The sequence below is a fragment of the Siniperca chuatsi genome, linkage group LG18, assembly GCF_020085105.1.
Source record: "Siniperca chuatsi isolate FFG_IHB_CAS linkage group LG18, ASM2008510v1, whole genome shotgun sequence".
Lineage (NCBI taxonomy): Eukaryota > Metazoa > Chordata > Actinopteri > Centrarchiformes > Sinipercidae > Siniperca > Siniperca chuatsi.
Genome location: NC_058059.1, coordinates 6,101,706 through 6,245,884, shown reverse-complemented (window position 1 = coordinate 6,245,884; position 144,179 = coordinate 6,101,706). Strand labels below are relative to the sequence as shown.

Here is a 144,179-nt window from a genome sequence, read left to right as displayed (position 1 = left end):
CTAGTTGGGAAAGGCAAAGCCTTGACCCGAGGCCTGAATGAGAAACAAAGGCCAAACGGTGAAATGGTGCCAAGTCTCCACCAGCTGTTAATTCATGCCTGGATGCGATATTTCAGCTTGAATCCAAACACTGGATTTCTACTGGACGAGACGCCAACCACAGCGCAGGAAATCCCGGCGTACAGCTATGTCATCACCTCCATAAAGCCAAGCGCGCTGCTCGACGTCTTTCCATTGTAATGTTGGTTACTTCAGGAGACGCTTCATGTATTATTTCCCATAACGATCCCGTACCTGCAGAAGGAAGATTCAGGTTTTACCGCTTCTTCACAGACAGAGAGAGACCGCCGCTGAGCCTCGCTCTGTCCCCACTGAAAGTCGACTACTGCTCCCTCTGCTGCCACTCAAAGGAACTGTATTGCTGTTGAACCCGCCGACAGCATGGACCATCATTATTAATGTAAGAGTGCTTTAAATATCAGCATTTTTAAGTGGACAGCCACGTTTGAGATTGTTTTTCATGTTTGGTTATTGGTCCCTGATTCCAGGCTGGTGCCCTGTAATTAATCCATATTAATAATTTGATAATTTTATTAACATTCACAAATATCTTTGATATTTTGCTAATAGCCAAACTTGCCCTACCTGAATCCCAACAACATAAACCTCTCGTGTTGTGTGATTTTACTGAATTGTGTGCCTAAACACATACTGCCTTCAAATCATATACATAAAATATAGATATTAAACATATTTTCCAGTACTTAAGTCCAGGATGAGAACGTAAGTATGGTTACTTCACTGACAAATAAAATCTCCATATACAACAAACTAATCTTAAATAGCACATAAACTGACTCACATTTAAATTGGATCGTATGTAATTTTTTTTAGAGCTTTTTTTTTAATGCAATACATGTCTTTTTTCAAATTCAGATAATCTTCTTATGGTCTGCTAGCTGGCTGTTCTGTGTGCGCTGAAAAAAAAATCTGGTGTTTGTACACAACACTACTGCAGCCATTCCAGCCATGATTTGCATGTCAGGTAACATTAAATGACTTGCCCACGGACTTTCAGCTTACTTTCTAGTTTGCCAAGCTATGCTGCTGTTGTGATGTTAGCTACAGTAGCAGGAGAGTTGTGAGTATCGCTGTCTGGAGCTGGTTTGCTGGCTCTGGGAAACCGTCTCCTCCTCTCTGGCTTTTAACTTTGCAGCAGCAACTGTAGCAACAGTTTGCTAACTCATAACCTACCTAACATTAGTTACATTACTTGCTGTGTCGTTGTTCGCTTTATATTATAGTATTTGTCATGGTATTGGATTTCTCCAGAATCTCACACCCCACCTTTTAAAGCTAATGTTAGTTACAAACATCCTTTTATAAAAGACTGAAGATCAAATCTGCCCAGTAACACCTGGACATTTCACTCCTTTGTATGGCTTTCTTGGACTTATATTTTACTTCTAGCTGATTTTTACACAGAAGATACTCTTACATTCTCACTCTCAGCCAGACAGAGTTACATTAACTGTAAAAGTAGTAGCCTATTTGGTTTTATACTTTTGTGGCAGAAAAGGAAGTGATGCAGGTCTGCAGTTGGACCCTCTTGGCTTCCTGAGTGGGCTAATGAAAGACTATATGTTTGCTTATTCTTACCACACTGTCCATGCGCCTTCTGTTAAAGCCCTGTGAGAGTGCGACAGAAATGCGTGGATTACATGAGCTGAATGAAAGCAGAGAGAGGGGGGATGGTGTGAAAATAGGGGACTGGTGCATGGTGATGGAGAGAGCAGAGATGGAAATCTGAGGTGTGAGAGAGAGAGAAAGTGAACCTATGTAATTCCACCAGCTTGGGCGTTGCTGAATTGAAGTCTCCTTTGGCTGAGCAGTGGCATCCAAGAAGAATCATGCCATAAAAATGATACAGAGTGGGGACTTCGGCCATGGCCAGGAGAATATACATTATCCATTAAGTGGTTTAAGCTCTGCACACTTGTCACGCCGTCAATTTTTAATGAATTCTCTGTGTGAGAAATGGAGGTAATAAAAGGGAAGTAAATGAGAAGAGAACATTGTGCTGTGTACAGTTTAAGGCGTAATGAATGCAGGGATATGTGTGTAGGTGTGAGAGACAGTTGGGAGTGTATGTACATGTGTGCTTACTGTGCTGACTCTCCTGTAGAACACTGATTATGTTAGTTTGCATGCATGCATCACTTCCTTGTTTAAAGTTGACTTTATCCACAAGCAATCTGAAGGTGCTGAGACACACCTGCCTGTAATGGAAATGTGAACAGATAAGAACTTATTCTCCCACACTCAAAAACAGACACCTTATCACAAGGCTTCCAGGCAACTGTGTGTGTGTTTACCTGTCACAATAAATGCATGACACTCTCCTCATCATGTTTGCCACTCTGGAAACTCTGATCTTTGGTTGCAGGTTGCAAGCTGCGTTGACTTTATGCTTACAGGTTTGAATGGAATGATTGTTGTCCTCATGCACTGATTGACATTAAAAGGGCAGTGGCATGAAAACATGATTCAAATAGGAAACAAGGCAAAGTGAAAAAGGTTATGACTGAATGCTTTTTTGGCGCTAAATAGGGATTGTCTCCAAGGCATTTTTTGAGTTTCTTCTCATGAGGAACTGTGTGAAGTCGAGGAAGGTAGATGACAATCAGACAGCTGATGCTCATACTTCACCTTTGCTGATTTAAGCATCATTTTGCTATAAAAAGCTCAAGATGAATATCCCCTCACTTGAACAATGTCATGATGCTTTGAGATAAAGTGTGAGCCAGTTCCTGTTTTCAAATGAACAATATAACTGGATAAAATTCCCAGAATAAGGTGATAGTGAAAGCATTTACATGATTCAAAGTACGGTAATCTGATTTCCACTAACATGAATTTACATGATTTCTTTGATAGAAAAGGTGTGTGGTAGCTTACTGAAAACATCTCATTCCTATCATCAAATGCCAGAAGCAACAAGACTTTTTTGAAGACCTTTTTTTTTTTTAAAAAGCTGAGGATGTAAAATCTAATTGTAACAAGACAGCAGATTTGATGCCAACCCCATTTTTTTTTTTTTTTTTCAATTCATCCTCGCTGATGGTTTCTGGATAGAAACACTGCTTTTGTACAGATGATCAGAACACCAAATTATATATTTACTGTACATGCTGAAATAAAGAAAATCACTATTAGCTTAACTCAGATAAAATACTCAGATTATGACCTTTACATGACATTTCTTTTCAGGGTGTTGTCTTAATCTTTATAGTCATGTTGTTAGTGTGCATGTAAACACTGAAAACACTTTCTGCAAAATTTATAAAAGAAGTTTTGGCTGTGGGCTGGGACCGAGACAGACACTGTGAGAACAATGAGCCATCTGGAAGGTGAGATCACTCCTTAAAGACAGGGTGGAGCTGGCGATAGGGATTGCAGATGGATTTAACCCAGACTGACACGGTTATAACAATTTTGACAGACTCTGGTAAATCATAACTCACACACGCGCACACACATGCAGTGAAACTTAGACACACATACATATAAGTGGTTAGCCAATCCCACTTGAATTGAGCGGGGCCTATTTCAGAGATACTTATCTCTGATAACTCTACACGCAAGTTAAACACACACTCCTCTCCCTGTAGTGCTCTTCCTTGTTAGAGTAAATTAGAGAGGAAGGGAGACTGTTGTGTTTTTATAGACAGGCCGTCCAGGCTGACCTCTATTGGCATGCTGCCAGGGTGGAGACACTTGACTTAATCAAACATGATGAAGTAGTGAGGTTACCCAGTCATACTGGACTCCAACACAGTGCTTTGACAGAGATGACGGAACTAAAACAACAATGAGCAATGATGTCTGCCTCAAACGATCACTGGGGTCGTTGACTCTTATTGAACAGGACAGGGCTCCTTGGCTTGTCTTACAAGCAACCACAAGAGAAAACAAAAAAGATTGAGATTGTAGATCGAGTCACTCTTTCTCATCTGTCATAACGCTGTGCTCCACATTCATACAGTTACATATAGAAACTGCATACTTGAGCTTCTTTAGTGCGTTTACATCTGGAATTCAAAAATGTACTCAGGGTTGTAATGCTTAATTACAGCAACTTTGGATCAGATTTCACAAAGCATCTTTAGACAGTTGCATTAAACAAGACCAAAACATTTGGGGGGAATAGACACAGAGGGCCAAAATAGTAATAAAACAATAATTAGATAGGACAATAGGAGGGGATGGAACTACAGCGTTATAGAGGCTTAACTATTCTAAACCAAGCCATTATTAACAACAGGCAAGGGGCTGCTTTGGAAATATGATCCAGGAAGTCCAGTTTGAGTAATATATCCATAGTTTGAGGCTGATCAGATGCCAAAACAGTGCCCAGAAATTTACAATACTCTGAGATGAGATTTTTTACTTCTGGAAAATCATCACAAAAGCAATCAGCAATAATTTTGTCTTTCATCATGGCAAATTTTAAGGTAAACAGTAGAAATATGGTGTTCACGTTGCAAAGTAATCTACTATGTGCGCTTGCATGTATTTGATTGGCCACCGCAACATTTTGGAGATGACGTCATGTTGCGGTCAAAAGCTAAGTCAGGTTAAACTTTTTTGCCGGATGACCCGGTGTTGGCACATTCATTCAAATAAAGAAGGGGCCTGAGTTTTTTCACGTCATTCTGAACATGGCCTTAGTTATGTTTTCTGTACTCAGAATGACATTTTGCTTTACACATCTTTAGGCGAAGACAGATGCTTGTCAGCCCCCTCTGTGTCAGTGAGCTCATTTTTTTTTCAGCTCTGCCGACAATGTCTGCCTCTCTTTCCTATGGATTCTGTGGCCATTTGGCCACACAAATGTTTTTCTCAGTAGAAATCTGTGATGATAGATGGTCTAACTTCCATCGTGGTCGTTAGAGGTTATATTTTGGTTTAATTCCTCAGCCGCTTCTCGACAATGTGTTTCTGTGTGTATTGCAGAGGTAAAACAAATCACATCAATATAACCACTGTGATGAAGAAAGCTGTGGGAAAAAAAATCAATTCAACATCAGCAAACAGTGTCATATGTGTTTGTGATATATCATCAAGCCTATAAATGCATTGTGTGTGTTTTGTGATCACACCAAACTTCCGTCCCCCAACATACACCGACCACCACCACCACTACCAGTACACACAAACACATAGTCAACACTCACGTACAACCATGATGTGATTTATGAGACCAGTGCAGGGTAATGCATTACGCTCTTATCTGCCTCTCCTGTAGAAGGCAGGCCTCATATCATTTAGGAGAGGAGGGCAGCCCTATAAACCATTGCCACCAGAGATTCGTACACCCACAGAGCTGCAGAGAGAGGAGGAACACAATGAAAATACTTTCTTATTGATGGGAAGTCCTTTTGGCTGAGAGCGGTCGGTGGTAACTGTGTATGAAAAGTGTGTGAAATGTAGAGAGAAGTTAGAGAACAGAGGCTGAGTTGTTAAAAAAAACATAATAGTTATGGAAGGAGATCAGATATGAAAGGTTATTGAAAATTGAAAAGGTAAAAACTGCCTTATCTGTGCGGTGGAATCTTTGAGGATACATTGTGTCTTCAAAGACAGCAGCAAAACACAACCTGTTAAGTCTGATTCAATCTAATATGCTCTAACATAATCTTCTCACTTTGGTCTTCCCAGAGTGAGGCGTTGGCTGAATACTAATAAAGCATAAAGGTAGTTGTCAGGAGACACAATAATGTTCTCTGCAACATCTTACTATCAATAAACAAGCTGAGCTGTACAGTGGACCCGACGTTTTTATGTACGTGTTGTGGGCCATACATAGAGAAAGAAAAGGTGTATGGAAAAAGATACTGTAGCTTTTACTCTTTCATGTCTGCAGCAGCTGCTTCCTACACACGTAGGAAGAAACCAAAACTAACCAAAGCCAAAGTTTACTACCGGTTCATTCTGAATATAAACTGGAAGAAACCAACAACCAGTCCATTAAATTAATTTCCATGCCCTTCCTGACAATGGACACAAGTCCAAGTAAATAAAAAGGACAGGTTTGCATTTTTTCAAGTCTGTCTTAAAGTGGATATAATCGTTATTTTTATCAAATGACAATGTGAAAACAATGTCACAATGTGAAAGAGGTCGCTGGTAGTAATGAACCTATAGAGAATTATCACCCAAATCTGCAGCTTCCCTGGGCTTTACAGCAAGTTTCGTGTCATTGCTGTCTGGTCTGCAACTTTACTGTTTTGGTTCACCCTCACCGCTCTCATAGCGTCATTTTCAAAGACAGCAGGCAGCTATTTTCAGTAAATAAGCTCTGATAAACCCACTGGCCAGCTGGTGAACACAGTGAAGCATTTAGCTGCTAAAGAGCCAGATATTTCTCTCAGGAGTTGATAGAGAACAAAAACTGAGCTAAAAGAGAGTGAATATTGGACTTTCATTTGCCAGATGGCCAGAAACACAACTCCAAACGAATGATAATGTTGCTCCGTAACTGCTGGGTGTGTAAATAAGCAACAGTTTGCTGTCTGCTAGACCTTATTGTGAGTAGTTTCATGTAGGAATTATTTGTAGAAAGAAAATAGCTCCCACATGAAACTGCTCACAACAAATCTGTGGATTATCTTAAGTAAATGGGTCATGATTTCTGGAAAGAGACATTGCTGTAGAGTATTTCAATTTTATTTATTTATTTATTTTTGCACTTTGAGCATCACAAGCCGAGTGCCAAATAGTCCCATTATATATATAAAAAAAGCAGACATCTTTACGGCTGACAATCTAGATGGATAAATAGCACTACAGGTAAGAGGAAAAATTTGTATTTTTGATTTTGGGGTGAACTGTCCTTTTAAAAGGTCATGATATGATATGTTGTGTTCAAAAGTGGCAAAAAATCTGTTATTGCAGGTTTAATACAACACTTATGTAAATCCACAGTTCTAAAGATACTGACTTTAAGAAAAAGAGAAAGTTGTAGTCTTTTTAGTACAAGGAAACACTATCTGGAGAAACACAAAGAAAGACTTTGTTAATAAAAAGTCAGTGTCTTTGGAAGATACCTTTAGACTGAACCTATCAAATCTGAAAAGTTAACCACATGAGCTTTTTGTGATCTGGTGCTGTTTTGCCAGGACAACATTGTGTTATGAACTTCCAAAATGATCCATATCACTAAAATGATTCATATGAAAGCATTTGGATCTGCCACCTCTATGGTTAAGGTTTGGTTAAGTTTATCATGATCATGGGTAAAAGAAAACCTCCCTGGTTAAGGTTAGAAAAACTGAGGTCATGATTAGAAGACACCAAAACTGACAGCTGGCAGAAGGCGGAATGAGAACAGCTGTCTCTGGTGTCAAAGTCACACGCTTTGTACATGGTTTGGTCATTTTAAGTGCTTGAACAAACAAATGCTAATGCTGTCATTTTTCTGGTGAGGACACAAATAGGACATTGACACCATAATGAAAAGAAATGCTTTAAATGTGGTGTTGTTACTTGTTGCTTTCCCAAACCCAGGCAAATCACGTCTCCTTTTTTCCTCTCTCCATCTTTGTATTCAAGTGGACATGTAAGTGAAAGGATAAGAGATAAATGGAGGCTTCCCACATTTGTCTTTGTCAAGTTTAGTCCCTCCTTCATTTCCTGCCTCTGTCTCTCCCTCTCCTCGACTCTCCCTCTCACCCATGTTCCTTTTTTTGGTCACCAAAAGTATATGTAGCAGCACACTTGGTTAGTTTGTCCACATTCCACACAGAGAGAAAACCGGTAATTAGAGTCATCTGAATTCCTGTGAATTCCTCCTATCTGTCCCTCAGGTACAGTATAGAGGTTGATCTGCTATTTGAGGGCCCCTGCAGCTTTGGAGTGCAGACTCCTCCTGACCTGATTGTGTTGGCTGGAAATGGAGCAGATGTCTCCAGATGGTTGACCGTAGCTCTCTTCTCTATCTGGGTAAAAACAGACAGAGCAGATGCACAGTGGCCTCACAGAAGCAGTTCAAACATGAAATATAATTGAAGTAAATCCAGGCTGAAGCAATATAGTCTCATAGCCGACAGGTAAAGAGTGGGCGAGAGGGTACAGGAACTTATGTAAGCGGTGTAACATTTAACAAAATATATATAGATCATTTCCTTAATTCTAAACCTCTCCTTTGTTTTAAAATGTTTAAGATATTAACACAGAATATAAGACAAAGTTCACTCGCTACACAAGGTGATTACAGTATGTACTGTACCTGGACAGCCACAAATGACAGAGGTCACAGGACGTCACATCACAGGTATATAAACAGCTTAGGGATAGTAAATGGCCATACAAGTTACTAATTGCAGAGCATTTCCGCATCATACTCCTAACTTTAAAAAAAACAAAAACCTGCACTTCCTTGAACTCTGCTTGCGATAGGTAATCCATCACAGTCATGGGGCCATTTATAAAACTCTCTGTGTTGGTGTGTTCAAGGACAGTCTGGCACCAGAGATTTGCAAAGCAGGTTGCAGAGAAGCAGTCCATTCATGAGCTATGCTCTCAAAAACCCAGAAGGCAAACCAGGACGCGATGAAAAGGATAATGAGAAGGTGATTAAGTAATAAATGTTTGTATATATATCCTTGGTATTTGTTTTGAATTTGTAAACTTGTTTGGTCAAAATTGTAATTATAAAAGAAGCTCATCCTACATTTGGGTATTTCAGGGGTGTACGTTTTTTTGTTCCGACTGACAATCTTGGTACTGTAATTTGGTGCACTATCGGTGTGAGTGGGTACTTAAAATAGTTTGTAATATCACTAACAATAGAATTAACATTGTGCTGAAACCTCAACAGTGTCTCAATCAGGCAAGTTCTTTAGGGCCCTACATTCTGATTAAAGCTGATGAGACAGACATTATTCTGGATTAAACACACTTCCTGCACTGCAGCTAAAAGGCAGCATGTCCCTTTTCTCTGCAAGTCGTATCGGTAGCTCAGATGTTTAGAATGGTGTGCAGGGATTTAACTGTAGCCTTTAATGTCTGCGCACCCATTGTGGTGACTCATGCTCACATGACTGAGCTATGCTTGGAATTTAGGTTTCATTTGTGTTTTTGTTTAGAGCCCTTTCTTCCCAGGTCCACCTGATTCACAGCTTGAACATTTAAAGAAAAGTATCTCAGCATTCAGCAAAGGCCACTCATCAAGAACCACTGCAGGCATTTTTCCATTGCTCCTGCCAAAAATAATATCTTATACTAGCTGGAAGAAGTACTCAGATCTTTTACTTATAAAGTAGCAATACCACAATGTAGAAATACTCTGTTACAAGTAAAAGTCATGCATTCAAAAATGTACTTAAGTAAAAGTACAAAAGTATTAATATCAAAATATACTTAAAGTACAAAGTACAGTACATTATGCAGAATGGCCCATTTCACAATAATGCACATTGCATTATAATCAGTGATGCATTAATGTGTACATCACTTTAATGTTGTAGCTGGTGGGGCTAATTTTGATTACTTTATATACTGCTGGGTAGCTTGTGAATTCCCCCCAGGGATCAATAGTCTTATCTTATCTTAACCTATAATAAGACATCATCATTTATTTGTTAATTATATTTTATATCATTAATCTGAAAATGCAAAGTAAAGAGTAACTAGAGTTATTAAATAAATGTAGTTGAATAAAAAGGACAGTATTTGAAATGTAGTGCTGTAGAATCGAAGTATAAAGTAGCAGAAAATGGAAATAGTCAAGTAAAGTACAAGTACCTCAAAATTGTGCCTAAGTACAGTACTTGAGTAAATGTACTTATGTTACTTTCCACCAATGCTTAGCGGTACAGATTCCTATTGACTCTAAGTGTACATGCTCCACAGGGTTTAGCAGACACTCACCATGGTGTGAGAACAGTTATTAAAGGGTCAATTCACCCAAATCACAAAAGGTTTTTTTTCACATACAGTACCCTTAGAGGTACCTATCCATGCAGATTTCTTATTTTAAAAACAGTTGACAGCAAGGTCTGTGGATTATCCAGAGTAATGCAGACATTGTTTCTGGAAAGACAAGTTGCTGTCACCTGTCACCTGTCATTTTCAACACTTTGAGCACAAATGGAGATGGATATCTTAAAATCTCAGCTGATGAATACAAATCTACACCACTTGTGGTAAGAGGAAAGTTAGGTCTTTTTAAAATTTGGGTCCCCTTTTGCATGCTTATGTGTGTGTTCACACAAGGAAACACAAAACGAAGTAAGTGTATGACCCTTCCACAGTGTCCTAAGGACTATGTGAGGTGATACTTCTGCAATACTAGAACTGATTAAATAAACATGAAGGACTCCCACAGGATACGTAAGGCAGTCTGAGGCAACAGCATCTGTTCACACACACACAAACCTGAATACTCGTGCAGACACACCACAAACACACATAAAAACTATCAGCCACATATGAAACACCAACTTTTGCTGCTCACAATACCTCCCACTAATCTTTAACTCTAATAGTGACTGATTCAGTTACTGTTACTGTGAATATTGCACTCCAACTCCTTTTCAACATAATTAGATGAGTGTTAAGTTACTGATAGGAGGACAACTTGAAGAACAATACTCTTTCTCAAAATAAGGAGGAGGAAAAATATATTCCAAACTTCCAAATTTCAAATTCCTATATATTTTGTTATGTTGATTTTTTGTTGTCTAAGTCTGCTCGAGAGATCAAAACTGTCGCTTCTAATGGGTCCCACAGGGAAATGGGAGAGACTCACTATTATCACCTTACTATTGTCACAAACTAGAATACAGTTTCACACAGGCTCCACAGGCAGGTTTCAACTGCTTGTGTGCAGACAGACACATTCTGCAAATGCACATATATTGAATCACACACATTTACACATATGAAGTTAAACAAACAAAACCACAGGGCTTATTTTCTGTAGATACAAACCTTCCTGACAACATGAGAAAATAATGTACTGCTACAGCTTAATGAAAAAGGACACTGAGGTAACTCAGAGACAATCAGAGGTTGACAGTAAGTCAGGAGCAAGTCAGCTATAAAAGAAGTCTGGCAATCAGCACTTTGATATAAGAAAGAGGCCAAATAATATGTGTACAAATTGCAAGTTTGCACCACTCAAAACAACTTCTGAATGATTTAATATGACAAGAGAACAGTCTTGAAACCAAAAAGTCCTCCAGCATAAACAACAAAAGAGGTATAAAGCGACCTATATGAACGTTTTCTGACCCAGCACCTGTTGACAAACCACATATGATAAAATTATTAATCTGATCATTTTCTGCTTTGCCAGTGTTATAGTTAAAGTTTGGTTAAGTTTAAGGCACTAGGACACAGCTCCCTTGTCATTGTAAGTGTTCAACTTGACAACCAATGCTGTTGTTTTTCTGGTGAGGACATTATCCCTCAAACTTGTAAAAAATATTCAAAACACAGGCAAACTGCATTGTAAAACTGGAACAAGTTGTTGAAGATAAAACAGAGATATTACATATACAAAATGTTAACCAATCTCGCTATTTGGCATGTGACCCACTTTTGTGGTTTGCATTTTTTTGTCTACCCTCTCTAGATCTATAATGAAATCAGGCTTTCTTCCCCATTGGTCACATCTCACATCAATGTTCTGTCCATCTTATAATACAGTCATTGTACATGACTGGCTCCAGAATTTAATCTACAGTGGAGCGGTAAATGAGACACCATTCACAGCCAATGTGACAGGAACATCTATGTTTTGCACTTGAACCTTGAACCACCGAGCCTTGAGCCGGGTCACTCAGCTGGAATGGGTTCGCACAGGACAAGGTTGGAAGTTCAAACAAGCACATCTCATCAAACAGTCACATGCTAAAGTGTTCAGAGTGAAACTGACGATGGTGTCTGTGTTTAATGGACGGGACTGCCTCCTTCACCCTCGACTCTCTCTCGGTAGGAACACACACACGAGCACAAACCGCCTCAGCAGCTAATGCACGTGACATCTGCCTGGTCAAGGATGAAGTATAACAGCAAGGATGCTGCAGGCTGCTCTTACTGGAAACTTGCTCTGAATGATACTGTCAATCTCTTGGTTTATTTTGTCAGCTTGGGCATCAAACTACTCTGTAGGTGGATTTGGCTCTGTTTGAACATAACTTGCCCTCAGGAGAACAGCAATGAAGTGGATTTGGTTAATGGGAATCTGTCCATCACCATATGTCAACTTGCTGTACATTCAATTACCGCGCTGCCTGCCTGTCTGCCTGTAATTATTTACTGATCTGGGTGACAGAGCTTTCAAGTTCAAATGGGTATGTGTGAGCGGGGGTGTAAGTATAGGGGTGGTGTTGGATGGGGGGCATCCCTAGAGTGTATTACAAGAGAGGACGGTCATGTGTCATTAGAGTTCACTGTGCTGCAGTGCCAGTGTCCCCAATGACTTCAGCTCCTAACAGCAAGAGGAACTGTGGTGATTAAGCAGGACGATGTGCTTGCAAATTGATTTCCACAAAGAAAGTCATCGCCTTTGTAGGGAAGGGAAGCACGCCAATCCTTTAATTCCTCTTTGTTGATTTTAAGAGTGCTTCTTATGAACATCTGTTTAAGAAACCCTCAAGAAATCCACAGTCATGTTGTTTGCAGGACTTTGGCGATAGAAATGGGATTTGGATGCAGCAGGGCCTAAATGAAGACAGACACATTTGCCCACACAGTCACCACCCTTTGGTCAGGCTGTCAGCATCAATCAGTGTGCATAATATTTTAATAGGCTAGGGTAATGTATAGCCACTAATCTAGAGACCACTGACATCCTGCTGGCGGGCGGCCAGGTGGGTTTCCCTCTCAAAGTCTGCCCCTTTTCTTTTGTCTCTCTCGCGTGCATCTCTTCTCTTTCTAATGTATTTTGCCCCCCCCCATTTCTTTATTCCTCCCCCTTCGGTCTCTCATTACAGCCTTATCGCAACTATTAATCTCACGCAAGTACTTCACTCAGCAGGTCTTATTGTGAGAGCCACCTGCTCAGAAGTGGGGGGTAATGAATACAAAAATCGCTCCTTCCACATCAGCAACCACCATCGCCCCATTTTCTTTTTTTTCCTTTTCTCTTCTTTTCTTTTCCATTTTCTTTCTGTTTTTACTCTGCTCTTATTTTAATCTGATCTGATTTATCTGCTCTTGCATTTCTGCAAAACCAGTCAGGACCATTTTCCTGACCCTAAAACCTGAGACCTTAGAGCTGTTTACTGGCAGTAGATAGCAATGGCATCATTGTGTTTCCATTAGAAGTACCATGATGGTATCGAGTTTGGACAGCTGACGTAACTCTACAATGTTTCTTGTCATAACAACCCGTGCCCTGGACAGCTGGGAGGGTGGTGAAACAGGACGCCTGCCATCATTGAACAAATATCCTCGACTGCTTTTTCTTCTCACAAATCTCACAAATTTCTGATAACATTTTTTCTATTTAAACTAAAAGTCATGTTCTGTCTAATTTCTCTGTGCATGTCACATCTGTCTCTAAATATGTTCTGACAGTAACTATCAGACACACAGGTATAATGACACTTTTTTCTGTACATATGTGTCCTTCATCTGATTTCAAAGAGCTTGGAATAGCGCATTTCACTGCCATTGAGGGAAAACTCTCCAAAAATCTAACTTTTCAGGAGTAAAGAAAAGCTGTCTTGTTTTAAGCATGACCACCAAGCATATTTTTCAGTTTATCCAGTGGGATTTCAAAGGGTTTCATAAGACCAAATGTGGTAGAGGTTTCTCAAGCCGCAGAGGAGCTTGTAATTCTTCGATTGAAGTGAAAACATGAAAATCACCAAAATTGGAGTCACATTTTCACAGGCACTCTTCATGTCTCCATCTGCAAATTGAATACTTTTGTTGAAGAGAATAGTTTTTATTCATGCTTGTTGACGCCTACATGCTGTCTATACATGGCCCTCTGCAGAACCACTAATGTATACTGTATGTGATGTACATTTCACATACAGAGAAAATCAGTGAAATGTGCTGGTGTATAGATGAATCCAGAGCTAAGGAATGCAAAAATGCAGTCCAGGAGAGCTTGTACATACACTGCACTCCGCATTCTCTAGGGTGGCAGAGGGTAAAGCTTTTTGGACAGGAATTGCTGACTACTGGCACAAAAAAAGCTCCTAACCCTCTCTTTGTTGCGCTTTAGGGAGATGATATGGAGGGTGAAGGTGCTTTAAAGCTGCATCAGCTCACTGTTGATAGTTTAGGAGGTGTTGTGTCCGATCAAGTCTGGTTTACGCTTCATTTCCTCACTCAAGCCAGCAGGTTCCATCAGCATGTTTATATTGCTTGATAACACTGTTGTTTTTGGTATATTATACTTTGTTTCCCTGTGTCATTCACTTAATATATTTTCAGCCAACAGTTGTATTATGTTTATATTTCTTTGGCCTTATTTTCACTCTATTTCCCAGCAATTATTTGGATATGTACCACAGCAGTTTTCCCCGAGAAAATATTAAAGTATCACCCTGTACTATATACAGTGGTGTGAAAAAGTGTTTGCCCCCTTCCTGATTTCTTATTTTTTTGCATGTTTGTCACACTTAAATGTTTCAGATCATCAAACTAATTTAAATATCAGTCAAAGATATAGAAAGGTTGAAGGTTGATATTATTAAGGGAAAACAAAATCCAAACCTACATGGCCCTGTGTGAAATAGTGATTGCCCCCTAAACCTAATAACTGGTAACCCTTTGCAGCAACAACTGCAATCAAGCATTTGCGATTCCACATCTTTCATACATTATTGGTATTGTTAAACAGCCAGCATTCATACAGGCAATTTCTTCAGAAGTTGTACAGATGTACAGTAGGGTCAATGTCAAACATTTTCCATAGATGACAGTATTATCACTGTCATGATAATGATGCCATGATAGTGTGTCCTGAAAGCATAGGCCAACTTGTTACGGTGGCACTGTTACATGACACAATCAGAGAGAAATGTGTTCATGATTAATGTAGCAACCTAAATGTGCCACAAATAATCAGTAAAATGCAATCTTGAATAACAGACAATGAGTTGTTTAAGAGGTTTATACCTGCAAACTTGTCTCTCCTGATTGAAACTGATTTAGTACAATAATGTATAATTGTGTTTTCAAGAAATTTCACAACTGCTATCAGACTTAGCAATGTCGTGATTCCATGTGGGTTTGTGCTTCTGCTTTGGAGGTGGTGGGTGCTACAGTAGCTGAAGTCAGGATGTAGGTTGCAGCGTCTGTTTGCATCCACTAAGCACTGACACTGTGTTTTGTTAGGGTGGAAAAAACTGAAGAGCTACTTGGTAACATGCCCTTCTTCAGTATTAACCTGACCTTTTAGAAAAAAATGTTAAGTTTTTGGGGAAACTTAAAATTTTTCAGTGAATTGTGCCAATGCCAATGTTTTCACTTTCCTGTTTTCATTACACCCCCATCTCTGACATTTGCTCTTCGAATGCCACCCACTGACGGGCTCCAGGGCAGAATGCAGATCTTATACATTATTCGAAAGTTTACAATGGATCGACCAAACTGAAATCAACCACCCTTTAAGTTAGTACTTTATATATTGCCCCATGGAAGAAAAATTGAGAAGAGGGAACTTCATCTTAAATTTGTCATTTTACTGACCAAACAAAAATAAAATATACCAGCACCACTGTGTGTACACATGATGCACTTCCCCACATATCTGTGGGTTTGCACACTCATCCACATGCTGTATGCGTTTCTGTTTGTGTGTCTTGAATCCAGTGACAGTTGTTTAAATCTGATCCTTAGATTGTTGTTGTCTGAGCGCACCGCATGACCCCATCCCCAGCTAGGCACCCTGTCAGCGGGTGGGACAAAGAGCGTGTTGTTATATGAGGGGCTTTAGATGTGTAATTACCCCAATCTACTCTACAGGAAGCTCCATAAACACACAACTACATACCTCCCTGCACCTGAGATTTACACTGACCAGGGGAGCAGAGAAATTCTTCACACCAGCACATAAACATGATTGATAGCAAACACTAAGCAAACAATCCTCTTTCTCCTTCAGCTGCAGTACCATAAAAATGAGTGAAATCAGATCTCAGAAGACAAAAACAAAAAGAATTTTACAGTTACATGCTACACATGCTTCATTAACTCTTAGCTTTGGTATGTGAGAAGATCTATTCTCAGAAATTAAAGTAATTATCATCTTTTCCCACCACCACTCCCATTGAGGAATCTAAGTTAGTTAATTGTGTGCCCGCTGGCTGCAAGATCCTGATATTTGCGTTGAGATTTGCATATTGAGCATTGCATGAAAATGGGCGACCTTTTCCTTTTGACCCTGAGGGTGATCATTTACATTCCAAATTCACATGTGAGAGGAATGGCTATGCAGGGTAAGAGAGAGTGCAAGAAGAAAAATTAAAGAGTGGGGGATGTTCAGTAAAACTGCCACCACAATAAATCACTGTCATCCTGGAAATCATACACACAATTATGATGACCTGTGTGTTATTTCACGCCAATGCAGAGATTTTCACATGAAGGTTTTAGTGCACAATTGAAAGGAATAAGCCCTATTTTAAGTGTGGAAGATGGTGACACCACAATTCACACAAAGACACTTCCTCTAAATGAGAGATCTGAAAAAGCTGGATCAACCAGTTGGTACTGGCATCAAACAATTTACCAAACTGTCACACACAAAGACACAGAACAAACAGCCACACTCTCACACACGTTTGCACTCACAACCACACACACATGATGTATCTTCATTTTAAAGCAGTCAAAGTAGCTGGAATTGAGGAAACATGCTCTTACATGCGTGAAAGACACATGACCTCTGGGGAGGATTTGCATTTTAAGAGAGATCAAGGTTTAAAGACACGGCCTGACATACAAGCATTTTCAAGGTTCTGACTGCTCATTCTTCTCTAATCATTTCTTTCACACTCTGCTGTATGTGTGGGCAGGGGCAATTTAAATTATGTTATATATGTTTTTGCTGTTTTAGAAAGAGAGCTTAAGGAAGGAAGATTAGAGGTTTTGAATATATATTGTTCAAGGGGACAACAGTGCCAGAAACACATGAAAACTGTGAATTCAACTTTTCAAATACTACGTGTTATTTATTTGATCATTTACCAACTGTGTTAAATGCCCTAATCATTCAGGAGCAAATCTACATATTTTCAGTGTAAAGTTTAGGCATGGTGGGGCTTTGAGCTAAATGCTAACATCAACATGCTAACATGATCATAATGACAATGCTAACATATTGATGTTTAGCAGGTATAATGTTTGTCCTGTTCACCATCCTAGTTTGTTGTTAGTATGCTAATATCTGCTAATTAGTAGCAAATACAGCTAAGACTGGTGGGAATGTCATTAGTTTTGCAGGTATTTAGTCATGAATCAAAGTATTGGACAAACTCAAATAAATTTGACCAGATGATGGTGCTAGATGAAACATTAAAGGAGCAGCCAACGTCATTACAATTCATCCTGAGGGGGGCATGAATGTCTGTACAATTTCTTGGCAATCCTTTCAACAGTTTTTGAGATATTTTAGTTTGGACTGAAGTGGTGGACCGACCAACTAACATTGCCATTCCTAGAGGCACAACGCTAGCATGGATAAAAATCCCAACAAATTCATTGCAGTGCTGTAAAGTAGCAGACAGCACTGCACACAATGGGTCAATTCCAAAAAAGCAATTTAAACATGCTCTTTCTACACAATAACTTAATCTTTTAAGAGTAACTTAACACTAGGTTGTTGTGCACTTGTACATCACTGTAGCAATGTCAGAAGTTAAACTACTGGAGGTCAACAAAAACAAGATTTTCAGCGGGTGTCTTCAGGAGGGTCTTTAAGTATTTTACACATTGGAACAATCACATCCAAAACAACTTACAGTATATATGAATTTACCTTCACATCTTTTTTTAGCCATGGTTTATTGTATTTGTGCAAATAACATTTTGTCTTTGGTGGCTCCCTGACATGCTCCATGTGTAATCAAAAAACACCAGGTAGCCATAATGGCACCCACAAGAATTTATCTAGTAATTTGATAGAAATGTTTTTTCCCCACAGTCAGCAGATTGTATTCACAAACATTTCGTATGCACAGAAAGCAGCATCAGAGTAGTTGTGCAAACTTCTGTAGCTCTTGCTAGTTAAAATAGCATTCATATGATGCAATATATGCAGGTTTCAGGCAAGCATAGTCACTGGGAAGACTGGATGGAGAAATTGGATGTATAAGCTTTTAATACCAACCTAACAGCAAAGAGTGTAGGTTGGGTCTGCATTGCAGTAGATTTCTGTTCATTGGTGAAATCAAACCAAATAGCTGTGGTGGGAAATTGAGAAATGTCTGGACACTTCTGTAACACAACATGTTATAATGAGACATGTAACATTCAAAACTGAAATGAAAAGATGAAAGACATACTCATGTATTAAAGGAAATATGTGTGGCATTGCATGTTTAATTGGATTAGCTTTTGTGTCGTCCCATAGCAGCATCAGACATATTGTGCCAAGAGACATATATCTGTTGAATTTGCAGGCACGTTTGCCATTAAGAACATTAGATATGAAGGTGTGTATTCATCAGTGACTTCTATATAGATTAATTCACCATAATTGAAAAAACACCTTGAGTGTGACAGGATTAATTTGTTTCTATTATGCATGATTGATATTTCCATTTTCTTTCATCCTGCTTCTTTCTCTGTTCCTTATTCATGCTGAAGGATAAATCACTGCATTCCCCCACACTGCTGCATTGATGCATCTTTATTCCACTCAGAGCCTTTACAGCGGTGCCCTCTGACCTCTGAGATCAGTCATGTTGCAAGCAGAGTGTGACTGAACCTCCTGCAGCCTTCTCCTGTGAAGACGAGCCGACAGGATCATGATGTGGGGGCCTAACTTAGTTGAGGTGCCTCCTGCATTAGCATTCTTCGGCATTCCTCGACTGGACTTGACATGGTTTCATGCTTCTGAGCACAAGTTCAGCCATGTCCAAGGTGCTTATTTTCGCCCACAAGATGATTTTCCTTCATAACAAAAATACACACAGGCTGCATTCCTAAATATGAGGTTAGAATATCACACCCACCCAAAAAGACAAGTGCTCTCACTGTATCTTTAAAGACAAATACTGTGCAGTATGCTCACCTATTTGATGTCTAAATGATAATGGTAATCTTTTTCTTCACTTAGGCCTATTTTTTAGGAAAGTAAGGGCTGTAAATCAATACAGTTTTAAAGCCTTGGCTGTTTATTCAAGGGATATTTTAGTATATAATGTAAGGTGATGAATTATGACTTATGTCTGTGGATGTGGGAATGTGGCAAGATGTTTACCATACAGCAAAGTTCTCACTCTGCAGTGGTGAAGTTTATAACCTGCCAGCATTCTTGCAGAAAGTAGAGACGATGGGAAACATAAACAAAGGAGAGGTGCAAATGTGCTACAGATAAACAGACTTGTCCTCTGGGAGAAGGAGAGTGAGCAGACAGACGGGGGGTGAAGAGAAATGCACAGAGCTGGTGATGTGAGCGCGAGGTAGTTACATGAGTGCTGACATTCAGGAGAGGTGGATGCAGCACAAGGCTCCACTGTTAGAGGGCAGGACGAGGGGAAGGAGCAGCTGTCTGCCGGGGCAGGCAGTGATACGCCTGCCCCCCAGCTGTCAGAGCCTGGAGAAATGGCCAATTCACTTACAGGACATTGGGTCAGTGTTCAAGGACTGATGGGACATTGAAACTCACACCACATATACAGGAAGGTGTGTGTTCTTGACAACATGCAAAACACACAGAAGAACATTTAGAAGAAAATGTATAAACACATACAAGCTTATTATATTTAACACCTCATATTTCATCTACATATTTTTTATTCTAGAACTGCAATATAATCTATACATAGAGCAGATACATTAAAGATTCATAAGCCATAAAATTGTGAACATTTTGGTAATATGTTCCAAATAAACCTCAAGCATATCATGTGCCTTATAAAAACAAATCACTGTTGGAAGAAGTACTGTATCAAGCACTTAATAATCATCCATCCCCATAACTCACAGCTACTGAAATTGTGTAACTAATACCTTAATGCATATAGATTTCTCAGACAATGTTTGGGTCATGGACCAACATCACATCTTTATTCTGAAGCCACAGTATGCAACAACCAATCAAAAACAAATCTCAAAACATCTGAGCCAAATGTCAAACACGTGAAACAATAATTGATAAAAACAGCCTTAAAGTGAGACAAACAATATGTGTGAGAAACTGTAGAATACAAATGAAAATAGAAAATAAAAAAGAAACAGAATGTTTTTAATATAAATCATTAGATAGGTGTTTCAAAAGCGTGTAGGGGAGGCAGGTCAGACAATAACCTGTCCAAGTTTAATCGCCAAACTGGGAATATCTTTGTAACCTGGAATGTAGTGGAACCTGCTTACTCGTACGCCTGAATACTTGATGTTAAAACTGTCTATGTTTCTTTCACCACAAACTTTTTTTGCAATCCTTTTGTGAACAGGAAAAAGTTCCTGTTCTAATATGTTTTTTTACTATACAAGTGAGTGATAGATAGTTTGACTGAAAATCCTGGATCAATTGCTGACTACAGATTCTTCTTGAAAAATGACATCCTTGTTTTTTGTCAAGGCTCACACCCAGACACTTGTTAGTCTTGACGGGAGGAATCGTGGTGATGTGAATGGTATCTACTGAGGAATTTCTGCTCAGTCTTGTCAAGATTGAGCTTGAGGTGGAGGGCAGACACCCAGCTGGGGATGTCGACCAGAGAAGCATGATGTGCGCATTAAGCAGTGTTTTAAAAAGGAAAAGAAGGGTGGGGTTGAGTGTCATCAGCATCGCAATCATCACAGAAGATACTGAATGTGATGGCGATGAACTAATGTGCATAGTAGAGGAAACTCAAAAGGAACGCCATGGAGAGAGTGCAGTGGTGAATATAGAAATCTTCTCCACAATGCTGATAAGAGGGGGCAGTTTTGTGCAATGGAGTTCAGGGGGCAGAATCAGTCAGAGAAACAGAGTAGCTGAGATAGAATAGGAGGATGTGGAGATTGAAAATGCCAGATATCATTTGATAAACTAGATTTGTATGGTTTGTCTTTGCTGCTAACCCCCCCCCCCAATTGTTTTGTTGATTTGCAAAACTTGAGACAATCAAATGGCAGGAGCCCAGAGAGAAATATGAAGCTAGCATAAGAGTCTGTGTAAAAAGGAACTCCTGTATTCTACTGTACGACACCCGAGCCCCCAGGACAGAGCGAGGCTGTGAGCCAATTTTGGTGCAGTGACAACAGTTAGAATTGCAAGTCCACTGGCTCAAAAACACTTTTTTCGTAAACACAAACATTACAAAAGAAACAGCTGTAAAACGATGAATACATTTTTCAGTTTCACAAACTCCCCACAAACTCTTTGTATTTTCAGAATTCGAGTCACTATAGGTCCAATAAAATTGGAAAAGTCTGCAAGAGCTGTATCAGTTAATTATTGTCATCCCATTCATGAGTGTGGGTGCCAGCTGGAAGACTCTAAAGCAAATGCTCTATGGGCCCAAACATGTGGAAACCAAAGGAAGCCTGAAAAACGTATTTTTCAGCGAATGAAAAACTTTCATTGGGATGAAAGGGATGCATAGACGGAATACCCCATGGGCAAAGTGGGCATGTGCCCAGGGCCCTGGAGTCAAGGGGGGCTCTTTTTTTTAAGAGGGTAAAAATATCCGTAAAAGGACTGTTTATATGGGTGTTTTGTAAACAAGCCAATTAAATTGCTTGCTAAGTGAAAATGAAGTAACGCTATCTTCTAGCCGCTCGGCAAATCTAAAAAGAAAAAGAAGCTAGAGATAGAATAGTGACAGAATTGCACAGTGCTGTAATCACTGGAGTGAACATTTCTCTCCCTCTGATTTGGACAAATGTCTCTCTGATGAACTTATACACTTTACAGAGCACGGCTCCATCAGAGCTACAATGCTGAATTAATGATTACAGTAAGCTTTTCCAACACATGATGTTAAAACTGTATCTGACGCTGTCTGTCAGCAACTGTGAGGGAAACTTTTTTTCAAAAAAGTCTAAGAGGTCAGAACATGCCGTCACTTATGGCCACTGAATATGAACTCGTCAGAGAGTTTTACTCTAATGACTTGATTGAGGATCTCTTTTCTTGCCACTATATCTCTTTGCCACATTTTTATTTTTATTTCAATTAAAGTGACATGTTAGTTCCACCTTTATTAATTGTTTTCAAGAGAACGACTAGGCGATTCTTAAGTGTGTACTTCACAATAATATCAATGACGTTATCAGTCCATCCACAGAATTGCAGATATGAAGATTAATGGCCTAATGATGATTGTGGTAATAGTTTTTCTGCTATCATTATTAGCTGTTCCTTTTGTAAACAATCTGATCACTTGAATGGAAAGCCTTGGGCTACTATGAGCAGGACAATGTGATTTGTATTGCAAAAATAAATTAGTTTATTTGGTTGAAAAGATATGCCTCAGGTGTTTTGGGGTTGCTTTTTGAGAATCAGTTTGCTTATTAGGATTTTACTGGAGAGCCATGTAAACCATAAGACAAGTAGCCCCATGACTGACAGTGACCGACAAGATTGAAGTCAATGTTGATCCGAAGTTTTGATTCAGAACTGAGGAGAAAACAGTGTCTAGGATGAGAAACATCTTAATACAGTTGAGTAAATCCCAGCTACGGGTAGCAAATCATAGCTCACAGTATTTCCAGAGGAGGGCATTGTCAGTGAAACGTACAGCGTGGAGGAAAAAGAGATGTAAGGTAATTATGGAAGGAAGAGATCAGCTGGCAGGAAAACAAAGATAAATGACTGTGGTTTGGGAGGAAAGAATGAAAATCTCCATAACATTTTAAAAACCAGGCAAGCTGGAAGGAACCGTGAAGTGGAGTACTGTATAACATATGTGCCTTACAGTGTACAAAAGTTCAGGGACTAAAGTGGGAAAGCTTCCTCCAACGCAAGACAACGCACAGACAGCAGGAAGGACAAATAATGTCAAAAGGTTTCCTATCAAAGTCGGAAGAGGTTGAAAAACAGAGCCCTTCTGGTCTACCGCACATTAGACCTTTAATTTGAACACAAAAGTGAGCATCAGTTTCCTTTTTTTCCACCATGACCTGCAGATTTTTTTGTGTTTAAACATAATGGTGACACATCTTTATCTTTGTAAATGTATTTAAAGAGCTTTAGCAATCACATTTTCAAGAATATATGATACATACATGATTTGACATGCGATTTATTTAGTAGCTTATCTTGATCTGATTTTATTGCTGTTCCTGCAGAGCTCCTATTTTGCTGCATCATTGACTTGAGGTATGAGTCTTTTAACATGTGCTGAGTCACAGACGGTCAGAGTTACTGTGGAATAATCTCTCTTGCAAGCTAGCTTGCAGCAGCATTGCCAGTGGCAAAAGGAGAATTTGTTTTTGTGGGTTTCAAAACCACAAAACCAAAAAGTTTTCAAAGCCTTTGACAATCTTAACTCCTTACGGCTGCCCTACAAAAAATTCACAGCACATTCTGTCAGTGATTTGAGGGAATGAAAGCTAACCAAACTGCTGGTAGTTTGGTTCTTGAGCTCTTTGGAGTACACACTTGGCTCCACATCCTCCTTTCCATTGAACAGTGATGTGGTAAATAATGGACAACTGGAAGAGTCAAGACTGACTGCCCAAGGCTGAATTCCAACATCAGGAGGTCTCAGGCGTGCAGGAGGCTTATATCAGAGGGCATTGTATACTCCAGCTCTAATGTGCTGCTGATTCTGCTATGTGGTTGTAATAAAAAGCTTCCAGCCAGCCCAACAGCATACATAAAGGTACAATAACTGACAACAGTGATGCGAGCTGTCAGCTGTCAGAAGTTTTCCTTCCATGAACTGTCCACCAACTTCACTGAATCACTCATCACTTTCTGCACGCTGCACTATATAAATACTATGGACTTTTCCTTTCAGTCAACTGTAAAAACACCCAGGACAAGAACTACACCAAGCTGAAGTCTTCTCCCTCATAGCGGTTAAAGGTTTTCCAAACATCAGCATGCATCTGTAACAACATTGTGTTACAAGTGCACCGGTAGTCTGAACATCTACAGATATACAAGGAAACGACACTCTAGATGGATATGAAGGTGAAATATACATTATTGACATACATTTTCATTATATTGTGGAATATATTGAATAGTATCTCTTACATATTGTAAGAGCATTACCATTTACTTTCTGAAGCTAAAGTCCTATGGACTCGTTATATTTTGTAACATATTCATTAAGAAAATGGCAACACATCAACATGTATTGCGGAACAAATAAAACTTCCATAAGAGTGAACATACTGTAGCTTAGGTGTGGGTGATATAATGATATAATGTATTTAACAACATTCCTTTGAGGTGTTTTAACAGTGACAAATCTTTCCATCGTTTGGTCTGACAGTTACTATTTCTGACTGCTTGCCGGAAAGTGTGTTGCATTACTATGACAACTGGCAACCATGACCTGTTGTCACCAATTTTAGCTGCAGCATAACTGCATACTTAAGGGTTGTTAATACTGTTATTTAGATGTTTATTCTTCCGTTTTTATACATTTGAAAACTTTTAATGAAAATGTAGTTAATGTAAATGTCACCTCGTTTTTTTTGTGATGAAACTTTAAAAATTAAAGAAGAAAAATCTTGCAGTACCATTGGCCCATCCTCAAGGCACCCCACTTTGGGAACCACTGCCCTAATGTACATTATGCATACAATTTTCTCTATATTGCAAGCATTACATGCATTAGAGTAACAATTATTTTCTCACAATTTTTGTACAAGTAATTATTAAATATGACTCACAACTGTAATAGTGTAAGTAATCAAGTGGATTTGGGTGAGTGAGAAAGATGTTGTTGTTGGTGTGTACAACAGTTGGACAAAATGACATACACAGTAGTACAACATAATTCAAACCAATACATCAGCCTTGCACTAAAGATTTCCTATGAGAAGCAAATATACTCCAGTTTTTGTTCAGACAGAGAGGAATAGATTCAACTCAGTGGTCATTAGCACTGCATTACAATCTATAGGTGCTGCAAAAATTCTATTAAATTCCCCTGTGTATAAAAGTACAAAAAATACTGTAAACACAGGGCTGTTGTAATGGATTACATAATGCATTGTATCAGTTGCCCATATGATTATGTCCACTCCCTATATTTTTGTGCTGACATGTACACAGGTATTTGCCTGTTAGCTCACACTGACAGAAGTATACACAGCTTGCATTATGACCAAAGAATTCAACAGATGTTTTCCAAATGCAAGACAAGGCAAGCTTCATTGAGCTTATCAGTAAAGCGTGGGGAAAATCCCCTGTTACATGGTAACATTCCTGGCTTGGCATCGATATGGATAAAGTCTGCGAGCTGGTGACAAGGGAAATTGCCGGTAAACAAACAACCAAATCTTTGCCTGATAACACATGAAAGAGAAAGGGCCCTGGCACTGTGTGTGTGGGCAGACAGTATGTGTTCATACCTTTCTGCACTGCATTTGCTTCCTTGTCTCCCATCGGCACATGAGAGGATTCCCAGCGAGCAGCCGTCCCTTTGAAATCTTCTCAGTTTGTTTGTTTATGTCAAGCACTTGCGTGTTTCAGGGATACATCTTTTCTTTTCCTTTCCTCAATTCTCCTCCTTGTTTGCCTCAAAGGATTTCAGCAACGACTCCCCTCCACCTCCTAACACACACACACACACATTTAGTTGTTATGCACAGTTCTTCCCTATGGCAAGGATTATGAGAGGTTATTAAGACAATTTCATGCATAACAATGGATGTAGTTTGGCATCACAAAAACAACATGCAACATAATAAAACACACTAGAGATAATTCATTAAACTAGAATAAAATCTGAATTCTGAGATCCAGTAAGATAACATGTCCATATTTGTTTCTTGTGAAAGTGAGCATCACACTACCTTCTTCTCCCTTGCCAGTACACAAAATGTCTAATATTTGTTGCACAGCGACTCCTTCAATCATCCTTTGGGCTTAATGGTCAGGCTAATTAGGTCTTCAGAGAATACTGTTGTCACGCCAGTCAGAGTTGTCACTAGAGAGGAACCCAGAGAGACCATTAGTGCCTCGATCGATGTCCACTAAACAATCCCTGCAAGGGTTGTTCATTTCAGACTAAATGAGCTCCTGTAGCTATTTCCAAGTGTACGGACAGAATGCCCCAATCACTGCTGGTTCATTTCATATTTATTACTGGTCTGAAAGTTCCCTCATGGCTGACCCTGTGTCCTACAACAAATGTTACTTTTTCATACAACTAATTTGCATCAGCAAATACATTTTGAAGGAAACACAAGGCAAACCGGATTATGTTTATTTTTATCAACATAATGAGAAAACATATACATTAAAGGTTTCTTCAAACTCTTCAATGTTAATGCAAAATGTTCATGCTGAAAGTATTTGCAATAGTTTACTGTCAATATATTTCATTTGTTTTCATGCATCTTCTCCTGATAACTAAAAGACTGAGAGTCTACAGCCATGCTAGCGGCTCTGTGAGGCACAGTGGCACTTTGAGCTAAATGCTAATGTCAACATACTAACATGCCACAGTGACAATGCTAACATGCTGATGTTTAGGGAGGTAATATTTACCATGTTCACCATCTTAGTTGAGCTTGTTAGCATGCTAACATTTGCTAATTAACATTAATCACAATGTACAGCTGAGGCTGATGGGAGGTATTTCGCCATAGACAAAAGTATTGGCCAAATTAAAATTTTGACCTGGTGCAAAAGGAAAAAAGTCAGGGGATCACCACAGTCAGTAGAATTTATCCTCTGGGAACCATGGATGTTTGTACAAAATTGTATAGTAATCCATTCAATAGTTGTGGTGACAATGCACTTAAAACCTCAAATGTCAAGCTTTTGGTGGCGGTAGAGGAAAAGTCAGAGGATAACGAAAGTCGTTACTGTACATCGTCTGGGAACCATAAATGTCTGTACAAAATTTTATACCAATCCATCCAATGGACCAAAGGAGTGGACCGACCAGCTGACACTGCCATTCCTAGAGCCATGCAGCTAGCGTGGCCAAAAACTTTTACGAGATATGTTTGTGCAATTCACAGCCCTACATAGTTAGGGAAAGATCACGGTCTTGGGTAAATAGTAAAAATGTCACCACTGACTTGAAGCTTGAGACAGGACATGTTGACATTTTCAATGTTTGACCAAAACCACAATCTTTCCTCAACTAACCTAATGACACCAAACCTAATGACACATGGGATGCAGGACACCAAGCCCTAGTCTCTTGTGTCAAAGTCCTGTCCTATGTATGCGCAAACATCCACCTCAACCTCCTTCCTATGACTAATGAATGGTATAGGGATGTCACATTTCCTTGATAAAAAAATATGCCAGTGAACATAATCCAGGCAGCAGTTATGTCTCCTCCAAAATGTATTTGGCAAAGCATATTTGTAGGATACAAACATCTGTTGTAGGAGATAGGCCTTCCGAAGGATTGGACAGAGAAATATTGCATCCATACTGCAGCTTGGTCACAGCAGTGAATAATAACTACTTTTGATATGATTTTTACATATTGCAATCATTTCAGAAAAATCTGCCCAGGCCAGACAAGCTGCCCTCATAGGTTCAGTAATAACTGGGCTGCGGACAACAAAGGCTGAAGAAAGCTCGTTCAGGTAGAAATTCAACCATACCAACAGTATGTAGTGTAAATGCACATATGCAGGTACACAGACATTTGCACTGTGAGTGATTGTAAATAGAAATTAATTTCACACACAAAGTCTAAACAGAGAGCCTTATGCTAATTGATCTGTGAAATTATCCACATTTGGGAACAACCTTGATCACAGGATGAAATCTCTCCCGCGCCTGCCATTGCTGGGGCTATGAATATGCATGACGAATGTATTATAGCCAGTATTAGAAGAAACAAAGCTAGCTGACTTTTCAAGGTAATGTACTTTTTAGGGAGAAAAAACATTCAGCTACAACAGAGACAGTGGTACCAGGATGGTTTAGATCACCACGTGAACGCACACATTTATATGCAAGGTAATTACTAGTGTTTAATTTAACAGAAAGGCACACACCAGCACAAACACCTTTCCTCACACCGAGTCTTATAAATATTTTACATGATAACAGTATCGAAATTTCCCATTATGTCATGAGGCAAGAATGTCACTGAAATCTCAAGTCTCAACATGCGTGTGTTGAGACTGTGAAATCTCTCTTACTAAAGCAGGACATGCTGTAGATACAGTCAAGGATATATCACAGTTTAGCCCAGGTTTGAACCGACCTGAAAGCAGTCAGATATAATTGATATAATATTCAACAGACTCAATATATCCTCAGAGTCTGACCAGTGAGCTGTTCTGCTAATGATTCACTCTGAGTCATGCAGCATGTGGTCAGAGAGGTGTTTGGGAGGTCTGAAGTCCCTACTACACTGTAAAATTATTTATATATTTACATTCCTTCTCTGCCTGCTGTGATACTGTGGATTACAACCCTGTCTAGGGTGATGAATGTTCCATGTAGATGTATGAAATGACTCAACATTTAGAAAACGACTTTCCTGCTGACTCCCTGTGCTGCCGAAATGGAGAGTGTGCATCCTCATCCATTTCTTGCTTTCTTCCTCTCTGCAGCACACAGCCTAAACTATCACTTTCAGAATAATGCAGTGAAAACAAACTCTCATATTTTCATAAATTTCAAAACATATATCAACAATAGATATCATCTCATCTCATTCTTAGAAGGAGGAAGGAAGGAGGAGGAAAACATTTATTTTTTACTTTTTTGACACCTGCATGTACCAAGGTCATGTGACGATGTGAGGTTATGAGCAGCTTCCCCTCCTGAGCATCTTCATATTTTACTCATTGATTAATCTCTCATTGGGGACTTTTTAGTTGTTTTTTTTTAGGCGTGTCTAAGGAGGCGATTCAGATGTGTTTTTCAGTTGTCTGATGGAACAGATACGCATAACTGCTTGTATTTCCCGTGCACTATATGCGTATAAACGTATCCTGAAGCGTAGTTTTACACTTTACTACGCAGGTGATCTACACCCAGTATTGGGCCTGAATGCATCACGTGTAGACCTAGATGAAGGACTGAAGCTTCTGCTTCTGCTCTGCTAATGACTACACAAATTATCTGAACTGTAACTAGCATCACTCTGATGCAGGAATAATTCCTCAGCAAATCTCTATGTGGATCTACACAAAGAAGGGTATTATGGGTAACCAGAGGAGCTGACGTGAAAACCTCCCAAATGTCAACAAAAGCAGAACACTGGAATGGAACTAGACACTTAAACGTTACACCACAAATTCGTACAAGTATAAAAGGAAAATAGCGACGCAAACATTACCGGTGGAATAGCTAGACATTTTGGGAAACATGCTTATTTGCTTTCTGGCTGAGAGTTAGAGTAGAAGATTGACACCACTCTCATACTTGTCCATGGCCAGCAGCTGGTTAGCTTAATTTAGCACAAAGACTGGGGGAAACAGCTAACCTGTTTAATGGTAACAAAATCCACCTACTAACACTACTAAAGCTCACTAATTAACACCTATTATATCTTGTTTGTTCCACACAAAAACCAAAGTTTAAAAATGCCAATTTGTTGTTTTACTCATTTTCTTGGCTCTGAGCAGTTGCAACCAGCAAAGACTCCAGGAAGATACTGGTTGTAACCAAGAAATAGGTCTAGTCTGACACATAAACCCCATAAAACAGCAAATTGACATTTTTAAACTTTGGTTTTTGTATGGATTAAACAAACAACATACAGTATAATTTGACATTTGACAGCGCCAGGCTAGCTGTTTCCCCCTGTTTCCAGTCTTTGCATGTTAAGCTAACCGGCTGCTGGCTGTAGCAAATAGACAGATATGAGAGTGGTATCAGTCTTATCATCTAACTCTCAAACTCTTTTGCTTTAAGTGTACACATGCCGTTTTCGAGAGGGAAAACATGATAAAAATGCACTCATATTATTCCATTTATATCTAATTTAAAGAAACTCTTCTACTTTCAGGATAAGGCTCATATACAAATAAGCAAGTTAGTTTTAAATGCGCACACATAATTTGTCTTCCTCTGAAGCAATAAAAAGTAAATATTTCATTTCTTTCTTCTCTTGACATTAAGTATGAGCTGTAGTGCTTCCAGCATATTTCTCTCTTTTTTTTTCTTTCTTTAATTCAGCAAAATTAGATGTAGAGGCTTCTGTACTGGCCCCCTGGAGGCATGAAATTATGAGAGTCAGAGAGCAAGGTAATTACCATCAAGACTTTGGGCCTCAACCAAAAGCACATTACCCACTTCAAACGCTGAGAGAAAAATGCAAACACAGGAGCAAGATAGCTACTTTGCTGCATAACTGAACCCTCTGACCACCCATTTCTGTCATGCACAGAGACTATGTTTATGGAAAGACATTGTTTAAAGAGGTTTTTTTTGAAAGACTCATTTATGTTGCTTGGATTTACAGTTTTAATATATTGTAATTCATTTATTTAATCCACAAAATTGTTAAGAGGTTGTAGCAGAATAGTCATTGGATTTAGGCTGGTAGCACAACTGTACTGGATAAGATGTTATGAGTATATATCAGAATACTCCACACTTTCTTTGTATTTGCAAAAACAGCAAATTCAATTTTCACTGTATTTGGAGCATTCTTCCAGCGTTCAAAATAAAATACTGCTGTATAAAAACTAATAGTGTACTCCATCTACTTTCCGAGGGACTGTTTAATGGTTTATGTGTATTAGTTTTTCTTAAACTATCTCAGTGCCTCATTTGTACAGTTCAAAGTCAGCATTGATTCAGTGATGCAACCATTATGCTCTCGCCAATCAATAGTTCTCAAAAAGGCATTAACTAGATGCAGTATATTCAGAGATGATCTTAGCGAGCTCCTGCTATGACTGGCTCAGACTCTCAGCACAGGCAGAAAAAAAATCTGTAAACAGTACAAACATGCCCACGAATGATTATGTGAAGACTACTCAATCCTGACCCCAAAGGTAACCATTAAATATGAAATAATGCTTTGCTACTCTTATTAAAACTGCTTTCGCAAGGGAGCAGAAATTGTTGTAGTAAATAAAATGGTGGTGGGAGCCTAGAGACTGCACGCTGTGGTAATGTTTCATTCCCAGACTGTCTGGGAATGAGAAACACTTTCCTCTCCCTCACCAATAACTACAGGTCTCTGTGTGCACTTAGAAGCTCATTATTGTACTGAGCAACTTCTTAATTTGAATACATGTAAATATGGGACTGTGAAGTCTGAAAATGGTCAAAAAGAGCAAAGCTATTCAGCCACATGAAGGTAAAAATCTGCATTTTAAGCACTAAACAGATTACAAATTCTGAGTAGTGTATACAATTCACATAAATGGCTGCTGTGTTGTTAATTATGAATAAAGAACCACATCATTCCCATGAGCAGTTGCTAATATCACACTAAATGAAAACTAGCTTTTATTACAGTTGGGAGCAGGATCTTTCCTCTGTCTCATCTCATTTCTCAGGGGTTGGGAGCCGTTCTACTCCGAAGATTTAATTTTCAATAGCATGAAATTGGATCACTGTCCACTCATACTTGCAGCAGTGGAAATGGTTGACCTGCAGTTTTAGTTGGTGTACCCAGCAACAACACAAATCTGAACCAGGGTCACTCACCCAGCATGGTATAAACAACACCAAACAGCCCTACTGGGCCCAGAGTGCTCCTAAAGGGCCACCCAAGTGACCCCAGTAAACCCAGCGGCCACTCATTGGGATATTGATCTCTTTCTAATATACTTTATTCAAGATCCAGATGGAAAGTTCTTTTTCAACCTCCTTGCTTAAACATATTTGAACAGGTCAGAGCTTATAGGAAGACATAATTACAAAAATGCACCAATTGGAATAATTGCCTCAGGAGTGCTCCTGATTGTTGGAGCTTTTAAGGGATCTATTGTATATTCAATTCACTTCAAGTTTATTTGTATAGCACCAAATCATACAAAAGCAGTTCAGAGTGTTTTACATAAAAACAGCACAAAACAGAACAAATGTGCAAATAAGACAGAGACATCTATGCATACATACCAAGGTTATTATTGTTAACAAAAACGAAATAACGAAAACTAAACGTAACACTTTCGTTAACTGAAATAAAAATAAAAACAAGGCTTTACAAAAAACAATAACTAGCTGAAACTGTATTGTGTGTTAACTAAAACAAACTAAAATTATAGAGAAAATGTCCTTAGTTTTTGTCTTTGTCAATTTATTTCATACTACACAAGCCTAGTATTTCAGGTGGATATGAAATCTATCTTCCAATTTTTTAGCTGTGCCAGTTTTACGCCAGCTGTTGGCACCTCACGGTCCGTGAAGTGTTGCCAATCCATCCACGCCACAGCTGGCATAATGACGGCGGCGAAAGTTGGGAGAAAGCACCAGAGTCCCATTTGGGATTACTTTGAATACGACTGTGTCACAGATAAAAGCAACTGTCTTGTAATAGTGGAAGGTGATAAAATATGTGAAACAGTGAAAGATTTCTCAAAGGGAAAAATCCCTGAGCTTTTTGAATCTCACCTCTGACAAATACCCCATATTACAAATAAATACTAACGTGAAAACTAATAAAAACTAAACTAAAACTAAGAAATTTCAAAAAATGAAAAATGCAAAACAGTAATATCCTTGATATTATCATAAAAGTCAACATACACACACAAATACAAACAAGCAAACTGTACAAATACAGTGTGATTATTTAAGAAAAGCGAGGGTCTTTAGTTTTAAAAGAACTCAGTGATCAGGAGGCAAACTGTTCTTAAGGTGCATAAATACTGAAAGTGCTCTAGGCACATGGAGGAGAGTTCCACCTTGCAACCGGAGAGATCGGCTGGGGTTATAAACTGACATCTTGTCTGAGATGTACTGTGGAGCTTGATGAGCAAGTGCTTTGTAAACCAAAAGGAGGGTTTTGAACTTAACTCTGAAGGCAAAAGGTAAACAATGAAGGTTACGGAGGACTGGAGTGATGTGGTCTGATCTTTTTGTCCTGGTTAATACTCGTGCAGCTGAGTTCAGGATGACTTGTAGTCTTTGGATTGTTTTGTTTAGAAGACCCATAAACAGAGAGTTGCAATAATCTAGCCTGCTCATAATAATGCATGAGTTTCTCTGAGTCGGTTTGGGAGAGGAAGCCTCTAATTCTGGAAATGTTTCTTAGTTGTAAGAAGGCAACCTTGGTGATGTGGCTGACATAATCCTTAAAGCTGAGTTCACCATCCAAGGTTACTCCTAGGTTTTTAATAGTGTATAGTGTAAGTATTCTACCTTCATGTTTGTTCACAGTATTTTCATCATGTATAAGATACAAGGACCTGTATTTAAAGGTCTATATGTGTTAGAGCTGTTACTTAGTAGGGATGTAATGGAAAGATCCTACCTGTATCATATCTGTATCTGTTTATTTCTACTGCCAGTCTTATTATCTATCCATAATAATTTACTATCCATAATAATTTGAAATAATTTACATCACAAACTTGGCATCTCATAGTCCCTTAATATCAAGACCACGCTGATTTATTCTTCCATTCATTTAACCTTTTAGCCATCATTGAGATTGGCTGTGGAAACATGATTTGTGGAAATCTCCTGTAAAATAACACATACATTTTAAAAAATGAAGGTCCTAAGCCACTGGGGGTGTTTGTTAATAATAGTGTTTTATTTACACAATACACTGAACTTAACATAAGTTGGTATCAGTCTCAACACAAAATAAATTGCCTTTGCTGAACACAGTGATTAAACACTTTAAAATTCCTCACCAGTTCTAAAAGTAATTGGCCTGAGGGAGCAAAGCCCTTTGTTTTAATAAAGTAATGCTCCCAAATAATTTGCAATGGTGGAGTTTTGCTTCTTAACATTAATAATTGTCTAGCAGTATTGCTGTTGGACATTTCATATTAGAAAAGTCTGTAACAATGGAAAGTAAGTGTTTTTGTTTCAATATTCTAATCTCATTCCTATTTTCCCTTCAATAAACTACTTCAGTTGTTTCGGTCACTAACAGCAGTGAATCGAGATGTGGAGAGCATGCTAAGAGAAAACATTTGAGAAAGAGTATGGAGAAGTAGTTGAACATACTGTATGTGTGGTGAGATAATTTATTTGTCCTCTGCCACACCACATTTATAGAAACATGAAAGTCGGAAATGACAGGACTTCAAGTCATTTCCATGGTGCTTTCAGGAGGATTGTGAACTGAGACAGACATATTTTCTGACTGATCCTTTAAAAACAAGCAGAGACTTTACTGGCACAGCATGGCACTCAGCTGAGGAGAGTACAGTCAGGTTTTTCCAAAAGTAATATGAAAAGTGTCAATCAACAGCGAAACAGCAGCTAATAGAGACACACAGCTTTCCACAGGTCCTCAGGATCCTACGCTGGATGAATGTTACGGACATGGGGAAAAGTACAAACACTGGTGTGTCTGGACAGAATTAGTGAATATGGATACTGTGGGATAAAGACAAAGCCTATGTTTGTTTCTGCTAACACATACTAGTTCCATATGGGATGTTCGTGATGCTTTTAAATTATGATGAGGAAAAACAGGCTCAAATTTCTCCACCCATAATCTCACATCAATAAACAGCTGCTAGCAGTGACCTGCACTGCTTGGGAGGTCAGAGAGGGATCCTTGATTTTGTTGTCTTTTCCACTTTCAGTTCCCACCCAGTGAAGAGCAACATATTCACATGTGTGTGAACATTGTGCTTATCTGTACCTCTTACAGCTAATATGATGGAAAAAAGTGAATAATAATATTGGCCTGACTACATTCGGATAAACTTACATTTATAATGAATACATTCTATACATATTACATATTGCTTCTATTTGCCAGTTTGTCAGGAGTTGTGAGGGATTATTTCCCATTTCTTCCCATGAGCGTAACGTGTTTGCGTGCAGTGACATGAAAACAGTTCAGGTACAATGACATAAAACAGAAACAGAAAACCCAATTATGGCTTTTTGTTTATTGTGAGGGATTATCTCGCTCTGTGAATGTTATTTTTCATACTGTACAGCAGCAACCTATATGCCATGTCCACACTAATGCGGATACAATAGAAACAAGGTTCTTCCCACACTTCATGGCCTTGAGATGGCTTTCTTAAAGTTCAACATCCACACTAAAATGTCAAAAGACAAACAATCAGATCTCTTCTTCGGCAAACAACAACATTGAACATGGCAGTGGGATTAAATCTGTTTTGACACAGCCATATAAGAAGTTTAAGCTCTAGTCTGCGGACTATGACTCTCTCTGTGATCACTTATTTTGTGTTTTAATATCGCTGAAAACATAACATAGATGTTGTCACTGACACATCTTTCTGCTTCTGTTTTTAAAATGCCCCCACAAGCACTAAAAAATCATTTGATTGAGATGTTGTAAAAGCTTCTTGCTAACAGTAACTCCTGGGCAACTGCACCGAGACCCTCAATCGATAAATGTGCTATGGCCTGACAGTATGAACATAAAGATGTGATAGAAAATTGGCTTTTTAATGTTGCAGCTACAGGGAAGCATTTGACAATGTCTGAAGATTGGCAATCACAAGTCAATGTTTTCAAAATGAGACCAGCGTTTTCAAATTGATCCACTCTTGGAGCATCTTCAAAAAGCTTCCTTTTTCAGGGATGGAAAATGTATTTCTTTGTGGCTTTGCGGGTATGGAAAGAAAGAACATGTGATATATCTGCATTAGTGTGGACGTGACCACAGATAATTGGCAGAAATGTATAAAAACATGAGCATTACAGTTTAAATCATGATCCACTGTTAGATTGAACAAGTCAGCTGTCAAACATAGACTTAGGATCTCTGATGTTAATGTGGTTAAGGTCAACATAAGTAATGTGACCAGTTATTGGCATAGTAATTGAATAGGTGCTCAACCATATTTAGACTATGCATTGAGTTTATTGTATATTACCAGGTCCCTGTAATTTACTCTCTCATTAGAAACTACATCCACCTTCTAGCTAATTCCCTCTCTGAGTTTAGGGTATAAGATGCACAGCGGCAGAGAGCAGACAGATTGTTTTCATTCGTATCTTGCATATTGAGTCATAAAATGTTGCTTGGCATTTGCAATTCAAACACAATGATGCTTCCCCTAGTTTATTTCTAAATCAATATTTCCATTCAGCAGCATTTTTGCTGACAAGTCAGGAGACCGATCAGCTGAAAAAGATGCAGGACCATAGCATGAAATGATGAAAAATATCACGAGTGTGTACAGATGTGTGTGTACAGATGTGTGAATCTGATTAGCATGAGTGTGTTTTGTGTTCTCTTTTGACTAACATTTATTTGCATAATTTTTCCACAGTAACTGGAATAGACAAAGCCATGTGGCTGCTACCCGAAACAAATGTTTGTTCCCATGGCAACAGCAGCTTAAACATCAGCCCTTCTTGGTGGTCAGATAATAAAAGTTTTCATCACTCCAACATAGACACTCCCATGTTTACATCAAGGAAACGTCACATAACACGTCTACAGTAATGACAGGGAAGCCAGTTTGCACAATTTATGGGCCTCAGCAACAGGCCTGTTACAGAGAGCTGCATTACATGGTACATGAAAATACTTTTTATGGTTTCCTGGCACAAAGTAGAAAATGCCTGACTAGTTGGGCTGACCACATCGCAGCTTGAGTGAGTTACAGAAAATGAACAAACAAAAGGAGCAAGTCAATTTTTTATACATTTCTGTGATTTAAAAATTAACTGGCACTACCTGACATGGCAAACCTGAGCCAAAACACTTCTACTCATTTTCAAGGTATAAGACTTTTAAAAAGACCAAAATGACTGTGTATCGTATGTGGAGAACAGGTGAAATTGAAGCTAAAAGTAGGTAAGAGGTGTCACACCCCACAAGTCTGAGACATTCCTGAGGACCGAACTGAGTGTGTGTCTGTGTGCATTGGCATGTTTATAAAACATGTTCTTACAATTGTGTTTGACTGACTTTGTGTGTATGAATCTCTTCTACTGAGTTTGCGTCTGTGTTGTGTTTGTGTGTTTGTCTGTGTGTGTCATGGGAAGAGACAGAGGAAGAGAGTGAATGTATGTCATGGGAAGAGACAGAGGAAGAGAGTGAATGTATGTCATGGGAAGAGACAGAGGAAGAGAGTGAATGTATGTCATGGGAAGAGACAGAGGAAGAGAGTGAATGTAGTGTGTTGTGTGCGCATGTGTTGGCCAGTGTTTGTAGGCCTGATGGAGGTGTCGAACCACCCAGGGCTAATGGCGACACAGCTGTGGCAATCTACCCAAACACCTCTCAGGAAGGTTTACGATGAAGGAAGAGGAGAACACCACCATCCACAGCTACCAGGTAGATATTCCGCTCTTCCTGGCTCAGCATTTTTTGTAATAAGTGCTAGCTTTGTGTTCACTTCATTTTGAGTCGCTCTCCAAGTTTGTACCTCTGTTTATGAGATCTGGATCATTATCATGTGCCTCTAACTCGTTTCAGGATGAAGTTAAGGAATTCAGAACCTGGGTGTGATATTTAGCCAGGCTGTGTTAAACCAGCACAAAGTGATTCCCGAAACAGCTTTGAGAGAGTGTCTTTGATTGAACAGGGCTGGTGGTATGTCTGAACATTTCATGAAATGTTCAAATATAAAATGTTAGAAAATGTAAAAATTTTAGTGCACAAAAACTTAGATAAATACATGGCCATAGCACAAAAAAAAAAGATTGATTTTGACGCAAAGATTTTGGAATGTAAAGCTAAAATTTAACAAATGCTTTTCATTAAAACCTAACCATCATTGAACTAAACTTAAATGAATAGTTCAGCATTTTGGGAAATGTGCTTTCTTTCTTCCGAGAGAGTTCAGTGAGAAGATCGATACTACTCTCATGTCTGTGAGAGAGCAAGGACGCTATTAGCTTAGCCTAGCATAAACACCTGAAGCAGGAAAAAAAAAAAGAAAAAAAACAGAAATACTTTATTGATCCCTGAGGGGAAACTCTTGTTACAGTAGCTCACCTTTATGTCAGTGCACACAGGAATGAAAGTACTAGCAAAAAAATACAATACACTATAAAACAGGTAGCCATTCTCTTTCCAAAGTTCAAAAATATGCCTACCAACACACGTTCTATCTCGTTTGTTTAATCCGTACACATACAGATGTAAAATGTCATCTGGGGAGTTCTTGGCGAACAACAAGTAAGGGTGATGACAAGACTCCAAGAAGTCACTGCACCAGGTTTTATTTAGTCGAGAAATTGTTCCAGCATGTAACTCACCCGTAAAACTTTCAAATTGTGATTTTTATATTTCTGTTTGTGTACAAATTAAACAAAGATACAACATGTTAATGAGCGAGCTATGAAGGTGTTGGTAGGTGTATTTTGAACTTTGGAGCCAGGCATTCCCCCCTGCATACAGTCTTTATGCTAACCTAAGCTAATCGCCTCCTGGCTCTAGCTTCATACTTAAGCTTAACATCGATAATCTCATCTAACTCTCGGCATTAAATACAAGTACCTCCCAAATGTCAAACTAGACTCTTCTTTGCTTTCACTTTTTTTACTGTTATGGTTTGTCAAGCCAGAGAACCAGGAAAGCAGGAGTACGACCCAAATGCAGACACACAGGCAGAGCTGGTGCAGTTTTAACAATTTAATAATGAACAAAAAGCTTATACTGATATCAGGCAGGCAGTGGTCAAAAACCAGGGAAGCAGTCCAATAAAGGCAAACAAGTCCAAAGGAGCAAACAATAATCAGAGTCCAAAAATCCGGTCCCAGTCCAAGCGAAACAGAGAAATAATCCAAGAATTTAGGGGGGGGAACACAGGAAACAAAGGCCAGGACGCTGACATTGAGACAACGATGAACTGACAAAGGAACAAGAGAAGCACGCAGACTAAATACACTCAGGTGAAGGGAGATAACGAGACACAGGTGTAACTAATTTGGGGCGGGGCAAACAATCAAAACTGGAGGGGAAAGCAACGAAAGACAGGAAGTTAAACTACAAGACAAATGAGGGGAGGAGAATATTTCAAAAATAAACAGGAAATACTATACACAAACCCTCAAATCATGACAATTGTATCATCAACAACACAAAAAAAATTCTGGGATTTGATGGTTTCAGTACCATTTTCACTGCATATTTAACAACCAACAGCACATCACACCAGGTTCTGGTTAGAGAGACAAAGCCACATCTTACACCAGGTGTTATAAATCCTTGACTCAAATTGAGTCAGCAAATCCCACAAATGAAATGTGTGTGGATGGATGAAAGATAGTGTGCATGTGTCTGTCTTTCCATACACGTTTGTGTGTGTTTGTGAGTGTGTCTGTGCATAGTAGTGAGAGACTGATTGAAAATAATCAGGTGGCGTCCCTCCCCTTACCCCATATTGACATAGTGTAACCACTGCATGACGTTTATGATTCACCAAATGTACCTCTTCAAGCAAAAATATAGCCACAGGTATATTTGTAGGCGATCAATGATGGATTAGTGTGTGTGTGTGTGTGTGTGTTTGTGTGGTTGGGAGAGTGTACTAGTGAATAAGAGAAAGGCTTTTACACTAAAGTTGAGAACATAATTAAAGTGCATACAGAATTAACCTGAGGTTAGACTTGAACATGAAAATGTGATGCAGATCTCTTGTTAAAAAAAGAAGGTCAATGACAGATTAACTGGCTGACCACAGAGTAGCTTTTGATATCACAGGTCTTCAGATATGATGTAAAACACTCCCTCATGAGTCCGCTTTGTGTAGGGAAACATGGGTCTTTAGTGTAGAAAGGGTATTATGTCTGCTCTCCTGCTCAGTAAAATTGTTTACTGGATTTGTAGTGAAGCCAACTGCCACTCTAACTTTTCCTAATTTATTTTGTTTTATTTTCCAATCACATAACTGATTGATATAAGAGCAATTACCACTGCCCAGGCTACCTCCTAAGCAGCAGCAGTGCCGTGGGCTTCACTAATGAATGTAATTTAAGCTTTATAGAGGGGTTTCATATTGGTGATAGATGATGGTGTTTGGAGGCCTATTTTGTGTTGTGGTGGAGGTGTATTAATCATTATTAAAGATTGGTTAAATGCTTTCCCTATATGCCCTGGTGATTTAGACTCCTGGGTGGACAGTGTGTGTAACACTAAGAGACCTGCTGCTGCTGGTTTTCATAATGAAGCACTTACTCAACCTGCTACCAAGAGACTGCAAGGTCGCAATAAGCTGTTATAGTTAGGGTGAAGCAGTTTACACTCAAGGGCAAATATAAACCTAGCTACATGCACATGCAAAGACATACGACAAAACTATATGGCAATGTACTAATTCTCACATTCTACAATATCTGCACGTGGCAACTACGGTATGGTTAGAACAAAAGTTTGATATTTTGGGAAATACGCTTGACAGAGGGTTAGATGAGAAGCTAAGAGACATTTAGCATAGCTTTGCATAAAGACTGGACATTAACACATTACATTTCATTTGTTTAATCTATACAAAAAGTTTAAAAGTTTAAAAACGAAAATTTACAGTTTTATGGTGGGTTATGTTCCAGACTATTTCTTGGTTCTGAGCAATTGCCAGCCAACCAGACTCTGGGAAGCTACTATGCCCGGCCAGTTTCAAAAGAAACCAAATAAGTGTATTTCCAAAACTGTTGAACTATTCTTTTAAGGTTAGGGAAAGACTGTGGTTATGGCAAATAAACTATGGCGAGTGTTGCAGCAGCAAAAACACTTGGTGAGGTTAAGGTAAGTGGTTATGGTTAATAAAAAGGCAAATATTAATTGTAGATCTCTGATGGGACATGAACTCCAGTCTCCAGCATGAAAGTAAGACACCTATCCACTACCCCAACCTTAACCATTATTTTACACATATATGAGGTGCAGAGTTGAACAAATTCCAAAATGAATCTAATTCATTCTGCGCTGCAATTAAATCAGTATGTTTTGTTCTTGACATGTGAAAATGAAAATTTACAATGTTCTACAACTCACAGATGGCACATATAATCATACACTTTCATTTACTCATATACAGACAGAGCGTGACAGAGAGCGAGAGAAGTAGTTCTCATAACAAGAATATAGCGGAGTCTTCAAAGTAAGCATTCATACAGAATGTCACATTATTAGCTTCGCTCAAGTCAATGATTTTATGCACACAGACACAAGCACGAACCCAAACACAGCTAGAAGCATCATGAAAGACTGTTTGATTTTAACCCAATCAACAGACACATCAGTGACTTCCTCCATCGCTTATGCTTAGCAAGAAGATGGTGTGTTTGTGAAAAAATGTAATTTCCTCAACTTGAAAGGCACCATCAATCTGTCTTCTTTACAAGGAGCCGTATGGGTTTGGTTTGAAATGCCAAAAACACTGCAGCACCTCTCCAAAACATTTAAAAAAGGAAAATACAGATTTAAGGTTAGCAATTAAGTTACGGCGATCAAAACAACTTTGCTTAGGTTAATAATTAGATTAAAGGTTACATAACTTGGTTGGTGAGATTAAGGTTGGGCCATACACTTCATACTGTAGTCTGGCAACAGATTTGTATCCATAAACAATCTCCAATACTGTGATCATATGAGCAGACACAGGAAAACTAAACTTTGCTTAAACAGATAGCAACTACTGCAGACTGAAGCTACCTGTGTTGTTGAGTGCAAGAAGATGAAGATAAAGTGTTAAAGATGAATAAAAAACTACATCAAAAACAAGATAATTCTACACAATATTCCAATGAAACTGCCTGAAGACTGTAATTAGCTTAGTAAGGGACATCAGACAAGCCACCATAACTACTGTGAAATAGTATGCTGCATCATTAAAGTCAGGACAACAACACAGAGATATATAGCTGTGATAGCACTGACAATTTCCTGTTTATAAATGAAGCTGTCTGTTATGTGGGTGTAGTGTGCAACATACTGTGACAAAAGTCCCAATTTGTTGTTCTGACCTTTGAGAGCATAACCTACAGCCTATTTGCCCTTTCCCATTGCAGGAACTTTACCAGGAAACAATGGAAACGTAGACAGCAAAGTGCAAAATGTATTTTTAGTTCCTAATTTTAGTTCATAAACTCAGATCATGGGGCTCCTTATATCCTGAGACTATTTAGTCGAAAATGGTCCCAGGATATAATTGCAGCCTGCTTCATGCTGCTGTAAAGATGGAGGACAAATAGGAGACAATTTTCACAGTGAAATATCAGGCCACAAAAGTCAGACAAACATCATTTAAAGCCCATGAAAACATGGCTTCAAATCTTAAGTATTTCTCTATAAAATTAAATATTCTTGACTAAATAGAAAGGTTGAAAAACATCTTTAGGTATTATCTATTAAGAGTTTAACGTTAAAAAGCTTAGTTAGTCTGCTTCGTCTGGACTGTGTTGGTGTGGTTTGATCAGATTTGATTGATAGCAACCTAACAACCCACTAACTATCATCAGATTCTGATTCAAATGTTGCTAAATCCTGATTGGTGGATGGATGGATGTGACATCACCTTTTTCCAAATGAGTCCCGTCCACTTCAAACCTATGAGAGGAGCCAAAACTAAAAACTTTTTTAAGGGTTAAAATGTTGTCATCAAAATCTCACACATCTAAACTTCAAAGTTATAAAAACAGATAACAATCAAGTGAGAAATAATTATTAATTGTATGTCAATGTGAGACCTTTGAGGTTCATCTGTTTTTTCATGTATATACCAAGGCTGCTGCCCTGTCAGCATCCCTGTGGCCCTCCATCTATCAGGCCCAATAAGCTGCCTCTCCCCCACACAGTGTACCATCGTCTGCCTCCTGAAATGAATTACATTTCCTGATAAACAAAGAGTCCCAGCGAGGAGGATGGCTGTTGCTATGTGAGTGCATAGCAACAGGGGTGAGAGGGGAGACTGATAAATAGCTGTTGCACGTACAACCACTTCTTGTGTGCCCCCAGAGGTCAGGAGGGTGAGACCCTAGTTAACACTGACTGTATTCGAAACTGGAACACTGTGGTGTGCCTTCCGCTTTTTAGATGGAAGGAAATGGATACTGAGGGCTGATTGAAATGGGAATATAGATTAGATACTCAAAACAGAAACCCCTGGAAATTGGCAAAATCAGAAGAGTAAACATTGTATTAATGCTGTTTTCATGTCATGCAGGAGTTACCACAGTTACCAGTTTCCAACTTTGTTCATGTTAACATCCTGACCTGGGAACTCTGATATGTCCAATGATATATGCTCATAGACTGTATAAATGCTCCACTATATTCACCAGCTAGTTGCTAGATGGAAGGTTTTCCACAACCTGTCCACCCAAACGTTATTCTTATGAATGGCTTATAAATGATCTATAATACATTAGTAAATGATGTATTAACCAATCATAAATCATTAATTAATGCTTATAAACCTATTATAGAGAGTGACTCTAGAAAGTGGCATAAAGCTATTTCAACCCAAACCACCATCCATCCCTAAGCAAGTATTTTTTGTGCCTAAACCTCTTTATTTTTGCAACAATGATTTGAAACGGTTTTGGAAGGCACTGACAAATTATGTTGTCCTGCCTCACAAAACGCTATATGTTGTTCTGGAGGGCAACTACAAACAATGTATTTTGTCGTTTAATTTGAAGGACTTGTTGGAATCTCCAATAATGAATGAAAAGCTGGTAATGAATGAAAGCGCAAGTAGAAGCACAATAAGCAGCTGCCATCTTGAGTTAGGTGACATACATGCTCGCAAGTCATAAGCATGGAAATCTTTCCCTTTACTACCTTCCTTCCCATGATGTAATCAGAGCATAATTTATATGTATTGGTCACTGGGAAATCTTACCAGAAAATGTGTAAAAATCTTCACATTTTTACAAATTGTCTGGAAAATTTATTTTAATTTTTTAAATTGTTAGAAAATTTACTCCTTGTGCAGTGCCCCTTTGCGTAGTGAGATGTTGTCATTTCAAAGTAAAAATAGCTCCAGGTCCCTGAAGCCTTGCCTCCACAAACCTTCAGAGTTTGAGTGGAAAGGTTTCTCCAGTGCATGTATTTATTCATTGTACCTGTCAAACAACGAAGGTGACCTGGCCTGCTCCTCTGACTGAACCAACCTCTACAATGAAGCCACAGACAAAGAAAGAGATAAAGAGAGATGAACAAAGCACAGCCCAGCACAACTTGAAGGTCACTCAGAGCCACATGACTCCTTTGCTCCACTCTGGACGTCGGCTCTGAAAAAGGTCATCCTCTTACTCTGTGTATCGCACTGTCTGAGCTATACCTCCTCTCGCCTTTTGAATGACAATCCATTACACCCCTCTCTGCGGTCTTATCATAACCAGCTGAACCTCTGACACTGGAGTTCCCCTGACACCAAAGGTAGTGGCCACTGATGTGGAAAATACTGTCATCCATTCATATTTCATGAGAGTTTGATTTGAAAGTGTGAAACAAGCTCAGAGTGTGATGAATTTACTGATGCAGCTTCGACTACTGGCAGGCTTGAGTGAGTCACCCCGTGAGAGCTGTCAGATCTGGTGACATCATGAGCTGACCCATCATTTCGAACTCTACAGTATTCGCTCTCTTATTCACTCTCTTCGCTGTGTTATACAAGTGTGACAGCAGCAAATAAAAACCATATTGCAGCAAATTACCTCACTGCTGAATCCTGATAATGAAGTCATGGGTTAGAGCGTTACTGTAAAGAAAATATTACATCATTAATTAAAGGGCTTGTGGTTCATATTATACACATTTTCCATATAAATGTGTTGGACTAGCTTCTGGCATATAGAGTAAACACAGCAGGCGTAACACCTCACATCAAAGTTAACTTGCTTTATGTAATTGCAAACTGAATTTCTAATGAGGACTCAACACAGGAAAACTGGATTTTTTAAAACATTTCTTAAAGCTGTAAATGCAGCGGCTGAGAGAATTTATATATGCTATTCCAGTGGATCTTAATTCAGGCAGTTTCATAGTACTCATTTTGAAATTCATTCCTTGCGTGAACTGCACATGAGCACATTTTATTAGCGAACCACCGGGACAGCCATGATAAATAAAATTAACCACACGGCAGCCTTATTGCATGTGGAACAACTTTCAGAAACCTTCTCCAATATTAGCTTCTCTGCACTGGCTTCCCGTAAAATCCAGAATAGAATTTAAAATCCTTCTCCACACCTACAAAGCTCTTAATGGTCAGGCACCATTATATCTTAAAGAGCTCCTCTCTCCTTCTGTCGCTCTCAGCAGGTATTTCTGCCTCCGGAGCTGCGGAGTCTGGATCTTTGGTCGTGGCCCACCTGCTGCCCCTGTGTTCCTGCTCAACAACTGCTACTACAGTTGTTGTTATTGGCTTTGTTACTATTATTGTCCTATGACTATCATTCCTGTTATTATTACATTATTAATATTAATATTACCACTACCATTACATTATTACTATTTTAAAATTCTGGAATGTGCATTGCCCCCCCCCCTCGTCACCAAGTACTTGCTCGTGGTGGGATTTGTTGGGTCTCTGTAAATAATATTATAAAGAGTTCGGTCTATACCTGCTCTATAGGAAAGGTGCAATGAGATAACTTATGTTATGAATTCGAGCTATGTAAATAAAATCTAATTGAATTGAATTGAAGAAAATGAAAGGGTAATTTCTTGTGCTTTCTGAGACCTCTGGCCAGATGACAGAATAGAGTTGTCAGGAGCTAATACAAAAGTGGAATTAAATAGATAAATCTCTTGTCTCTGCCATTACTGATACTCGCAGATGCTCCAAGCTGTTTTGTGGAGGTCGATAATAGCTTGAATTACTGTTGTGATACCTCTGCTCTCTACTGATCTCTCAAAGAGCCACAGCTGTAGGTTTTCTGAAAACTCCTGTGATGATGTGAATGCATCATTTCTTTCTCAGAAGCAATTATAACCCCCAAAAAAACACAAAATTTCACAAATACCCAAAGCAAACACATACACATTCTCTCTCCTTCGCTGCCCGTCCTTGAAGCTTCAGTGCAGACATGTGTGGGTGGTTATTGTTATCTGATGGAGCTAATTTGAATATGTGGCTGCTGTTTGTGCCTGTGGAGTTCTCCAAACAATAACAGGAGCATTTGTTTGTGTCTGAGCCAGAATGACGTCAATCATACTGACTGGCGACTGTTTTTATTTTATTTCACAGCAGATAATGGACATTCAACATTCAAGCTCTGTCAATAAGAAAACCTGTTTCTGCTGAATGTTTACTAATTATCTGCTCTACCTTCCCTTTTGTAATTCCACATCTTTCTTTTGCGTGGCATTTGAAAGGCTGCAGAACTCCTGATTTACTACATGCGAGGAATTTAACAACTCTGCTGAGAAACTACGTAAGACAGAACTTGTTGTTTCATTCACATATATTAGTCACATACATTATACTTTTATGAAGTGAAATGTTGCAGTAAATTGAAATGTGGAAATGCAAGGCACACTCTCTGATACTGCTTATTTTGACTGTATTGAAAATCTATTGTATAATAGATATATATAATATATACACACACACACATATATATATATATATATATTAATGTGGAAAAGTAAATGTAAATGTAACATTTCAACTTAATTTAAGCTGTACTTTGATTACTACTCCTTATATAATAGACGCAACTAGGTGAAACTAGGTGCACTAGGTGAAACGTCATGCTCTGCAACAATGCTTTGATTGTATTAGTTACTTAGTTAAGTGTAAGTAGAGAGGAAGAAACTAAACAAAGTGATACGTTTAGTGTGAAACCAACAACTTCCAACATAGCAGTTAGTGATGACTTTAAACTCGAAACTGACGATCAAACTTGTGATCAGCTGGTACAACTGACTGTTGGCCTTTTACAATATTCTTCATTGTCTGGAAATATTAATGCACCTGAAGCATCTGTAAAATAGTTTCAGGTTTCTCTCTCCTGACAACATCCTAACACAACAAGAAACATGAATAGAGAAGCAAGTAAACGTTTTCTGAAATTTGACCAAATATGCTTTTATTGCCACATCTATTGGATGTCGATAGATATCAGTAGCTGGCCATTATATTCAAGCTAGTCAGGTGTATTGTTACAAACTTTAAGGAGAAAAAAAGAGCATTACAATAAACCACTGAGAGCTGTTGTGATATTTGATATAAAGTCCTAACATCTGTACTCTCCTCAAGCACAGGGTTTACATGATCAGTTGCAGAGCTCCAGTGAGCTTAGTGCAATGGTGTTATACAAACCAAATCTGTGTATTGACTCCTGACCTCAGACTTGTATCAGTGTGGATTTAAATGCAGCATGAGTTTTTGTAAAGATCATACATGGTTTTGACGCTGCTATTGTTCATGTGCAGCATTTGTGTTTCATTTCAATAAAAAAACAAAGGTATCCTTTAAAAGGTAAGCCTAACCCTGTGTACTGTAAGAGTTTGTGTGTTTGTGTGTGTGTGTGTGTGTGTGCGTGTGTGTGCGTGTGTGTGCCAGTATCGGAGTCAGTGTATGTACGTGTGTCAGCATTGTGTGCTGATTTGCACATAAGTATGCAACTGCAGTCATGTAACATTTAAAAAGGCTAAATGAGCAAGTGGTGCCTTTGAGAGCAGGGCAGCATGGGATTTCATTGACCTTTGACCTGTAGCAGTGAGTGTGTGTTGCAGTTAATTACTGTATTACATAGCGCACACCTGGAGAGGAGACTGTCATTGATGATGCCACACTTATTTGGGGTTAGAATGAACATGACAGTGAAACATCTATAGCTTCATATTAATTTCACAGTGTACATTAATGTATATGCAAAAGATAAAGACCTTCTCCACCAAGCACACACAAACACACACACTCAGAGTGAAGGTTAGCCAAGGACTGGAAGCTATCTGATGCTGTGTTGTTAGTATTCTTACCTTCTTGTTGATTTACAGCAGCTGAATTGGGCACAAACACTTGGCCACGAAGCAGCGCGATAAACTTATGACCATATCTCATCGCATCGTCAGGGCTCAGCAAATGAAATGGATTTATTTCTAAATCAGTGACTTATACTTCTAATACATCATCATTGTATCCAGCTAAGGCAAAGTATCTCCATCGCATCCCTCATACATTTATGCAACCTCTCCAGAAAGACAATGCTGTGAGAGAAAAGCTGCACAACACTCACAAGATTAGATCTCTTTGGTTTCTACTTGTTAAGGAATAGTTCGACATTTTGGGAAATGCGCTTATTCTTGTTTGATGAGAGCCACTCTCATTTCAGTGCAACGGAGCTGGAGTCGATTAGCTTAGCGTAGCATAGCATGGAGACTGGAAGCAGGGGGAAACAGCTAGCCTGGCTCACTTCAAAGTTATAAAATATGCTTACCAGCCCCTCTAAAGCTAATTAATTAATATGCTTTATCTTTGTTTAATGTGTACACAACCTTATTAAAGAAGATACAACGTCTTAATTGCTAAGCTTTATAGGTGCTGGTAGGCGTATTTTTGACATTGGAGTGAGCCAGGCTAGCTTTTCCCCCCTGATTCCAGTCTCTATGCTAAACTAAGATAATCGACTCTTGGCTCTAGGTCCCATATTAATGTACAGACACAAGAGTGGCATCAATCTTCTCATCTAACTCTCAGGCAAAAAAGACTAATATGCATATTTACCAAAATGTAGAACTGTTCATTTAAGATTCTTCAAGGGCTAACTGAAACACAAATAGCACAGACAGAAAGTATTACTCTGTAAGGAATACAATTTAAATCACCAGACAGTCTGAACAGAAGTTCTATATTGCTCTTTTTCAGCAAAACAAGGCAGATAGCCAAACTGTGCTTTAACAGTGAAAAGTTTAAGACCTTTCCTATATTGTGTTGCCCTTCAGCAGTTTCAGCAGTATTAGAAAAGCAGAAAAGCTCCACAAGCCCCCATAAAAAACAATACGTTTCCAAAATACGAAACCATTCATCTCTGTCCGCTGTGATCAAAGATTTTTTTATCTTCATAAATCTATAATAGAAACTTTTTTTCAAACAACAAAACACTCTAGCGGAGAGACAAGTGCAGTTTTGTATACATCTGTTGTCAAAAGGGAAGAAAAAACCCTCGAAAAACAGTCCCCACTTTAGTATACAACAGGTTTTTAGCGACAAATCTGAATTGCCTCTAATCAAGACAAGTCTACAGCAGATGGAAAAGGATGGGTGATGGGGTCAAAAAAGAAGAGAGAGGTTTTTTCTACGTGAGTGCATGTGCGACAGCTCTAACCACCAGTGCTGGAGGGAGAGGTCTGTTTCTGCAGGACTAAATTGGCTGTCAAAGCTGCCACAGACGACCCTTCACGCAAGCAACCCTCTCATATTTGTCCTGTAATATGATCTGGGGGAGAGAAGGGGGAGAAAAAAATGCAATTACCGCTCCCCTTTTCGTATGTCGTCTCTGTCATGTATGAAGGCAAAAACACAGAGCGCCTCTTGTCTCCCCCAAAACTAATTTTGCACTTGCACAACAGACACAGGTGTGCAGGATCCTATTACGTGAACCACGATTGACCAAGATTGTCAAAACCGCTCTACATCATATGCTATTACTCTTTATTCTCCTTCTGTTTTAATAAAACCTCTTCAGCATGCTGACACCCCTGAGGCCACAGAGCTTGAATAACATGAAGTCCTCTTGTCCATTGGTCTCGAAGCTTTTTATGTAATTTCCTCAATAGTAATGCAAATAGTCTTTTGTTTGGCTTAAAAGGAGTCTAACAAACCATACTCCCCTGACATCCTCATCAAAATAATTAAGCCCAATTTGGAGCAACAGAAATACATTCGATAGACACAAATAGGCAATTACAGGTCCAAAATTACTCTTTTTTTAATGTAAAGTAATAAAATGTGAGCTATTACAGTTAAAAAATATAGCCTGTATACAGCTCATCATTGCAAAAAAGCTTAATAGCATCTGACTTTAATAAAGGATAAGTCTGGTGATATTCTACATTTTTCTTATTGCCAAAAGTGAAACAATGAATTGACAAATAAGTATTGACTGTGTTTTCCAAGCCTGATATAGTTTAGTCTCCTGTGTCACAGAGCTCCATTGTTGTCCAAAAACTATTAAAAACACATGAATGAGCCACATGTTGCATCAAGTGACATTTTCCTCCATTTCGATGAACATGGGCACTGTAGTTTATTTTGAGTTTATCCCACACACAGTACACTGTCCTGTTGTGGTAAATACTCACTAGAGCTCCAAATCCACAGCTGAAAATAGTCTCCAACAAATACACTATTGACTCCTAATTGAGTAAAGTTTGCTAAAAACTACAGTGCCCAGCTGTTTTACAAAATGATTTAACCTTTAAAAAAAATGAATGTATGTATTTGTGATGAACAGACAGGGAAGACGGAAAGTATTGAGAGTTGGACTAATACATTGTTGCTATTGGTCTTTTCATGGGATTGGTTGACAATAACAAAAATGTAGAATTTCACCAGCCTTATTCTTTAAAGGATAATTCCACTTTATTAAAACTTGGGTCTTCTTTTCATAGTTTGGGCCATTATTCCTACTGGTTGTGATAACATTGTACTCACCAAGTTAATTGCTGAGATCTGGGAATGTGGCAACACTAAAAAGAAGTCAGATGTGGCAAGAAATACAAGCAGTCAGAATATACATACAGGTTTTAAACAAATCCTCTGCTCTGCCGAACCTATTTGGAAAAAAACAGTTTTTTCGACTTCCTGGTTTAACTTAACGTGCTTGCAGTAGTTTACCTGTCTGACTGCTTGTCTTTCTTCCCCTGTCACACTTCATTGTAGCAATGTTACTGAAATTAAATTATGGAAAAAAACTATGAAAATAAGTCCCAAGTGGTAATAAAAAGGAATGATGACCTTTAATGTACTGCAATCAAATTCACTAGTAAGTAGTCATGGTCAGTAATCCATCAGCACAGTGCTGCATCTGCTGTCACCTTGGTCACGGCACACAGTTTAAATTCCATCTAACGTCTCCTTGTGGAGGAAAAGGTCATGTTTGATTATGACACTGTATATCTGCTTTGATTTAACGAACAAAAGCATTTGACAAGACTATTTCACTTCTTTTTGTATCATACTAAAGTTGAGAGCGTCTGCCAAATGCTGGAATTTAAAATTGATTGACAGCCGCCCACGGTGACAGACTGCTGTCTACGCCCCTTGTCTGCCCAGATTTTCTCATTAAATGCGCTGCTATGACACAGCAGAGGTGATCGATGGCACCACTCTCTCATCCTCGTGTGCTCCTGACATGATTTATCATTTACCCGCAACGCCTCTTCCATCTCATCTGTTTATGCGTGGATAACAGAGATAGGACAGAATCAGGTGTGGGGAACTGCACACTGTCTGAGGCAAGCCTAATTTTAAAAAGTTTGGGGTAAACATCTTCATAGAGTGAAAGGCCACAAGAGAGGACATTCCCAGACATGACGCCCCCATTGCAGTGAGTCACTCGTGTTGTTCCTGAGTTCCATCTCACATTCTGACTCCGCTCTCAGGAAGACATTTCCACTAGCTGATAGATCACAGGCAACGCTCTCACTCACAAATGAAATAGGAGTGTCTTTTTTCTGCTGCTTTTCCTTCTCCCTCCACACAAGAGGAGGTGATTCACCAACTCAAGGGAGGTGGAATAGGGACTGATGACTTGTATGACACATGAACTTCTCACACTCTCATTAACCATGATCTATCATCAGCACCCAGCCAGCCTGTTCTCTCATAGCTGCAGCGTGGAGCCTCAACTGATGAGTGACCACCAGATGAATCACAATTAAACACTTCTCCCCTCTCCTCTGTCACCACCACGGCAGCTATATCACTGAGGTTATCAGTGCGAGACAGTCCAGTGTGTAAATTAGAAGCAGAGAGAGACAGGAGCTGTCAGTCACCCTGTTCAGAGTGAGTGTATCCATCTGTATCTCCACCTCTGAGCCATGGAGGCACCAAGGACACGCAGCAGCCCATCACTATTCAGGAATAGATTCCATTTCCCACCTCTTCTCCTTTCTACTGTCTGATTATTATGTTCTTCATGAATAAATTTGGTTTTCACTGCACCACTGTGCTGTATCCTCCTGCCCTGGGTAAAGACAAAAAAAGCAGCCGTTAATAGGGACACAGGAATGCAGGGCACACACACAGAACATGTTCTTCCGTACTGGCAAACAACTGTCTGTTTGCTGTTTTTCTTAACAAGGGCAAACAGAAGAAATATGTAATGTGTGCCAAGTGTGTATATGCATGTATACAAACACACACACACACACACAAACACGGGCACACCTTCAGAGCCACAACTGCTATTGGATTTCCATACCTTCTTTTGGTATAATGAAATGCAGATGCCCTTTTGTGCTCCAGGCAACACAGCTCGTCTGCTTTCATGCAATCGCAGGATTACAATGTACTGCATGGTGCATTGCTGTCTCAGTTGAAGGAGATGAGAGACAACATTTGACACAAATCATAACTAATGTGTGACTTATAATAATATATTTCATGGCTCTGAGAAACACATTTTTACCTTGTTTTTCTTACCTTAAATTTTCAATTTAAATGATCACGTCAGCCATATATGAAAAATGTATATTTTTTCATTTATTATCATTACTTAGTTTGAGTGATTCGTCTTTTTTTCTTTTTTGGTAATTTGGGTGAACTTGTGTTTAAAAAAGTAGCCCAAACAGCCACAAGTAAGTCACCCATGGGTGGGTGTCCATTTGTTGTTAAACGACAATCCTTATGTAAGAAAACTTTAATAACCTATACTTTGTACATCAAAGTTTCTTTTATGATTTTTGAAGGGCATCAAGTGAGTGTTAAATGCTTTTCCCTCATTAAATGTCAGTAAGTTAAGCATAAACATGATGAGTCATGTGGGGAGGGTTTCCATCATGTGGGAGCTGAAGCGTTTCAGGCCTTCTCGTGGTAAACACATGTATTTAGAGTCTTAGCTCATTGCCATTAAAATTCATTAAAGTTCCTGACTTGTACTTTTATAAGATACATGTAAGCACACAGTAAACAGATACCAGTGGAGAAAAAACAGATTAATTAACCAAAGAGAGTGTATAGCAAGGTCTTTGACCTTTTTCACACGCCTCTTGCCAGCAAAACGAAGGCCTATCAGGAGACTCTTCTGCTGCTCTTTCTGCTACTAATTGGGCCCGTGACTCTGCCACTAGCCTGGTAATTGTGGCATTGTGTCTGAATTTGCTCTTCACTGCTTTACCCTGTGATTAAAATTCATACGGGGCTCAGGGGTTAGTAGTGTGTCATGGGTCTGTGTGAGTGTGTACACATTTGTGGGTGTATTGGGGAGAGGCGTGAGGGGCTTGTTGTTTTCTCTCACTATCCCTCTTTACACCTGTTTGTGGTGGTGGTGGCAGAGCATTAAGATTCTATCCAACAGGAACCACTGACCCATTGATTATGGAGCAAACCATGTAAATAGCTTTTAGATCACTTCCTCTCTCACTCCTTTTACTCTTAGAAATAATCGATAGTGAGTTTACGTGGTACGCAAGCAGAGAATAAATTAAAAATAATATTAGAAGATAAGAACATTTATGTATTATAACCAAGTGAGTCTCTTACATTGCTTGATGCCTGACATGCTCATTTACATGACTATTTGGAATCTCTCTGTTAATAAGGTATAACAGAGAGATTTGACCAAATCTTAAAGAGATAGACAAATCATTACTACAGGTAGTTTCACAATCTTCAATTATAACTTTTATTATAGAAGCAAAAATGTACTTACAGGGCCCCCAAAGTCCTGAAAGATGATTACAAGTTATTATTTGCAACATGATAATTTACAAGTTATCAGTAACTTGTGTGCACACAAAATAAAAATAAAAGAAATATAATTTTTTAGGACTTTGGGGGCTGCATAAGTTCTGTTCGTATTCACACATTACCTTGCACATTAGCATGCAGGTGATATTTTTGTCAGAGGAAGCACTGCATTTTTTCATGCAATCACCAATATGATATAAATAGTATCACATCACATCAGTGTTTTTGAGTGGGAGACCGATGAGGGATCACAATCTGGTCACAGCACTGGTTACTCCCATTGGCTGGTCAAGGTGCCTGTTTGGCGGGTGGTTGTGGGGGTTCTGGGGCAACACCTCCATGTGGAGACTGTCCTTTGGACTGGTTAGTGGTAAATTCACTGCACTTATACTGCACTGCCATGTAAGGCACCTGCATAGCCGTCAGGAGCAATTTGGGGTTCAGAGTCTTGCTCAAGGACATGAGGATCCAGGAAATCACCAACCCTGTCATTAATGGATAACCCTCCTGACCAACAGTTGCACCATTTCCAGATAAACAGCAGCATTGGTATTTTGTTCAAATGGGTTAAAATGACCGATGTTTACATTTTCCTGAAAGGCAACCTCAGGTGTGCAAATAGTGACTGTCCTCTCCAGAAAATTGACAGCATTGATTAGTTATTTAAACAGCTGAAAATGACACTTGCTTAGCAAAAAGTCTTAAGGAGAAGGTTGGATCAGCGGGTGTAACCAAAAACCCTGTTTCTACCAACAGCCAATGTTGATTTCTTTTAACCATGAAGATGATCCTACCTTAACTTTAACACAGTACTTTTGGTTGGGGCGTCCTAAGAATGGGGGCTCCAGGTGAGCAAATTGCTCACATAGGTCATTTTTTAAATCATTGACGAATGACCTATTTTGATGTTACGGTATTAGGACTTGGTTTCCATGTGCATTACACTCACTCAGCTGGTGAAATTGTGAAAAGTGTACCTTTCAACTAACTAACAACTGGAAATGTGGTGTGGAGAGGGAAATAGGAGAAAAATAAAAAAACAAATAAAACATTTGACATGTTGAGCACTGTATCATCTCACAGTGTTCTTCACTTACTGCTTTCAGATTTGGAATTGTTCCAAAATATAACATATAAGCAGCCTAAAATATCAGATCTGATAGGGTCCTGCAGAAGCTGGCAATCCTGACCTACGTTTTTCTCAGTTTACACTTTTCTGACCATTTTTTGTAATAATTTATTGATGTTAATTATTGAAGACAGATTCAACATTTGTCATCTTGCTCTTTCTCTGTTTTTCTCTTTAGGTTTTAGTGAAGCTGCAAACAACTACTGGCTAATTTCCCACAGAGACACCCACTGTTTGTCCACAGGGACCCTGTGAATGATTCTTACAGTTCTTGGGTCATTCAATTATCGCGCCTATCCTGTTAGCTATTCATCTACTTCTGAAACCAAACTCTCAGGTTGACTGTTTATTTTAGCATCAACCTACTTGTTGGGAAATAAAGTCATGCATTGTAAATTCTACTTTCTCCTTCATTCACTTTCTTTCTTTTTTCTACTGTTGCAGGATAGTATTTGCTAGTGTCTGATTCACAGCCCTCTAACACTTTAACATTTTGTTTTGATTAAAGACAAAGTTTTCAGTCAAATTGCTTCAGGCATGTACAGAATTGGCCTCACACATTCAATAAGAAATGGAACATTGTGTGCTTGTGTGTTTTTTATACTGGTACCCACCCAAAATTATTAATCCACTAAACTAAAACATTCACTGTGAGGTATACCTACTACTAAGACGGTGTAGTCATACGTCCAGGAGTGTTCCATCGTAGAAAACAGTGTCCAGATGACTACGACTGAAACCTTTTCTACGATATACCTACTACTGTTAAACCTATGCATGGGTGGTCAAAACATTTTTTTTCAATACTTTTGTGACAAAAGTATTTCAGTGCTTCATATTCCAGGTATTCCAAAAATGTTCCCCCTCTTTTACTTTTTACAAAAATGTACTGTCCATAAATGGGTCAAAAAGGAGCCATATGCTTTTCCTATGGAAATTTATAGAACATTTTCATCCTCCTCAGTTATTTCTGCCAGGTATATACTGTACAGTATTTACTGTGATCCACAGCTCAGCTGTCATTCACAATTAATTCTTTTTCACAGCAAGACAACTTGATACAGTACATGTAAGTGTTACTTTTCCCCTCATATATTGATATGACTATACTGATAGCTGTGTTACATAACTTTGATTGTAATTATGTAGTATCTGCTATTATAATCAAATTAGGTTACTTTCTACTGTAGCTAGCTAATATGAGCTTGTTAGCTAACATTACTGTAGTTGTGGATGCCGTTGCCATAGCTAAGTAGCTTAATAGCTCAGCTAACATAACTTGGAGAGATAAACGCTAATATTTGCAAGTTTGATAATTCTTGTTTGCATATAATTTTTTTATTCACAAAAAACATTGATTCTAATATGGATCAGTTTTGGCCCACTTCCCCTGACTTCTAAGGGTTAAAAACAGAACCAAACTAATATGTTGGTTAAAAAACCTATTAAATCATTTTCTATAATCCTGTGTGAAGAATCTGAAAATATCAATACACTGAAATCCGTGTAGATCTGCAAGATGAAGTTTTCTAATCCTAGATAATAAAACTAAATGATTGATGATGTCAGTCATTGTTGTTGAGTGCATCTGAACAGCTGCTTCTGGCTGATGTATAAATGCACAGTTTCCGAGCTACAAAGCTTTGAAATGTGTTTTTAATTTTAAGAGAAATAACATTTGATTATTGCCTCACAGCGCAACACTGCTACATCAATCATAAACAGCAGTGTGAACATAAAACAAACATCGAGCCTCAGTAGTTCAGCTGAGCGGAGGGGAGAGCTAATACAGAGAGAGGCAGTGATTTTAAAGCAATTGTTCTGTGATTGAAGTACTCCACTCCCCAGCCCCAGGCTATCAAATAAAGTCTGATCCTTCTTCCTCTATATCCCTCAAAATCTTTTAATGAGACCAAATCCTTTTAACTCATGCCCTAACTGCTGGAGTTATGGATATAATTGTGTATGTGTGTGTATGTGCGGGGGGGTGGGGGGTGGTACAGGGGAGCTCAGAGCAGTTTTCTTCCTCCTTCTGTCGGGGTGGAAAGGGAAGAGCCACAGTTTCCTCTGGAGGTGAAATCACATCAAAGACATCAAAAGAGCGAAAACATGGAGCATCAGGCTGAATGAGTATCATCTCATAAGACCAACCAGAGTCTGTGGACCACAGTTAGCATAACCCAAATATACTACCTTAAAGATTATTAAAGCTGCAACTATAAATTAAAAAATCTTGTGTCCAATAAATTGCACCTGATAGACTTTGAGCTTTTACTAAGCAATTGCCCTGGACTTGAATGGAAAACTACGACCACACTATGACCAGGATATAAAATCTAAATGAGTTTTAAATTCCCATTTTACATCCTGAGTTTCCAGGCCAGTAATCTTCATTAATAACAGGCAATTTAATTTCACTGCAACAGTAAATTGAGTGCCAATAACTAACATAATTTATCCTCAGGGGAAGTTTCCAAAATTATTTAATAGGCATCAGTTAGCCTTAACGTGACCACACACACACACATACACAAACACACACACTGGTGTCATTGGTTAGCAAACAAGTACTACTATATAACAAGGAAATATGTTTTGCCTTTGCCACACAGGAAATGTTGCAGAGCAGAGTTGCTTATCACTCAGAAGAACTATAAAGCAGATGTTCTGATAAGAGTGTTTTCTATCACCGAGATAACATTTTAAAATTGTAGTGATAGTGTTAAAGCACAGTAAAGGCCGATATATGCCTGCCTGTATGTAAACATCAAAAAAGTTTTAGCCATACCATCAGTCTGTCAGTCGGTCGGTCCACCACGTTGGTTCAGACTAAAATATCTCAGCTAACTTTAGCTCCAACACGAGGTTGACATTTGCGGTTCAGAGTGAAATATCTTCAGTATTGGACGGATTGCTGTGAAATTTGCTACATCTATTCAAGGTGCCTAGAGGATCAATTCTAATGACTTTGGTGATCCCCTGACTTTTCCTCTAGCACCACCAAGACGTAGAGATTTTTGATTTTCGATTAAATATCTCCCTGTCTGATTTGTTTAGCCTTGTTGGACATATTTCCTGGTTTCAACCACTGCCTGTGTAAGTTTTTCTTTACCATTAAACTTTATTGAACTGCACCTGCTCAGCCTCATTGTCTGCATTTGGGTCCAATCCCTGGTTTCTCCTGCTACCCTGCTTGACACGTATCACAACAACTACAGTACTGGATAGCTAACCATGATATTTGTTACAGACATTCATGTTGTCCAGAGGATTGACAGTAATAACTTTGCTCCCCTGACCTTTCATTTTGCACCACCATCAGATAAAATTTTCCATTGAAAACCAAAACCAAACCGTTTATAACCAAATTCCTGCAACCAATGACATTCCCATCATCCCCAGCTGTACTTTGTTTACTGCAAATTTGCAAATGTTAGCATACTGATGCACTAAACTAAGATGGTATTATTATACCTACAAAAACATCAACATTCTAGCATTGTCCTTGTGAGCATGTTAGCATGTTGATGTTAGCATTTAGCTCAAGTCACTGCTGTGACTAAGTAAAGGCTCACAGAGCAAAGAGAACAATTTGAGAATAGCCATTTCATGTCAGATTAGGAGTTTCTTTCCTTCGGACTGTGTGAAACCCCCTACATGCTATGAGAAGTCAATTATCATTTATCAGTTCAGTTTTCAAAGTCATCCAACCACTAACACATGGTCTGTGTATCCTTATTCTAGGAGAGAAAGTGAGAGAGAGAGAGAGAGAGAGAGAGAGAGAGAGAGAGAGAGGGGCTAGAATGAAAGCCATTTGCTTGAACACAGAGCATTACATCATTCCACTTACTTTGCAATACAAACAATATGCAAGCTATCTGTTTAGCATTGGCTGCCTAACCTTAAGTGACATTATGTTGTTGTTGAAAAAGAAAGGTAGTGATTTCTCTGCTTGTTCTTATCCATCCTGAAATGAAGGATAGAGCCTTTGATTTAATATTCATCACTGGGAAGATGTAAGAGTCTGTTTATCTTGCTCCACTGCTATAAGTCCTTTTGTTTGGCTGATGTAATGCACAACATTGCTAAAGGGGAGACATGATGATCTGAGCACCCAAGGTAGTGTTGCATCTCAGAGGTGTGTATGTGATTACAGCATAGATGTTAATATACACAGTATCATGTCTGAGATACAAACAGGATGATCAGTACATATGATAAAAACATTACCTACACATAAATCTGTAAATTTCTGACTGCCATTATTTTCTTCTGTCTCTTCTCAGCAGTGTCAAACTAAGGATGAGTTCTTCATCTGACGGGTCTGTCAAAGGAAATGCACGATGACCCATTTCAGCCACATGTCTAACCTGTTTAATCTGCTGTGGCCTAAATAGCTGGTGTACAGAGCCTCACTAACTCCAGCCTTCTCGACTGATCAAAAGGCAGTGCTGTGACTAACAGAAAATGACCCTTGAAAGCTAATTGTCTGTTCCTCTTTGTGCACGGGCGGATGGAGGTGTGGACTAACCTTGTTTTCACCTATTTTAATAACCAAGTGTTCATCTAGGAGGGCCAGCCCACTGTCTTTTAACTGCTGCCACCTCTGATGTTGGGAAGGACATTATCAAACGGAAGCAGAGTGAAAGACTGACATTAAAGAGCTCACGGTCCAATGAATGGAAAGGATACTCATTTAGAGACAGAGGAAACTGTATGCACAACCTGGGCTTTATTTTTTTTATCATTTTTGCCATCATTCCTCTTAATAATAATAACCTTTCACCTATCAAGTTAATCGCTGGGGTCTGGGAATGCAGAGACATAGCTAAAGCATTAGGCAGCGCAAGAAACATGAGCAGTCCGATGATCGTACAAGTTTTAAATACACCCACACATTAGTCAAACTTATTCGGAAGACAAATGAAGGCAAACAGTAAAGTTGTTACCCAAACTGTCTGTTGTAAACAAACATCACAGTTTACAAACTAACTTCCTGGTTTCATTTTGACTCTACCATAGTTACTGTAGTTGTACTTGCACACAGTTTTCTTGTGCAATGTGGGATTGTTACTGACATTTTGGGTGTGGTCACTTTCAGTTACTTCCAAAAAGTTTAGTTTAAATAAGCTGGGCAAAACTGTTGTCTGATCATCAGCAGCAAAAGGCTAAGTGATGTCTTATCACCAATAGAAATATGTCAATGAGGATTCTCAGTCTAGAAGTGCAAGAGAGGTGAAAGAATCTACAGGAAGACCAGTTGTCTTTGACTAAGCATCAGAGGGGGAAGAAGTACTCTTAAAGGACTAGTGTGTAACATTTAGGAGGAGTTATTGGCAGAAATGGAATATCATATTCATAAGTATGTTTTCATTATTGTATAATCACCTGAAAATAAGAATCACTGTGTTTTCATTACCTTAGAATAAGCCGTTTATATCTACAGAGGGAGCAGGTCCCCTTCCCTTAGAAATACTCTTGTTACAAGGTAAAGTCATGCATTCAAATTTTAAAGTAAAAGTATAACAGTACTGGAATCTAAATATACTTAAAGTACCAAAAGTAAAAGTACTCATTATGCAGAATGGCCCATTTCAGAATAATGCACATTATATTACTGGTTTATTATTGATGTATTAATGCGTACATCACTTTAATCTCACAGATACTTTATCTGCTGGGTAGCTTGTGAATTTCTCTCCAGGGATCAATGGTTTTATCTTAATCTATAATATTACATCATAATTTATTTGTTGATTATTGTTTGTACTATTAATCTGAGTGAATGTCCTTAGTTAGTTTCTGTTACCAGTGCTTAGCACTCCTAGGTAAATGTTAGAAATTACGGCCAAAACTCTAAAAATAAGGCCCCAGTCCCCACATATAGGATGAGAAGTAGGGTAGTAGGAGGTCAGTAGATGGGATTAATGTTTTTATGTGTATGTGAATCTGTGTGCAAAATCACACAGCTCTTTCTAAACCAATAATCAAAAATGTGATTGTAACTCAACCCAAGTTTGTATTGAATAATTCCAACACAAAACTAAGATCAGTATTCAAATCTGAAAGGCTTTACTGTGTATAGGAAACATACTATGTTTGCTATACTATTCAGTGACAACAGGTTAAGATACATTAACTTATCCCATAGCTTAGAACACACACAACACCCTACTTACCATCCATTACCCAATACTTATACTGTCCCTTACTCACACGCACAACACATGGACACCTGACAGTTCTCTATAATTTAGAAGGACAAAGAAGGAAAATGAGGGTACTATTAAGGGGCAGGTGGGTAGGTTGAACTAATGAGTGAGTCTATTGTTGAGGATTACCACGCTGTCACAGTGCAGGATCCCAGTGAACAACTCATCCCAACGCTCTCACGAACGTGTGTGACATGCATGTCATCACATGCATGTCACACACTCAAGTGCTGACAGGTACCAGTATGCCTGGAAGACCACTCACCTCCCCTTAGTGCAAAACCACTAAGACAGCAATTAAACAAGGCGTTTAAAAATGGCTGAATTCTGTCAAGTCACTATTAGAAAAATATTCTCTCTCTCCTTTTGTGAAGTTTTTGAAAGCGCTGTGAGCTGCAGACAGCTAATGCTCTAATGTTGGCATGTTTTCATTACCAAACCGCACACACTGTTCGTGCATTTCTCTCCTTCACATACAAGCTAACACACACACACATGCTCCTGTAATGTTGTTGTGCCAACAACATCACAGGAACAACTGATGACACTGATGACAGAAAGAATGGAGCAGTGCTGACAGGACGGCAGGCAATGAGCACACTTCTACAGAAACAGCACGTCATGAAAAATGATACACCGTTCATGGCAGCAAAGCCTCCAACAGATGGTATGACAGATGCTGCATGCATTTATATAGTACCTCCAACTTATTTCTTCTTATTCCCTCAATAGAACATTTTGTGTGTAATAGATACCAAAGTAAACAAGTGTGGATGAGAGGAGGAAGAACAGGATAGAAGAAGCAGAAATGCAGTGTTGACATGAATGAATATGTATCATTTTGTATTGATTTGTGCTCACCCTCTGGCAGTGTGAGGTGTTTGGAAGCTATTAAAAGTCCATGGATTATCAATTCCAACCCCTATTGACATATCCTGACCAATAACGTTTAATGTATTTCTTCTCCTATACCATATAGGAGAAATGTTTTGCTTGTGATTGTGTTTTACAATGAGGGAGAATATATTTGTTTGTGTTTTGTCTCTTTCCACTGTGTCATATCATCTTCTTCCGACTTCATCTGTAGCGATGCCTCCAACCTCAGTCTGGGAAACTAGATTCAGATGTACCTCAGATGTGGCAGATATGTGCCTTGTCAGTATTTCTGTTAATTTCTGAGATAATTATTACCAGTACCATTTAGGTTAGATGATGAATATATATGTGTGAAGTTATTTACTTCGACTTCAGTGGTGGTTTTAACGAAACAGGGCTATACAGTATCATAATGGGGGTACTATAGCAGAATCCCAAGTACGACAGAGTAACCTAATGTTAACCCCCTGCCACTGACTGACTTTATGCCAATCGAGTGAATATACAGGCCTGAATTAATGTGAAAAATGCAGTGTTCACGTCACACAGAAGGAACATATTTGCCATTTTCCAGCTTATAAAACCAACATCCAAATCGTAACTCTGACCAACTGGTGGATGTGTTTTTCCCAAAGCTCTGACATATCCAACTTGGCGTTAAAGCTGCTATAACTGCTATTTTTATATTAACAATTGATCAAATTACTTTGTGGATGTGCGTTGCTAGTTGCTAGACAAGGCCACAGAGATCATTACCACCTGACTCTTTAGTCTCCTTCAGCTTTATGGAGCCTTTTAGCATCTTTCACCATATTGTTTTAGTTTTACCATCCGCAACTTTACTGTTTTGATTCATAGTCATTTCTGGCTGCAACAGGCAGCTGTTGTCAGCAAAAAAGCAATAAAAACCCACTGTACACTACCTGCCCAGCACCAAACGACAGACACAGTTAGCAACAAGCTGGCGAACAAATTAAGCATTAAGCCAGATATTTCCCTCAGGAGTTGGAGACCAAACACAGAGCTAAAAAGAGAGTGAAAATTGGACTTAACATTTTTTAGGTGGACACAAACACAACTCCAAATGATTGCTAATGTTGCTCTATATCTGCTGGATGTGTAAATAGACAACTGTTTGCTTAGAAGGTCGCTGTATCAAGTTAAAAGGTAAAAATATAAGTTTTGGGTTCACTGTTTGTTTCCACTGTCCCCAAGGGGCCAAAACAATCAGTCATTGTAGGTTTAATATAAAATATTTCTTTACCTAGAGCAAATTAGAGAAATGTTTTTGTGATTGTGTTTTACAGTGAGGGAGAAAATGTATGTGTGTTTGTGTTTTTTTCTGTCTCTGCAATGTCATATCAACCTCTGGGAATCTGGGAAAGTAGATTCAGATGTACCTTAGATGTGGCAGATAAGTGCCTTGTCAGTATTTCTGTTAAATTTTCAGATAATTATTACCATTACCCTTTTAAGTCGGATGATGAATAAATAGTGTATGTATGAAGTTACTTGGAGTTCAGTGGTGGGCCTGGATAAATGTGAAAAAGAAAACAAATTGATAACATTGCTGATGAACTTTTGTAGGCTACTAGAAATGTGTAAAGCAGTATCATAATAACAATGTTGGCAAGACTATTAATGCTGCGTTCACGTCACATGGAAGGAACATATTTGCCATTTTCCAGTTTATAAAGCCAACTCTCCAGTCGTAACTCTGACCAGCTGATGGATGTGTTTTTCCCAAAGCTCTGATATATCCAACTTGGCTTTACATAATATGGAAATGTCTGAAAAGCAAACAAACACAGAGTTAACCATTACAAGGTAAATACATCCTAATTTAAACCTTCTTTTTTTGTAGCTCATTTGTTTTGGTACTAATCTGCATTTAAGCGCCTCTTGACGTTCAGACAAAAGTTGGAATTTTATTGCAGGATCCTACTCACAAGATCATTTTAGGGCCAATTGCAAACAATTATTTATCTAACTCATCAGTAAGAAACTACAGATTTAATTTTAGGCATAATAGAGGATGTGCAGAAATGGTGTAACTGTTGCTACTGTAGCCTACAGAGAGGTCATAAAACACTGTATCAACCGTATCTGACCTGCAAGCCATTGCTTCGAGGCTCTGACTTGTGGCTGTGACACTGAAGCTGTCTAATGTGTGAGAGCTGTAATTAGCATTTATTTTGGGGTAAGCAGCATTGCACTTGGCTTGACACAGCTGCAGGAGGTGGCCGTGACTTTAAAGAGACATGATGAGTGAGACCAATTAAATCCAGGGTTAAAAGTAAAGATCAGAGAATGTGTCACTTAAAATGCCACTTCAAAGGTAACACTGCATTCTTTGCAAAGAGTGCAAAGGCTGCAAAGACATGCTATAAGCATTGTTAATTTGCACTGAAATATTTAGTTCCACCAAATTTACTAATAGAAAAAAAAAAAGAAAATCTGGCAAAATATTGAAAGTCAAACAAATATACAGTAAGTTGTTACAGTCATTGTAGATTTTCTCCTATAGCTGCGGTTGTGAGCAGTCTGTATATATATTAGAGACTGTCCTTTCACTATATTTCACCCCATGAGAAATCTAATAACCTGGATATATGCTGTATATTGTTCAGGTTTCTCATAAAACCATTCCTTACTGGGATAAGCTTTAATGGCTGTTATTTATATTTTGGCTCGGCAGGTTTTTATTCAGTGCACCTACAGAAATCATTACATGTCCCCTTGGGAAAGGCTTTAGCAACACATGCTTCACCCTGGCAGATGACTCAGCAATATGTTTCCCCTTTATTGGTTTTTCCTTGGTGGTATTGGTTACCTTCCACAGCGGTCATTAAAAAAACAACTAGGGGAGACAGACAGAGGCCACATACTGGGGTTTCTTTACTGTGAAATGAGGAAGGGAGTACTTCTAATTATTGAATCCACACAGACTGAAGCTGAGGGAGTGAAACAATAAAGAGTTATTAAGTATTTAACACTATTTCAGTTGCAATTTGGAGCATGTATGGTCTACTGAAAGAAAAATTCAATTAAGGATATTTACACTTTTGGCTCCACTGTTAACAGACTGGGAAGAGATTTTAATCAATAACTTGTAAGAACTTTGTAAAGTTATCAGAAAATGAAAAAGCCTTTGTAATGTTATCAGGAAATGAAAAACCTTTGTAATGTTATCAGGGAATGAAAAGCCTTTGTAATGTTATCAGGGAATGATATCAGAGACTGCCAACTCAACTGAAAATACCCAGATGGCTGATTGGCATGTACATCATAGTACAAGCACAAATGCCTGTATGTGCAAAAACACCTGTCAAACACAAAACAGACAGGTACATAGACACATCTCCGTGACATGCATACAAAATGTTTGCGTTCTAGCAAAATGCGCTCTTCCCGTCTCTTTCCACACCTTTCTACTATCTCTCTTTGTCACACACAAACACAAACATTCCCTCTTCAAACAGCTGTTCGGTGCCTTTGACAGGTTTCCTTCAACCAGAACCAGAACTCAAAAAGATGCAGAGGCATATAAAACACAGACCATTATACACGACTATATGGTCCAAGCAATCATGGCAAAAGCTACTGCTCACTGAAGCGTACAAAACTGATTAGGTGAGGTATTCCACTATGAGCTCAAAAAGAGCTGATGGAAGAGTGTAATCTTAAATTTGAACAGCAAAGATGATAACCATAATGGATCCTTGAAGGGCTACCAGAGGTACAAAGAGAATCAAACAAAGGTCTGACCACATTGCCACATGCTCTTTAGTGTGAAAGATCAGAGAGAGAAAGGCAAGGCAACACAAAGTGCTTATATAAGGAATGAAAATGCATTAGAACATTTAAAAGATGTTGAAAATCAAAATAATTTAAGACTTAATTATATGAGATATATATAGATATAGATATATATAATATAAATAGAATATTAGCCAAAGGAATTAAAGTTATAGCGTGGTTACAGTGCAAAAAAAGACCCAAACTTAATAAAGCAGTGGTAAACAGAAAAACATTGATTTAGAAGAGGTTAGATTTAGAGCAGACCTCAGATCTCCCAGAAGTTTGTTCCAGATTTGTGGTGCAGTGAAACAACTGCTAGAGGGTTCGTAACATTGAAGCAGATCAGAGAGGTATTTTGGGCCTTGAGTATTTTAAAATCAATTCTTTAAGATGAAAAGAAGAAGAAAGTCACAGGCAAACAACCATGAAGGTCTGAATAGCATTTGGGAAAATGTACAATGTTTGTTTACATATTTCACATCCTAATTTAAATGAAACAGAATGTGAGTGTGAATGCCCGGTTACTCTTTGTAAGAACTCTATCAGCAGCAATCTGAATGAGCTGGAGATGTCAGATTGCTATCAAGGCCTGGAAAAAACACCATTACAGTAGTCAGCCTATACCAATATGAATTCATTGAAACATTTTTCTTTTAATTCTCACTATATCTTTAAAGGGAAAGCCTGGTGAAAATCTATATTTTTATTACTCTACACAAATCCTATGAAAAGACTGGCTTGGTCCATTTCTCAACACTCTGACTTTTCTGACCCTACCCTGTCTGTGGCCCTCAGCCCCAAGTCCACTGGTTCCTGGTAAATCTTTAAAAATGTGTCACAGTAATGGCGATTGAGGTATTTCTGTTTTTATTTTTAGCCTTTTCTTGAGAGACAGGTTTTGATTGGTGGGAATCTTTCTACCCATAAAAGTCATAAGTGTATTCAGAAATTTTAAAGAATGTAATGACCCACAAATTTGGTGACAAGGTAGTTGTTACACAACATGCCGTGTTCATCTAATACTGATGTGGTTTTTGTGACTGCAATTCAGAGGTGCAGCCAGATAGCAAATCATTGACATTCATGCACCTGGTCTACCACCTGTCAGTGCTGGCAACTGAACGGGCAGCTCACTCACACATCTGTTTACGCTGTTGGAGACGCTTCACATTCAGACCAGGGCCATAAAACTGTTGTGATACTTGCACCCAAGCTGAACACTGTGTTTGTGTTTCAACCAGTTCGCTTTTTTATTGTATTGACACCTTCACTGAGCCCCATTTAATAGCCTAAAGACAAACAAAGTACTATTTCAAGTTCAATAAAAGTAATTTTATCAATACAGCCATGTCTGAGCACACAGCTAGAACAAACAAAAACACACCTGTTCATCTGTTCACACAGGTACACTTCTATATACAATACAACCCTTCACAAAGCACTGTAAAACATTTAAACTCTTTGTACTGTAATAAATAAATAAAAGCACAAACATATATACATGGTACTTAAATCACATCAAAATACTGCCACTGCCTTATTGTTGAAACTACAACAGCAATTAAACCAATTAATCTTTTATAGTGTCTGTAAAAAAACATCCAAAGACACCTAAAGCATTGGCACAGGGATCTCTTTACACGCCCATGAGAGATAATATGTAAATATACTACATGATATTCAAGTGTAATAGTTTACAACATAAACTTCATATTGTTCTGGCTGCTTGCGAAGAAATTTTAGGACATCTTCCACTCTTTACAGCTTGTATAGTAAATATGGGATTTTTATAAAGTACTGACAGAAAATAAAGAAAACAATTATAGACTATAGACAGTCATGCTAGCAGCTCTGTGAGGGTATACTAAAGCACAGTGGTGCTTTGAGCTAAATGCTAATGTCAGCATGCTAACATGCACACAATGACAATGCTAACAACAATGTTTACCATGTTCACCCCATCTTAGATTAGGGTGTTTGCATGCTAACATTTGCTAATTCCCACTAAACACAAAGTACAGCAGAGGCTGATGGGAATGTCATTACCAAAGTATTGAACAGATTTTGGGATATTTCAGTCTAGACCAAAGTGGTGGACTGACTGATGGTAGAGCCATGCTGCTAGTGTGGCTAAAAATGAATGAATGAAAGAAAACGAAGATGAAAATTTAGTCAGTCAATTATTACATAAATACCTAAAATGGTTTGACCCAACATGTTTTCCTCCTGTCCATCTTCCTGCACCAACACTTCCTTTCACTTTTTACAGCTCAAAACATGCTTTCTCAGGCTTTTGCTGTTGAATTACTATGCTCTGATAAAACTGACATATTAGCACGGCTGCAACATCTCTCTTTAACCCACAACAGCTTATTTCTCTTAACAAGAAAAAACGTGCTTCAGATAAAAAGAAATAAATGATGGCTGCAGGCAGTGAGTCTGAAAAACGTGCGGTTGTCACACCTCATCTTTCAATCCTAACGTTATACTCGGCTTGTACATAAATAGAGCCTGTCTGATAAATAAAAGAGGGGCAGTTTACTCCATGGCAAGACAATCACCCGCTAGAGAGATGCAGCCTGATGTTTTGTTGATATTGGGTATATACGCTTTTTCTCCTTCTGTGGTAAATTTAATAAAAAGAGCACTCGAGGGACGTGATATGTGGGACCTGAGAAAGGAAGGCAGTGAGGGAAGGACAGTGAGAAGCAGAGAGGGGGGGGGAAAGGGGAAATATGTGGCTGCAGGGACCCAGTCAATAAAGACCACAAACACACACACACACACACACAAACTGAAAATAAAGAGACATCGAACACCCAGTGATGCCTCAAGCTAAGGTGCATGACACATGTGAGATTGAGTCTGAAACAACCATAGTTTCTTTATCTCTGTTTCTCTCTCTGTGTTTCCAGTAACTTCACAAAAAAGACCACAAAATCAATCTTTCAAATATAAAAAAAATAGCATGACAAAAGACTGTAAAAGAGAGAAATGCTTTCTGAAGCCACCCTGGATCCAGTCCTGATGCTTCATGAACGAAGTGTTGGGTTGGCTTTTTAGAGTCTGAAATGTATCAACATTCAGAGGTACACAATGGTTTCCTCACTGCCCTCCTCCCCACCACTGTGAGTCTCCAAGGAAACCAGTGGACTGAGGTCCAGCTGAGGGTCACCGGGATGCGGGACCACCGGATACGGGTCAGCTCCTCTTGCTGTCGACGACCAGGTCTCCCCGATGTAGCTGTGACTGTTATGATCTAAGTGGGCATACAAAAACACAATTATTATACCCTATGTCGAAGATATGCAGCTACTGGTGCTGATAATACATTGACCAAATTCTAACAAAATAGACTTTATCATTTACTAACCACTGATAAATAATCACCAGGATGGGACATGTTTAATGAGCTCAGTCTAATTGTTTATCCCACTCATATAATCACTAACTGCATATAGATCAACCACAGCTGCTGCAGCTCAGCCCGCTGCTCCCTCCTGCACCGGAGACTGAGAATGAAAACAAAAAGCTTTTCAAGCTATCCATCATTCCCCCTCTACTTAGAGGTGTCACTTTTATCATTATCTTTGTCAACATAATCAATTGTCATGGTCGGGATTCGATGACACCTGCCTCCTCACACTTGACGGTTGAAGAAGAGATGAGGAAACGAGGGACCAGAAACAAGGAAGGATGAACAAAGATCTTAGTGAGAGCAGCCTTCATCCAGAAACAAGGATTCCAACCCTTGAGTTGGCAAACATATGGCCTGCTGAAGTGTTTTTGAGCAAAATATTACATCCCCAGCGTCAGGGGTGCTCCCCCCTCAAGGATTAATAACATTATTATTCAATTAAAGGAGGTTTGAAAGAGAATGTATTTTTATGGGTGGTATCTAGTTGTGAATGTGTGTCTTTTTGTGTGCATGCATTGTTACATTTGTGTGCAGGTGCTGGCTAGCATTAGGGCAGGTGTGCTGTCCTGGTAACAGATGGTGTGAACTATAAATTGCCTCAATGTGTCCCTGTAGGAAAGTGTCTGTGTTTGATTAATTATATAAGAGTCTGTTAGAGTAGCTCTGTTAGCCACCATATAGGCTTGGCCTCAGATAGATGAGACATCAGTGTGCAGCCAGATGATAAAAACACGCCATCTCTCCATGAACTAATAAGATTTTAGCATTATTAATATGTTACAACACAGACAGCAAATGCATGCTATTTTAAAGCAACAACAAAAAAAAAAAATCTATTTGTTACGGCTACAGAACATTTGAAAAGCAAAAAAATGTTTGGCTCTAAACATTGATGATTATACTGAATACAGGGATTATTTTCTGTCCAATAAAATGTAACAGCAGGATAGGAATGTTAAGCTGTATAAAAATGCTCAGCCCTCCCTTTCCTATAAGGATCAACTGAAAAGCATACTGGCAGCTAATAACATTGTTGGACTCTGATGAAAATGATCAAAATTGATGCAGAACAAGAGATATCGTCTTTATTATGCCAGCATTCTTCTTCTTTGTCAAAACCTGGTGCCTACAATACCCAGAATGCATCTCACCCGCCGACAGTCTAGTAGGAGATTCAGGTGAGCTATACTGGCTAATGTAGTCTTGAGCCTCTAGCCTCAAGCAGAGATGAGGAGTGGGCTACAGAGGTCTGGTAAGCTCACTTCTTTCTAACTCCAAACTGCCAGATGTTTTTCATTTTCAAACTAGTCTTTAGACCCAACTGCCACTGACTCAAGTGACATCACTTGAGGCAATGTATCCCTCTGGAGACACAACAGACTTTGATGTGTAAAATAGGTTCCGTTCCCTTTAACAGTTTCAAGTATCTAGGAACATACATTGACTGAACTTCACAGACAAATGTTGATGTCAGTCAGAGACCATTTTTTATTAGGAAATGAATGGGTTTCGGTGTCCATCAAAATGTTGTGGAAAAAAGGGTATGTCTGTCTGATAGAGCACATCCTTTTAATATGTGTGTTCAATGGCTTAGTCTGGTATGGTAACCTAGTCTCGCATAGCCAGACCTATCTCTACACTTCGTTTTAGTGCTGTGCCCGCGCTGGAGAGAAAGGTCTGGCTGAACCCATTATCATTCTGGTATAGGGGGAAAAAACGCTCTGGCTTGTTTGTATTTCTTTAAACCAGTAACAATCCTCTTGGGCAGCGCTAAGCCCAGGATGCAGCGACGGTGCCCTTGCAAGAGGGAAACACGCAGATAGCGGGGAGGGGGGGAGAATTCCGAATGAAATAGTTGGCCAATGGCAGGCTTATACCCACAGCCTACTTCCTGTGAGTCAGACTAATGGTAACCCAACTGTGGCAAACAGAAACCAGTTGGCCAGAATATTGCAGGTCACCAAACATCATTAGACGGTAAGTAAAATACTGCTGTATACAGGAAAGCCTTGTCTACTGTATGATACCTCCATTCTGAATTTGAGTTAAAGCCTTCTGGACAACACTATACAACACCTCTGGTAAACAAAAAGATATATAAGGGATTCTTTGTGCCATGTGCAATCGCTTTAACGAAAAAACAGCCCTAAAATATCCAAAATGAGAAAAAGACAAATTTCCTGCTCTGGTGGGACAAAAAATTTAGATTTTATTCTATTCTATTCTACTCTATTTGTGATCTCAATATTAAACAAAATAATCATTGGTATCATTTAGCCATTACTGTGCAGCCTGATGCTTTGTTAGAAAGTTACAGATCAGGTTTGTGCATCATGCAAGATATTATACAAGGTATGAATTAATCTGCATACTGTAAAGACCATCAGTTTTACATCTATTTTCTTTCTCAACCTACTCACGATGCCCTCATCCTTTGTATGAAGAAGTGAACAACAAAAACCTGACACGACTCATCAGATGAGACGTCATTTCAGAAAATTCCATTCAACTGGTTCCCCAAGATTACATTGTGCAGGAACAAATTATGGAAATCCACTGAATGAAAAAAGGGTGTGTATGGTCATGCGTGTGTGAGTGCATGGGAAGAAATCTTCATATGCTCAGGTGAGGATGAGACGTGAGATCATGTTTTGATCCATGTGACTGACGGCACAATGGGGAATTTGCATTAGAAAGAGATTCCTTTTCTTTTCTCACAAAAAAGAGATACCAGGTTCCTCCACATACCAGGCAGCGCGTGATTCAGTATGAGGTCGTAAAGGTCATATAAAATACTAAAATTACTCCTTATAGAGGTTTAAATCTAACAGGGAATTATGTGAAAATTGGGGAATATTATTCAGTGTCATCGCAGGCCCTCACGGATCCACTGAGGAATGCATTGTGGGTAGATGTCAGCTGAAACGCACCCTGCGTTGTAGATTACAGCCAAGTATACACCCCAGGCTTGTTAACAAGTGACTCATGTTCCACTGGGGCTTGTGTGTGCTCAATAACGAGGAAAGGTTAATAAGCTGATCAATGAGGAAGAGATTGTGCTACTTGCTATAGCTGGTAAACAATACCAGAAACTCTGGTGCAGTCAACACACGTAACCTGTAATTTTCCTCGCCTGCCGTGAATATGAGAATGAGCTCGTGCATGAATGGATTAGGAATGGGGACGGGCAAACATGAGAATGTAGCTCACACCTCGTGAGTGAGACACAGATTAATACTGCATCTCTCATCCCCCCCCTCGCACCTCCCCCTTCGCCCGATGTGATGACAAGTCACGCTGTAATGAGTTTTATAAAGATTTTTTTAGATCGATGTCCCAATCAGTCAGCCATCGGCTGTGAACTGTGATTCACATGCTGTTGTCTGCCCTGCCAGTCGATAGATAGAGGAACCATTGATTTTCTTTTCCTTTGGCAGGCGAGGGCCCCGGCTGGCTGCTGGTGCAGGTGGAGGTGGAGGTGGTGGAGAGGAGGGCGGGGGTTTCTTTGTCAGGAGACACTGATTAACTGAGAGGAAGGACAGACAAGGCCTCACCAGGGATACAGCCTTGAGAACAGTGTGTGTGTGTGTGTGTGTGTGTGTGTGTGTGTGTGTGTGTGTGTGTGTACAGTATGCTCTCACATATATGGGTGAAACCAGTGCAGGCGGAGGGTTTGTTTACATTCTCACAGGTAGCAGATTTCTCATTTATGTTGCGCAGCAGAGACAGTGTGATAAGAGTGCACTACTGTCCAATACGAGAGGCACTTGAGCTGTGTAATGCCATTAGCACTAAGATACAGGATATTAAACATAACCAGTAATGAAAATGAGTAATTGAGCTACTTGATGGATTCATTAGCAGCTTTTTCTATGCCAACTTACTTCTCTTCACAGATGGTATCTGAAAGCAAAAAAATAGCTTAGAATTTGCCCCCCCCTCATTAATATGAAAATGAATGTAGTTAAGTGCTTTGGTTTGTACCTTTTTATTGCTCTATCCTTTTTATTATCTCTCTAAAAGTTATTGAGTTTTAAAAAAATGTGTCTACACTACAGCTGCATAAATTAGTTAATTAATCAATTAGTCAATTGACAAAAAAATATTTGTAGTCATTTTTCAAGCAAAAACACCAAACGTTGTCTATAGTTCCAGCCTTTTATGTGAGGATTTGCTAATTTGCTTTGTTCTTATTTAGTGTCTTATTTAGTCCCACTAAATAACCCTTAAATGGGTCACAGGTTAAATCTAAGGGGTTCATGAGATGCTTAATGGAATAGGTAAAAACTGAGTTCTTATTTCCAATCTTTGCTTTTTTGTGAAATATCTAATCATTTTACTTCTTTGCACCTCAAAAATTTATAATTTTAGACACGTATGATGCCAAGTAGACACTGCTTTATTTAAAGGGGTCACAAGCTAAACAGGTTGGGAGACACAGTGTTATGATGGTAAACTGAATATCTTTGTTTTGGACTGTTTGTTGGACAAAACAAGATGTCACCTTGGGCTTCAGGAAATTGTGACAGGCATTTTTCAATGCGATTAATCGAGAAAATAATCAGTAGATTAACTTAATTAATTAAATAACCATTAGTCCTAGTTTACATACCAGACAGACCAACACATAGATGAAACCATCCCACAGCATGTATTATAGTAGCAGTAGTAGTATTGTCCTCATGAGCCCCTATTTGCAATTCAATTTTTGTGTTTTGCTTTAAACTTCCTCTCTAAAACAGATGATAAAACATTAACCTGGTGGTAATTCTTACCACTGGGTGTGTGCTGCAGTCCAAGCCTTCCTGCAGGGCTCAAGAGATATCCTGTCTCCATCACCCATCCCTGAGCATCTGAGTGTAGATTGTGGGGAGTCTTAGCTATGGGGGGCTGTCTGCTGTTGGATCTTGCCAGCAGGGTGTTGAGACAATTGTGTGCCCTGGGGTCGTTTCTTTTGTGGTGGACGTGGCGGTTGTTGACGCTGGTGCTGGCGAACGCAGCCTCATTCACAAACACGGAGCCGTTACCAGCGTGGTCTCTGGACTGGCTTGGTGCCGAGTCCTGAGGGAGAGAGCAAATGTCACAGTCACATTCAGCAACAGAGCTGAAAGATGAAAATCAAGAACACTGAACAGACATTCAGATGAAGCTCATATTATTGCCCGGATGAGAGCTTCTAAAGAAAGAATGGCCATTGATGATAGTTTCTACACCTGTGAACCCATTCAACAATGCACCTATGAAATGCACTGATGCATTTGCATGAGAGATCAGGAAATACATCTTACATACATACATAATTCAACGGGCAAAACCTATAAAAGGCTCTTTTAATAGCCCTTTAGATCAATTTCTCTAAAACTGCAATTAAAAAGAATTACAAGTGTGGTTCACCCAAAATACATTTTTCCCACTTACCTCTAAGTGGTATCTAGTATAATAGATAGAAGATATATAAATAATTTATTTTAGTTTTTTGTCCAGGTTTTGAGCTATCTGTCTCTGAGATTTCAGACTCCATCCCAATACAATGGAAGTAATTGGAATTTCACTTGTGATTCTCACAGCATTAAAAAACCACTTACTCTGGATAATATACAGACTTCACTGTTTTTATAGGGACTATTTCTTCAGTTTGCATGAAAGCTGTTCACAGTGTGTTCTGTGATTGTAATGACTAATGGAGAGGCTATCTCTGAGAAGACACTGAATTTTTCTAAATGTAATTTTTCAATGATTTGAGCGCCACAAATGAATCTCCATTGTATTGGTGTAGACATAAAACTCTCAGAGATGGATATCTCAAACCCTGAACAAATAAAACTAAAAATGCATTGCCAGATACAGCTAGAAGTGGAAAAAATGTTTAGTCATTTGGGTGAACTGACCCTTTAATGTACAGTGAAAGGTGTCACTGCTGCAGCTTGCTTACAGCTCCATCCCCTCCTATTCTCCTCTCCTAATACCCCCTCTCTCCATCTTTACATCAACTGCAGAGCAGAGGCAGCACAGCTAATTGGAAACAACCTGAAAGCCAGTGTGTGTGTGTGTGTGTGTGTGCGTATGTGTGTGTATGTCATTCGATCTGTCTCTGACCCTGTGAACTGCTGCCTCTGGCTAAAACATTAGGACCTCCACTGCCTCCGCACGCCTTTGTCAGACCACTGCTGTTAATGCAGCCTCCACACTGACTAAAATAGAGGAATGGAAGTAAATAAGTCTGCAAAAGGCCAGGAAAGCCTCATCCCGTCTGGCCTGTAACAGCTCACAGGGGTGTGGAAATTAATGAGGGAGAGAGGGAATATTGTAACACGAGTCTGCTGATTTGTCTGTCCACTCGAGTGCTCTCTGTGTGCATCTTTTGAACAGTCACACCTGCTGAAATGAGAAGCATAAAGCTGTACCCAGCAGAGGCTCACAAAGATGTTTGTGCTATATTAGTTTCACCACTGCTGCTTGTGCATGTGAGGTACATTGAGACTTAAAGGGCACGGAGAACAGTGCACCCTTTATCCTCCATGCCTTCCAGCTGCGGGGGACATTTCACTGTAGTGCTTTTCAAACAAAGTGTCAATAATTTAAGTCCTTTCGGACACGATTGATTGGTTTCTTGGACTACGCGCCTCTGGTTTTAATTATTTTGTTGGAGCTTTTATTTGCAACGTTTTAATTATCATCAATCATTACGATGTTTATTGGTGAGTGGAGCTGCTGGAGCACCAAGACAAATGATGCTGAAATTGCTCTCATTATCGCAGGTCGTATATCAAGAGGGGATTGAGCTGCTCTGTGTAAATGAGTGAACCAACGTAACTCAAGCTGATAGCTGTCTGAGAAAAGCTTCTCATTAATGAATTTAGCCAAGAAATACTCCATAAACACTGCATATCTACCTCACACTCAAGTCAGGGTCAAGAGCTTTAGTCAGGAGCATTACCGAGTGATCGACTAACGCCTCAGATTAAACATCACAAGTTATTTTAAAATCCACGGACAGAAGAAACAGTTATCAGTCGTGTGCCCTCCCCCACCTGCTGCCCATCTAGAGGGATGACCATGTGAGGAATCACAGTGGGCACAGTGGGTAGACTCCTCTGCTGGCTGTGCCTCCAGGTCTGGAGCAACTTTTGCTGGTTCTCTAGCCGCTCGCGCTCCCTCTCCACATTCCTTTGGCCCTCCCTGAGCCGCTCCAAGCTCTGCTGGTACTCCTCCAGCTGCTCATTCAACTCTTCCCTCTCGCGCCTCAGCCTCTCCGCCTCCAGGTGGCACTGCCTCTCCCTCTCCTCGAGCCTGCTCTCCTGCTCCCCCTGCTGGCTGTCCCTGGCCTGGCACTCCCTCTCCCAGCGTTCCTTCTCTTGGCGCAGTTGGCCCTGGAGCCGCTGAGCCGCCGCCACCTCCTCCTTCCGCTTTTCCAGGTTACGCTGCTTCTCCTGTTCTTGTAGGGTGTTGCCCCGGATGCTTGGAAGGTGCGGTCGCTGGGCGCGGGGGGAAGGGCGCCCAGTCTCTTGGAGGAGAAGCCTCTGGACCTCATAGCAGCTGTCCTGGATGGTCACCGTGGCCTGGCACAGAAAGGGAAAGACACAGAGTTGGGGTTCATGAAAATGCAAAGGCTCAACTACCGCATCATTAACCACATGTGCATCCTCACTAAGGTGATTTGAATATAAAAATGTGACGGAAATGATGATCTGGCTCTACTGGGTGCCCTGACTTTTTATGTGTTAAGGCAACAGCATCTCTTTACATGGTGAAATGATCCCACTGCCACTGGTAGAATTGTGGTTTTCAAGTTCATATGCAAGAAGGGATGCAGAACTTTGAATATGAAAATATCATTGTGATCAAAAACTCACACAGATGGGCAAGAGTGCGCACACACATGCCCTTATGCAAATACACACACGTTCTCTCTGCACAAATTTACATTTTATACCAAAGATCAGTGTGTGTGTAAAATAAAAGACCCTCCTATAGCAGAAAAAGATCAGTAGGATTCTCGCTCCTGTAGCTCACTACCTTTGGCTTCAAACAGCTGAGCGCAGTTTTGGTTCTCTGTTTACTGAAGCTGTACAGGCATAATAAAGCCTTCATCTTGACTGAGTATGACACTAACATAGCATGTATATGATCTTAGTGAGAACAGAAGAGGTTTGTTTTCTGAATTGCTGATAATATAATATAGATTATATAATAATAATATAATAATATAGCTGGAGGCTGTGAGCAGGATAAACAGGAGCTGGTGGTTAACTGTATATTGAGTAATGCACTCACCTGCAGACTGTAGAGTAACTGGGTCAGGCTTTGGACACTTTGAGCAACCTGTTAATGGGCAATATCACACACAACATGCAGATTAACAAGCCTGCTGTGTATATCATGCATGAATTTGAGGATTTTGTTTAAATGTCTCAATTTCCCGGCTAAATAATGAGTTACACTTTAGCTCATCTACTCACAGGGGAGTCAAAATATTTTCCTCTCATGGCATGCAAATGGAGAGTAAAAATTTGAAGTTGCATTCATGCAACATTTGTGCCCCCTTGAGGCCACATGGTGTCCTACCACACTGTTTAGGGTTAAATTATCACATTGCAGTCGATAAGAAAATCATTCTCTGTTATCGGAGTCATTTACCTCACAGGTCACAAAAAGCTGCAAACAGTAGCACAACTGTGGCATGGTAATTGGAACCCTCCATATCCATTTTTAATGGTGCAATACCTTTGGAAACTAAATGGACTTCTTCTTTTATTATGAGATATCAATAATTCATCACATTAAGACTGAAATGTAATTCTAATAGACTATACTGAATTATTAAAACAACTGTTGGCAATCTTGAGCCACACATCTGTGAAGAAATGGAAAGTGGTGACGTTCAGATTCAGGCTGTAAGAGGCTATAATGACCTATAATACCTCTGCAACACCCCTGTACCTCCACCATCACAACTACAGTAATGGGAAAAACATTACATTATATTGCTGCATCAATATTTAACTCAAAAACATAAAATATATAATGAGGTCATACAAGAATCACTATAAGCTAAATACATTATATATTCCCGAAACTGTGCTGTACCTTCAAGTCGACATCATTTGTGTCTGTTGTTTGCAAGAGAGTTTGGGACTGAAGCACAAGGGCCTCAGTCCAACCCCCCTCACTGGCCTCAGGGTTTTCAGGTGAGGCCTCAGAGTCTGAGGGGGGCTGTAGAAGTGAAGCAGGGCTGACAGGAAACACAGAGTCTGTGTCAGAGTCCGCGCTGTGACTCAATGGAGAACAGGTATTGGATGACAGCGTGGCTCTCAGATTCTCAGCTGGGAAACAAAAACAACACACGTGTGAAACTAGGTCTGCTGTTCAATCAATTAAAACCATTAAATATGAGACTGAGAGTTCTATTGGAAGAACATAATATAATATTTTGTGACTCCACAATTGAAAATCTTATGAAGGGGTTGTCAAGGATAAAACAAATGCTGGTGGCAGTGTGGAAAAATAATGGGCTTCTCGGTTTGTCCCTTCAATTTTTTCACGCTGGCAAGAGATAAAGAATAGATTTGTAATAGAAGTTGATTGCTTATGTATTACATTATAACAGAGAAAACTCCCAGATACATTTATACCACAGGATGAATATCTCTTTAAAACACCCTCCAACTAAGAAAGACTGGACTGCATTCGTCAATGAAATGCATCTAGAAACTGATCTTTATCTTAAGATAACTACATGAATAATACTGGGGGAAAGAACATTTACTATATATACATACATATATGTGTCTATAAGATCCCATAACATACTGTATGTCATTTAAAGACCCTGTTAATGTTACTGTAGTATTGTGTTGCCCATGTCAACCCACTCATGCAGCTTGAAAACATTAGTAAAAATAAAGTTGGGGAAATAATTAGACTGCATTTCTTTATTACCATATATTTATTACACTATAATGTAATTGTAAGTAGATGTAAGTGTTTATCAATGTATCTGTGAACAACTATAACTCCTGTGGACAAGATAAGTGGAGGCTGGCGTATGAACAGATAATGATTGACACATGCTGTACATTAATAAACACTTAGAAATGTCCTTATATCTGCTTAATTTTTAAGTAATTTTTTCCCTTCACATTATTGTTCTGTGTTGTCAAAAAACAAAACACTGTCTGTGTTTGTTCCTGCAGTGCACAGTATATGTAAAATGTCTCACCCTCTTGCAGAGCTGCAGCCAGCAACACGGCAGCCTGGGGCAGCTCCTCTGACTGCGGCTGGACGAGCAGTCGCGGTTCCATCAGCGAAGCGTGCATGTTCCCTCTCAGAGCAGAGAGCTCTGCGTAGACCTGCAGCTTCTCCTCCAGGCTCGAGCAGATCCGCTGGTCCTGGCTCATCAGACTCTCTGAAACACAAGTTCATAGGGTTTCACAGTTTAAGTATTGTAAAATCTTAACTCAGGGGTAGAAAATATTCAAGAAAACAGTAACAATTTAATGATGTCACTGGTTTCCAAATACCTTGTAACTTATGGATCTTCTGAATACGAGCCTCAGCAGCTCGCTTCTCCTCTTCAGATTCACTTGTGTATTCCTCTTCTTCCTCCGGACAGCTGAGCAGAGAAAACAGTAACTGAAGGTTAGACTGTTCACAGATGGTGAAATCTGAATATGTAGTTTACACACACACACACACACATATATAAAACACAGACTTATACACACCTCTCTACAGCCTCTCTAATGAGCCTCATCCAGGTGTTTCGCTCCTCTTTGGATGACGTGTGGACCTCGTACATTTCTGGCCCAGCGGCCGATGCACTGATCAAAAACATCCCTCTCTCTTCATTTGCTACTTCTCGCACTATTAACTTCTGCAGTGCGATGACTGGAGGCTTCTGATCCTGAAGCACATTAAAAATGCGGTGGAATAATATATTACATGATGTGATAATGGCCCAACATAAAACAGAACAGGTAATAGGGTGTAACATCACAACAGAGACACAGCTGATCACTGTTACAGCTGGGTATTTGTCTCTTTGAGATCAAAACGGCGTAATTAATGTGTGCGTACCACAGTGGCAAACGTATACTTCTGGTCTTTTTCTTGCAGGAATACGAGTGTATCTATGAGAAGGAGCGCCAGGACATCTATTGAAGTGAGGATAAGCAGGAAAAAATGTTAAAAGGATGCAAATATAACATATTAATCAAACAACTAAGTAGTAAGTATATGGTGGCCTCACCTTTGAGTCGACCAGTGGCGGTCTTCCACAGAAGCAGGCCCTGGTGTTTGAGCGTTTGTCCCGGCCCCATCATGTCCTGCTTGCGGAAGGTGAGGCCATTCTTCAGCTTGGCTGCGCTGCGATTCTCCATGCGGTTCCACACTTCCTGTAACCTCTGATGCCGCTCATATTTACTGACACTCATGTCCACGGCTGCTATCACCTCTCGAATCTGAACCAGTGCTTTCGAAATGTCGACATGCTCATCTGTTTCCTCTGAGGGAGCAGAAAGGAGAAATATGTGAAGACTGAAAGAGATTTTGTTTTACTTGTATATTTTCAACTGAAATATTGTATATTGTGCTGTTATTGACAAGCACTAAGCTTTGTGGACCATATGACCATGTGGCCAGCAGAGGGCAGTAGATGACTGACCTTGAGTATATTGTAGGATCCTCTCCAGCAGCACTGGGTACTTTGTAATCCTTTGAGTTACCAGCAAGATGCACTCTGGGATTTCCCTCCGTCTCACCAAATAATTATTACCTTGTTGCTTGAAAAAGTAACATCAAGAGTTATGATGCATCTCCCTGAGCAGGAAGGTAGTGATGCTTTTATTTTAGAATTGGTTGAAAGCAAGATACATTTGTTAAATAAAAAGATGCTGTGGGAAGGTTAAGTACCTTAATGAAGTTCTGAAATCTCTTGTTATGCTGCTGGAGCTCTTTGAAAAAGCTGACCGCTTCGTTGTGACGACTGCAGAAATCTCCATATACCTGCTTCATTTTCTCTCTATTCTCATCTGAAAACTGCAGAAAAATACACACACCCAGTGATTCACACCCTCACTGGTTTCCATCTATTACACTTAAGAGAAAGCTAGTCCCGGATGACCAGCTAACCTGTTGGAGCAAGACGTCTCCTATTCGCTGGATGAGGTAGTTCCTGTGTCCCTGGGGCTGGGCTGAGCTCTGTCGCCGCTCCTTCATGGCAGCAAAGAAGCCGTGGTGGAAGAGAAGCAGCTGGTCCAGACAGGGGAAGACCCGCTCCACCGCTTCTGTATCTAGCTGCACTTCCTCCTTCATACCTCGACGGAAAACCTCGGCCATGATGTGTAGTGTCTGTAGGTGGTGAAGCTCAGTCTGCATCAGCTCTGCATCACAGGTTCAACATGTAGACATTCAATATGTGTGTCACATAAAAACATGGATTATATCACACCAGAAATCTCAGTCTGTTACTCAATCATAGCAATTTTACAATTATGAAACAATTATATGTGGTTACAGTAATTTTATATATGAAATGCTGACACTGGCAGAAAATGACACATTCCAGTGGTCTTCTTTCACAACTCTGACATCTGCTTACCATAGATAACGTCCTGCCTCTTGACAGCTCGTTTGTCCTGCTTCTTGCAGAACTTGTGCTCTACTGTCAGACTCCACGACTCAGCCTCGTAATCCACAGCATCAACCGACATGTCACTGTGGATATACGCGTCCACACAGTCTATGGCGAGAAAGAGGTACAAAATCACTTTTAATCCAAACTGCCAGGATTCAGTTCCATTAATCAGCGTTCATAACATTTACTGAAACGAGACAGGGCTCTTTACTTTCAACCATCTCAATTTACTTCTTTATCCCTGGGGCTAAATATATGGACAGAAATATGTCTCAGTATTATATTATCTCAATACTGAGATTCTCCCCAGACAATTAGGTTTGTTTTTTATTTTTAAAAATAAGTCCATTTTGAATGTTAAAAATGATTTTAAAAACTATAATACAATCTGGGTGAAAATGGCATTTTCAATGTTTTTCAACCATTTCCTGTTTTGTAACTTACAATACTTAGAGGGACTGTGATGCATAGTCAGCAGCTTATTTGCATTTTCTCTCCATTTTTTTCTTCTGTTTCTATTACTGGACGATTTTCTGAGCTGTGCTTGGTGCAAAAGGACCTTGTCAACAACAATGGTCAGCATCTTCTCAAAGAAGGAAACACAACAACGTTTGGTTGTGTGAGGACATCTATTTAATGTAAAAATCGGATAGCGATCTGCTCCTTTTTAGGTATTTCTCTATGGAAATCTGTAAAAACTTAAAACAATGAGCCTTATTCATCTCATACCTTCCCCGAAGGATGAGTCAGTGGAGGTGGAGGACATTGGAGTCGGCAGGAGCTCTTCTGATCGGCTGGTCACCTTCCAGGCATCAGACTCTGTCTCTGAACTCTCACTGAGCCGACTGCTAAACAGAGAAGAACATGGACAACCATTATTACCCCCAAATATTTACCAATATCCCCACATCATATTATCTAATTAATAAAGTCTGGGAGATTTATGACCTGTCACTGTTTGGGAAACTCCCAGAGAGGGGGCATGACTGGATCGCAGTGTCTTTCCTCTCCTTAGGGGTCATGACAGGTAGAGAGGTAGAGATGGGGATCACACACTGAGGAGGACTGTCTCTCACTGTGAAATCTGCGGGAGAAGCAAGGAGAATTAACAATAGTCATCCCCACTGCAACCACAATGAAACATTGCAAACAGGAAATTTCACACACAACATGCTTAAGACAGCTTGAGAGCAAAATTGTTGGTGACCGTCGACCTTTGTTTTGTAAACTCACTCTGTGGGAGGGATGCTGTCCTGTCCTTCACCATGGTAACCGCATACTTATCCTGAAGTTTCTAAGTAATACAAATGAGAGAGTCTGGTTACAGCATATAAACAATTGACACAAGGACAGGCACCAGTAGAGATGAGTATTTCAAAACCATTTTTTATTCCAATATTTCAAGACAATACTCACCTTCAAACATGGGGGGACAGATTCCTTACAGCCCTTATGGACGATAGCAGTGCAACCTGGGAAAGAATTCGATTTTTAAGTTTATGTTTTGCAAAAAATATAAATGTAAGCTTCTTGGAATTACGCTATGACTTACTGGAGCAATGCAGCAGGTCCTTTCCAGAGGCTGGTTTCTCACACACCACACACACGGTGGGGCCTAAACAGGAGCCTGTGTTAAACCGATGTCCATTCAGCTGCCTATCCTTGGCCTCTCTGTCCTTCCCCTTCCCCTTGGAAAACCATGCCAGAGACATAGGCGTAAAAAAAGAGGCCATACAGACAGAGGCAAAACGTGACTGACAACTACAGCTAAGAACTCTGAGCAAAGCAGGCCTTAATCCATATTTCTATAAACCAGGGTGAAGATCTTTGTCAGGTTTCTATTTGCAGAGTAAACTCTCCCACGTGTAAGTAGACATATGAGCCTGGAAGGAATCATCGCATTTTCCCAAAGAGTAAGAAAGTCCACTGACAAGGAAATGGAGCATAGCATAAACAACAGATGCAGGTCGGGGAGGGCTTCCAGTCTCTGTGCTGACTCAACAACAGAGGATTAATCATTAAAAGGAAAGAGGCTGGACACCATGTTTGGTCTGTCACCCTGACCTTCAGTTATTCCCAGAAATGTTTCCTGGTTGTGTCTCCCAGAGAGCAGAAAGACAGAGTCACATATTCCTTACCTGAGTCTAGGATACTAGCCTTTACAAAAGTGTTATAATATTCAATACCATAAATACTTCTATAAGCATAAATAGTCAAATTTAATAAGCCAGTACATACACGCCTGTACCTATAGAGGCGTCAAACACTTTAATGGAAGCAGGACTTGTGTTTTTAAGCTATTAAACTATGCAGAGCTTAGTGTAGCATGTAAAGCTGGCCTGAATGCACAGCAAGGGCAAGTTTAAGTTTTGTTCAGCTATTCTTTATATTCTAGTTTTTTAATTTAGATTTTGTGTTTGACGGATGTAACAGCAGAGGCATGGACTGTTTATGGTTTGGGTTTACCTTGGTCTTGTTGCGTGTACTCGACATCCTGCTCTTGAGAAAACTGAAGGTACGAATGACTTTGTACTTCTCTGACTCCACCTTTGTTGGGATGTTGTACTTGTCCAACTCCTCCTCTTCAATTCTGAAGGAAAATTTAAATAATGTCAGTGCAATTTGTTACCTTGCATTTGTGTTCTATAACTTACAACAAAACACAAAAATTCACTGTTGGTTTGCAGACATGCAGACATTAGTTGGTCACGCCATCCTGATTTTCTTCTTGCTGAGTCTACAGGACAACAAGAGCAAGTATGATGGGCTTTTGTAGGTACAGGCAGAAGATACATATGAGGGTGAAATGTGTGAAATTCTTATAGTACACAAGCATATAACTGGTTCATGGGGTGCGATGTAGTTAGATGAAATGAAATAACAATAAAAAATATATAATTTCATCTGATATTGCACAGCGTGTAATTTCTGGTAAAATAAATGTTAGGGAAAGGGAATGAAATCCTTTGTTAGTCACTAAAATGTGACAAAGAAAATTGTGTTCATTCTCTGCAACTCTGTGCTGTGAAAGTAAATTAAAATTAGTAGAATTGTTAAAGGCTAGATACATGCCAAATGACAATGACAGATGGTGCATATTGTTAAAAGACAATAACAACTTAATTGTTGCTTTGCTGTTAGATAAGAGGAGAGGAGAGGAGAGGAAACCAGCAGAGAAGAGGAAATGAGGAAAGGAGAGGAGACAATGAGAGTATAGGAAACAAGGAAAGGAAGGGAAGGGGAAACAAGGAGAGAAGAAGAGAGGAGGTTGTGGTTTGTTGTCAGGTGGTAAACATGATTTAAGTTTTAGTTTAGGGTTAGTTTGTTTGAACTGGACGGTTAAGGATGCTAGAACAGTCAAACAGGGGTCGACCCCCCCCACATACTCTTTGAGGAACTCGGACAGAGTGAGATGCTGGAGGGACTCTGCCAGCTCCATGCTGCCCTCATCATCAGCAGACTGTGCACGCTTACGGAACCTAATCTCCCTGTAAAGAACAGCGCACACACACGGACACACACGGAAACACACTGACGTTTTAATGTGGATGAGAAGCCACAAAGGCCAAGAAGACATGCTGCAATGAAATATTTTTGTATAAATATTCTTTCTTGTGTCTGGAATCTTCCACTAGGGGGAGCTACTGAAGTGTGGCAATTCAATAAGGGTATTTATACATGAAATACTGTAGCAGAGCAAATATCAGATGGCATCGTTCCTAATGGAATGGCAATAAAAACAGGGAACAGGAAGAGGAAAGGATGTCCTTTTTTTAATAAGTGCCACCCCTCTTAGAGCAGACCGAGACCATATAAAACAACACTGTCACTGTCATTATTTTATACTAGATTCAGCAGTCTTTCAGGTCATAAACCATAATTTGCCTGTGCATTGTAACATTCAGTACATTCATTATGCGTTGCGATGTATCCATGACGCAGCTGGTCATATCTGAAAATAAGCTACACGGGACAAGATGACACTGTAAACCAAAGATGAAAACCACAGCAAAGGCATTGTGCTGTACAAAAAAAAAGGGCTGGAAGCAGCTCAGGGTCACACTGATATCTGTACGTCACTGCCTCTGTTGTTACCAGAAAAAACCCCAGAAAGGATCAAAACACCAGCAACGCACATAAAAACCAGCTCTACTTCACAAGGACAAAAGAGCTTCATAAAAGACGGCAGCAAAATTCAGAGAGCGCTCACTGTCACCATGCAACCTGGTTGTTATCATGGTTACCCACATACTGTATGTTGCTCCTGGCAGCGAGGATTACATATTTGATGAAACGTACTGTCATTTTAATTAAGAGCGAAAACCCCAATGAGTGAGGCCAATGTGAAAGGCTGAGTCATTTAGTATTAGGACAGAGAAACACTGAAACTCCTAAGACAGAAAAAGGCATCTGGAATACAATGTCATCCAAATAAGACTTAAGTAAAATAAAAGTAAAGCATAAATACCGTTTTTCATGTGACTGCTCTGATAGACTGGAGGCTCTTTGCTCTGTGAACATAAAGAATGAGGAGAAGTTGTTAAACTAATTGTTCAAGAACCTGACAACATGTTTGAAATTGATAAGAAAAGCACATGTTGCACCAAATATCCATAAAAATCAAAAGATGACCCGTCTGAGATAAAGTCAGACAGCAGAACAAATAACATTTAATAAGACTGGGGAACTAAATCAGGAAAATTCATTCTTAACTTCAGAGTCACTGTTTCAGAGTGTATATATGACAAAGCCTGTCAGGTTTCATTTACATGCCAGAGGAGCTGTTCGCTGTCTGAATAGGTTCTTATGAAAGCATCTAAATACAACCACAATTGATATGCAAAGTAACAGAGATGATCCGTAGGTACATAACCAAGACAGAACAATATATATGAAAGCTGTAGCACAGACAGACACAAAGTACTGACCCCTCAGAGACACTTCATATCTCTCACCAGGCTGCAAATGTGATTTCTTCTTCCACTCTCACTGCCATTCTGATTACAATAAGGCTGTATCATGATTAGGAAAGCCATGCACAGACACACATGCAAATACACGCCAAGGTTATTACAGTTTTATGATTCAATTTAGCTTCGATTATTGTTTCAGTTCGCCCTTTCTAATTCCAACACGTTTTTACTTTAGTTTAGTTTCCCAGGGTTTTGTACGTCAGCATGAGCTTTTTCCTCACATAAATATTCAAAGATTTTACATGTAAGATGATTAGGGGAAAAATAGCAGTTGGTGGCGAATTTTCATTTGATGTTCAGCAGGGAACATCATTTGTGTTTTCAAATAATGTTGGATAAATGCCCCCACATTTGGAAAGCAACTGGCAGTTATAATAGAAAGTACTGCTCTCTCCGCCATAGCTGCTAACACTCCCGTTTTTCCCGGGTTTCTCCCATATTTCAAGACCGTCACCCTCCCGTTTTGTTGTTTCTCCCAGGAAACTCCCGTAATTTGCATGGCCCTCAAACTTTATTATAAATAATCGTCATACACGGATCCAAGTTTTGGATGTTTGTCTGACGTCACCCAAGTTGCCAGATTGTCTACGAAACACAATCCACAAACTATATACAATAACCCATATGTCACTGCAACCTGCCAACCCACAACCCGATCCAAAGGGCTTGTGCGCAGCTGCTCTCTGCTCTCTCTCTCTCTCGCAGGCCAGGCAGACGGCCCATCGTCAGGGCAGGATGGCCTTCCACCTAACAACCCCCCCACCCCACCCCCGGCCATACTCCCGTATTTTGAAACTTAAATGTTGGCAGGTATGCTCTCCACACACAGGATAAAAACAAAACTTCAGAATCATGCTTCTGTTATGGCAGTTATATTTGAACCAGGCAATAGTTTTAGGTCACATGTACTGTACCATGTTTAAAGGTGCAAAATAGATATTTGGCCACAACACTGAAATATTATCACCTTTTACATTTATATGGTGATCCTGCTAGCCAACAGTTGCTTATTTACACGTTCAGCAATTACAGAGCAACATTAACATTCATTGGAGTCATGTTTCTGGCCACTTGATGAATGTAAGTCCAATATTCACTCTCATTTTAGCTCTGTTTTGGTCTCCACTATCGCCTGAAGAAAATATCTGGCTTTTAACCTGCTAAATGCTCCACTGTGTTCACCAGCTAGTTGCTAACTTTGTGTGTGTGCTGTTTGGTGCTGGGCAGATAGCATACAGTAGGTTTATCAGAGCTCGGTGAAACGTCTGAAAATGACGCTGATGAGAGCGGTGAGAATGAACCAAAACAGGCAATTTGGGGGGCAGTAAAACCAAAACAATGAGCTAAAACATCATGCAACGCTCTGTAGAGCCGAGGGGAACTACAGCGTCGGGTGTTAATTTTCTGTAGGTTAGTCGTGTATTATTCATGTGATCCATTGTTAATATAAAAATACTGATTATAGCTACTTTAAAATATTTTTTTTTGTCTTTGAATCAAATCAAATGTTTCAAAACTTTCATTTTCAGCAGTTGAATCAGTTTACAATAATAACCTTGACTCCCCGCACACACACACACACACGTAAGCACTGACACGGACAGCGGCGTGCTGGCTATGCTGGGCCTTAGCACTGTGTGACGGCTGCAGGTGTCCAGTACTTACTACCAGGGTGGAGCAGAGACAGAGATTTAGACAGAGAGAGGGCCTGAAGGAGAGATCGGCTGTGGCTGACACTGTGGAGCACGGCATCTACAGGACACAGTGGACAGAGGGCTGCTCACACATCAGCTACACAGGGGGTAAACTATCACCACGTACAGTCAACTCAACTCAACTCAAAATCACTATTTCATACAGTGGTGTAGGTTCATTGTGAATATTTGAAAAAGGCAAAACTAGAATCATTTTCTATCTAACTGTTAAAGGAATATTTCGACATCTTATTTGCTTTCTTAAGAGTTTGAGACGGAGATCGATATCACTCTCATGTGAGTCCGTTGTGGTTTTTCAGGGGTGTTATATGCCAGACTTCTTGGCTTCTGGACAGAGCCAGCATAGATTGCCCCCCTCCAGTCATTATGCTAAGCTAACCATCTTCTTGCTGTAGCTTCATATTTAACAGACAGACAAGAGAGTGGTATTGATCTTTTCATCTAACTCTTGGCAAGAAAGTGAATAGGCGTATTTCCAAAAATGATGAACTATCGCTTTAAGCAGATACTTTATTGGGAGTTGACTGCACATTATATTAGTAGTGAGGCTATCTACAGTTGAAAGTTAAAATTAACAGAATGTAAAAAGTCTTTCTTGCACCTACCAAATTTGTGAGACTTGCCCATTAGTGACGCACCAAACAAGTGAAGTTAGTTTATGGAAACATTGTTAGTTATGTGTTAGACTAAATTTCTAACTATGTGATGGAGTAAACAGTCCCAGTGTTACTGACCAGGGCTGATATCTGAAGTGTGGTTGTCCCGAGCAAAACGAACAGGACGCAAACTAATTTTGGGGGAAGAGTAGGAATACGAACGCAGTCGAAGCCCCTGGTCATCCAATTCCTAAACAAGGAAAAAAGTTATTAAAACAAAAACTTCAAACAATACTTCACGTGATATAAGGAGAAGTGGAAATACTTGATGAAAGTGTGTGAGAGCCTGAGATGGTATTTTACTTTCATGATGGGTTCACATGCTGAGGAGGCAGACTGGGTGAGAGTGCAAATAAGGTCAGGGGAGGGACGAAAGGTTTCCCTTTTGTCTTCATTTTTCTCCACATCTGACGAGAGCGGGGAAAGCGGAGACTTTGGCTCAGTGCTGTCCTCTTCACTGTCCACTTCCAGAGCCACTAGACTGGGACTGGAACAATAAAGGACTAGTTAAACACAAGAGACACACCGGCACAGCCTTCTCATTGGAGAAAACATTCTACAATATTTAATACCTGAGGTCGCAGATGTCCATGGGCGGACTTTCTCTCTGATTGGTCGGCTCAGAGGAGGCAAGAGAGTTCAGCCTGGCCAGGGCCTGGTCAGCAGGTGAAAGTGGGGAAGAGCAGGGTTCAGAGGGAGGGTAGAAATCTTCTGAATTGGGTGGAGGAGTGTCAGTGGCTAGCAGGAGATCTTCTGAGTCCATCGTGTTCCATAACCCGCCGTCTGTTTCTGTGCTGTCCCTGGTCACTCCATGGACTATACTTGTACTATACTTGATGTCTGCATCTTCCGCCTAAGGTAAAAACACAAGACAGGAGAAAAAGGTGCAAAAGAAAGAAGCAATACATTTTTTAAAAAGTAGCAAAACAAAACTGATTAAATGATAATTCTGGGTTTAAAGAGAGAGGGTGATGTATAACCTGTGTCCGCTGTGTGATGGTCTGATCGCTGCTGTTGATCATGGAGAGCAGAGGGTCTGTAGCACGCTGGGTGAACTGGCTCTGGTCTCCACTGCACTGCATCAGATGCTCATTTACTGTGATAAACATACAGTACAATCTCAGGATAGCTTCAGTATAGTTTATAATAATTCAAACAGATGACTTCTCTTTGTCTCCCCTCCTTTTCAACAGTTAAGATTAACTAATCTACAGTACTGTGCAAGATGTCTACTAGAAATATGTTTTTATTCCGCTGAATGATTTGCTATCCACAGAACACGGTGAGAAGCCACTTTTCATTACCATTATTCATCCCAATATCAGTCAGATACTGCAGTTAAATGTCTGGTCAGAGAGCAGCTCTCAGAGTAGCGTGAGACAACCAGATATCTTAACCAGAAAACAGATTTCTCTGTCTAACACCAGACAACAAAAAGACATCAACAACCATTTAAGGAAGAAAAACCTCAAGCAGATATGCGAAAAAAGAGAAAATAAATTACCAGACATGTCGGACTGCTTTCATATTTACTTCAGTGCTGATAAGCCTTTTGTTGTCCTTCTAGTAATTTCATTGTGTCATAATTCATTGATCTTTCATCGCTTAAATGTCAAGTACAGAAAGGAAAATGTGATGAGACACATACCTACAGTTTGACCTTTAAAAGGTTTGTTTTCATTGAAAGTTCCACATATTAACCTTACCAGCAGGCTGCCTATTTTCTGGAGAAAAAAAAGTGGATTATTGACTTGTGTTGAGTCATGCTCTCTTTTATTTACCACGTCTGCTTAACAATATTTATGTACACCCCCTTTGTGACATTCACGAAACAAAATAAAAAGGCCATGATTTTAACACCTTAGGTTGTAACTCTTTAACGCCAGTGTTTATCATTATCACACTAGTGGCGAGGCTCTAGGGATGGCATGCATAGCTCCATCATCAGGTCAAAGTTTTGATTTGTCCAATGCTTTGGTATATGACCAAATAACTGCATAACAATAACAGTCCAATCAACCTCAACTGTACTTTGTGTTTAGCGCTAAAGAATGTTAGTATGCTAAATTAAGTCAGTGAATATGGTAAACATTACCTGCTAAACATCAGTATGTTAGCATTGTCACTGAGAGCATGTTAGCACGCTGATGTTAGCATTTAGCCCAAAGCACCGCTGTGATAAAGTACAGCCTCACAGAGTTGCTAGCATGCCTGTAGATTCTCAGTCTTGTTACTTTTTTTGACATGAGAAAGCTGACAAAATATGTATTGATATGGAGTGACAGAAGCAGTATTAGTTAATTATAAATATTATAATTTAATTATTATTACTTATGCATCAACATGTAAACAGCATATTATTGTGCACTATTGTATATGTTGTAGCTGGTCGAGGACAAATATATTTTGTATAAATAATCTTAATCTGTAAAGTAACTAGTAACTATAGCTGTATATGTATATAGTGCAGTTAAAAAGTACAATATTTCCCTCTGAAATGTAGTAAAGTACAAAGTAGTTTAAAGTAAAAGCACCTCAAAAATGTACTTAAGTACAGTGCCTGAGAAAAGTTAATGTGTACAGCATATGTACAGTTGTATGTACCACTGCTGACATGATTGCATATCTACAAGAGTAGTGGATGGTATTTCTAACAATGTGGAAAATTACCTCCCTTGATGAGAAGCCATTTTCATAGCTCTCTGTGCACTTTCCACCCAGGCTTTGATGTCTGGACCAGCCGTGCCTGCACTAATGTAAGGGAAATCCTGGGCATCACAGAGGCATTTCCTCTCTACTGCTCTCACACAGTGGAAACATTAGCATGGAGCTCAAACATACAAGGCAGACTTCTTATATCCATTCATTGTTTTCTCTATACGTCTCTGTCTGCCTACTTTCAATTTATTTGCTCAAATAGCAGCTTTACACACAGATAGAAAAATCTCCTCTCTATTTAATTTAAAGGATGGTGACAGATTAAAGCAGCACCAGTCTCAGCTGGTAGACTAATTGTCACACCGGCTAGCTCCAACAATAACTGACACTGCTGAGTTATGTCAGTGAAACCAGAGAAATCCTTACAATCATTCTAACAGATCTGGAAAAAACAATAACTCTGGATGACAACTTTGTACCATAGCGGCCTCGAGACACTCGAGTTTGATGACTTGAGCAATACAGAAGAATCTGCAGTCTGTTTAAGGAGGACAAAATTGGGAACAAGGCCCCTGCGTTGTTACCCGTCACTACTTCATGAAGACACATTATCATACACACTCACACACACTTCAGTTTATGGTCACAAAGTTTATGGGCTCCATTCAGCAGCACCAGTCTCTCTAGAGTTTACAACAAACTTGTCATTCTTCCACAACAACACACAGGAAATTAGCATTCACAGTTACCATGGCAACACCTGAAACATTCAAAGTTTTTACTAGCCAGTGAGTGTTTGCACTAGCTAAGCTTTTACAATCTTATGTGCACGCATGTGGTTAAAGAGAATTCAAGGTTAATGCATGTGGCTCACCTAAAATGTCAGCTTTTGTAAACCTACTACATTTGAGCTTGTTAACACCCCCTCTCAATTCAAGTACAGAGCTCCACTGTCCAATCCAGGGTAGTCGGGGGAGGGGATGGCAGGGCGACAGGCCAGAGGGGGGCATCTTCCAGCTCAGACAGAGTTTGAGTGGGACAAGCCTGACCTCATTCCTGTCTTTGTCCCAGTGACAGGGCAGATTCCTGGACTCTCAGATTGAGTCATTGTGGAATCCAACAGGTACAGCCCCAACCTGCACCACCTGAAGACAGACTGCAGGAGGATAATACATCCATTTAATCAAAGAAAACTGCTTATCAACCTCAGACAAAAGTGAATCCCTGTCTGTGTCTGTGAAGCAGTAAGTGTATTGATTTCCTATGATGTGATTCAAAACAGAGGTCTGCATATTAGAGAAAGGATTCCAGTCAGGGCTTCTCAACCAGCTTATTATGCGTTGTTCCCACACCCTGCTGTTCCGTACAGCCACAAATATGTTGTTGTGTTTTTTATGAATTACCCATTCATCATTTAAGCCACATGCAGCTCCTTGCTAATGCCTGTGAAGAAGAAAAAAATATTCTCCCAAGAAGAGTCTTGTTGACAGCACGGCATCAGGTCCTCTGGATATGACTCTACTATCAAGCAATGGAAGCCAGATGCCGAAGAATTACTGCCATAATATTAAAATGGAAACAGTATTTTGGTCTGGATTGCTACTGTGTTTGCCGAGCCAAAATGTGGAGCAAATAAATCCTTCATTTAGCTTAAATCCTTGAGGTAGATAAATAGATTGACATTGATAGATTGAGAGAAGAGAAGAGAAGAGAAGAGAAGAGAAGAGAAGAGAAGAGAAGAGAAGAGAAGAGAAGAGAAGAGAAGAGAAGAGAAGAGAAGAGAAGAGACGAGAAGAGAAGAGAAGAGAAGAATTACCAGATAATGAGGATGGGTACTCTTCTACATCGTCATCCAAAGACAGAACAAGCTGTTCTTCAAAAACCTTCAAACAAACCAAGAAAAAAACACACACAGAGGAAGCGTGGCTATTAGGAAAATTCAAGTATTGTTTACTTTAAAACAACACAGAGTTGCATGCAAGAACCAGCTACGAACTTAAGAGGCAAATCTATAAACATTTACAGCACACAACACCTGCACCACAGACTCACATATATATCTGTATGTGTACTTACATTGTCCACCACCGCGTTCTCTTCCACTCGGAGCTCCTTGCTAATGCCTGTGCAAAATAAAAATATTTAACCAGAAGTTGATGCATAACACTCTCTTCCTCCTCCAGTCAGGTCCTCTGGATATGACTCTACTATCCAGGAATGGAAAACTGGCCAAAGAGATGTTGTGCTTGTGCAAAGCAGCAGGTCCAGAGGAAGAGCACATACTCCCTACTGTGAGATTGTTATTTCGAGAGGATTAATGGACGGCTGCTGAAGTCGGAACAGGGTTAAGGTCAATACTGAGATACACTTCCTGCTTCCCTTTATGGGTCGATACTACCATCTCTATGGTTACCTAAAACAGTGGCCACAGATTAAGTGAGAGATATCAAATGCGTGTGTGTGTGAGAGCGTGCATGACGGAGAGAGACAGACAGAAAAATTAAAGGAGGGAGTGGCAGCACTGAAGATCTGCAAGGATCTCTCTCTCTCTGTGTGGTTGCAAGCCAGCCTGAGCATGACACTCCCAGGAAAAAAACAATCTGCCCCCTAAGTTTTCTCTTTATTCTCTGAGGAAGAACAAACACACGTGTAAAGGAGAGTGTGCCTTTTATGGTGTCTGTTGCAAGTGTTTTCTTAGTCTCTTTAGGTTGTAAGTGATGGATGTATGACCATACGACTGTTTGCTCAAGTGAATCTGTGGTGGTTCATTTGCCACCACTCTTCAGTAAAGTCTCTGCACTCGCATGCCACCACACACACACACACACACACACACACACAGACAGACAGACAGCAAATAAGAGCTGTTAGTGCATGCAGAGACCACTGTGATAGTAATACTAAGGCTGCAACTAATGATTATTTTTATTATTAAGTAATCTGTTGACCATTATTTATCAAATAATCGTTTAGTCTCCAAAGTGTGAGAAGAGTAAAAAACAGTCCAAAATCCAATTATATTTAGAGTGAAAATCAGCATTGAGAAGCTGCTTCATAAATGAATTAAAAGATTAACTGATTATCCAGATTGTTGTGAATTTGTTTTCTGTCAATCAACTAATCGACTAATAATTTCAGCACTAGACACAACTACATCTGTCTTTTTTGCGCTTTTGTCACTCTGTATGTGTATGTGTGCGTGTGTCTGGCTCTGTGTGTGACTTTTGTTTTTTGCAGCCCACGTTACACAGCTGGTACATCCATGTGACAGCTAACGTGTGGCAAATGAGGGAGAACACAGGAAATGTCTGGATTGAGCTCACCCGTGTCTCATGTAGGACTATAATGGGTAAACAGACTTACAATTAGTGTAATTGAGTACTGTTTCAAGTACTTGTACATTTTATTCTAAAATCTGAAATTCTTGATAGCATTGCACATGACTGCTTCTGGATCATGGTAAAAAGCATCTTGTGGTACATCTCTGAGTCAGTGATAGCCAACCCTAATTATCAGATGACTGCAAATAAGTCTGAAGGTAATAAATGGCCACTGTAAACAGGAATTCAATACTTAATACTGCACAGTTTAATGTAATAAGTCACCTTACCTTCATCACTAGGAGGTAATTCATCTTTGCCTCTCTTGTCTACCTCACAATCAGCTTTGAGCTCATTGATCTGGAACAAAAACAGATCTTGTGTTAACACAGTCGCACTTTAAATTATACAAAGAAATCACCAAAAAACAGCTAAAAGCAAAGGATTATGATATTATACGGTTATATGGTCGTACTGCCATAATTATTGACTAAAAAAGCTGTAAAACTGTAAAATCAAAACCCTACAGAACTAATTAATGTGATTAAATATTTCAAAACATCATGCAAGTTCATTCTCCACAAGCTACTATCACTGCATCCTGACCTCTCTCTCCTTTTCATGTTACCCCCTCACGGCCTCTGATTTACTAGCTGCGATAGCTGTAGTGTTTTGTTTACTGGTATTGGCTCAACTCTTATCAAAATGTCTGATTGCAAGTTAAAGGGTGTGAGAGTCAGACTTACTGTTTATACAAGCCTGAACAAAACCTGTGCAAATGGCCTTATCTCGACAGCCACAACACATTACATCATGCACAGAAACCGGAATATTTATTTGCCATTTCTCTGCTATATTATGTAGTAGATGTGATTACAATAAGGATTTTAAATGAAGGTGGTCCCAGTGGTTTGCTCTCACCAGTTTGAGGATGCCTTGGTCTCCCAGTCTGTCTCGGAAGATCATGATGCCATCCTGAGGGCTGCTGCCGGGTGTCTGCCGCACAGTCAGGGTCAGGGAGTCCGTCCCGGGGCAAAACCTCAGCATGCAGGAGCTGTCGGACCACACACACCACACACCTGGAACAGGGCCGACTACAGGACCTGGAGGACTGATGAGGAGAAAGAAAGATGCAAAAGCACCTCCAATTAGAATAAAGATTATACGAAGTGAGGTCTACATGAAGTGAATTTAATGAGAACAGAAAGGAGCCTCCCGTATGAATCAGCCATTAGTCATCATGTGCTCTCAATGTTATATCTATTTAAGTCATGACTAAAATGGTCTTGGATCATGTGCTGTTTCTAGCAGCTTATTAATATAATAAGGAGCTAATAGCATGAGCTTCACTTGCCATTAAAAAAGTTCCCAGAAAGCCTTTAAACTCCTTAAATAGTTCAAGAAATTCCCTTTAAAAAGGCCTCTAGAAGCAATAAAAGATGTTTGTCTGTGAAACTTAAGGAGAAAATATTATTTTATGTATGTATTTATGCATTACAGTAGCATTCTCACAAATAAGAGATTATTTTGCTTTAGGATTGGACAAACAGATAAAATCATAGCCTTACGCTGCCAGCACCCTGAACATGGCATGCTGTCTGCTCTTCTGAGCCAGCTGAAGGGGTGTGTCTCCCTCCTGATTGGGTAAGGTCAATGCCCTTTGACCTCTCGGTTGGTGAATTAAGAAACGGGAGAGATGGACCAAACCCAAACGCACTGCAAGGTGAAGGAGGGTTTCTTTGGGCTGAAGCTCAGAAGCTAGAGAGAGAGACAAAGAATGAAGAGGGAGTACTGTATACTGCAGCTTTACCTGAAATTGTTGAATGTTGAATTACATTAGATTTTCAGCAATTATGTAAGGCTTTTGCGCATCTTAAAATGAATGGAGTTCAGTATCTTAATCACGCATACTTCAGGTAAAAATTAACTAAAATACTAGACCAATAAATCAATCAGGCCGATATTAGCTTATTGATAAGTAACAAGAAATTGCAGTTCAGAAATGCCAAACTAAGTTTAAGGTAATTAAGAAACAGTGTCACCATTACATAGTTTGTTCGCCAGAGAACGCTGACAAATAGATTTTTCAACTGTAAAATGTCCAGCTTAGTATGTATCTTGGTCACAAGTCTTTAAAAAAAAATAATCAGAAGGATCCGTATCAAGATTGTTGTTGTTATGTGTTTATGTAAAAAAAAAAAAAAAAAAAAAAAAAAAAGCTATCGGCCGATATATTGTTATCGGAAACTCCCAAATATCGATATCAGCATCAGCTTCAAAAATCCAGTATCAGTCAGGCTATACTAATCTTTTCTTATGCAAAGTAAACCTTTCCGTCAACCTTCAAATTGATCATGGTATGTTATTCTACACATGCTCTCTCAACTCTGTGCAGATGTACAGATCATCTGCTGCATATGTATGGAATGTTAAACAGTAGCAACCCGTGCAGATGAAGGAATGAAGGGCTCTGGGTTACATAAGGTCTGCAGTATATCAATAATATTACTACCTAGAAAAACTGGATGTTTCACCGCACCAACACCTGCTGTAAAACAGTTGCTGCCTTTTGCCTTGTGTGCAGTGGAGCATAAGGGAGTATAAACAATAAGTATAAGGGCATATAAACAATCCCAATTCGCTGTGACTCTGAATGATGCCTTAACATGCACTCTCTAGGCTACTATCATGCATCAGCACAGGGTGGCAACTGCTCAGCACAAATCCTCCATATACACCATTGTTGTTTTGTAAGCACAGGATGAAAGACTGTTTCAGAGAGGACCAGAGGTACTTTTTCTTTGGGCCTTCCCTGTAAGTGTGGTTGAGAGCTGAAGGTTGCCATGGTACTATCTTTCAAATCCAGAAACAATGCGCAGAAGAATTCAACTATTATTTTCTCTTTTCCGTCCGATTTGTTGCTGGAGCCCTGAGATGAACTGAAACGCCCCGTCACCTCCACAAAGGCGCCGTTAATTGTGACCCAGTTTCGACCGACTGAGAGGAGTGAATACTGAACATGCTCTTCAAGCAAAGTTCAACAAACAAGAATGTCATTGTCAAATAGACCAGTAAATAGTGCTCGGAGGGACTAGGGCCTGACAGCTACTTTGCATTTGCACCTCGCCCATGTTTTGCATGGACATTTGCTTTTTCTAAGCAAGTCATGTACATATATTGTACTGCTGTCACCCACTAATAACTGCTTCCTAACATACAGCGAGCGTGCAAACTCTAGCAGATGGAGCGTGAAAAATTGTCGAGATATACTACGAGCAATGCAGCGCAGCACGAGGAGGGGATGAGATTTCTTTTTCCGCTTGTAATTTCTCCCTCTGCAAATGAGACAGCATCTAAGTTATTTATTCATAAAAAGGGTGCTGTGGATCATACAAGATGTGCTGTTTCTCAACCTCATAAATGAGTCTCTCGTCATCCATGCTGACTGCTGACTGGAGGGGAAACGGAAATGTCAAGGACGTCAGCGTCCTTGACCAATGAAAATAGGTTGGAGGTAGAGCAAGTGCGCGAAACTTCGCAAAAATAGAACCAGGGCGAGCGTTTTTTCAAACAAGCAACACGTTGCTTAGCCTGTTTGCTGACACACTGAGCAGGTTAGAACTTAGATCTTCATTGGGAAAAATTGAAACAATCTGATGTTCGCTCATTCGCATATGTAAGACCGGATGTGGCCTTCAGCAGAGGGCTGAACAGGACATTTATTGAGGGATCCAGTCCGTCTCTGGTCTCATTTCCTTTTTCTTTCCATGCCAAATAAAAACAGTCTGGATTTGTAAGAAGACAATAAACTGCACCAACTCTATCAGCTCAGTGTACTTTTCCATACTAGGACATGTGATATCTTAATGCGTTTTAAATCTCATTGAACATGCACCTATGTTCAATATATAGTAATACCTTGACATGCTGTGAGTGTTTCACCCTCATTTCTTAATAATGAGGAGAGACTTCACTGCTTTGAAATAATGAAACATCATAAATAACTAAATCTGAGGCCAAACGCCAGCAACAACTCTGACACAGCTGTGGTGTAAAGGAGTGGGAGTGCAGTGCAGAGGAGGGTTGTGGGAGTTGATTTAATAGAGGCAGAGGTCTGCAAGACAACTCTAATCTGACTGAATAGAAATAATGGCAGTAATTGCTCTGTCTGTGGAGCACACCGGCCTCTGCCCGGCTGGCTGGCTGGTCCTGCACATCATGTGATGAAAGAGTTGGGCTGTAGTCAGATCTCATGTTGGGTTTGAAACCTACTGAACACCAGAACACCACTGCAATGATATTAACCTGAAGGACTAATATTGTTTGTTCGTAAAAGGAACTGTGGCTAGATACCATAAGTCGCAAAATATGTGTTTTTGAATTTGGGTGAACCAACCCTTAGAAACATCTCCAGGATGTACATAACAGCAACAACAGCAAAAAATGTAAAAAATAAATAAATAAATAAAACCTCTCCCAAGGGTTTTCTTCATATGTGCTTAGCACAGGGGAATCCCTGATATTTGACCTCCGTGGATGATACAGGAAGTAGCAATGCACAACTAGGACGTGAGTGGATGAGGCCTCTAGGATTTGTGACTAAACATCCTTAACTCTTCTAGGAGACTGAAATGTATTTCACAGACATACAGTAGACCTCCTAAATGTGCTTTGTTTTGGTTAGACTGGTTTGGTTTTTGAAGTTTAAATGATTCATACAGCACAATATGCAGACCCATCTATGCATTAGAAGTCCCAGAAAGCATCAATAACTGGCACTGGAGTGGCCACAAAATTTCCTCTGGCAAATGAAAACCAACAAGACCGCAGCTTGAGTTACACTCCCACTTCCTATTTCATTACCTTCTCTAGGTTGACTGTCAGTGTTTTTCCACTGCTGAGGGTAATCCATGTTGGCCATAGCCTGTGTGATCTTCTCATCCAGCTGCCTGAGACCAGCTTCAGCACCTGACCTTTGTCTGAGCTGCACATCCTCCTCATTGCGGTCTAACCCTACAACAGAGAGCTCCTCGTCAGCTGCCTGCGCCCACGTGGAAAACCTCTTCAGGATTTCTAGGTAGCTCTGGGGGCCAAGCTGGTCCCTGTTGGTACTCAGGTATTCTGCTGCTTCCTGGGCAACGTCCCTGAGGTATTCAAGAGATGCTTCACCCTCGCATGGCTTGACTTGGTCCTCTGCGTAAAAGTAGGATGTGACAGAGACAACTTCCACAAGGGCATGGCCTATGGGAGATAGAGAACATCATGATAGGTGGTAGTGAGACAATGACAGGCAAAGAGAAAAAAAGTGTTGTTAGAGGTTGACTGAAGGACATACCTGGAACTATGAAGCAAAGGGTCAACCCATCATCTCCTGTTTTTGCTGCAGTCACATGTGTAAGTCTAGAGCCTTGTACAACAACATAAAACTCTGCGTCTTCAGGAGGGTTGGCTTGTAACCTTACATGGGCCTCCACCTGTCCCTGAGATGAGAAAAAGTAGATCCATCCATTTAATTGCATTTACAACACAACCAAAGTAGCGTGATGATTATGAGTATGAGTACTATACTCATACTCATAATCATCACGCTACCAATGTTAAAAAGTATATCGTCATGCGCTGAAATATTATATTGTAATAGCTCCAAGTTCATTGTACTCATTGCACTGGATGGAAGGAGCAAACATGGGCCAGCAGGGAAAAAAGAAGAAAGAAAGACACCAGTCCGTTTCTCACAATGGGAGTGAGCTGCACCCTGCTGAGCGACTACTTCATGATCCACCTTCATAATGGGATTCATTATTTCCGTTACATCATTGACCTTGTTTTATATTAACCTCATCTAAACTCACCCCAAAGACACCCACAACTCTAAAGAGTGTCTACCCCCTACCGAAGACATGGGGGGTAAGAGAAGCAGAAAGACTTTATTGAGTAGAGGCTCATGTTGTGTGTACACAAACAGATACACAAGCCCAAACACAGACGTGTTCTCTCTATCACTCACATTATTCACTGCAGCCGATATGTTTCTGCAACATATAACCACTGATGCAGGGACGTCAAAGCATTCGGTTACCAATACAACATGCTGGAAGGGTGAATGTAGTGCCTCTTAATTACTGACAAGACAAAGTAAATGTTTTTGTCCTCGATATCAATATAGATTACCAAACACGGAAAATGATTTTCCTCTAGAGACTGACCTTTACAAGAGGCTTAGCTCAGAGTGTATCTTTCAAGTTCAAGAGGGATCACATACTTGGAGTTCCATGCTTGTGCAATATCCTTATCTTCTGTTTTCTTGTGCTTAGCTTAGGGTTTTATCTTGTGATTTATGAGGCGATCCTTAATTTAGCCTTATTGTTAATACTTTAGGTTAAGGCATCCATCATGCTAAAATGTATTTTTAGGACCAACATCAGCTTAACTTTACATTTGAAGAATGATACTGCATTTTGTTTCTTCTCAACGCACTACTGAGTCTGAGTCTTAATTCTTGTAACATTTTAGACTAGAGGGAGAGCAGCTAAATACATGGGACTGAAGCATACACAGCTGATAATTATAGTTTAGATTGTGCATGGATTAAATATAATCTACATCATTATCTTTAAAAAAAAAGACTAATAGTCTGCATCCATGCTTGGGGCTGTGAGGCTGCACTTAGGCACAGCAGTGCTTTGAGCTAAATGCTTACGTCAGCATGCTACCATACTCACAAAGACAATGCTAACATGCTGATGTTTAGCAGGTGTTATGTTTACCATGCTCACTATATGGCTAATTAGCAAATGTTAACCATTGCTAATTAGCACTACACAGAATGTAAAGCTGAGGCTGATGGAAATGTCATTAGTTTTGCAGGTATTTGATCATAAACTAAATTGGACAAATTAACAAATCAAAATTTTGACCTGATGATGGCGCTAAACAGAAACTCAGGGCATTACCGATACTTGATTTTTGAGACTGATATTGATATTGGGGAGTTTAAAAATCCAATAATGATATAATGGGGATTGTTATTTACTTAACATAAACACATAACACAAACAAAAAACCTTGATACGGAGCCCTCACCAATGTATCAGTCTAGCTCTACTTATTACACTTCATCCTGAGGGGGGCATGAATGTTTGTGCCAAATTTCACGACAATCCATCTGATAGTTGTAAAACATTGGTGGTGCAAGATAAAGTCAGGGGATCGCCAAAGTCATTATAGATCATCTTGGAACCATGAATGTCAATACATTTAGAGGTACGGTTGAGATAGCAAGCAAAAGGAAACAGATAAGGGATACATGACGCTATTTTCAAAATGCATCTAGAAATCTTTCAGCAGTAATGGTGAAAGACTTCTCTACACAACCTCATAAGGAAAGACCATCTTGTCCCTGGCTAACCAATAAATAATAGGGCTAAAGTATAACGTCTACAATTCTGACTGAGCCCAATTCAAGCTGATATCAGTTTCCCTTTTATCTACTTTGCCCCGAAACTCTTGGAGCTTTCAAGAGTTGCTACTTGAGTCCAGCCTATAGTGGTTCAGAGGTAGAAATGCAACTGACCTCTTGTGTTAGCAGGCTTTTGGTTAGGACTGATAATAGAGGTCTGACTCAGGCTGCAGTTTCTCAGCTTGTTGTGTGCACTAAGTGGTTAGCTGCAGTACCACTTAGTGCACACTTACCACTGTTAATGTTATCACTGATTGTTTTTCCACCTAACAAAAAGATAAGATGTCCGCCTGGGGTTTGTGCAGCCTTCCTGATTTCTTACAATGCTAGCTAGACACAGGGAATCAATAGTTATTTTACATTTTGTACATTTTGAAAGTAGTAGAATTTCATTAATTTAACTCAAATGTGACAGAATTGCTTTAGGTTTTCAAAGTAACCAAGAAACTTTTGCAATGGAGGGACTTTCCTCTGCTAAGATCATAGCTACTCTCACAAGAATTCTTCCTATTTATTGTCCCTTGACAAGTCATATTCTGATATATCATATTAACATCAAGAAGCTTTATCCATTCTCTATCTTTAGTGTATTATTTTTTTGTCCTCCAGCTATTAGATTGAAATGTCTACAAAAGACACAGAAACATATGTGAGCACTTATTTTTAATATGTTTTATTTGGTTTTCACTCCTCCAAGGAGGCTGTAGTTCCCACGTAATTGTCCCAACAATCTGCAGCAATCTGAAATAATATTGGTTTACACGGGTACAATTTGATCGGACAGAATGTGCTTGATCCTAACTATATCTCCTGTGCCTTGGGAAAGGAGGACGGCTGGCTGGCGATAAGATGTCACACTGATGTGATCTATGGCCTTTTCTCCAGGGCTTTATCATGACACAACCTGATCCAGTAACAATTAAATATTCAACAGCTTGTGGTTTTACCTCATGCCTCCCATACGAGAAGTTCTCAGGTCAGGCACAGTATGTTAATTATGGAACATTAATATGAGGAGGTTTATCACATATGCAATAGGAGCTTAATACAAATCTAAAAAGCAATTGTGCTGTGTAGATTACCTTAATATGACATAATAACTACTTAATATTTGTCTTCATTAGAACACCAAATCCAAGGATACACCAGGGACATGATTTTATAATTTCCCCGTGTTGTTGTCCATTCACTGGGGAAAACAACATCAGATCTGCTGCCTGTGGTCTCTAGGAAACCAGCAGTCATCAGCTTTAGAGCTCTTTGCTATGATCTCCTGAGTGCAACACGTAGGTGACGTCAGGGGAGCAAGTTCACTGCCACTGCAACAACAAAAACAGCTCCAATAACAGTCAGTTCCCTTAGTGAGAAGACAACATGACGTCAGCGGGGACAATGTATTTTTTTGTTTTAAATTATAGTATAGAGTATAGTATTTCAGTTAAGAATCCAACACAAATGACATTTTGTCTCATTAAGAAAAGTTCTATTGAACAATGAAGTATACTGAAATCAGATAATATCACACACAAAAAAAGACTTTTGTTACAATTACTATAAATTATTATAACTTAATGGTTTGGCTTTTATCAAAAACCAGCAGAGGGCTGAGAAAAGGCATATGCTTGGACCATTTCACCAACTTTCACACGCTCAATCAATTTCATAAGCATTCAAACAATCTAATACATCAAGCAAAGCCTTATTCAAACTCATAAGAATGTTTAAAAGTGAAAATATTTTAAATATATAAACAGTACCACAGTGACTCATATATCGGATCTAAAAGAAACTCAGTGAACCAGAATCTTATTGGAGTCTTGAGGGTAACAGCTAGAACTGTGCTGTAGGCCTTTTCTCATACTCAGCTGAGACACATACCTCTGATTTAATCTGCTGTGCAAATGAGATACTAATAACTAGTCTACATGTCAGAAAATGCTGTCAGTAAAACTGGAGTGGTGCTGCAAACATTTAGTTTCAAAGAACAGGGTTGCCATAATAATATCAAGAAGTACCTGGATTTTGTACAAAATGTTTAGTCACATTAATCATTATTAAGACTGATATTGACATTTTAGGTCTGCATTTTTGAGAAAGCCGTTGTAATAAGAGCATATGTCTATTTGTTCATGTAAAAGAGAATTTTTCCCTTCTTTTATGATTGACTGGCTTATCAAATGTCAATAAACGACTGGCAGGGTGAGGTTTTATGTTGGTTTGACATGTGAAAAGCATGGCAAACACAATCAGCATGGCACTTCAAGGGGGGGGGGGGATCATAAGCCATAACAGAGATACCCACTAGCTCAAAGAGCACAGTGATAACTGTCACCAAACCAACATCATGCTGGCAATTGAACAAACATGGTACAACAAGGATATAGCTAATCTATCTCCCTTTGTGAACATGACGTTGTGCTGTGTTGAGATAATAGCCATGCCAGCGGCTCTGTGAGACTGTATTTAGTCATAAACCAAAGTATTGGACAAACCTGATCTGATAATAGTGCTAGATGAAAATTTTGGTGATCACTAAAAGTTATTAATATTCATCCCCTGGGGAACATGAATGTCTGTACAAAATTTCATATCTATCCATCAATAGTTTTCAGAAATCAGTAGGATTCATCCTCTGGGGACCATGAATGCCTGTACAAAATTCCATGGCAATCCACCCAATCCACAGTGGACTGACCCACAGGCTGACACATTACCATCCCTGTTTTTTGTATATTTCTCTCTCACAGCAGATTTGGACTTCTTACGTTTCAGCTCACCAACATGAGCACACAGTCTTCTTGCAGGGGGGAGGAATTCTACACACACACTCAATAAAATCTCCTCAAACACAGGAACTCCCACACTTTCTGCCTGCAATTCAATGCAACCATTTATCCATTGATCTGGCCTAACAGTATCTGCTATGGGCCTGCCACTATGTTGTATGTGTGGAGGTGCACCATAACACTTTACTAAGGGTGTTACAATAACAGCCTTTATATCACAGCAGTGTGCTGTGGCTTGCCTACACAAAGCCCAGCATTGAAATCTGGATCTCATTCAGTAGTGAGAGTTGTTCCTGTTGAGCTGTGACCTTAGAGGGTGGAGACACCACTTCCTCTTAATGGAGCGGTGTATGTGTAAGTGGTAGAGCCCGTAATGATTCACATGCCTGGGTTTCAGACCGGTCCTCAATCAGCCTCTATGAGCGAGTGGAGGCAAAGGTTTTGGACAGAGCAGCCCCCCGCCCTGCGCCTGAAACTGGTGACACAGCAAAACAAGCAGACACTCTGCTTACCAGAAATCTGGCAACGCTTCAGTGACTGGCCCACCCAGGCTTCCACACACACGGAGAATAAGGGCGAGAGACAGACAGAAAGAGAGAGAGAGAGAAAGAGAGACGGTGGATATGGAGGATCGAAGGGGAAAAGGAAGACAGATGGAAGAAATGAACGTAGCAGAGAGAAAAAGAGTTCTACTGTGTCAAAAAACAATAATTCAAACACACCTGCACACCCTGCACTCTAACACGCACCCAAAAGAAAAATGTGTATTTATTCAGTTCAACCACTGGTGTACTCCTTACAGTAAAAAGCCAAGAAACAAATGGGTATATTCTCTCATTCTGGCTGCCATGTTTACTGAGGAAACCGTGCTTTCAGCGGGCCTTGTCATTTGGTGAACAGGCTGTGTAAGGCCTGGCTTCCCCAGGGACTGAAACTCTCCTGGCTTGGGTTTCACCTGTGAGACAAGGCTTGCCAGTCAACCACTGCACAGGGGGAGAGTCAGGACTGAGAGAGAGCAAAGGGATGGCTGGAGGGAAAGACTATAGTGCTCTAATTCTGGTGAGAAAAAAACAGAACTGGGTCTAAATATGGGACACTGCTCCTCAGAGTTCATGTATTCACACAACCACACCCAAAAAATATCCAAATGTACCCCTGTACTAGACCACCAGCACATCAGACACATACAGACTGGAGCAAAACATATAGGCACTTACATATAGAGGCACCTCTCTTCTGTTCACCTCCATTTTCTTTCCATCCACCATTTCCCTGTGAAGGAAATAGTTATGTTACTACAATGTCAGGATGATAACAACTGAAACTTTTCAACCTTTATCTATTTTTTTTTGTCCAGAGTCTCTTGTTGTAACCTGTATTTTTTTTAAACAATACAGTATCAAATATTTTACCATATAATCATTCACTGCATTGATTTAATTTAAATTGTTTATAAAGTTTATAAAGTTAAACAGTTTGGTCTAAAATGGTGAAAACGTGTTGTCTCCCACAGCAAGAAACCAGAGAAACATGTGCTGCAGCGAGTAACCTTAGAAGAGTAAATTCAACAACACCAGGATTTTCTGGTGAAATATGTAAGATGTATACACTCCTGCATATGATGCTCTTCTCCCAGCCTTTAGGTGTTTGAGATAAATCTGTATGGATGAAGCTACAATAACTACAGCACAGTGTCCAACTCTTCAGGCAGGATGCAGCACTGGAGGAAAGGGTAACTGTATCATCAGCACACACCTGATCCGACTTCACTCTCAGCTGTGAATAGTGCATGACTTAAAGGCTGCACAGTGGTGCTAGCTCTGCTACACTTTGTCTAGACACTCATTTGCATGAGCTGGTGCCACTCAGACAAGCCATAACAGTTTTAATTCTGTGGCTCAGAGGAAGACTCACACTCTTTGGTGAGTTTCTGCCACATCATTTTCTTTCCTCGTTTGGGTCCCAATTAGGAGTGCAAATAATAATTATTTTCATTGTCAATTAATCTGACTAGTTTTCTCTATTAAGATTAATCATTTGTTGCCCATCGCACATTCTCATAGCCCAGGGTCTTGTGAAATGTGTTGTTTTGTCAGTGAATTTAAAATCAGAATTCTAATGGCAGGTGGCACTGTCCTCTGAATCTGGGTTAAACCCAAGATTACTTTATGTTATTTTATGAAAATAAAACTGTAAAGTGACACAGCAGACCAACATCAAGAACAGGATACAGTGTCTTAACAGCAGGTCCAGTCACATTATACTGTAATACACTGATTGATGTCATTTGTTTTTATGTAACAATAATATCACTATCACGTTCACGTGCTGTAATATTGTGTCCCAAGGACATCTTATCAATAGAAGAGTGCAATGCCACAGGCCAGGGCGTCCATCTCTGTTTTTAATCCTACTCATATCAATGGGGCTACACTATTGTAAAGTGGAACTAGAGAAGGCTTACGTGTTATATTGTAGAATAAACATTGTCCTAGGTTGGCAGGTTGCGCCCCATTACATCAACAAATGTCTATATTCTGGTATGCTTGTGTTTACGCAAGGTTTAAAAACATAATCTGAATACACACATAGAAAGGACCGAGATCCATCTTTATTTGAGCATCTTGAGTTCAAACACAACTTCTGAATCATCTCTGAGTAAAAATAACCATACTGTGATCAGGTAACCAAAATAAGACACAGTACTTGTAAAGATGAATCTTAAATCCAGATGTCCCGTTTTTCTAGTCTGCACAGAATTATTTCAGTCATTGTCCTCAGCCTGACTCAGCCTCTGACATGTTCAATGTGAATAAGAAACCTGACCTGGCTGATGGCCATGCACTCTAGAACAGAGCGTGAGAAAAGAGATTACACATAACAAGAGAATGCACGTTGTCACAAATCATTTGGGAAGCTCATTTTGACATCTATATATACGATGCAAATATTTTCAGATGTGAGCAAGTTGATCCTGTTGTCCTGAACACTTTTTCAGGTGATGCATGATTGAATAATCTAATTCCTCTCACATGACAAACTGCAATGAGTTAGCCTACAGGCTGTATGAAAAGGTGCACTTTTCTGCTTTCAGCCCTTTGGTAATTATACTTTAATGTGTTACACATTATCTTTTGGTACATGGAGATAAATTTGGGACTTATCTTATTCAAGACTTCTCAGAAGAAGATGCTCGAGGCAATGATGAAACTAACACAGATGCCACAATAAGCATCAAACTCTGCAGTGCCATTGTGACTTAAAGGTGTGAAAACTTTCTTTCAGACTACTTGTGACTACTAATGATCGTGATAGTAACACAAATATGAGTGGTCATATGAAGCTACTTTCGAAAAAAGGTTTGTCACTTACTCAGTGCAAACAATGAACTACTTTTCTACACCCTTTTAATGCAATATAATGGAAAATAACCTCACTGCTAAGAAACTGGATGGACTGGTCGATAAACTCTCACACAAAGAAGTGAAACAGGCTTTAAAAAAAATAGTACACATTATCAGCACTCAAACATATCCTTCAGGAACAATAACTGACCTCTACTGCTTTCACCGGGAAGTGAAACTCCTGCATACTACAATCAAATACAGTCAGTAAATGCATCAGTGCAAAAAGACCACAACAGAGAGAGTATTAAGAGTTTGAATCAGTAACGTTGAGAGAAGTCGCCACGCGTTTTACCTGTGGACGCACCAGCATTTGATCGACTCTAAATCAATAAAACGACAGATATACAGAAAGTATAAGTGAAAATCCTCACGATAATCTCACTGCATAATGTTGTTTTCTTATAGCTTTAATTAAAAGCTATTTTAAGCAGCTTGCACATTACCTGTAGTCTCTCTCCGCTCTCGGTCCGATCTGTCGTGAACTCAAATCGCACGACTTGTTGTCTTTAAAAAAAAATTTCTCTGCTGCTTGCTCCTCCGCTTAAAAAGCAATAACACTTTCCACACCCTTACTCCGAGTTACTGTTTGTCTCAGCTTCACCCGTCTCTTCGCACCGGGAGAGAGTCGGTTAGGAGTTTGTTTGCAGGTGTCGCCAGAGTTGTTTCTGCAGCCTGCTCCTCTGGTCCAGCCCCCTTCACACACCGGGATGCAGGACTGAAGCCTGTCAGGGAGGCAGAAACATTCCCATTAAATGATATATGCCCATATTATCCCTATAAGTTTAATGTTTCCTGTGTATAGTGAGTTTAAAGTGACATTTCATGCTTTATATGGTATTTCGATGGGCTATATTTACCGTATAATATTAGCTACTGTACTTTATCGTATAATATATACATCGGGGTCGGTTGTAATTTAAATTTCCTCCAATCAGAGACAAGTTGGAGTGATGTCACTTTCACTTATGCTCAGTTGTAGAATATGGTGCCTCTGCGTGTACACCAAGACACTCACATTTGTGCAGTGGTGGAAAGTAAGTACATTTACTCTAGTACTGTACTTAAATACAAATTTGAGGTACTTGTACTTTACTTGAATATTTCCATTTCATACTACTTTATACATTTTAGCAGGAAATATTGTACTCCACTACATTCATTTTACAGCTTTAGTTACTAGTTTACACACAAAACATCTGTTAAGGATTTTTAATGCAGGACTTTTAATTGTAACTATTATTTTTGAACTGTGATATAACTACTTTTACTTGGGTAACATATCAGAGTGCCTCTTCCACCACTGCATTTTTGGTGTTTCTGACTCAGGAAATGACTGACTGAGATTATAATATGAAACATACCTCAGAAGTGTGTTTCATACAGTTCTGTTACTGTACTGTTATATCATTATGCAGGTGTTATTATTATCTCCTGTGTCTTTATGCTGTCTGTGTTTTTTTCACAGTAAACAGATAGATTTAGTCACTACTTACTGGGCAACAAGATAATAAGATTTGCTGGCATCAGAGGTGTTATGTCTATTAAAGTTAGGGAACTCTCAAGAGACAGATTGTTTTTTTAAAAAATGGTCACAATCAGAGGAGCAGAGGCCATGGTGTAATGTAATGTGATCCTGACCTTTAGTCTGTCAAATGGGTCAAGTTCCAAAAACGCTGGATCCTACATTTCCCATAATGCAACTCAACAACGAGCTAACACTGATGACATCATCATGGCTGTAGGGTTATTTTATAAAACTTTGGAAAACTCCTCCAGAGCCACAGAAGATATTACAAAACTGTTTTCAAATGACCCAACCAAGAGCATACAGTAATATTGGCCAATTTTGATATCAAACAATATTGATTTCACAAAATGCATATAAAGAAAAACATGTAACTGTATTAAAAATACTAGAGTTTCTATTGACTTGTACTAAAAACTAAACAACTATTACTGATTGTATCACTATAATATAAATGTGACTGTGGTGCTAAGCAGTGACATTCAGCAGCAGTCAATAGTGGCCTTATAGTATCAAGTATTTTCATAACTCATATTATATCACTATATCAGTTACTCTAAGAGTTATGTGAAAGTTTTTAATTCAAACAAAAGAAGTGAGCAGTCAAGTATAAGTTACTTCTGCACTGAGGGGAAAAAAGACAACGCTGTATCGTATAGGTGTTCAATTCTCCAAATGGGGAGATGAGAGGATTATAGGCCATGTGGGGAAAGGACAAAGCCCATCATAGGTGCAGCACTGCAATTCACAACCTGTTAAACTGTGGTGCCATCTGTTGGCAAAAATATATCAGTTAATAAAAAGTGAATGAACTCGCAATACTGCCATCATGTGGAGGTTTTCCAGATAACATTCCACATGCATCCTCTTTAATCTCACACTTGTTTTCCTAAATAAACTGAAAAAATGCACCACAACGTGATGTCCGCACCAGGTAAGGTATAATAAGGTATAATCTGGTGTATTTTCTGTTCATTTTGTTTTCAGTGCATGTGATCAAGGTGTCCTGTAGATGGCGAGAGCAGCACACTGTGGAATTCATCATAAGCACTGAGACTTGAATGCAGTCAAAACAAGGCAGCCGAGACCAGAGTTGCATGTGATTATTATCTTGACAGAACGAGGCAACTTCCTCAATGCAGCTGAAGCTTTTTATTCCCCCCTGGTGCCCTGGTGTCATCACAAGGATGGACCACGACCCTTGACCTCATAATCAGACTCAAAAAAACAAAGAAACAAGTAAACAGCAATAACAACAGCGCACAGAGGCCTCAGGACAAACATCCTTGTCTCTTTTTGCAGTGCCTGCTGGTGTGATCCCAGTTTCAATCAGCCCTTTTCTTCTGAAAAGACATTCCATACACAGTCCAAGAATAACAGCTTATGAATCGCTGTGTGGTACATTTTAGGCTACTTGAACAAACTGAGCCTCGAAAGCTCCTCTTGACCTCTCAAACAAACTAATCATAAATATTCAGTCCTTAAATTGAGATTGAGGGATTTGAATTATTTTGCAACACATATCCCTCAGTCAAAGCAAAGTTTTAAAATCTTTCTTTGTTCTTTATTGAAGGGAGGTTTTCTTCCCACAAAATGCCCAATTTCTGTGTTCTCTGAGTGTCTTTTACAAAAGTAATGAAAAATCAGTAAAGTAACTATCTAAAGGTTAAACTCACATGGTGATAGGTTAGATAGATAAGAAAGATCACTCAATTTATATGCCCCATAAAAAAATCCGTATCAACATACTGTGAAATTACCGGAAAAAGGCATCATACAGGAAAGATGGCATAGATACTGGATATGCATACAGAGAGCATACATAAAAAAATTGACATTTTATTTAGGACTAATGAATGGTATAAATGCTCCAGGGGCTTGAACACTGTTTATCCTGCAAAGCCTAATCACATAATTAGAAAATCACTACTTTGCAGCTTTTCAGGCCCTCGACAGTCACATCAAAACAAACAAAAAACCTGACACAGTAAAACAAGAGAATTTAGATGTTTTGTTTAGTGAAAAGTACATACATACAACACTATAAAGCATGGTGAAACACTCACCTCCTCACTTCTGAATTCACAACAATAAAAAAGAAGACTAATGCCATGTTTATGCCTTTCGATGGACGGATTTGACAGATTCCGAGGAAATATTTGCTGTAACCTCTAAATCAGATTAACATGTTGAAACTTTGAGTGAAGATAATTACCACTGCTGGAACGAATTTGTAATTCCCTGTCATTAATGTGGTAAACGGATCTAAAAGAATATTAAACAAGCTCAAAATCTTTCTGCTTTTTTTCTTATGTAAGCTCCTTCTCCAGGATAAGGTGTCATTATTTGATTATTATTTGGAGCATCTGCCCATCAGTGATCTCAAGCACAAGATGAGTTATAATTTTTACACATCCATTAGTTGGATTTAATGCCACTGGGACATATTATAGAGTTGGTCTGCCAGAAAAACTAAGACTCAAAATACTGGATCAGAGCCTGTAATGAAGTCACTTAATGATATGTAAGTGACTTCATGCAGTATTTGTTGAAATTTCCAAATTATTTCTGATTGAAGCTTAATTTTGTTAATATATCTGTTCCTTATCGTTTGTGTCTGTTTAATCTTTGTCATCTTGAAGCAATACCTGCCATTCCATGTTCAACATTTACGTTGGCTGTAGGTAACATTGTCCTCAAACACAAAACCTGAGTAATTTAATCTTTCACATGTCAGCTAGTGACTGTATGAATTTACTATAAAGAAGTGAATATGATAAAAGTGGCCCTATGAACATAAATTAACTGCTTTGAATTTAAGGTAAGGAAAATGGACATGTCCAAATATGAATGTAGGGAACTGAACTGTACCAAGCAAGTAACTTTTCTTTCAATACAAATTGTAACTGTTTATTACAATACAATAGCTGGGTATTGGCTGTTTATTTTATTGCTTTTGTGTATTTTATGTATTTTATTTCTTTATATTTCGTCATTCACTGTGATATTTTATTTCTCTTGTTGTGAAGCACTTTGTACTTTGTTTTGATAAGTGTTCTATAAATAAAGTTTTATTATTATTATTATTATATTATTATTGGATCAGTTTTATTTGGTAATTACTTGGTAATCATTTCACATTATAATCTACTGTTACTTCGATTTTACTTGATTATTTGGCTACTTAGTTATGTTTTGCTTCAGATTTAACCCCTTATTGTGCTCTGGGTTAAGATGGTGTGAACTGCAGCGGTCTGGCTGTATGTGTTCATCGTCATATAGACGCATCACATGCTGCAGGAGTTTCTGACAGTCTGCAGAGGTAACTGAAGATGATACACATCACTTATCTGTAAACACATAAATCCAACCATTTATAACAAACCATTAACTGTATATCATATCTCTCTCACTCACTCACGCACACGCTTGCACGTGCGGCAGTAAAAGCCAAGGACACAGAATGGTAATGTTTGACCGAGGTGATGTTAAAGCCGCAGGTCTTTTTAATTTCTCATTTGCACTTGGACTTGACACAAGTTGACCTGAGGCAAACCTGTATTCTTCCTGAACCCCTTAAAAGGGGGTTTCAGTGCAAAATTTATGTAAATTGTTGAATATAAAGATAAATAATTAAGAGAATTTTAGTTGGCCTGTTGGAAAACCCAGTTTTGAGTGATACACGTGGTTAGATGGGTAGAATGTAGGCCCTACTGAATGTCCCGGAATATGTAGAGAACATGTAGTGATTTAAAATTACTGTTATTTTTGTTTGAGGGCAACAAATTTCCCAAATTTGTCGTCAAAAATTTTGGAAAAAAGATGGCGACTGAACCATTTTTCGAATAATGCCAAAATATGTTTTTCTTGTGCACCGTGGAGACAATTTTTAGGACCAAACATCAGGACGCCAGAACGTGCAGGAGTAAAGAAACCAGGGCCTGGTCCTATGTGGATTTGAGTTTGCTTGTTGTGATGGTTGAAGTTTAGCACTAAATTATATTTTTTCACTGTACACAACTGGAATATATCAAATATAATCTGACTTTCAATTTGGAAGTTATTTTCAGAGATGAAAACCCTTCTAATCAGTATCATCTAACTTAGGTTAGGAGGGATGGCGTCAAAACAGTCTCCTCTTAAAGTTTCCAAAGGATTTTTGAAAATGAATATAAACATTGAATGAATGAGTCATTACCTACAGGACAGAAGGATCAGATTTGTTTTGTCAATCTCCATTTCTGGAAGCTGCATTCTCCACTGCAAGAATGCAGCTACCATCTCCTTGTGTTCTTCCAGTGTGTTGTGGATCTCTAGTTTTCTCATTAAAAGGCTTTGAGGCATGGTTTTGGGTTCTGGACTCTGAATCCAGGTCCAAGCTAATCTGAGCAGAACCGTGCATAAAAGCGTGCAACTGGTAGCCAACTCCTCATCAACAATTAAAGCGATGCTCATAACGCTTTATAATTAAAACATTTTTGGCGGTACATGGGAAAATACCTGGAATTTACATGGTCAAAAATGATTAATTAGGCCTCTTTAGGCCTGTTTAATGAAAGTGCAGAATGTGACTTTTTTATACTTCTTTCCCTCCTCAGGTGGCTTCTTTTGGACTTTGGGTAATGAACGGCCTGATGCTGAAAGGCCTCCTGGTGACCCAGCCCCCCTGATGACCAGGAAGAGGAAGAAGAGATTGAAGTTGTTGGGCTGGATGATGTGCGCGGGCTTCATGAGGCTGAGGTTGAGCCTTGTGGAGGTAATAGAGACTGGAATCATAATCCTGAAGAAAACCCCAGACCTCCCTCTCCTCCACCCCAGCAGTTCCCATCACCACACTATGGGATGGAGTGGCAACAACAAGGTCCTGCTGTTCCTTTTCCTGTTTACTACCCTGCTCCTTATGCTGTTCTGCAATCTGTTCCGTATGCTTATTCTTATATTCATCCTCCTGCTTTTTTGATTATGATCCTTTTGCTTTTCATCATGATGACCTTTCTGCTGCTCCTCATCTTTTTGCTGCTCCTTATGCTGCTCCTGGGGCTTTTTTGTACTATCTCTGCATTTTTGGCACGATGGCTGGACTGACTTTTCTTTCATCTGTTTGGCAGGGCTGTCGACACCCTGTGCATGTAGCCTTTGCGTCTCGAAGGGCTGAGGAAGACAATGGTAACCTTTGCATCTGGCAGGGAAAGGTAGCTTCAGCTAGGTTGTGCGTTCAAATGAACACAATATTCCCTCTCACAGCACTTGTGGCTCCTACTGGTTGGTCTGCACCGCAGGGTTAGCTTGAATCACCTATGTGTCATGCCCTTCCAGTGAAGCTAATCAATGGCAAAAGTAAAGGAGTGGCTGGCAGTACTGTGTGTCATGGATGGAGCACATGACTGTCTGCAGTCCTCTCCAGGTCAACACTGTAGATATCACTGAAGAGGACTGCACTGCGTAGAGATATAAAAGAAGATGGGGAAAAAGCTGCAAAATCAAAGAAAAGACAAAGCACTTAACTCTCATACCGCCTTTACTAGCCAGTAGACTGGCAATGCACTGGACTCCTACAAATATAGTCTACATAACATCCAATGCAAACCTCATGGAACCATGTGACCAAGAACGCTCCCCAAAGGCAGTTTGATTAAAATCTGCCTTAACGTGGCACCTGGCTGAGGTGGAGCTAATATTAAGATATATTTTTTTAAAGATGATTTGATTTTGTTTTTCATTTGACTCAAAGGCATCAGTATAACTGTAATATTTTGCTGTGTCATTTTTCATACTTTTGGTAATTGCATTTTTAATTTTTCAACTTCCATTTGAAATTCAACCTTGTCCCAATATTTTGTGTGGAATTTAAGAAAAAAATATACTCAGATTATAGAAAACCAGAAATGTTTCTAACTTTGATAATGTATATCATGGGAAATCAAATCTAACATCTCATAATATAATAAGATGACCTTAAGACAATAAAGCCCAAAGTTTTGGAAGGTGTGTAGACATTTGTTATCTAACGTTAATGTAAATTACTACTGTAAAGTACTGTTTATTTTCATACTAAATTTAATAATACACACATCAGTCCATGTTTAAAACTTGCCAAATGTTGAGGTTTAACACAGGAATAACCTCACATAGTACCCTTGAATTAATAAGTATACAATTCTGTGACCACATTTAGACACCAGAACATGTTGTCATGCATAATATTATAAAAGATGTACAGATTGAGTTTGTTGTTCTTCCATTGCATTTAGCTTTTCTGGACTTTCTTTTATTTCATATTAATACAAATTACCAAGTGAATTATTCTGTCTTTAAAGAGTGCAGCAGCACAAAACTTGGCAAACATAGGTCAGGATAAAAACAAACAGATCATTTGTCTGTTTAAAATTAACATTAAGACGTAATTCAGCCCCCTGAGGGACAGTGAGTTTAGTCATGTGCTGATGTCTTTTTGTGTTTGTGGTGAAATTAAAACTGAATGAAGAGTGCAGCAATTATATGGGCTTCAAAAGCCCAATACTTACAGTGGAACTATGTACAATAAGCTCTCTTTTCCTAGAAATAAACAAATAATGGCTGCTTATTTAACCTGCAAGTGAATGCAACCTGAAATGAATTAAATCTGTCCTTATCAATTCAGACGTTCAACATTATTGATATAATTGGTTCATAAATATATACTTTTGGGAAAATTGGGTCATTTGAGCAATGACACATTTTTTGCTTCAGTGTTTCTGAAAATTATGAGCCCCAGTTCTGACAGCAATAGTAGTGTGTTTTCAAATTACACAGAGAGATGGATGGTGTACAAACCTTCAGTGACATCAAGATTATATGAGTGTGTGAGGTATTTCAAGTTAATGAAATACAGTAAGTACATCTTACGTCCACTTATCGTCCGCTAGCAGGATGATGAAGAGGTTCCGTAACTAAAAAGGGGGAAGTTAATAGTGGATGCACCCCGTTGTGGCCGCAACGCATGCGCAAATCTATCAAAACACCGAACGAAGGGTGACCGCTTGAGGAAATTCATGTAAAACAATGCATTATCGAGTAAGAAATATCTTTAATCAAAAGAAATACCCTTTATGACGTCTACGCTTAATGTGTTTCCATGTTCAAACATATTTGCCACCGTTAGTTAGCGTGAATAGCAGAAGGTTACGAGAACAATAGCTAGCATGTTAATTGATAGCTAACAGACAGTTGTGCGGTTTTCAACATTAGGACCTGCTGAATTTAGATTAGCATCGTCAGCTAAAGCTAGGTAACTTTAACGCTGTACGTAATGTGAACTGAAACAAAATACCCATTTGTGTTTTCAATATAAATTGTCTCCGCATTTCAGGCGTGCAGTGGCTACAGTTTAACCTCAGTGTGACATCTCAGTGAGTGATCAGAGGATGGACAGTGTTACCGTTTCAGCCTCAGATGGGATAGCAGAGTGTCCTCTGGCTTCTGAGGACATGGAGGGGATTTGTGTAATGCCGGATTTGAGTGCCATCAAGACTGAGCAGTCAGTGGGTGCAAGTCCAGATGACACAGGCACCCAAAATGTGGCCATGGGCATCAAGTTCATCCTGCCCAACCGCTTTGACATGAATGTTTGCTCAAGATTTGTCAAATCGCTCAACGAGGAGGACAGCAAGAACATCCAGGACCAGGTCAACTCTGATCTGGAGGTGGCTTCTGTTTTATTCAAAGGTAAGAGCCCCGTTTATAAGTGTCTAAAGTTACAGTAACTTGACATGGCGTTTACATTTTAAGTTGGTTATCTTGTGATAATGTCTGATGTACAAGGCTGTAACAAGTGCTTACTTACATACAAAATGTTTTCCTTATCTTTCAGCTGAGTGCAATATCCAGACCTCACCTTCCCCAGGTATACAAGTGCGTCATGTTTACACGCCATCCACCACCAAACATTTCTCCCCCATCAAACAGTCCACCACACTCACCAATAAACACCGTGGCAATGAGGTTTCTTCCACGCCTCTTTTGGTGCATTGTAAGTACCACAGTTGGTTTAACTTTATTTATTAAAATGTTTCTAACATGACTCCAGTAAAAATGTTAATCAGTGTATGCATGTTTTTCCTCTCAGCTTTGTCCATTCATCAGCTTGCAGCCCAAGGGGAAATGGTGTTTCTGGCCAGCAGGATTGAACAAGGTAGGCAGCCCATCACGGGTACAATTCGTCAAAGTCATGCAGTAGTGAAATTAGCCACATGTTGTAAAATGGAACAATTGAAAAATGGCCACCAGAATTTCCCAGAGCCCAAGCTGACGTCTTCAGATGTCTTTTTTTTATCAGACCAACAATCCAAAAACCAAAGATATGGAGTTTACTGTCATAAAAGAAAATCAAGAGGCTCCTCATATTTAAAAAGCAGGAACCACATCAATTATTTCACATAAATCACATGCTAAACTAGAAATGGTACTTAATATATAATGAGAGTAATATAATTTAATTATATAGTAGTTATACTGTTTTTAACACATACAATATTTTGAAGACAGAGAGTAATAAACAGTAAAAAAAAAAAAAAGTAGTATCTCCATTGCATTTTAAATATTGAGTTCTTAGTGAGTCTCGCCCAATATCAACCGCGATGCGGCAAAGGATAAGTGGGTATAGATGATGGATGGTGATGAAAACATATGTACTGATCATGTTGTTTTTAATCTTTTTATGTGTTATTTTAATAGAAACTGTGATCAATCTCCAAGATGAGGAAGGCTTTACCCCCCTGATGTGGGCAGCTGCACATGGACAAATTGCTGTTGTCGAGTTTCTGCTCCAAAATGTATGAAAGAATGAACAGATGTCATGGTTTTATTATATTAGAGCATGCCCTCTTTATTTATTTCATTCTTTGCCGTAGGCTGCTGACCCCAACCTCCTGGCCAAAGGGAGGGAAAGTGCATTATCCTTGGCCTGCAGTAAGGGATACACTGATATTGTGAAGATGCTCATTGACTGTGGTGTTGATGTCAATGAATATGACTGGGTAAGAATACTAAGCTTTTATCACATGTTCACTGGACCTGGTTAAGTAGAATATGACAGTAAAAAAAAATATATATATATATATATATAATATAGGACATAAGGGAGATCATTCACTTTGTGTAAGGGTTGTAATGTTATTCCTGCTATCAAATGAAGCCCTGTGGAGGCGACAGTCTATGTGGCCTGTTGTGATGTTTCTTCTGTGGGTTTCAGAATGGAGGAGCCCCTCTGCTGTATGCTGTCCACGGGAACCACGTGCGCTGTGTCGAAATCTTGTTAGGTGAGGACAAATCTTTGTGGTCAGAAATATCCATCTGTGTTAATATTTCTTAAAGGATAAACATAGAAATTCTTTTGTGTTTAGGAAATGTTGTGTGTTGTTTCCAACATAAAATGTACAATAACAAAGTTTTTGTCTTCCAGAGAGTGGTGCTGATCCTACCATTGAGTCAGATTCTGGATTCAATGCAATGGACATGGCTGTGGCTATGGGCCACCGGAATGGTATGTGTAAATTAAACACATAGTCTGAGCCTACATATAAGGCTAAAAAAACATGTAGGTACACACAGGCTGAGAAACAGATGCTTCCAAGAGAGCAAAAGCCTGCTCAGTCACTTTTCCTGCCAACTCCCCTTTCGTCTCCCTTCTGAGAGTGAAGGATGGCCAAATGGGAAAGTAAATATTTGGATTAGTATTCACTTTGAAATTACACACAGCTTCTTTCAAAAAATACTGTATGTTTCTCTGTTTAGTTCAACAGGTGATGGAGGCACACTTACTGAAGTTACTGATGGGAATCAGAGAATGAACTGTGACACTTGATGAGAACAAATACCGAAGGGACAACGCTGGGCTCCGGACAATCATGTAACACACCCAGGCTGTCGGCCAACAGGAATATTTTGTTCCATTAAGTGACATTTCAACAGCGTTGTATCATATCAACATTATTTTGTTGGCATGATGCACATGAAGGTTTGTGCTGTATAACTTTTCAATTTTAACCTACTTTCAAGCTGTTTTACTCTGCACTTTTTCACACCGAATGTGGAGTAGCAAATCTGATCCAGTTACACTGACAGATTTTCAAAGAACAAAAATGTAAAGTTGAGTTCTTCACTACAACCCAGCATGCACTGCACTCCACCTGTAATGTGCTGCCAAATGTGCAGTGCAGGATTGATTTTGCTTTAACTAAGCATGGAGGTTTTGTTTGGAGTCTTTTAAAATCGCATATTGTGTTACAAGCCATCATTGGCTGTTCCATCCTTTTCCTGTCATGGCAAGTGTTTTTTAAACTAACTTATTAACCATAATAACCCATTTTACGTGTAAAAGGATATGTGATGCGTTGAATTGCCTCATGTTCATACTGTCTGGTCTTCATAGTGAGCACATTTCTGCGGCTCATATCGCTGTTTTGAAGACTACAGTGGGTTGTACATTCGTACAGACTGGAATGCAGGTGTGCTTTCATGACCTGAAGATCTTTGTGTTGGTTGTACTGAGCTTATTTATTTGAATAATTTAGACGTTGTGTTGTAATGTGATAAAATTCTCATTGATGTAAGTCTGTTTTTTTTTCTTCTCTGTATTGTGATACTAATGTCCACTGATGTGTTGTGAATTTAAAAGACCTCACACCTCATTTAAATGTCTCACAAGGTTATTGTGGTGCTGTGCCACTGTATGAGGGTATTGCTTGTATTTTATACCAGTCATACTGTAGTGGTGTATCAAGAAATAACTTATTGACCTCAATATCAGACATCATTCTGTACAGATATATATGATTTCTTAAGTTAAAAAGGTCAAACCACTGTTTATAGTCACTGAAATGAAGCTGTTATTTAATTAAAAGATCTTTTTAAACTGCATTCAACAGAGTCAGTCGTGGGGAGAACACTTATGTAGTAGCTGTTGAGTACTGTAGATAGGGCAGGAGAGAAGTCTGTATCACTGAATATAAAGCTATTGGATTATACTGTTATGAACTAATACTACCCTTAAACAACAGTGGAAAATGCAGTTTCTGTCCCTTAATGGCAACTGTGCACCAAAGAACTAAAGCTATATAAAGATCAAGTGTTCAATATTAAATGAAACATTAAGAAATAATCATGAATAAATATAGCTAAAATACAGAATATAACAATGAAATAGTCAAATAATCTCATTTTAAAAAACTGGTTATGGAATGTTATTTCGTCTTGCCTCTTTTCACAATGATTATCATGTCAGTTTTATTTAAATCTTGCAGTGTTTATTTCAAAATGTCCTTTTTCCAAAGACTCTTAAGACTGAAACAGCAGCCAGTCATTTAACTGGCTCTGCCCTGTGTGTCTTGATTGACAGACAAAGACTTGCTGGAATGAGTTATTGTAAAAAGAAGCATGATGAAATTAACATTTTGAACATATTGAATTTTAGACCAGATGATGGCAGTAAAAGGAAAAGCCAAGTGAGCACCAAATGTATTACAAATCACCCTCTGGAGACTATGAATGTCTGTTCCTAATTACATGGCAAGCCAACTAATAGTTATTGAAATATTTCAGTCTGGACTGACCAACATTGCCATTCCTACAGTCATGCTAGCATTATTATTTCACAATCTAGTGGTTATATATTTTGTCTTTATTCATATGATTGTCATAATGTCTTATTTATTTGTATCTTGTTTCTACATTATTATACTCTACACTGTTATACCTTATTTCAAATCTACTTGAGGTTTTTCAGTAAAGTTCTCCTTTAACTGAGCTGTGTAATGTAAACAGTCTAGTCAAAGATCAACCTGCACACTTAAGCATGCTACATTATTTCAGGTGGGAGGGAAAAGGAAAAACAGAAATTTTGGCTATTTATTGACAGTAGCAAAGGTTTATTCCAGATATGGTGGTTTGAGCGAGGCCACAAAGAATTAAGGTTCAGTAACATGGAGGAAACAGATGTACAGCAGGAGCTTTAAACACCATGTTTTACACACAATCTCTCACTCTAACTGGACATACACACCACAGAGCACAACAAGCATTTGGAGAGTCTGGTGGAAAAGAAGAGGTGGAATGTACTAAAATACCTTACACTTAAATACTGCTACCCCCGGTGGTTTTTAATACTTCAGAGTACTATTCTAGAAAATTACTCAAAAATAATTCAATTAAAAGTATGCAAGTACTTTGTTCAGGTGTTGCACATATTACAGAATGCTCACAGCCAAAAATTGACAGATTATCCATCTTCTCAGGTACTTCAACTATTAGCTTTCCACCTCTTGAAACAGACAGAAAAACATCTTGTGCCCCACATGGTCCTGTCAAGTTTTGACACTCCAGGGAGTCCAATTTCCTCTAGTTAGCCTCATCCTTGGATGCTTCATCAAAATTCTCCACCAGATCTGAAACAACAAAAGATCCAGTGGTAAATTGATCAAGTCGTGGGGGGGGCATTGCCATCTGCAACAAATGACTCTCAGAGGTGCCGGAGCACAATTCAGGAAAAGCGTGTTTTTCTGTAACATAATCGGTGTAATGCAATCCCAATTCTTTGCTCATCTTTCCCCACTCCTATTTAGACTACAATGTGCTCAACATATGAGGCCCTCACAACTACTGAAAGCAGCTGTAAAAATGATGGTGTAACGCATCAAAAAGTTGGCTTCAATCACTCCATGAAATGTGAGATATCTGCCTTTCCAAGTTTTGGCTCAAAGGGTCGAGGGTTAAAATGGAAACAATTCAAAAGGTCTGAGTAAACATGTTCCTTCAGTGGGAGAACATAAAGGAAACTTAACTCCAATAACAACATAATGGCAATGGCTGTTAACCCTGTGCCATCAGGCGTCAACTGCTCCTATTGCTGAATACATGTGTAATCGTTTGTTACATTAGTGAGAACTAGGGCTACAGGGGGAGAAGTCCTGGGAAAAGATGAGATTATTGTAATGGCAACCTCATGTGTTTGGCCCATTTTCCTCACTAAGAAAAGCAAACTGGATCTTAAGATCTTATAAACAATGAACATGAGATTCAAACACAAAACCTTGCATTGCACCATCATCTAAAGTCATTGATGAATCCCCTTCATATGACCCCTTTCACAAGCCAAAAGAAAACAAACCTGCCATGGTTATTTAACTGAGAGAAAGGAAAAAAAACCTTGCCCAATAATGGACAAGTGTGAAGGAGTATTTCCAAATAAGACTGCAAAGGAGTTTGACGCAAGACAACCAAATTTTACTTGAGACATGTTGAAGTAATCTTTTATTTTGAATGGTGGAACAGACTATTGTGCATGGACAGCTCAGTGACAAAATGAGACATAAGCACTCACCTGGAACATCATCATCCTCTTCTTCTACTGTTGCAATCGGCGCTTTTCCATCTGCAGCTGTGAGAACAGAAACCATCTGTGAGAAGCTTGAAGAGCAGTTCAAATGGTCAAGTGTTCAGAAACAATCAATCCTAAAGGGCAAGACTCATCTCTTCTAAACAAGTTTGACTACACAGAAAATGCAGCTGTGAATCTATAGTGGGATATATGCTATATTATGGCTTTATTCAACATGTTTTGAATAAGTTTTAGTATTATAGGTTACTGACCCTGCTTGGGCAGGGCCTCAGCAAGTCTCCTGAGGCTCGTCAGGCTGTCGGCTCCCAGCTGGTTCAGGATACCCGGCAGCATCTCGGTCAGCTGCTTGGTCTCAGCGTGGCCAGTGATGGTGAAGGTGTTGGCTGCAAGGGAGGCCTGCACTTTGGGATTGTTGAAGTGGATGACTGTTCCTTGATTTGTAAACATGTTAACCTGTAACAGACCAAAGTTTTATACGGTCAACAAAAAAAATAACAGGCAGTACTGAATCAGATTCGCTTTAAATCACAGTGGGACAAAATTGAGATAAGAGTTTATGCCTACCTCTTCAATACCAGAGATATTGTTGACACCAAGTTTCTTTAAGGAGAACTGGAGCTTCTTGTCATCTGCGGTTGCTGTTCTGTGAACAACCTTCTTCTTTCTGCGAGCACTACCCTGTGGGGACATTCATACAGACATATTTCTGTGTAAAGCTTCAGTTCTTAATGAACTATTAATGCATCATCTTGTAGGCTGGATATGGGACGTTTTTGGCCCAAAAGCTGACGGCTGTTTTTAGTCTATTTATTTTAGTTCACTCTCTGGCCCACAGTACATTGTTGCCTAAAATTACTGCTGCTATGTAACACAAACTAAAGATAAAATTGCCAGTTGTCATAGAAACTACCTTTAAAAACGTGTCCGGTGCTTAAGATGTATGTAGCTGCACTGCCTGACATCAAAGCCTTATGTCACCATATCATCAAGCATCTAAATTCTCATTCAGACATACAGTATGTCAGGTCATCTCTTTTCAATCAGCATTTCATCTCCATCTTTTTTATTTTAGACAAGTAAAGTATTTACTAGCTGGTTTCACTTCCTTTGCCAGTGTAGGTGATGTGGCCCCATTTGTAATAGTTTTGACAACCTGGTGCTAAACCCTGAAAACTAAGCATGTCTTAAAGCATTAAGAAATAGCAGAGGACCTTCTCTCAGTCTTGAGTGCTTTGCAGAAAATCGAGCATTTCATGTAAACTGTGATAATGTATTTATTTTGTCAATTACCTTTCCGCCGATGCGGACTTGTTCCTGTAGTTTAGCAAGTTTTTCTTGATTCATAATTGTTTCTTTCATCTGCAAAAAGAAAGTACATTACATAAGATTATGTTAGTGTCCCCAGCACAGCTGACCTTTATACTGACCGCCTCCAGGTTTGAACATGTAATACTGCAATATTGTACATCTACCAAACATTACAAACATATAACATACATTGAAACAGCTAAAAATGAGAGTGTCAAGACAGAAAAACATGTTAGGGGTAATTCACAAAATTGTATATGGTTATTGAAAACACAGCACAAAGCAGGCACCAAAACACAAAGTACATCATGCAAGTAAGGAAGTAAAATAGTCTGACTGCAAGCTGCTGAAAATGAGACATCTGTATCAGAACAACCTAAAATCTTCATGTCATTGTCTGACATCAAGAAACACAAAAATTAGGAAATTAAGAGTTAATGAAACCACGTTTTCCTTATACTAATTCAAAGAATACTATCCTTACAGTATTAATAAATTATAAGCTATTATGCTATATTGTTTTCTCGATGTCCTCGAGAACGTTTTTTTTTTTACTTTTACCTACAGTCAGTGTGATGAACTCTATCAAGACTGTGCAGAGTTGCAGTGTTACATCCTAGCATTAACTGTAATGTATGTACAGCTGAACACAGAAATTAATGTTTCCCTGAAAGCTCTGCAGCTCCTTAGCTAGCCTGCTATTTACACTTGCCTCACTTGAAGCTAGTGCGTTTAGTGACTAGCACACATTGGGTGTGATGTGGTTCATTCATGTGCTGATTGGAGGCTCTGATCTCACTGAGCACTTGCAAACACAATCTCTGTTGTTGGAAAAATCTAACCCAGAAGACAAACACGTATGGTGTGTAAAGGGTAATAAAAAGATAAAATGGATGGTGGCATGGTGATAGACATCAGGTGAATGATCTATGGCCTTTTCTCTGAGGCTTTATCATGACTAAACGGCTGTGTATCTGATCCCACCCTTCTGACAACATGAATTTTGGGTACACAAACACACCTGGTGTAGCTGAAATGTGAGATGCTGACAATTGTGTTATTCTGTACAAAGATGAGTCCTGCAGAACATATTGTTTTTGTTTTATTTTTCATTGTGCTGCCTCTCTGGCAAATCACAACCTCGACAGCCACTCTGGTATAGCAATAAATAACTACCAACAGGAGATAGCATTACGAGCTCCACCCTCATCACTACTTCAAAACAAATAAATGTTACTTTAATTTTTTTTTTCCATGCACATGTGCACACTTACAAAACCTTTAAGAAAACTAGAGTATAAACAACCCTGTATTCAGGTTTTAATGTATGTGTTAAAATGTATAAGTACATCGTCAGGGTGTACATTAACTTGGCTAATACCTCGCACATGTAAACACACACAAGCAGGGAGCAGAGGCACTGGTGTGGGTGTCGGCGGTAAGGCCGTATTCAGCGGTAAATAGACTTTAAAAAGCCAGTAAGGAGCTGTCAGTGTCACAATCAAATGTGCTAAGTTGGGTTAACGTTAATTAGCTATCGAAAGCTAATGGTTCACCTTATACAGTAAGTTATGTTGTCTGTGCTGTGGACAACAAGCGAAGACAGCAAAATACCAAAAGGCTGTGATGGACCAAATAAAATAAGACTAAAGTACCACAGGTAACGTCAGGTAGGTTTAAGCTAACGTTTGCTGATTCAGCCAACCACTGTACCGAAGCAAGGTGTGGTTTAGCTTTTGTGCAAGAACTTGTAGGCTAACTTTAGCTAGCTTCTTAGCTAACTTGGAGATTGTGGAGTGGGCGGCCTGTCACACATAACCGTCAGTAACGTAAGCTTCAAACCCCGGCAGATTTCAGCCATCTAGTCAGAAAAGGCTTTCGTTTACCTCTTGCCGTCGGATCGGGGGAAAACAGTGCAGGGAAGAAGGTATTTAAAGCTCCGCACTGACCTGTAAACTAACAGCAGACACATGCGGGGAGCAAGATGGAAGCGAGAGAGGAGGGAGGAAGTGACGTACGGCAAAAAGCGCAATTGAGCTTTGGGTTTTCTTGTCCTGAGTTTAGCTTTGCAGGCGACACATTCACCGCTTGAAACAGTCTTTATCAATGAAATGTAGCCTAAAGGTTCAGATAAAAGTGAACTGATTGCTTGCTGATGTAAGTCTTGTATTCATGTATTTTCAGTGGTCTTTTGTCAGGTCATTGCAATGGATAGACAAAGATGAGGCATAATGATCCAATGCCAATTCAGGGCAACAAGATCTCCTGCTCTGTTCAGAATTACAGATACCTCTAGGTAGGGTGGCCAGATAGCCTGGGGGTGCACCCAGGAAAAACAATTTGTACCCTGTCCATTTGGAGCAATAGTATGACACCTTCATCCTGTTAATTTTCTGTAGAGACAGGACTCCCCATTCAGAGGTCCTCTGGGCTGTAGATATAAGTAACTTTGGCTGATGGGATGGTTATCAGAGGATCACCAAGTTTTATCTAGAATCTTTTGATTCTATTATGATGATGATGTTAAATGCATTTTGTGTGTGTGTAAGAATTATTTCCACTACCTTGTGTTGTTTGGTAAAAGTAGGTGAGCCAGTCTTTCCTTTAGATGGACATGTTAGGCACCTGTGAAGAGAGCACAAGGATTTGTATTATAGACCCAGTACCCTACTGAGTGTGCTGATGAGGATTTGCATTTTACAGTGCAGTGTTGGCATGTTGCCTGTTTTTCCATGATAATGACAATGCCCATTTACCAGAGACAATTGTTTTATGATGAATTTACATTGGTGTGATTACTTCTCACTGTGGAAACTTAAAAAGAAAACATGCTTTGAATTGGATGGATGAGTTGAATTGGTGGACTTGTACTGAGTAGAACCTATTTCTCAAGCCATTTACAATTTCTTTTTTCATGTCAGCAGGAGGAGGACGTACAGTACATAATTGTTTTATTCATTTGTTGTAATTTATCAGGAAAATTTGACAAATTGATTGCATCTTCTTCTACATCAAATTTAGGTTTAAATATGGAAAAACACCAGTATGGTCCTTTTAATATGAAGAAATGTGATGTGCTTTATATATCTTTTTTGCCCAAATAGCTCTTTAATTTGTTCATTGGAGTATTTCATTACAGTAACTTCACATCTATATGATATTTTATGATGAAAAATAACTCAAAACCAAAGAATTATCCTTTTGCTCTGTTCTCCATAAACCGCATAAGCACACAAAGGCAAATTATGTCCATCATATCCAAAAGTGCACATGGCACCTTCCCTCACCTGTACATGATCTCTTCATATCTTATCATTCAGTCTAAGCACAACTGTTTGCTGCAGTGAAAGTGAAAAAGTAGTAAGAGTGTGCTGTACTTGTTGGGTCAAACAGGAAGATATATCATATCAATGTGTGCACTCTCTTTGAAAATTCACCTTAGATCATCTTTAATCCGGTAGATTAGATTTATGTTTCAGTGCACTAAAAGACTTATTTTGAGATTATGTGCTGTCATTTATTTTGTGTGTGTGTGTGTGTGTGAAAGAGAGGGGGTAGAGAGAGAGAGAGAGAGAGTATTTCATCTTCATCTCAACCAGCTTTGTCTGTTTGTCTTTCAGGTAGTGAAGGTTGTCAGGTTGCTGCATTGAAGAAGCAGAAGGGAGCTGGGAAAAGGTAAGACTTTACTTAAAACAGCCGGTCTTGTGACTGCATTGCATCCTGGTCTATCGAGGGTGCTCTTAGTAGAGAAGCTATAGTGTATCTCTGAAGATTTCTTTCTGAATGATGTTGAACATTATGACACAAAACAGTGAGTCTAGAAAGAAGCATTTTCTCTTAACTGTCGCTAAGACCTACCAATGATGCTGTTGCCTGTAAATATGCAACATACACACAACATCAGCATCACAAAATGTACAACGAATTTTACATACAGCTGTTTAATTCATTAAAATGACACATGTGATATAGGGGCATGCACCCTGGATTATTTTCCTAAACTTATTCTGTAAAAAACCAAACAAACCACAAAATAAATCATGAATAAATTGTCACAATACTGCCTTTACAAGCCATATTCATAATAATAATAATGGTGTGATCAGTTTTCTCCCTTTTGTTTGGGATATAGTTTAAATATTACACCCTATAAGGCACTGAAACATATCCAAACATTAAATTAATAAATAAGCACGTTCTCTTGTATCTGTATGTAGAAGGCAATAAACCTTAGGAACAATACACGAACAATAGATGTTAGCCAATACAGAGCACATATGCAATAGCACTAATATTTATTCATAAATAGAATGTATAATAATAATTGATCCAACAACAATTATCAGCGGTGTATTAGTTTCTTTTTCTGCCATGAACCCCCATGATAATCACGTGCCTTCTCCCCCCTGACTGTTCATGGCCTGAGGCTATCTCAGGGACCTTCGGGGCAGTTAAAGGAACTTTTTGATGTGTTCTTGTCTTTGGCTTTAGATAAGTGTCCGATAATGTCCATCCATTTAAAGGTAAAGCACGTGAATGTGTAGCTAAATTAATGAATGCACCTAAAATAGTTCCCTATTCTACCTCACAGGGATAATTAAAAAAGGAGAGTGAAAACTTATGATACTTTGGAGTCACATGCAAGTGAATTGCATATCTAACACCTTTCACAACTCTGTATCAGTTTTTTTTAAATTTCTTATCAATCAGTCGAGAGTTTGGTTCACTAAACATTTGAAAAGAGGCATGGACGATTGATTTAAGCTACCATGGCACACGTTAACAGGTAGATAAAAGTTTTCAGACCCATATTTTGGAGATATTGAGAGGCAAAAAGTATCCACAAGTATGGCGTTTGTACCCCTCAAGTGCAAGAATACAAACTGCAACACGTTTTGACCTTTCTATGTATAGACATAAAAATATTTCACATTTTATTTAAGCTACTTTTTCCAATATAAATCCGGATGAATGTGATGGCTAATTTTCCTCTCTCCATGTCCACCACCTGCAGAGTATCTTTGTTGCTACTTCGCCTTTTCCGCATGTGATACGCATGAATCCCTTGCCCCACAGACCCCTCTCAGGCGGACCGTTTGGTGACACTCAGGGGTTTTGTCAGAGCAAGAGGCAGGCAGGGATTGCGTTTAAACAGCTAAGTGCTTTCTTGGTTCCCCGCGGCACGGAAACACCCTCGGATCGCAGAGGGGGAATTTAGAAACACTTTAGAGGTGGTTTACCACACATGCGAGTGCTGCTGTTGTCTCAAAAAGAAGAAAAAAAATCGCCTCCATTCATTTAATGCTGTTTTTTTTAAAGTGCCAGTCAAGCGCGTTTGCCTCTGGAATCTTCACTTTATTAGATTGAAATGCACTTATATAAATATATAATAACTCATTCATCAGTTAAACTAAGGGCGTAATATTGCCAGTGCGCACACAGACCAATCCTGATTTTGGCATAAAACTAAACATTTGATGTTGACTTTTTGGATTTACATTTAAACGTTAGTGAGTCATTCACCACTAATAATAATAATTCACCTTCATAATAAAGGTCTGAGGAATAAGATGGAGGACTAACGTCTAATGAAATGAAGTTATATTAGATAATCCATGAGTGTTTTAGCCTATTCCTGATTAAATACAACGCATCTTAAATCATCGCACGATCCAAACGAACTGGTTATTGATTACTGGGGTAATATCAGTGCGGCCAGTGGCTTATGAAAACTGATTCGATTAAAACAACATCAGTCTCAGCATGAACGAGTCTTATTTGTTGCAACAATTCCTCTTTGTCTACCTTCATCAGCAACACTGATACATTCACTTAATTTTAAATAAATAATCAAAAACGAGGCAATTAGGCTTCATATAAAGCGTGGGAGACGAGTGGGTGTCTAACTGTCTCTGTGGAGGTTTTTCATCAGATTATATTTTGTCCATAAATTAAAATCAAATAATAAATATAAAGTATATAAAGTTTATTATATGGTGATAGTGCAGACTAGTCTGCCATTTCAAACTGTGAAGAGGCAGAAGTGATGAATAATAAATAAAATACAGCCTTCAATCCGTTATAATTAAGGCAAATAACAATCAGTGTTTGCAGAAATTACACAAAATATTGTTTGTATTTTTTCCCTCAGTATGTCCTCATTAATTTTACAATAGCGTGGTGATGCTTATTATGTATAAACATAAATTATCTATATAGGCCAATAGGTTTATGATACGTCTAGCCTATACTTTACACCAAACTCTATAATAAATGGTTAGTTTAAGGGAAGTTAGTACTAACTTCCTGGTTGTGACGCCTACAGTTGCAAGAGTTTTTATCTTTTATGGGCCATAAGGGTTTTAATTGTGAGCCAACGTCACCGCTAGATGGCGCTGGTCAAATGGGAACCTCTGAAAAGTTACTGAGAGGCCACACAGTACTTCAATACATCGATCAGTTTTAAATAAAGGCATGATTAGTCACTAGTCATTAGTATAGATTTTTATTAGAAGTCTAAACGTGTTTTTAGGCCAACTGCATTTATTGAATAGTGGTTGGTAGCTTCTCTTTTTAGAACAGACAAAGTGAAAAGTAAAATGCACATAAGTTTGGGAAAGTAGTTTTTTCTTTAATGATTTGATTAAACTCAGGAGAGTGTAATATTTTGGTAAACGTGCTTGCTTTGTTTGAATTGTTTCTGCTAAAACTGTTGGACCATGTCTGCTGCTTTCCGTGACAAAAAAAATGGAAACCAGTTACAAAATCATCTTCAGCCTTCCGTATCAGTAACAGTCACATTTGAAGGCAAGGCTGAACGGCAGCGAGATGGTCGTTCAGAATAAAATGATAATAATAAAACATAATCTATATTCATACTTTATTACCTCACTCTTACTCATCTTGACTTACTAATAATGACTGTAAAGCCTGAACCACCACATACGAATAATACTGTAAAATCAGCAAAGATGAATGAATGAGCTCACGTATTTTATTTAGACTCCATTTTAGTTTAGTACAATCTAGACAATAAGGGTAGATATATCATATATTATCATGCTTTTTAATATGCCTGCACACATTGTGTAATTTTCACTTGACACTAACTGAAGACTAACACTTATATGATTAACCTGTAAAACCGTTTGAGATGTTTTATCTGTTTTTTGCTTTGATAAACGTATTTATAATATTAATTCCATACTTCTGAATGAAATTAATGGAAATGTCCACACACACACACACACACACACACACGCAGCCCCATGCTCCAGACGCACGGCGGAGGAGGCCTTATATCTGGGGCTTGCATGTTCTGCGTGACCCGTGACTGATTCGAGTTAACAGCTGACTCTTTTCCATTACAAATGGCTCGCGGATAATCTAGATAACTACCGGATCACGCAAACTGAGCTGCCTGGATATGGTGCACCAGTCTCCGGCACTACATTTCAGAAGGCATTCATACTGAATAATACAGGTCTTCTTTGAATTTTATATTTTAACAACAACAACAACCTTTTTTTTTAATCCCTAGTATTTTGAGGTATTGTTTCTGCATTCAAAATGTATTTTTTTTTAAAATGTGCATGTGCGCCGTTAATGTATCACACTGGTAGGCTACCTGAGCCTAAATAAATAAAACGGTTGTCAAAATATCCGCTTCGATCTTAGCAATGGTCATACCAGCAGTTAAACTTTCTTAAAGATGTTTTTTTTTTATCTTCCAGCATCTATTTTTTGCGCAAAACACTGGGGTGGAATAAAAACTTCAGATTAGTGTGGACTATGGGCCACCATGAATGACCACTAAAAAGGATGTAGGCCACACCAAACTTTTTTTAAAAAACCACTCACAGTTAATTTTCAAAGACCTTTTTTTGTTATTTAATTTTTTCTCTCTCTTTTCATTTGCCTGGTGACGTTGCCTCGCCATGTGATCAGGGCGGTGGTATAAATACCGAGAGAAGATCCGCCCCCTCCGCGATTCGGGTTTGGACCTTTTGCTGGTTTCCCGGCACATTTGCCAGCCTGGCATCGACGGGACCGTTCGTTAGTCGGCGATAAAATCCTGACAACATATGGAAATAGCGAGAAAACAGGGGTGCATCTCTCACCGACGGCGACACGTGCTCCTCTCCTCTCCCCCTCCTCATATGAGTTTTTGAAGAGGGAGGGCAGGGCAGCTTGTGCATCTCATCGTCTTCCTCATCTGCCGTCGGAGGGCACAGCCGTGTGTGAGCCATGACTCTGAGCTCCGAGATGTCGGATGCCTCCATCCTTTCGGAAGAGACCGACATAGACGTGGTGGGCGAGGGGGAGGATGGAGACAACCAGACGCGCTCCTACGTGGACGAGGTGGCACAGATGCACGACGGCATCCTCCTGGCCGGCTCTCCTCCTCCGTGCCTGGGCAGCTCCACCTCCTCAAGGGATACCTACAAACCAACGGGCAAAAACACCCTGGTGAAGCCCCCTTACTCCTACATCGCCTTAATCACCATGGCCATCCTGCAGAGTCCCAAAAAGAGGCTCACTCTCAGCGAGATCTGCGACTTCATCAGCAACCGCTTCCCGTACTACAGGGAGAAGTTCCCGGCCTGGCAGAACTCCATCAGACACAACTTGTCCCTCAATGACTGCTTCGTGAAGATACCGAGGGAGCCCGGGAACCCTGGGAAGGGCAACTACTGGACCTTGGACCCAGAGTCGGCTGATATGTTTGACAACGGGAGCTTTCTGAGGCGGAGGAAACGCTTCAAGCGGCAGCAGGCGCAGGACTTGCTGCGGGAACACAACAGCTTTATCCCCGCCGCTGCTGCGTATGGGTACGGACCGTACGGCTGCGGAGGGTACGGCATCCAGCTCCAGTCCTACCACACACACTCTGCACTTTTTGCTTTTCAGCAGCAGCAGCAACAGCAGCACTCCAGGCATTCACATTCACACACGGGAACCATTATACCCGCACCGTCTTTGATGCCCACCACCACGGACTTAGCCAGGAGTAGGTTTTATCCCCAGCTCAGCTCCAGTCTGGGCTCAGCCAGCGTGCAGGCTGCAGCCCCGGTGCAGAAGTCCAGCTCCCCGGTGCAGCGGTCTCCCTTCTCCATAGAGAGTATCATCGGGGGGTCACTGAGCCCCTCCAGGACTTCTCCGGTCGTTGTCCCGGTGTTACCATCTTCTTTGGGGCCTGCAGCGGCCAGTCAGCCGCAGGCCGTCCATCCTGGAGCTGTTTTGCACCCGGTCGAAAACTTTCCGAACAGAGTTGTCAGCGGCTCTAGCGGCTGTTAAATGTCAAAAAACAACAAACTTTTCGAGAAACTAAAAAAAGAAACAGCAACAAAAACAAAAAAACGCCCCTCTTTGAAGGTAGGATTATTTTTGTATGTTTATTTGATAGCACGCAGCTGAATGATGGACATAAGCAACACTATTTGTGCCTATATTCATGCTGTTTAAAAATATATATTTATGTTCATTTTTTTTCGGTGTGAATCAAACTTTTGACCACGAACTTTCCTTGTCTTTTCCATCAAGTAATTCGTTTCAGTCACTGTTTAGGGCGTCTCAGGATAACGACTTAATGGACAGGTTAGAAATGATCACATGTTTAAAAATAGGCTAATAATGTATTTGTGTCAAACACATCCATGTTTTTTTTTTATTAGTTTGGCAAATCAAAACATTTTCATGGTTTTGAACTTTGTATTAAAAAACACAGAGAGCAAAGTCATACCTTTATAATAATATGCAGTGTGTGTTTATTTCAGTAATAAAAAAATTGTACATTTTTGGCAAGTATTGTGTAATTGAAGTGTGATATTTTTTACACAGTTTGTTTTTCAACAAGAATAAATTTCGTTTTGCAAAAAAAGGTAATTTGTTTGGAAATACATTTATTAAATAGCGCTGAGCTCCCTAACGTTGAGCTCCGTTAAGCTCCTCCCCCAGGGGTTTATACTAGGAGGAAATTAGACTAAATAATGTTGTCAGAAACCTTCCCTAGGACGTGTTTGTGATTTTATCGGGACTTTACATTGGGATTGTGCTAATGAATCAGCTGATACAGTAACAACAATCCAAATAGGCTACAGGATAACAACTGTATGGCTTTGAGTGGGGTGGGGTGGCAAGTGTTTCTGTTTCAGAGAGCGTGTGTGCGCGCGCACGTCACGAGCCTATATATAAATGTATGTATTTTGTTTACAGTCCTCAGTTTGTTCAGATGTTGCACACTCTCTAATGTCAGTGCTTTACACTCTGGAACATGCGCACACGAGGCCTGCGTGTCCATCTGACCTCTCTCACACTCAACCTCGTAATTACGGTGAGCGTACAGGAAGGTGTCAGCGGGGTGAGACAGGGGCTGCATTTTGCCTGCTTCAGGGCGGTGATTATACCGGTGCTGATGTCTACAGCTGGTCAGCTCTTGAGAAAACACTCATCCAATATTTCATTATCTGCTCTTATTTGACACAATTTTCCCAGAGAAAATGAAATGTTGCTCCTGAAGTGTCGCTCTGGTGGGCCACGGTATCTGCAGGGCTCAGGGACAGCGATGTAGTGGAGGTTAAAACCACCTTCATCCACTCTTCAGTTTGAGTGTTTACTCACCTTTATTTTGGCCTCTTTTTTTTTTTTTGCCCCACATAGAAAGAGCATGTCATTTGTATAATGCAAGTAGCCGTTGACACGAAAAAGCCAAATAGAGGGCTGTTTTTACGCAGAAGCACAGATACATTTGCAGATAATTCCACACTGTAAGGAGAAAGGAAGACCTGTAAGTGGAGCACTTCATATTTTTAAACTTTAACAAATATTATTCATTTCGTCCTAAGCAGGTGCTGAAGCTCAGGGCTGCAACACCTGTGTTACCGTGATGCTGCATGTGTCAGACCTTTCATGAGCTCTGTACTCATACTGTACGGCCCCGCTGCTTCCGTGACTGGATGTGTGCGCCCGGTCGACTGCGTGTGTCTGCCTCCGCTGATTCAAAGCAACGTGTGTGTAGTAGTAGATAGCTAAATTGGTGCAGCGCTTAGAGCCAGTTCACTAGGCCACGGGAGGACAGCTATTGCGTGATGATGTAACACGCAATGAGAGACAAACAGCCACACACACACACACACACACACACACACACACACACTGAACTGAGAGAGAGAGAGCAGCAGGGAAGCAGGTCATTTGTACTGTATGGACTTGTTTACAAGAAGGTTAAACAGGAAAAAGCCAAGAATAATTCATGCAATAAGTCACGTTATAATAACTTGTGTAGTCGCGCGGCATTTTTCCAATGACTGTAGCCTGTATCACAATAAGAGTCCTATAGGGATCTGTGTCTGTGGTCAATAGGGCATTGTAATTCATTGAATTTTTATGGTATCTATCTATATATAATATTTCGGATCCCATGCAGATTGATACACCAATAGGGTGTATTACCTGTTATATTCATTAGTGAATACTATGACCCTCTCATATGTTACGTGTTTTATCGCATGTGGTATATCTGAAATATTATCTCTCTATCCTATGGGAGTACTCAATGTAGAGTTAATATAGCTTTATACCTTTGTCTCTGCGTAATTGCTCTGGTTATAGCTTATTTGTTAAGTATTCGTTGCTAATAGTTGGGGGTTGTTAATGCTAATATATATGCATGTATCCAGGCGCAGCTTTGAATAATTTACAGATTTTATTTGGAAACACTGCCTTCATACCAAGCATTCAAACGCCACATTGAAGACACGTTTCAGGGAGAATGTGAGTGTTTTAAACAGTCAAACTTTCTCCTTTATGCCTCTCAGGTCCTAGCCTATATGTTACTGTGCTATATGCTATAGGCCTTTATGTGAACGTTGTAAATGATCCTTTTTCATGTGATTCTGTGTTAACTCTTGTAAAAGAAATAATGTATCCCTAAAGACTTCCTGGTTAAATTAAGGTTAAAAAAGACGCAATACAAAAGTAAAATAAATACGCGCTCGCACAATTGATATCTATCTATCTATCTATCTATCTATCTATCTATCTATCTATCTATCTATCTATCTATCTATCTATCTATCTATCTATCTCTCTCTTCTGGGTGCTGGTGCCTCTGACCCGTGTTATAACCAGAGTAACAAACGACATAAATCTATTTTATGTTTCTGGCTAAACTGTCTCTCGGACCCCCCATCACTGAACTTAACAGAACCACGTTTAACCAAAATGGCCCACAGACTTTCGTTCAGAGAAAAACTCGGCCTATACTCAATTATTATTATTATTATTACTGTTATTATTAGGCCTATTGTTAGTATTATTATTCAGTATCAGTAGCTACTATTCAAATTTACAAAGCACACTAAAATAGAATCTATAAATAATTAAACCGACTGATCAAACAATGTAGTGCCTAATATTTAATATACAATGGAGCAGGCAGTGTTTAAGGTATTGATTTAGTTGAAAAAAGACAAGTGCAATTTCTCAACCTCATATTAAAATGTAATGATAAAGTAACTCAGACTTTGGTTCATTAAGTGTTTTGTCAGGGGAGGTATTAACAGCAGAAGAATATTATGTAGGCCGTCCTGCAGTTAAAAAAAGGGTCTTTTCGTGAAATGTCATGGATCATGTGGGCATCAGCCTTCTTGAGCATGACTGAAGCTCAGTTAGCAGTTTATCCTGCTGGGTCACAGGTCATGAGGAGAGGGGATAAAGCACAACACTGAGCCCATAAAAGACCCTGGGCTTTGGGCAAATGTGTTAGGGCATTCAGGACTGTGAGAATAATCTATATTTCAAAGGAAGTCATAAAGACTTTGACTACTTTAGTTATAAACGTAGGGCCAGTAAACAGGTCATTTCGGCCACCTTTGGACACCTATATGACCCTATTGAATAAATAAGTCTCATACTGACCTCATCAGCTTTTGTCATCACTTGACAAAGCAGCAGAAGTGTGTTGTAAAAACTGGCAACAACTACTGGAAATACATTTGATAGTTATACCGGTTGGACTTGGATTCAAACTGTAAAACACATCTATGGAAAATAGGATTTGTAAATGTTTCCTGGCTTAAAAGTGTGTTTAGCTATGAATTAAAACAGACCATTAATGCACAAATGTTTGGAAATGGAAAAAAAACGTATTTTATGCCCCTCTACACACTCTTTTTTTGTGGCTTTAAGTTATATTAATATTAGTCAGTCTGTTGTTTTGGTGAGCTATTATTTTTGCATAAATAGCATCACCACAGCATGAGCTTTTCAACTTATTTATGACTCCATTCTGTAAAATGTAGGATTTTGTTAGTAAGATTTGATTTTCCTCCAATGAGAAATATTTTAAGGTAAATAAAATTACTAACACTGATATAAAATAAATATATATAACCCGTCACTAATAAATAATAAATGCAAGTTGACCTGTACGATCATTGAAGCTTATTTCATTTTGTGTCACTAAAGACAAGACAGTGTAATAGTAAAAATATTGTGTTTCTGGCCTAAATATGCCTCTATAAAATGTTAAATTATTTACAACCCCAGGGGCAAGAAGTCTAACCGGAAGTCCTCAGTGAGGTAAAACAAGCTATTTATATGGTTTTATTATTGTTCTATATAATAAATGAAAATAATAACGATCACCATTATCATCATAATAATCTTTATTTATAGCACAAATCATACAAACTAAATCAATACAATGTTTTTACCTAATGAAAAAATATAAAGTAAATATTTAATTTAATTTTAAAACTTTTAAAATTCAAACACTAATAAAAACACCAAGGAATAAAGATATATATTAAAGGAAAGATGCATTAAAATATCCTAAATGTGTTCCTGTGTATCTGTATATATTTACGCATGTTTTAAATATATTTTGTATTTTGAAGTTACCTAGTAGTTTTAATAAAGTTCTACAGGTCAGGAATGTATTTTTAACTATTCATGTTTAATCCCCATTAAAGAAAAAAATAAAATAAAATTGAGTTTTAAGTCAATCTTATGCATCTGTTATGCATTCATTTAGTTTTAATTATTTACTACAGGAACAATGCACAATGACCACTGTACTGGCACTGTAAATGAGCCAGTGTTGGTCAAAAGACTGATTTTCAACAGTTGGATCAGTTTATTTAAATGAGAAGAAAAATAAACCTTAGAACATCTGTTGATGTGAAATGTATGGAAAACAGAGGAGAAAAATGAGAAAAAGAGAGCAATTGAAAAAGGGGTGAGTACAAGGAATGAAATTTTAAAAAGAGTGAATACCTCCCAGGGAGGTGCAGAATCTCTCCATCTGCTATTCAGTGTATGGAACAGTCGCTACACTTATCCCCTCTCTCTAAAAGGAGCTCCGCTTTCCACCCCATTAAAAAGTTTGGGAACTAATGCCACCCCTGAATACTACCCTAATTAGAGGCTGCTCAGAATTGCAAGGACCTGCTACACAAGAGTGGTTTGGGATATATTCTGCTTTTCCCCTTTTGTAATGCCATCGTTTTGCTCTTTCTTTTTCTGACCCATTACATCTTTCTTTCTTTCTTTCTTTCTTTCTTTCTTTCTTTCTTTCTTTCTTTCTTTCTTTCTTTCTTTCTTTCTTTCTTTCTTTCTTTCTTTCTTTCTTTCTTTCTTTGTGTCCTCTCATCAGAGCTTGCTAACAAAAAGGAGAACAAAGCTTTCATCATTTTTTTTAGCACTTTTGATCCACCCCTACAGAGACTGAGTGATGGTGAAAGTCCAGTGCCTAAGCGTATAACAGTGATGAGTACACATGATGAAACCTACAGTTACAGTAACAGCTGTAGAGATGCGTGAAGCACTGTTTGACAGAGGAATTAAAGACTCTGGCTCCAGGCCACCTCACTCCAGACAGGCCAGGGAGAAACACTGAGCTTTCACCACTTCATGAAGTGCAAGCTTACGCGTCCTTGCACATAATTTATTAAGACTTTCAGGGGGTGTTTTTATTTGTTCTACATCTTGCCTGTCTCACCTCAGTGTGAACCCACAGACCTGGGATCTGCTACAGAATTATGTTGCTGCATTTTTCACTTTTTTAGCCCAGCACGTGTTTGCTTTGGCATGCTATCCGCTCATACAAACAACTGGGGCCCGTAGCTTATCCATCACGCTTGTGCAAAATGTGATGATAAAATAACAGGCGGCTTGAAACAAACCATTTGTTACAGCAGAATTTATTATTCTGTCCACTTGAAACAAAGTACAGAGGTTACCTAGACATCTCCTACTTAGGTTACAACAATAAATAGAACAAAAAATGATTGGCTGCACACAGCCACGGCATCTCAGCCAGTTGGAAAGTCCCAAATCCTGGTTAATCCAAAGACTTCTGAGTCCAGCAGCTGTGTGATGTCACCGCAACATCCGCTGACCGTTTGCATCCTACACATCATTAAGCATCATCACATTACCATTCAAAGGGGTCTGCCAAAGAAGCACTGCTTGTGACTACCTGCTTCAGGCTTGATTAGTTACATGCAACAACGCCTTTCGGTCATAAACACTTCATCGAGCTCCAGCAGCCCGTTTATCATCGTGACACCCACAGGTAATCCACACCAACGGCTGCAGCTGACACAAGGCAGAACCCAAACATTTCCTCTGAGCGGGACCCGCTTCTAAACACAGACTGCCAGCAATCTATACATCAAACACTGAGCGTTATATTCAAAGATGGATGAAAAGCTCTTGTCTGCATGTGTATATCCATAAGTAGAACATTTCTGTGTGTGTGTGTGTGTGTCTGCGTGTGTAGGGCGGAGGGGTGAGATCGGTGGTAGCTCAAACTCTGGCTTCCTCAGACAGCGTCCAAGTTTGAAATTTCAGTCTGCATCCTCTGCGTTATGTCTTCGATTTCTCAATGACGATGGCCTTGTCACTCAAAAGGGAGGGGAAAAACATCACCACTGGAAGCCACCCATGTAGGCCCATTCACTCCTCACTTTTCCTTCCCTAAATATCCTTCCCCTCTCCTCCCCCGAACATTCCCTTCTGTATATTTCTTTCCCTCCATCCTCCTCTTTCTCCAGCTCTCCGCCTCATTGACTCGACCACAAAGTGTCTATGGCAGATGACTCGGATCTCTGAAAGGAACGGGGGAGACGCTGGAGCTGAGCATTTAAGTGGTCGGATCAAGCCACCCCACCTCTTTCTGTGTCGCAGTGTCTTCTCAGGCTTTTGGAAGTTTGCCCAAATCTGTCTATATTTGACATACGTGCTCTTCTCACACAGCAACAGATTGACCCACAATTAAAACCAGAGATTTTAGGATGCACTCACAAGCTCCCCGACTCTTGGATATAGCCTTTGCCAAAATGTGAGCCACATAAAAGACAAAACCATGACCCTCTGCAACATATTAAGGATCTGAGCTTTGATTTCCTGACCACACACTGCATGGTTATGTAAGACATTGTCGAGGTGAGGAAAATCCCTTAGAAAGACACGTTCTTAAATTGTCAACTGCCCTCTGAGTCATGACTCAGTAATGCCTGGAAAAATAACAGATTACTGGGGGAAAAAGAGTGAGAGAAAATACAGTATATAAGTGTTCATTTCCCAACATCTACTGTATGTGTGCATGTACAGCTCACAGTGGCCTGCAGTCAAACTTATGTCTCATCTTAGAGGAATTTTCTGGAGATTGACAGAAGTTAAGGCCATTTTTTCACCAAAACCTTCTCCATTCCCTTCTTTTTCCTCCACAGGTTTGATAAAATAACAAAAGAAAACATACACCTAGTGTGCAACAGCAATGTTGACTCTTTCAAAGGGAGGAAAGAAACTGTAAAAACACTGTATATCTTAGCAAGGTCCTGCTGAAAGCCTCCTTTTGTCTGGAGTGCCAGGGGTAAAACTCACTATAGAAAACATCTAACTGGCAAGATCTCACCAAAGTGGAAAAAAGATGCTGTTCTATTTGATACTTCCTCCCAAGGCAGTAGGCACTTCCTGTTCCCTGTCACAACATTTTCAGGGGCCTCTATCAAAGTATAACTTTGCCAAAGGGGGTGTCCAGCGGCCCCTGTGCTTCAGGGTGGTCAAGCCAACCAATTCTGAGCAGATCTCTGTCGGATATGTGAAGTGGCTCCATGGCAGGTAACTGGATACATATTCAGGGCACAGCAGGGTGCAGCAGACCTGCTGTAATGTAGCCTAACTCTAGTGTTAGCAAAGGCTAAATTTACCGGCTGAATTTTAATGTAATTCTACTGCTAACATGAGCTAAATATACCTGATCAGGACCAAAAAGCTGCACTCCTACTCAATTCACACAAATTGAAGCAGTTCACAGAGTAGTAAAGAGTTCCATCTTGTGTGTTTACTGAAGTTCTATAATTTGAACTTGCTTCATGTATCCCAGTTGAATCTACAATCACTCTGGTTGGGGGGAAATTCACATGTTTTATCTCCAAATGCTTAGAGTGGCTCACTTATGCTTCCATTTTGCCCTCTCGTACGAGGCAAAGCTGGAAAAGTGGCTTTTACACACCCACATACCCTCAGTGCACACACACTCTTAAATGTGAACACCAAGACTAATTACCACCATCCAATAGTGGTAATTCAGTGCGATCATTATGCAAGCAGAGTTCTCCAAACAGCAAAATATCTGTTTTACCAGGACTCACTGCTGTTACTCTGACCACTGGTTAAAGCAGTAGCCAACTATCAATTGTCTTATTTCATTTCACATCAATTTCAAATTACACATAGTGGGTTTTGAAGGCTCTGATATTTTAAATATCTTTAATATATACTGTATATTACATTTAAGTAAAATTCTAATTAAATTCAATATTCTTTTACCAAAAACATGTGTATAGGTTAATTCATTTTTTCACATATGGAATATTCTATGTCACATATTTGTGATGCTTCACATATTTGAGAAAAATCTTGTGGCTATATGTGAATTCAATGTTTTTCAAATGTGACATGACATGTCAAAATCACACATGATGTCTTACTTTTCACATGTAAATTTATCACATGTGAAATATCTGAAAACCACATGTGGCACAATTTTAACTTGTGAAATGATTTTTCACTGGCACTGAGGGAATTTTGATTTGTGACCTTAGTATTTCTAAAAACTTGGCTACGGCCCTCATTTATTCTCTTAAATTGTTCTGTTCTGGTATCTTTTTTTAAAGAGACTAAGCACTTGGTATACATAAGTACAGTGAAAGATAATGTGAATAAGTCCAGAGGTCAGCTTTTAATGTGCAGTGTTTGGTCAGTTTGCAGTGTTTCCCGTGGGCTCTTGTGCATGCAGCTCTTTACTGTATTTTCCTTGTTTCTTTTCAATTAAGCAACCAACAACAACCGACACATTCTCATCTTCCTCTAACAATATTTTAGGTGGCTTATGTTGAACATAGGCAGTGCTTCTCTAATCGTGGTCTGCTGTATGTGAAGCCTAAGATAACAATAACTAAATTTGTTTAAAGTCTGTATTTGTTTCTTTAGCAGTGGAAGTTTCTCAAACGATGCCCTGGATGGTCTTCAGTGGCTGTTTATTCTTTACTGATTCATGTACAGCACAGCAGTGCATGCAGCCAACTCAAACATGATAGAATAATACATTTGGAAACTTTCAACAAAACTGGATTACATAGTGAGTTCTTGTTTTAAAAGCAAAGATAGTGA

At 39.4% G+C, this 144,179-nt stretch overlaps 4 protein-coding genes across 11 annotated transcripts; 2 read left to right on the top strand and 2 right to left on the bottom strand.

The window, feature by feature from the left end:
- Positions 1-67,492: 67,492 nt before the first annotated feature.
- On the bottom strand, positions 67,493-110,003 carry arhgef28a (Rho guanine nucleotide exchange factor (GEF) 28a). Of its 6 annotated transcripts, none has more exons than XM_044175352.1 (36): positions 109,737-110,003; positions 107,104-107,158; positions 100,977-101,121; positions 100,505-100,882; positions 97,210-97,399; positions 96,563-96,752; positions 95,932-96,001; positions 94,398-94,444; positions 94,138-94,204; positions 90,644-90,759; positions 90,236-90,516; positions 89,967-90,150; positions 89,742-89,853; positions 88,958-89,044; positions 86,788-86,830; positions 85,706-85,807; positions 84,786-84,909; positions 83,872-84,007; positions 83,736-83,791; positions 83,553-83,613; positions 83,268-83,403; positions 83,049-83,167; positions 82,284-82,424; positions 81,815-82,065; positions 81,596-81,721; positions 81,348-81,465; positions 80,934-81,188; positions 80,762-80,838; positions 80,410-80,588; positions 80,206-80,297; positions 79,905-80,090; positions 78,773-79,008; positions 77,960-78,007; positions 76,717-77,244; positions 74,461-74,746; positions 67,493-69,526 (listed from the first exon to the last, which is right to left on the bottom strand). In XM_044175352.1, exons 2-36 carry the CDS (start codon positions 107,152-107,154, stop codon positions 69,351-69,353), a joined length of 5,394 nt encoding a protein of 1,797 aa, XP_044031287.1. In that variant the 5' UTR covers positions 107,155-107,158; positions 109,737-110,003; the 3' UTR covers positions 67,493-69,350. The 6 variants fall into 6 exon arrangements, with proteins under 6 accessions (XP_044031287.1, XP_044031288.1, XP_044031289.1 ...); XM_044175353.1 differs by having other exon boundaries at positions 83,049-83,164; XM_044175354.1 differs by lacking the exon at positions 88,958-89,044.
- Positions 110,004-117,732: 7,729 nt separating this feature from the next.
- Positions 117,733-121,714, top strand: ankra2 (ankyrin repeat, family A (RFXANK-like), 2). Its single transcript, XM_044175361.1, has 9 exons — positions 117,733-117,871; positions 118,167-118,522; positions 118,668-118,826; positions 118,923-118,988; positions 119,531-119,628; positions 119,707-119,832; positions 120,048-120,114; positions 120,258-120,338; positions 120,590-121,714. The coding sequence occupies exons 2-9, from the start codon at positions 118,222-118,224 to the stop codon at positions 120,643-120,645; spliced, it is 954 nt and encodes a 317-aa protein (XP_044031296.1). The 5' UTR covers positions 117,733-117,871; positions 118,167-118,221; the 3' UTR covers positions 120,646-121,714.
- A 984-nt stretch (positions 121,715-122,698) lies between these two features.
- Positions 122,699-127,535, bottom strand: btf3 (basic transcription factor 3). 2 transcript variants are annotated; one of them, XM_044175362.1, is made up of 6 exons: positions 127,448-127,535; positions 125,481-125,549; positions 124,755-124,868; positions 124,442-124,643; positions 124,173-124,229; positions 122,699-123,237 (listed from the first exon to the last, which is right to left on the bottom strand). In XM_044175362.1, the coding sequence occupies exons 2-6, from the start codon at positions 125,547-125,549 to the stop codon at positions 123,191-123,193; spliced, it is 489 nt and encodes a 162-aa protein (XP_044031297.1). In that variant the 5' UTR covers positions 127,448-127,535; the 3' UTR covers positions 122,699-123,190. The 2 variants fall into 2 exon arrangements, with proteins under 2 accessions (XP_044031297.1, XP_044031298.1); XM_044175363.1 differs by having other exon boundaries at positions 127,385-127,526.
- Positions 125,568-135,379, top strand: foxd1 (forkhead box D1). 2 transcript variants are annotated; one of them, XM_044175360.1, is made up of 3 exons: positions 125,568-126,936; positions 129,119-129,173; positions 133,446-135,379. In XM_044175360.1, exon 3 carries the CDS (start codon positions 133,746-133,748, stop codon positions 134,793-134,795), a length of 1,050 nt encoding a protein of 349 aa, XP_044031295.1. In that variant the 5' UTR covers positions 125,568-126,936; positions 129,119-129,173; positions 133,446-133,745; the 3' UTR covers positions 134,796-135,379. The 2 variants fall into 2 exon arrangements, with proteins under 2 accessions (XP_044031295.1, XP_044031294.1); XM_044175359.1 differs by having other exon boundaries at positions 125,568-127,168.
- Positions 135,380-144,179: the final 8,800 nt, after the last annotated feature.

Excerpts from the sequence above, each read along its gene's own strand:
- btf3 (XM_044175362.1), bottom strand. The coding sequence starts at position 125,549 with ATGAAAGAAACAATTATGAATCAAGAAAAACTTGCTAAACTACAGGAA. Across the intron at positions 124,869-125,480 it reads AAGTCCGCATCGGCGGAAAG|GGTAGTGCTCGCAGAAAGAA; the intron begins GTAATTGACAAA and ends ATGTCCCCACAG. Across the intron at positions 124,644-124,754 it reads ATATCTCTGGTATTGAAGAG|GTTAACATGTTTACAAATCA; the intron begins GTAGGCATAAAC and ends GGTCTGTTACAG.
- ankra2 (XM_044175361.1), top strand. The coding sequence starts at position 118,222 with ATGGACAGTGTTACCGTTTCAGCCTCAGATGGGATAGCAGAGTGTCCT. Across the intron at positions 118,989-119,530 it reads GGCCAGCAGGATTGAACAAG|AAACTGTGATCAATCTCCAA; the intron begins GTAGGCAGCCCA and ends TTATTTTAATAG. Across the intron at positions 119,629-119,706 it reads TCGAGTTTCTGCTCCAAAAT|GCTGCTGACCCCAACCTCCT; the intron begins GTATGAAAGAAT and ends TCTTTGCCGTAG.
- arhgef28a (XM_044175352.1), bottom strand. The coding sequence starts at position 107,154 with ATGGTGGATGGAAAGAAAATGGAGGTGAACAGAAGAGAGGTGCCTCTA. Across the intron at positions 94,205-94,397 it reads AGAACGCGGTGGTGGACAAT|GTTTTTGAAGAACAGCTTGT; the intron begins GTAAGTACACAT and ends GTTTGTTTGAAG. Across the intron at positions 69,527-74,460 it reads ACTGCAGCACACACCCAGTG|ATCATAACAGTCACAGCTAC; the intron begins GTAAGAATTACC and ends ATGCCCACTTAG.
- foxd1 (XM_044175360.1), top strand. The coding sequence starts at position 133,746 with ATGACTCTGAGCTCCGAGATGTCGGATGCCTCCATCCTTTCGGAAGAG.